At 38.8% G+C, this 144,179-nt stretch overlaps 4 protein-coding genes across 6 annotated transcripts; 1 reads left to right on the plus strand and 3 right to left on the minus strand.

Annotated features, from left to right (window-relative positions):
• Positions 1 to 308: 308 nt before the first annotated feature.
• On the minus strand, positions 309 to 80,119 carry LOC129765161 (probable multidrug resistance-associated protein lethal(2)03659). Of its 3 annotated transcripts, none has more exons than XM_055765061.1 (7): positions 80,013 to 80,119; positions 45,696 to 46,609; positions 12,549 to 14,253; positions 12,167 to 12,488; positions 1,203 to 2,251; positions 999 to 1,145; positions 309 to 936 (listed from the first exon to the last, which is right to left on the minus strand). In XM_055765061.1, the coding sequence occupies exons 2-7, from the start codon at positions 46,598 to 46,600 to the stop codon at positions 910 to 912; spliced, it is 4,155 nt and encodes a 1,384-aa protein (XP_055621036.1). In that variant the 5' UTR covers positions 46,601 to 46,609; positions 80,013 to 80,119; the 3' UTR covers positions 309 to 909. The 3 variants fall into 3 exon arrangements, with proteins under 3 accessions (XP_055621036.1, XP_055621034.1, XP_055621035.1); XM_055765059.1 differs by lacking the exon at positions 80,013 to 80,119 and adding an exon at positions 79,206 to 79,493; XM_055765060.1 differs by lacking the exon at positions 80,013 to 80,119 and adding an exon at positions 54,856 to 55,244.
• Positions 37,979 to 39,145, plus strand: LOC129765162 (farnesol dehydrogenase-like). Its single transcript, XM_055765063.1, has 3 exons — positions 37,979 to 38,647; positions 38,708 to 38,842; positions 38,906 to 39,145. The coding sequence occupies exons 1-3, from the start codon at positions 38,072 to 38,074 to the stop codon at positions 38,945 to 38,947; spliced, it is 753 nt and encodes a 250-aa protein (XP_055621038.1). The 5' UTR covers positions 37,979 to 38,071; the 3' UTR covers positions 38,948 to 39,145.
• On the minus strand, positions 74,909 to 75,334 carry LOC129766832 (uncharacterized protein K02A2.6-like). Its single transcript, XM_055767432.1, has one exon. It carries the CDS (start codon positions 75,332 to 75,334, stop codon positions 74,909 to 74,911), a length of 426 nt encoding a protein of 141 aa, XP_055623407.1.
• Positions 80,120 to 97,380: 17,261 nt separating the features above from the next.
• LOC129768456 (uncharacterized) lies at positions 97,381 to 117,810 on the minus strand. Its single transcript, XM_055770127.1, has 5 exons — positions 116,535 to 117,810; positions 99,192 to 100,017; positions 98,120 to 99,138; positions 97,843 to 98,040; positions 97,381 to 97,777 (listed from the first exon to the last, which is right to left on the minus strand). Exons 1-5 carry the CDS (start codon positions 117,667 to 117,669, stop codon positions 97,617 to 97,619), a joined length of 3,339 nt encoding a protein of 1,112 aa, XP_055626102.1. The 5' UTR covers positions 117,670 to 117,810; the 3' UTR covers positions 97,381 to 97,616.
• Between the last annotated feature and the right edge of the window lie 26,369 nt (positions 117,811 to 144,179).

Below are 144,179 nucleotides of genomic sequence, written 5' to 3' on the forward strand. Positions count from 1 at the left end.
AAAACCCCTACATACCAATTTTCATGTCGATCGGTTCAGTAGTTTCCGAGTACATAAGAATCAGACAGACAGACAGACAGACAGACAGACAGACAGAAATTCATTTTTATAGATATAGATAGATAGATAAACGAAAAACATATGCATAAAAAACGGATAAAAATTTTTTTTGATTCGATTATATACAGAGAAAAGAAATCGGAGACTGTATATAATCGAGTCCGCGCTGTGCGAAATTACGTACAAAATTTGTTGTTAGATTGAGAGTACCAAATGGTCTTTCGGAATAAATCATTTGTTTGATTGAACACAGTTTAACACTCCTTTAATATATAGAACGTAATCGGTACGAGTACAAATGAAGACGAAAAATAAAAAATTAGAATCATAAGTGCGCTTTTGTAAATCATTAACGCATGCTATTGATACTTTGTTGTGTAAAAGAAAAACAAACTTAACAAAAAAAAAAAGTAGAAAAAATAGGATCAATTTAAGTACCTTTTTTAAGTTTGTGCACCGTGTGTATCTCTAGCTTACATTTAGAATATTATTTCTGCACCAGTCTTACGTATAATGAATATCATTTATTCATCAACTCAAGCATGCTGAATGGGTAATTACAATATTTTGTACTTAACACAAATCAATATTTTATAAGCACATTTCAAATCCTAGAACTAACATTGTTCTTAAGTAGCACTTGTTATATTTCTATGAGGCACAGTTTCATGAACTTTGATTCTTGTTTGGCTTTCACGGTTCTCGAGTGTAGAAAACATATGCTATCTGTTTTAAACTACAATCTATCAAACATACCTTATGGGGATACGAGCTATAGGTGATGAGATATGCAACTTGTGCAAATGTGTTTCTAATGATGGTGATATATAAGAACTATTTCGCATTCGCTCAGATTCGATTTCTCTTGTTGTAAGCCTATTAAAAAAAATTAAGAAATACAGTAATGTTGCCTTTTTCTCGAGAATTTAATTGGTTACCTCTTTGGCAATTTTAAACAAACTATCGAAGGTACTTTTCCCGGTTTGCTTGACCATGGCGTAGAAGATTCTCGGGCCGCTTCCAGCTGTCAACAGCTGGTACGGCGTACCAAATTCAACACAACGACCGGCGTCCATTACCAGCACCTGATGGGTGAAAACAAATTCTCTGTCATAAAGTTCTCTGTTGTGAATGTAACATACCTTATCTGAATCCATAACCGTGTTCAAACGATGTGCAATCGTCAGCACGGTGCAGTCGTTAAACTTTTCTCGGATCGTTTGCTGAATTAGTTTGTCGGTTTGTGGATCTACATTCGCTGTAGCTTCATCCATCACCAAGATTTTATTCTCCCGAAGTATTGCTCGAGCCAAACAAACCAGCTGACGTTGGCCGACACTGAAGTTGCTACCGCCTTCGTTAATCTTGGAAGATAGTCCCGAAGGCAACTCATTGATAGCAGCTTCCAACTTAACTTCCTTCAAAGCGAGCCACAGTTTCTCATCGGGATATTCGTCGAACGGGTCCAAGTTGTAACGTAGCGTACCAGAGAACAGAACCGGTTCTTGCGGAATAATTGATAGCTTTCCGCGGAGATCATGTAAACCCATCTCGTGAATATCATGGCTATCGATAAGTATCGATCCTTCGTTGTAGGACAGTCGGAACAGTGCGTTGATAAGTGATGATTTGCCAGCTCCAGTGCGCCCAACGATTCCAATCTTTTCACGTGGTTGAATCTCGAATTCTAGCTCTTTGAGAACCCGATCCTTGTCGGGATCCGGATGGTATCTCAGTGAGAGCTTCTCGAACTTAACGCGGCCTTCCTGGGGCCATTCTTTCGGTGGTTTCTTATCGTCCTTAGCTACCAGCGCTGGTTCTGGATCAACGTTATCGTATTCTACCACGCGTTCCACCGAGGTCATCGTGTTCTCCAATTCTGCCGATTGTCGCATTCCCCACTGTACCATTCCGGTCATCCCGAGGGCCTGGGTGATGGCTAGACCCACATTACCGCCGCTATTGCCGTCCACGAAGAATGTTAGCGTAACGATTGCGATATAGATAACACAGAACACGTCCAGATAGAAACCGAAGGCGCGTGATGTCGATATGAAGAGATAGAACGAGGAACTGTGCAGGTCCTGATAACCATCGAACTCACGAACGAGGACTCTTCCCGCTCCAAAGGCACGAATGGTCGAAAGTCCCGAGAGGGAAGCCGACAGGTGGGAGTAGATTGGAGATCGTGCTGGAAGAGGGAGAATTGGTCGTTTAGTTTTATGCGTTTGAAAGAAAAATACATATGTATATTTGAGTAGAACAATATTCAAGGACTGAGTGTAATTAACCCAGGCAACATTTATGACTAATGAATAAGGCTTACTTTTTGGGTTTAACAACATTATTTCTCGCATATAATGCAATGCGTTTGATTAAACGCAGTAAGGTCAGAAGTATGTATCCTGTTTATTTTGATGCTACAAATCACACATTGAACCACTTTTTCCACAATATTTTTTTCCAAAATTTTGACACAGGTATACCAACCAATCTCCACCCACACACGTTCTGCTGCTTGCAACAAGAAACATCGGACCATTTGTGCTCTAATAACACAACAATGCAAGCTCCATATCAATTGTCTCATTGTACGATCCAAAAAAAAAAAAAGAGAGATTGTGTCCAGGATACAACCGCATTGTTGACGTTGAACTACGCTGTTATTTTATGTAAGCCTGACCAGTTTTCTACGTACTGCTTCGAGGGCTGGGCCTTTTAAGCAGCGTTGCAGCCGAATGAGATTCTCGTCCAACGAGAAACCGCAAGTGGAGGTCGAACGCTCAAAGTTACTGATCCATATCGGCCATTCCTCCGGATTACCTGCAAATCTGGGTAAATCCTTCCCCATCACCTGTCTGGCTGCCAACTGTCTACTCGTTGGACCACCATAGTTGCTGATTTACTGTCGGGTTATTTGTACAACTAACGTCAATCTGCCCCTGAACTGAGCCCGCTACGCTCTCTTGCGGTCCGACTACGTCGCAAAACACATCTTGCGGATTTGGATTTCCCATCGTATTTCTCTGTTCTGTTTGTCTGGAATTACTATGGTTACCACTACTTTCCGGATTACGATTGTCTTCGGTGTGAACATTCGTTTCGTGCACTGCATTATTACTGGCGAGAGAACGCGAAGCACATCTTAAGGAGGGGTTCCTGCCCGCAGGAATGACATTAACATTCACTGGAGGGAGAGTAACGGTATTCTTGGACATCACTTGGTTATTAGTAATTGGATTTGGGAATACTACTGGAACTGGGTCGATTGCTAACGTGGAACCTTGATTCGTTCACTCTATCTGCTGATTCGAATTTTCTAGCCAGTCTACAACTTTCTCCCTAGAATCAGTTTTATTAACTCCTACACTTGCCCTGCTACTACCGTACTCAGATGCCTGTCTAATAAGCTTTGCTTTCTCTTCAGCCGATTGCTTTCGAATGGCCATCTGTCTTCGACGAAACTCTACTTCACCTGCCACTTTCTTCTCCATTAGAACCTTGGCATCCGCTATTTTCTTTGCTTCGAACGCCAACTCCATCTCTCGCAACTCCGTTTCCTGCTTCAGCTGTAGATCTTTCATCTGTTTTTCGACCGCCAGTTCTTCTTTCTGTATACGCTGTTGCTCGTCTAACACCTTTAGCTCCTGCCCCAGACGAGCTCTTGCACTGTAAGTGATGCTTGGTTCAACAGCGTTGACCTTCGACTTCCGAGTGACTTTACTGCCGGTCGTAGACTTCGCTGTCAGCTTCTTCACCCGGAGAGTAAGTGTTTCAGTTGGAATTGTCGGTGCCTTCGATTTGACACTTTTTAATTCCGGAACTTTTGGTATAGCACCTTTTGATTCCGGGGCCTTATTTCCCGTGTCAGATGAAACATTTTCTGCTCCTTGCTTGGCGCGGAGTTCGCAGGAAGGACAATTCCATTTCCGATCTTTAACGCGCTCATCTACCTTCACACAAGAATAGTGATGCCACGAATCACAACTGTCGCATGCTACCATGTCGTCGTGAGTGTCGGGTTTGGAACATGACGCACAATTCCTCTGTGCCATGCTTTGTACCTGCGAATCGTTCCCGCCTTGTGCCATTATCCGGAAAAGCGTTGTTAATTCTAAAGAATGTTGTGACTGTTTTCTTTTAGCAGATCCTCACGAAAAGTCTAGCGTTAGTTCGGATCAGCTTTAGCTGTAAATATTTTATTTATAATAAGGTTTTGAATTCAATAATTACAAATTACTTACAATTGACAGTTTTTCTCCGTACAAATTCTTAGGCAACGCAATTTCAATTTTAGGTTAGGTTTACAATCTAGGAATATTTTTTAAATTAGGTAGGTAGGGTCTTCTAATAATTCAAATTTACTCACGGCTGTAAATATATGTAAATAGTTTTAGATTTTACCAACCGATTTTAAATAGTTTTAACTAGAATAATAAATTTTCACTTTAGTAGTTCAAACAATTGTCTTCCAACACGAGATGTCTTCTTAATAAATTGCCTCGTCACTCGATGACATTTCGCAGATGAGAGAGACTTCCCTCACTAGCCGAATGTTGCGGAGATTCCCACAGTTGTTCTACAGTGGTCGCCGCCGAGGGGTACTCGACGTCACAACACCCTTAATGAAAGACGTAGTTCTACATCAAAACAGAAAAACAATAGGAATTACGCCGAAAACGCGATAGTGCATAATTTACTACATGTATCGATAAAATAAACATATACACTATTAAATACGTTCCAGTTACAGCTGTGAATGCTAAGCCTCAATCAAATGAACAAAAAACATTTTTCAATCCGTTCTGGAATGAATCGTCTTATCTAGAGATTCTCAAATATTTTGGTCCAGAGACCCCCTTTCCCAGAATGAAGTGATACTTTTTTTCAATCGATGTTGATAATCCGGAATTTATTATGTCCGAAATTGTTGTCATAGTTTTTAATATCATAACTGTAAAACAGATAACAGAAATTACCTGCTGCCGAAACGGATTATACTCTGGAGTATACGGGCCTTCACGAACGTCACTTCACGGTGAGAACGAAGTGAATTGTATACAACCTTATCACGGCTGCCACCAGTCTTCCATGTTCCACAAAAAACACTGCGATCGGGATAAACATGTCCACGCTGCTGTTCGCAGTTTTGTGTTTGAATACAAACATGATTTCTTCGTACCTATGTTTGGAAATGTGACATGTTTGTATTCGGAGTATGTATGGACATACGATGTTAAATCCAAATGTTTCACATGATGTTCGAACATGGTGTACAGTTTCCTATCATGACAATGGGTGCTTCGTCTAAAATATTGGGCAAATAATGTTCTGAACAAAATAAACGTTGATTGATATCAGAGTTTTTCACAATTGATATTATTATTTAGTGCACGCATCAATTTATATATTGAATTCATGTAACATTCGCTATTATTAGCTATTTGAACAAGTACTAAAATTGAATAGAGCGTGGCGGAGATGTTTAGTTACCTACAACAAATTTTGATTACAATATTTCTATAATTTTAATCGAATATAAAGTACCAGCATTATTCAGCAGTGACATGTTAGGCGTGACGCTAACCACTCGGCCACGGGAGCAACCATTTTGGCTGGATCTTTAAATATTTACAATTGGCTAATACAGCTTGTTCGTGACGAACGCGACCCGAGCTATAAAACGAGCGAAGAAGAGGAGAAGAAAAGATGATGCAATCGCATACACACATAGCATATGTAGAATAGTGTAAGTGTAGCTGCTAGTTTTTTCCTTCATTCAGTTTGTGATAACATCGAGAAATTAATGGTGTGTTTTAGCCGCTGAAATTTCTCTGCTGGTTCTGCTGTGTGCCGCTGAAGGTTGCATCTAAAACTAATTTTTGGGTATTTATTTTTTGGTCAGCATTTGCACGACGTCGCCCGCTGTGCAGTCGGTTCCCCAGACTTCAATTGACAACATGCACGCAAAAAAATTATCATAGAAAGCTTCTTTCTATTCAGAGAATGTTTTCTTTGCACGAAACCAATGATTATTTAATCAGACTTGCAAAATGTGCATGAACTCATAGCCTCTTAGTTCGTGCAACTTTTATAATGCGAATTAAATTTCAAGTTCGTTTCTGTGGAAAAGTATTCTACGAAGAAATGTTTTGGGATGAATAATTTCTTTCCGTGTATGAAAAGAAACGAACGAAAGCAATGAATACTGCGACATCGGGTGATATGTTTGTACACGATGTTCTTGAATTATAAACATCGTGTTTGTTTTCACATGTTTATGTTTGTGTATCATTGTTCGTGTTTGAGATAGATATTCAACACTAGCGAAAATCATGTTCGAATTCAAACAAAAACATGGAATTTTCACATAGCCTGGACATGTGTAAGTGTTTTTCGGAAGACTGGCTGCCACCGTGTGTGTAAAATGCGGAAGAGTTTATCTGTCGTGACAATTTGGATGAACTTGGTGTTATTATGAATACCACGATACTGTCATGCCACGAAGAAAAACAACGCTTGCCGTGTATTTTTTTCACTTGTGTTTTAGACGGTTTAGACGCGGAATGGAGTAAGTTTAATTTTGTATTTATTTAGCTTTTTTGATAACATTCTGAATCTTGTCTTGCTTTTTAGGAAACAAAACATAAACAAATAGCAATTTATCTGCCTGGTAGTATTTTCAGAACGAATTCCTGACGTATCCAGAGGACGTAAATTCGTTTATTTGGATTCGGTAACTGCGCTATGGGATGTGATTAACCCTCCTATACTCGCGCACGCGGTCTGACAGACCAAGAATCAATGAGGTGGCTGAATTGAATGAATATTAACCCTTAACGAACGAGCGCATTTTTCTAAAACGATGTCCAGTTGGTCGACGGATTTTGAAGAAATTAAGTGCTTTATTTCCATAATGCATAATGTGCATAATTATTATCGCTTTATTGGATTTCATGGAAATTTTCAATAATAACCTAACAGAATTCCTGAAATATAACGGAATGCCACTTGTATGACGGCATACGATTTTTTAGAATATTGCCAATGTCGCGTGTATGGCGGCATTCGTTCGCTAAGGGCTAAAGTGAAGTTAAAGAAAAAATATTTTCTGGAGTTTTTTTTCATTCAATTATATCTTTTTCTTTAAATTAATACCAATAACGCCTATAACACATAATAGCAATATTACAGAGACACGCACAGCCTGAGAGTATACGAGTTATGATTTTTCGCGCGAATACAGAAGAGTTAAGAATTAAAAATGTAGCTTCCGCCCAGCAAACATTAAATAGCATAACTTGGCATATTCTAAGTCGCATATATAGTGAGAACGAATCAAAGTCATTTATAATGTCGATCAAATTACATATTGTGTACATCTGAAATCGTAGAAAATGCGCAAATTTCGGTTTTATTTATCACTACAGATTAAGTCTCAATTCGGTGTAACAAGCATCGATTTTATGATATACACTAGCGTAAAATCGACTTATACGAAATCATGTATTCATATCAGGCTGATGTGGTTTGTAAGTCGCATGAACATATAAATTGAATCAATGTAGTATAGCGAAAAATTGTCTGATCTGGTAATTTAAGGAGGAAATGATAAATGATCAGCAGGTCCGAAAGCAGCTTTAAATTGGTAAAATTTGAATGAAAACTTTTACTTCATGATATTCGAATACTTAAATGAAGTAACACTGAATACCATACATGACCATTTCTATATAAATTTCAAGACATTTCCACTAAAATGTAATAGACGATCAGGAATGACGATTTTTTATGCGATTTGTTTTTGTGCGGTCCCTATCCCCCGCGCAAAATAAAAGGTTTGCCTGTACTAGATTGAGACGGCGAAGTTCCTCTAGGAACGTTGGTGCCATTTAAGAAGAAGAAGAGAACAAACACCACTGAAAAAGATCTCGGAATACAACAGAGGATTGCTTTACATACAAGATATCTTCCAGCCTCGATGTTAACCTGTTGTCCGATGGGAAACGACCAACCGAACGTGAAGTTTTGAGGACATCCCTGATACATTTTCTCCGCGAAGCCTTTCCAAAGAAATCAGGAGAGCATATATCGGTTGGAATGGATTCACGACTGTCACTACGACAAATGGGTTACTAGGCTTCGAGTTCTTCCTCGTGTAGCCGTTATCGAGATTCATCATGGATGATGACGGCTCCGGAAGAAGGAAACGTCGTGCAAATGCAAACCTGCGTGGACGTGGCTACAAAGATGAACGTTGCGTGCGGCAGAACAGAATGAAAAAAAAATACTCCAGTTCTGAGAAATCTCGATCCATAGTCCTGAGTTTATTTGGAGGGGGTGAATAGAAATGGCCAGCAACTTCTCAGTCCGTTAAAGTCACCGACACCGAGCTTCGTTCGCACTTGCTATCTCATTTCAAATCTATCGAGCCAATAATCGAAACGAAACGCTTCATCAGTTATTTTAAGGGTTACAACCAGTGTTGCCACACGTAAATTTATCTGGAAATGTACAGATTTTTTCGTTATTTTTGGTTTGGTACATTTTTGATACAGAGTACAGATTTTCGTTAAAAAGTACAGATTGGTACAGATTTTTTCCACGTGTAAAATTTCTTACATTTGAACAAAGCAACATTAAGGTACATGACGGCTTTTACGCCGCAGCATCGCTTGGTGCTGCTGATCATAAAAGCGTCTGAAAGGATTCGCGTCGGACGGTGCAACGTATGTTTTGCATCAGATCAACAGATCGAATTTTTTGTTCCAGGCTGAAAACCCTGAATTCATCTGCAAGGAATCTTGCGTTGTTGCAATGTCCAATGATATTAAATTTGAAGATCATTTGAAAAGCGGCAAGAATTTATAGGTTGGAATAGCAACCGAAGAAACTATCAGAATAAGGGACAGCGAGAGGCAGATCATTTTAAGGATATTCGTCGAGGTTTTTTTTTTCGCAAATGAGAAAAAAGATTCGATTTTGATGATCCAATGCTCGAGACTGCGGCAATTTGAATCCCAGAAACTTTCCAAATTTGATAAGCCTTAACCTTGTGTTAGAAGCGTTTCCAGGATTCTACAATGGAAATATACAAGATCTGGAAAATTAATTCCGCACTCTAAAGATAAAATTACTCCGTAAGTTAATCACAGTTTCAGAAAACGAGCATATGCAGAATTGGTGGACAAAAATTGAATGTCTTAAAAGAATTGACGGTTCGCTTGCATTTTCGGCTCTTCGATGTCTTGTTTGTTACGTTCTCACTATACCTCACTTCTAGAAAACTGTCGAGCAATTTTTTTCTGACTATAATCAGAACAAAATTGAGAACACTATTTTGGGTTTAAAAAATTTGATTAAACATCGTGGCGGCAGCACGAAAAAATTTAATAAATGATAGCATGCAATCAAAATTTAGAAAAAAAATTATGTATGAGCATCATGAAACACACGAATGACTTGCAAATGTAAATGTAGTATTAGTAGTAAATAAATGAGTATTTTTACATGCTCATAAATTAGTTTTTTATCTCTACAATTTTTGAAAAAAAAAAGTTCAAATGTGAAAGATTTTTAACACCTCTGGTACAGATTAAAATGTGGCAACACTGGTTAGAACCTATGGATTTAGAGCCAGCAGGAACGCTCACCGAAGATTCAGCAAGAGAGTGAATCACGTACTAGTGACGAAATATTCAGGGTGACGCAGTCTTTCTCTCACTTTCCCTTTCTTTTTCTCTCTCATGTATCACGTATGTATGTATCGATGTTTGAATTCAACGTGGTTTGACATACGCTGTAGGTGAGCTAGTTTTTTGGTATCGTACACGAAAATTACCCACACGTATAAAAGAGCGTGCAGTGTGTGTGCGCTATTTTGCACGCTATTTACTGCACCCATACCTCGCTTTACGGCCTAGATACGTTCCGCAAAGCGAAAAACCGTATAAGGAATCATTCTAATACAAATTCATACAAATTCAATTAGATCGGTTTCAAATTTGTTAAATATGTAACAAATATGTTCAAAATTCATTTTATCTTATATTTATTTCATTTGAATCAAAAATTAAGTTCATTTAAATTTATTTCCTTTAAATAAAAAATACATACATAACATAAACATAAAACATACAATACAAACGACATACATACATAAAACCAACAGTAATCTATAAACAAAAATGGAACAACTTCATGTTACATGGAATATGTGTATTTACACATACCTAATTTTTTGTTGCTTGAGTTATTGTCTTGCAAATATTTTTTCACTCCTGTAAAAAAGTGGTTTTTGAACCAATTCGCAATTTTTTTCCCCGTTATAACGAAACATTTTAGACCGTAAATCGAAAACGTGCCTGAATTGCTTACCTGATAACTGTCTAAGTTCGTTGGTTTGAGTTCACGATGGGTGGACAATAAACCGGCCATTTATGGGTTAACTACTTTTCTGCATCAGAAATCAAGTTTTCGTTCCTCTTTATATGGATGTAAAAATACGTACGCGGGTAACAATTTCGTTCTTAGGGGGGTAAAAATGTAGATTGAAGTCAGTTGAATGAAAAGGCAGATTTGTGTTCATTAGTCGCGTCTGTTAGAATAACTTTTAACAGATTTTTTTTTTATTGCACCAACATACGGTGCAATAAAAATGTTGTGCATAATTTTCATAATGTGCACTTTTTTCAATCGCCCTCAAAAAATATCATGAAATGAAAAATCATGAAGATTTTATAATTTGTCAATACACATATTGAAATACCATTTCATTCAAATACCGTTATTCTGCACCATGTTTATTTTATAATATTTTAGAAGGGGTTCAGAATGAAAGGAGGTAATTGACATCATCGATTTCTCCACATCGAGTCTCTCTTTTGGCCATAACTAAGCTGCAAACACATTCCTAGCTGTATTTGAAAATTTTGGGCGATAGGCCAGAACCTCATCTATCGGATTCTATATCAAACCCAAATTGGAATGCTTTTGCAGTTGAGTTATTAACTAAAGAGAAAGTTGATGAAGAGAAATCGATCAAATCACTTACACCCCTCAACTATATTTAATGTAACTTTTAAAATTATGACATCACAATCTTTTTTATTATCAATGTCTGTTCATTATCATTACAAGAAATAAATATTCGCTCAATTAGTCGAATACTGAAAGACAATTATTCGAATGAATCGAATATTTAAAAATGGCCCCACGATTTATCGATGATCGAATATACGAAAAATTTAGACATCTCTAACCATGTAAGCTTAATCTCGAATTGAATGGAATGGAAGAATGCTACTTGTAGCATTGTAAAGTATGTATGAGTAAAATCGACCTTTTTTATTCGTTACATTTTTCACTTTTTTAACTATTTTCATTATGTATGTCTCGGACAAAAACATAGGTAGAGATATATTCCTCAATTCATGTATAGTAAACACTCGCTAACTGGGAGAAGAGTTATCGACATTCGCGTTTTGACTGGTCCGGCATGTAAAGTGTCAAATAAAATCGAGAGGAACTTCAATGATTTTTTTGAATCGCGTTGATCATGAAATTGGATAAACAAAAGGATTCCAATGGAAGTTTCGCATTGAGTGCGGCAACAGGTATGAAATATAATTTGAGGAAATTATTTTTCTGTTATTAATCAATGTTTTTGTCATGCGAAAATAATATCAATTTTCATAACATTTCAAATTACGTTCGAATGCCCCTCATAGTAAATGTTCCATTTGAATATGGCGTAGACTGTTTACGAAATGAAATTCTGTTTTTTACTTGGTCCAAGGACCAGTTAACGTTCGTCCAGTTAAAAAGTAGACCAGTTGAACCAGGACCAGTTAGTGAACGATTACTGTATTTGGAATCAAAATCCATCCATTAATTGAAAAGATATTAACGTTCAAAATCATTCAATGTTACGCCAGATAATTTGAAATGGGCCCCTATATTGGGAGGTTAGGTGTTGTTGGGGGCTTCCTGAACGCCAGTGATTAAAATTACACCAACGGATTTCGTAAAAAAATATTTTTTACAGTTCGGTACGATATGGGTTAAAAGCTAATCAATTAAATAATTTTAAAGCCAAATTACTTACTGGTAGCCTCAACGCGTTTCACGTTACGAGACGTCAGCAGGTAGTACTCGCGCATGAAATAAAAGATGATTCCGATTACAACCGTCGGTATCAGATTGTATGGATTGACGATAGCGACCACCACAACAATCCCGAGCAGTGACAAAAATATTTGAATCACATCCACCGTGACTGAGGGCAAATACTCGTCGATTTGACCCATATCTTTCGAAAAGCGGTTCAGAATTCGTCCCGATGGATTCGTGTTGAAGAAGAACATGGTCGCGCGAGTCACACCATCGAACATTGCATCATGCAACCTACGGGATGCGCGCATTGCAGCCTGTGAAGAAAATATATTCGATATCAAGAATATCTAATCAGTAATACATGTCAGACATACCTGGAAGAAGAACATACTTCTGCCCAATGTGATGACTACTGTCGCAACGGTCAATCCGGTGAATATGTAAATATCAATGTATCGCTCATCATTGTCCGAATCAGCGAGCCCCTGAAACGCGTTGAACAATTCTTTGAAGATGTTTGACACAGCATTTCCGGTTCCATTGTTACTCTCAAGCACCGTTCCATTATTGCTCATGTTGAGTGTTGATGCCGTATTGTTAGTCTCATCTGTAGCGGACAAACCGGTAGCAATCACTCGTGTTTCTTCTTTGTTCACCCAATAGGTCAAAAAATAGTCACCGCCGGAGGCGGCTAGCTGAGACAGGATGAATGCTACCATTAGAAAGAAAACAACCGTGTAGCCCCCACTGGCTTTGCAGTACGCTCTGTATATTCCGTATCCAATAGAACCTTTCTGCCGTTTTTCTTCATTGATTGCAGGCTCGGAGGATTCTCCATCAGCAGCAGCAGCGGAATCCATACTGGATTCACTGCTTTGTCGTCTGTACAGGCTACCCGACTTTTTGAATGACTCCGTATCGGTGCTGTCGTCTTCCTCCTTACCAGACGGTGCGGCCAGAAGCTGGGCAAAATCTAAACCAGACTCACGCAGACTATCGTACGATCCAACGGCTTCCACTCGTCCATGTTTGAGAATCACAATTTGATCAGCATTTTGCAGGTATTGCAATTGATGGGTGATCAAGATAACAATGTTTCCCTTGAGATAGTCTCGCATACAGTGATCAAACAAATGCCGTCCTACGTGAGAATCGACAGCACTTAAAGGATCGTCTAGTAAGTATACCGAGGCACGTCGGTAAACTGCGCGAGCCAAGCTTATACGAGCTTTCTGTCCTCCAGAAAGTGAAACTCCTCTCTCACCCACGATCGTCTTATCACCATTGGGAAACAGCTGAAAATCTCGTTCCAAAGCGCATGTCTTCACCACCTTTTTATATCGTTCCTTCTGCATCGGTAAACCGAACAGAATATTCTGTCTAATCGAGGCGGAAAACAGCCATGGTTCCTGAGAGGCATACGATATTTCTCCATTCACTTTAATGCTACCACCCTCGAGTGGAAGCTCTCCCAAGATAGCATGCATTAAACTAGACTTCCCGGCACCAACAGGTCCAATAACTGCCACCAATGTACCAGGTTGCACGTGTAAATTCACTCCTTCCAGGGTATATTCCGTCGCCTTGGGATCCCACCGGGCAGTAACGGAATCGACTATTACTCCGGCCTCGGAAAGGTGATCCACCGTTGTGGAATTCTCCTTCAATCCATCCGATTCGGACTGCTTTATCTTCCCTGTCACTTCTTTCCCCGTACTCACACCATCCTCATCGCTACTTCCCATCGAATCATCACCGTCATCACCCTTATCGGGGTCCGTCATTGAAACCCCCAGAGCACCTTCCACTTCTTCGTAGGTCAGAAATTGTTGGATTCGGCGCACGGACACCACCGCCTCAGCAAACTGTGCTATTCCCTGAGGGAAAAAGATGGTCATCGTCGCCCGCAGAATGTTATAGTACGCCGTGATGGTGAAGGCCTTTTCCGCTGTCACGAAGTTTCCCAGCAGCGCGTACGCAACTAAGCTGATGAAGATCGAAACACGGGTTGTGAACATGATGAAGGACAGCAAGATGCCACGAATATAGGACACATAGCGGATCACTTTTATTTCTTTTCTGGAAAAGAAAAAAAAAGGAATTATTAGAGAGGTGTGATAAAACAGTAAAAAATGAGGCATGAAATTTCTATGTAAAGATTCAATATCTCCAAAAATGGTTTGTGCGAATTTGATTTCTCGTTATCCTAGTATAGCAATTCCAAGAAAAAAGAATAAATCCAAAACACTGTATATGTTTTCATTTATTAAACTACTTTCGACTAATATTAATTTAAAAAAAACAAATCCTCATAATAATATTAATTAATTGCGAACACATCTACAACATGGCTATTACACCGAGACATCACCTCCTGCAGTGATCATAATCGATGTTCTCGCGATTTCTCATTCTCAATTGTTCAATTAGCAGGAACATATTCAACATTGTTGACACATGTTTACAACTATCACCGCGAGAGGTATCACAGTTCTCTGCCACCCACTGTTTCACATTCGTATTCCGTCTTCACTACTGTTTAGTAACGACTAATGTATAGATCAGAATCTTACACATAAGCAAATGATTTGGTGTAAAAGACATCTGTTTGAGCGCTTCGAAGAACTACGTATAATTATTATTTAATGAATCAATGCCAGTGAAATCAATGTGTTCCAATAAGCGAAAATCAATGGGTTTAGCAAAAATAAAATTCAGCGCCGTTTATTTTGGAACGCCTTTGCACGCCTGAATGTACATGATTCTTGATTCTTGATAAAACCGTGTTGCAACAGATACGCATATTTATCACCCACGATATGGATGGGGATTCCCCATCGCTGAACCATCGTTTTGTTTCTGCGACAGTCACTGCTCCACTACTGAATATTACTTTATACGAGGGTCGTTCAAAAAGTAAGTTTCAGTGCCCCAGCGCCATCTCGCATGAAAAGTTGGAACTACAAAATTTTTACCATGTAATTTCACAACATTTCTAACCAGTTTGTAAGAAACCTTGGCTGGATCGGACGCGTCGTTCGAGTTTTTTGAGTTTTGAAATGGAAGTGCAGCTTAAAAAATCGTCCAAATATGAGTTACGTTCTACCATTCGTTTTCTGACCGCGAAAAACAATAGTGGTGCTGAAATTCATTGAGAATTGTGTTCAGTGTATGAGTCTTCAAATGGTGAACCGATGGCGGAAAGAGTTCCAAGGCCGAGAAGAGGTGTTTGATGAAGCACCCCATTCTGCTCGCGTAACTCAAGAGCAATTGAAAAAATTCAAATAGACTGTGTTCGATCATCCTCCTTACTCCCCAGACCTCGCCCCTAGCGACTATCACTTATTCCCGGTGATGAAACAGGCGTTCGGCGGTCAACGATTCGATAACACTGAAGAAATTCGTGACGCAGTTACATCGTACTTCAAAAAGTTGGACGCTACGCACTTCGCGCTCGGAATAGAAAAACTCGTGCCATGCTATGAAAAATGCCTCGAACGTTACGGCGATTATGTAGAAAAATAGAAAATAAAACGTAAATTACGAAAATCACCTTATTCTTCGTCCTAACTTTATTTTTCCGCGATTTCTGAGGCACTGAAACCTATTTTTTGAACGATCCTCGTACAAGTAGGGTAACACGGGGTGAGTTGGATCACCCCTTTATATCGAAAAGTACGGCTCAACTTGGTTTTTTTTATAATGTCATTATAATGTCAATGCCTTTTACTGTTGAACCGTATATACTTAACGTAAAAAAAACTTTGGTAAAATTTAACAGGTGGAGGGGAACGGAAGCTTGAACACATCAAGCACTTTAATTATCCGGAAATGTGAATTTTCCGTTCGTGATTTCAGGGTTTTTTTCCGCTGATTAAACAAACTTTTCGTGTATTGTGCATTAAAGTTCTGTTCGCCTACAGAAGAGGAACATTTTTATGTAGCGAAACTGTAAATTTGATAACAATAAAGGAAATTAATTGCAGTTTAATTTTTGCATGTTGTGTGGGGTGATATGGACACGTTTCTGTGGGGTGAATTGGTCCTACAGGTTTGAGGCTTTTCTTTGGTCTAATTGATTCCAGATGTCGCAGCATTCCAAAAAAAGGATGGACAGACAACGTTGTAAGAGGAAGGAGCTTGAAAGAGCAAAGCAGGTCATCAAGAACGGATTTTCTTTGACCGAGCATCAAAACTGTTTGAAAATGCTCGAACAGTGAAAAGATACATGCAGAATTTGAAATGGTCTCAATGCCATTTTTCTGGTCTGGAATCTGGTCAAGACATCTGGTATCGATCCCAGAACACTGTTACTGATTGTAATATTATCCCAAATTACTTTACATAAACATAAATATGTTTTTTGACGTGGGACTACGTCTAACCGGAATATATGGAGGGTAAAATGAAAACCTAAACACAGAACATGCAGGAAAAAATGAAAGATTTCGAATGCTTATAGCTCGAACATTTCGTACTGGATAGGAGAGATGTTTGCATCACTTGATAGGGAATATTTCTACGCATCTATCGCAACTAACAAAATGTTGTTTTTCATTAGATAAACAATTGAATAACTGTAAAATATTAGGCGTTATCTAAACGCCCTAACTGCATCGTTTTGATTGGCCCGATTTACGGTTTCCCTAACACAGCCATCAAAACCAAGCAGCCTTGGGGAAATCGGCATTGTAAATACATGAAAGTAGGGGGACTTTTGTTCTCATCGAAAAATGTTCCCTAACACAGACTTTAAAACCAAGCAGCGAAATCGGCATTGCAAGCACACGAAAGAGCCTAGAGGCGAGTGAACTGAAAAGTTTAAACCCTCTTAAAGCCAAAAAGAAGAAAAAGAACACACGAAAGTAGGGGGAGCTTTTGTTCCCACCGAAATGTGTTCCCTAATAGAGATTTCTAAACCAAGGTGCCTGAAGAAATCGGTATTTCAAATTCATGCAAGTCGGGGGTATTTTTGTTCCGACTGGAATGTGTTTCCCTAACACAGACTTCAAATCCATGAAGCGTGGGGAAATCGGCATTGCGAATTCATACAAATCGGGGGTATTTTTGTTCCGATTGAAATGTGTTTCCCTAACACAGACTTCAAAACCGAGGTTTCTGGGGAAATCGGCTCTGCAAATAAATGCAAACTGCGAGTACTTTTGTCCTCGCTTGCCTTTGTGCAGAGTGGAATATGTCTGTCCTAACATGATCTTCTAAACTTAGGAACCTGGGAAAATCGTGCAGCCACTAGAAGCGAATGAACTTCCCAGTTTCAAGCAAATTCGAGATTCGAGAAGTATGTACACTTTTGGGATGTAAACTTCAGAGGGAAATGTAAAATAAAATAATCGTTTGATATTTTTTTTTGTCTTTATTGGAAAGATTTTCAGCCTTAGGCTGGTTCATCAAACGTTTGATAATTCTTCCGTACATATATTTTGTTCTAGTCATCATACCAAACGTAAAAGGTCCGTTATTAAATTTACTTGTAACGAAGAACAATCAATCACAATAAATGAATTGACTTTACACGGCATTTGTTCATTTTTTTCACTCACAGAGCAAATATATTGAACTCAATTGAATTTGGAAACTGTTTCATTCAATCAAGAATTTAATCAATACAAACGAATGATTGCTAAGCTAAGGTAGTTCCACGTGAACCTTGCGGTTATATCATAGATATAACCCACTAATTTTTTTTTTTCAATGAAATACACACTGGACCAAATCACCTTATTGACGGTTCAAATCACCCCGCATCAAATTTTAATGCCCAAAAATCATCTCTTTCATTTTATGATATATTTGGTAGATTGAAGCTTTATATAATTATTGAACATTATTGATAGAGAGAAAACAAGTGTAGCTCAGTGTTCAATGTCCCATTTTTTGTTTAGACCGCATTGGTTTGGAAATATTAGGCGATTTGGTTAGGGGTTCCAAATTCCCCCCTTTTACCCTATGCGAGATTGGACAGTCACCATCAGTAGACTCATGCGTTATGCTCCATGCGTTCGATTGTAAAAGGTAAAAGAAGCTACCAAATCTTTGGTAATATAAACTTCAGTAGAATGTTCATATTTTCAGTACATGTTACCAACCTATGTAAAATAAATGTCAGATGCAATACACATCCCTACCAACGATTGATAAATTTTACTACAGGGGAACTTCGATATAACGTGCATTTCTTTTTCAAAATTGTACGTTGTATCGAATTGTACATTATATCGAAGCATAATAAATAACAGGAACATAGCCTTTATTACTTATATGTGTTGAGGTAAGTAAATAATGATGAAAAAGTTCAACTAGAAGATACAGCAAACCATTCTGACGATGTTTTCCTTTATAGTGTTTTATAGTGTTCATTAAAGCTTGATTCATTTGGAATCCGGAATCATAAAGCCAACACTATCTCTGGATTGGTTAAAAGTACAAAAAACGTTTTTATATCAAAATACATATAATTTATTGTTCTTTCAGAAAAAAATATTGTAGAAATTATCCCTTCATAGTTTTGATGAATTTTCATACTTTTTTCGGATACCCTCCTTAAAAGTTTGGACTCTCTATTGATCAACCTCAGCGGCCATTTTATTCTGCGATATCTTCATGTCTGTGACATTTCGAGTCATTCCGTCAATTCCGCAATTCCGCTTCACAATTGCCCAAGATTTATCGATTGGGACGAGTTGGAGTTAATAGAGAGGATTGAGGTATTTTTCAATGTAATCGATCCCATTGTCACGGGGTACCACTGAGCACACCTCGACTGTAGTGGTAGCTTACCAAATCTGACCAAAACTTCACCGAACGCGTCTGCAGACACTCTCCCTTATACATTTTCGAGTCCATTGTCTTGTTTGTGACGGAAACCTTGGTCACACCTCGGCTTCCGATCGTATGTTTCCACTAAGATGCGTTCTCTGATCCATCAGAACAACACTTGCACGTTCAGTATTCACAAAAACGTTTCAGTACATCATACACAGTCGGTTGAGCCGCTTTCAGCGATTACGCGATTTGAATACCAAACCACGTCGAATTAATGTGAAATTTTCACCGTCAAAATATACAAGTTTTCAATTATTTTGCTGTCAAAATATTTGAGATACGACCACTTCGACCGTTGGTATAAAATTAGCTGGGATTCCGGATTCTAATTGAATCAAATACCGGGGGTAAATAGATAAAATGATCGCTTGCACCTTTATTCTTCAGCACAAGTGTTCAAGCCGTTTTGCAGAGTATGTAATGCAAAAATGTAAATTTCATAAGGGAGTCCTAGTTACGGGCTATGGTTTCAGACATGAGACTAAAATCAGCTTATCCAGAATACACAACACACGGGTAGATTGTTTCTATGGGGTTTCCGATACTCTAATTAATATTCGGGAACCTATACCCAGGCCACCTAGTGACCTTCGTTGAACCTGTGAGATTGACAGGAAACTCTTAGTATCTATTCCGAAAATATTTTTTACACATTGAAAATGTGTACGTTACATCGAGGTAAAATGTACGTTATATCGAGTGACGTTATATCGAGGGTACGTTAATACAAGGGTACGTTATATCGAAGTTCCCCTGTATAGGGTAACCTTGTTGATCGCAACAATACAAAAAGGTTAATTCTCGCGTAACTTTTAAAAAGGTCCAATGTAACATTTTCGCCAATTCGAGAAAAACGTAGTTGAAGACCTGAACATTATTTCGCGAATTGTCTTAAAAGCTATCAATCTTTATCACTGTTTTCACCACTAGCTGTCAAGAATAACTCCGTAAAACCAATTGTAACTTTTGTTCCGTGATTTGAGATTAAGGTTGAAGCCTCGGAGCAAAAAATGTTACATTGGACGTTTTGACTGCCCGCGTTTGCACATTGGACATATTACGTTGCACTATAAAAATTTGAAACTAATTAATAAACAACAATCCAAATATCAACATTTCGTTCTAAAGACTGATTATTATTGTTATCACTCGTTGAATTGCACTGAAATCGATAACAACACCCGTAAGAAACAAATTCCAAAACGACCGAAGTACGACTGCGAGTTGTTTTGACTGCTTTGTTACTTCGGACGTTTCGGCCGTCGGAGGAAAGTGGCGTCCGAAGTAACAGCCGGGTGCCTAAAATTCGAATCTGTACATTGGATATTTTTTGTATCGGCGACAAAAAGATGAAGATAGATACGTGAACGATTGTTTTTGTAATACATTCAATGATTGAAAACTAATAGCGTGCATCCAATCCATTAACTCGATTTGTTTACATTTGTTACATAGGACCTTTTCAAAAGTTACGCGCGAATTGTGTTCAATCACTATGTTTGAAAGTGATTTAGTGGTTTAGGGTAGTGATCAGAAAAAATCACCCAGAAAATAACTGCAACAGAAACAACCGCTCTGAAAAAAGTGTAATGTCACAAGTAGGCTATAAATATTGTAGCGCGGGAAAAACATCATGGGTATAAACGCCTCACAAAAAACGCGTAATTCCTGTTATAAATTTATTCTTTCGGTGTCGTTTTTCGAAATTTATTCTGCGGACAAAGTAATGAGAGCAAAGTCCCCATTTAACGGGGATAAGGAATCGGAGCGGCCCAAGCCACCTAGATGACGCGATCCAAGTCGATCACCGACCTGCCGTCGGAAGCGGCGGCCTCTCGCACGCAAACCTGTGTTTCACTGATTGCCCGATTAGTCTGAAACGTAGGATACGATCCTTTAGTAAGGTCCGAGCTTTAGCTAGCGTCGGATGACATACGTTACGTATACGTTACGTACTTTACGTTTGTCCGGTAAATTTTTGTTTTGTAATATATCATTCATTGTAATTCCACGGTCTGAAGAAGTTCCCAAAATTATAGGTATTTTGGTTTGGACATTTAGTGCGCAAAATCATAACTCGTATACTCGCGCATTTCTAGTTTACAAAAAATTATAGGAGATTGTGTCCAAGATACGACCGCATTGTTGACGTAGAACTGTTATTTTATATAAGTCGCTTGTTTATACCTTCGGATGTTATTCTATAATGCTGTGAAATTTTCGAAACAACTGCTTAGTAGAATAATCTCTGAAATAGTTTTTTCATTGTAGAATCAGTTGACGATAATTGATTGATGATTCCTTCTTGCCCTCGTAAAACAATAAACTAGCTGATCGTATGTCGCAATTTATTTCATGTCAATGCATTGAAAATTCACCTCGAACGCTATTCCAGTAGCCTTCTTCGCAATTGACATAGACTCGGCAACAGGCAACATGTTACACCAGCACCATTATTCCACATCTCATAACTACATCAATATATCTTTGCCACTGCATGGAAACAACAACAATGACAACACTATATCAAATATCATGCTACATGTTATTTAGTATTGCCTCAAAGGAATCGTATAACGTAAACCAAGCGCCAAACAAGCGTTTGCCATAGCATGCATACAGAGCCATACATTGGTGGCTTGAAACTACTAGGAATATAAACACTTCTCTTCATTTTGGGCTATTCTAAAAAAAACGCTTTTGTCAATATTACTGGCCTCGAAAAAAGTTGCATTACTTTCTCATGCTCGAGAGAAGCGCAGCTGTAACCCTTAGTGGAGGAAGTTTTGTTACTAGCAAACGAAACCTAATCACATACAAAATTCCAGAACGAAATTTACTTTGTTGGTGACTAGTCAAGCGAAATAAACTCTTTTTGTTAATATCAACAACCTCGAAAACAGTAGCAATGTTTCATTATGATCAATATTAGCAATCCTGCAATCCTAGTTGAAGGCAGTTTTGCGACTGGCACGCGAACCTAAATAACTTATAACATTCCTGTAAGACATTCAGGATGCTTGGTATTCCCCAAATATTTTTTTATATCACAACCTTAACGCCTGCCTCGCCATAACGTCAGTTTAATGCGTTGATGCATTCTCAAAGGCACCAAAGAATTCCTTATGATGACGAAAAAGAAACAATGTTAACTGCTTGGAAAAAGACTGAATTAAGCCACACAGCTTGTACTCTGCTGTAACACCTATCGATGTGAATTCGCTGATGAGTTTGTCAAGAGCGACCGCCTTCACCATCAGCGGGTGGAGCTTGGTTTTGGTTGCTGCCTGGGTAACGGCGTTTACATTTTCGACCAAGGCGCCGAAATCGCCTACTTCGCTGTTGTTCGATGCGGTGTCACACTCGCGAAGACTCGGTTCAGTGCGAGCGCTTTTCACTGCACCAACATCGCGTGCATCATTAGATGACGCTTGCCTCGAAATTTCATTGCCCCTGGCAATGCGTTCGTTTTGACGTAGGACTACGTCTTTCATTTCTATACCGGGGTGTAAAATCAAGGTTTCGAAAACGAAAGCGTTACGCCGAAGACCGAGATTTTGAGCATTAATAGCTCCTAAACAACTGAACGAAATGGTATGATGAACACTTCATTCGAAAGATAAAATGTCTACGCGTTATATACTTGTTACTTTTTGATCCAAAAACTTGTTTCAATAGTCTAAAAATTGATTTCAAAACAGGCTATTGAAATCACCAATCGGTTTATAAGCGAGCGCCATTCATTTTTCGTGACGACATCGACAAGGCAACATCGTTATTGAACGAGCTGGACGAGCTGGACGGCGAGGGATTAAGAGATTTATTACCTGGCCTAACCTGACTTGAAACACATACAGTTTGTTTGGAACTGTGAGGGAGCGCAGAAAAGCCGATTCATCAGAAGAAGAGAAGACGACCGAGAAATTATGAGCACCGAAAAACGGTTCCATTTGAGATATCGAAGCGGCCGCCACAACACACATATATATACGTGCGGAACTTCTTCCGTTTAAATGCCATCCAGCATCGAGAAGATTCCGGAAAATCATATCGTTGCTGAAAAATAATCTCCAATTTATCCAATTTATGACGCGGGAAGAAAAACACACGATTCGAAAAACGAATAACGAACAGAAAAAGCAAACGACGATATCCAAGTTGGATTACCACTGGTGGGGTCCAATCTTAGATCGAAGCGCAGCGAAAGCAAAGTGATCTAGATTGCTCAACAGTCCGATGCCGAATGAAAGTTTGCCTCAGCGAGATCCACTGTTTATACTCTAGGCAAGTATTCCCCTTCATTCTTCTACTTTTCCTTTGTTCACGGAGACTTCAAATCCTACGATTTCCACTTCGTTGGTCGTCGATAAGTTGCTCGTTATTGACAGGTCTGTTCGGGAAAGCACACAAATGGACAGAACAAATGTATGGGAAACGCTTGAAGTTTTCATGAATTTTAACCATTTACAAACCAGGGGATTCTAATGTATAGCATATTAAACAAATCTTAGGGAATTTACGATTCGTTTAGTATGTAAATCGCCAAAATCCGTTCGCGACGAAAATAGTTATTAACGTTAACTTTATTTCATAAAAACGTGACCTGTTTTATGATTTGGCACCCTTAATGAAAGACGTAGTTCTACGTCAAAAAAACATTATACATACCATTTTTCCTAAGAGTGTTGAAAAGTCCGTGTGAAGCCAGAGTGATGGGTCCACTAGCGCGTATCGAGGTTATATTTACTTAGTAGCAAAGATTGTACCGTCTCTCGGTAGACCAAGATTCGGACACACAGCACGCCCCGAGTTTTAGGCAACTCGGGTTTTTTTAAACAGTTTTATTTAGCTTGCTCTGTTTGTATGTTTGTAACATGTCTGTAGCGCTGTCCCACATTAATAGAAATTTGACCCTCTTTCTGTTGACCGATTGATCTGAAATTTGGAACACACCTTTATCTCTGCATTCACTATACCGCTTATTTCATGATCTTGAAAATCCAAGATGGCGGCCGTTACAAAATAACGGATTACATATTTTCTAAAAACCTCTCAACCCCTCACTATGATGTGGCGTAAACGCCATTTTTCCTATGATGTGATGTAATTTGATTGTGATGCGATGTGATTTTTTTATCTGTTCTGATAGCACAGGATGAACAAGCAGAGACAGCAAATTCCACATAACAACATCTTCCGTAATGGACGTTTAGCATAATGAGAGTCACATGCCTTCTTTCTTGTAAAAAACTACTTTTCCGAAAAGCTATTCTTATAAAATAAATATTTTTCTCCATCGAAACGTATCTTGTAACAAAACTCAAAACATCCTCGCGTAAACTGTATCTGCTTTACATCGGATAACTTCGGACGGTATTATCTTATATTTTCAATTTTTCAATCGCATTTTGGATTGGAAAAAATTGGTGCTGTCCATAATTGTTATAAACGGGTTCTCAACTACTTTAGCCTGCTCGACTCATGCTACAAAATCAAAGAATGTGTAGAACTCTTTTCTTGATGACGGCAATGTTTTTCCATCAATTGTACACAATTTGTACAGATCAGATTTTCGTAATGTACGCGTATGCTGATTATACATGCAATTTAGCGAAAAGTCTCGTAATGAAAATTCTTTCCTCTGGCCACTTTGCGAAATTACGGCAGTATGGGTATCAAATGAAAGGGTTTGACTAGTAGAATACAGTTGTTTATGAAAAATGCAAATCCAAAATGGCCGACACCACAAAATGGCGTCATATACAGTGCGGACTCGATTATACACAGTCTTTGATTTCTTTTAGGCTGTCAAAAAAGTCCTGCGGTATTTCCGCGAGGTGTCGTTGTAAGCGCGTAGTTCTAGTTGTATTCATTGTATCGAGTCATACTATAGCTTCTTGGAAAGGTATTTTTGCGCGCTATAATATAGTCCTTGACAGTGTTTTGTTTGGTTAAGTCGTTCGTGAGTTATAGTGTCGCAAATATGGAGCAAAATAAAGATAAAATCCGACATATTTTACAGTACTACTATGACAAAGGCAAAAATTCATCTCAAGCTGCCAATAAAATTTGTGCAGTTTATGGACCCCATACAGTTTCCATTTCCACCGCACAACGATGGTTTCAACGTTTTCGTTCTGGTGTAGAGGTCGTCGAAGATGCGCCACGCTCCGGAAGGCCTGTCGTCGAAAATTGCGACAAAATCGCTGAATTAGCCGAGAAAGACCGGCATAGTAGCAGCCGTAGCATCGGCCAAGAGCTGGGGATAAGTCATCAAACCGTTATTAACCATTTGAAGAAGCTTGGATTCAAAAAGAAGCTCGATGTATGGGTGCCACGGTTCCCGGAATAAATCGCCACAGAAAACGACTGCAACAGAAACCACCGCTTATAAAATGTGTAGTAGGCTATAAATATTGTGGCGCGGTATTGTATTTCAAAACAAGAATTAACCGGGCAAACGTATCGCCCCAGGCAAACGTAACGCCCCGGGCAGACGTATACCGTCCGACGCTCGCTAGAGCTCGGTCGGACATTGCTAAAGGATCGTATCCTATGTTTCAAACTAACCGGGCAATCAGTGGATCCCAGGTTTGCGTGCGAGACACCGCCGCTTCCGACGGCGGGTCGGCGGTGGACTCGGATTGCGTCATCTTGGCGGCATGGGCCGCCTCGATTCCTTATCCTCGCCAAATGGGGACTTCGTCCCCATTACATTGTCCTCAGAATAAATTTCGAAAAACGAGAACAAGAGAATAAATTTATAATAGAAATGTGAGGCACATGATGTTTTTCCCGCGCCAAATATTTCTAGCCTACTACACTTTTTCTAAGCGGTTGTTTCTGTTGCAGTTGTTTACTGTGGCGATTTATTCCGGTCACCGGGTGCCACACACGTTGACGCAAAAAAAACATCTTTGACCGTATCGACGCATGTGAATCGCTGCTGAATCGCAACAAAATCGACCCGTTTCTGCAGCGGATGGTGACCTGTACTGCCAACAACTGGACCGCTTGAAGGTAGCACTCATGAAGAAGAGGCCATCTTTGATAAACAGAGGCCGTAACGCCAGGCCACACACTTCTTTGGTGACGCGCCAGAAGCTCCGGGAGCTCGGATGGGAGGTTCTTTTGCATCCGCCGTATAGTCCGGACCTTGCACCAAGTGACTACCACCTGTTTTGTCCATGGCGAACGAGCTAGGTAGTCAGAAGTTAGCCACGAAAGAGGCCTGTGAAAATTGGCTATCCGAGTTTATTGCCAATAAGGAAGCGAGTTTCTATAACAGGGGTATTATGAAGTTGGCATCTCGTTGGGAACAAGTCATCGAACAAAACGGCGCATATTTGACTTAAAACAGATGATTGTAACTAATTTTATGAATAAATGAAAATTCAAAAAAAATACCGCAGCCTTTTTTGACAGCCTAATATAATCGAGTCAAAAAAAATATTTTTTTTTTGTTGTTTTATACATATAATTTTCATTTTTTGATTATAAAGGTAAAATTTAATTTTAGTTTCATCCCCTTAAGGTCATAAGATACCTTTCTCATATAAAAAATCAGAATTATTTCAGGAGGTGATAGAGCATCATATTTTAAGATAAAAATCCATCTTGGTATATGTTCGAATTCCAAAAATGACAGAGTTATTGAACCTTTTCTCTGTTCCGGGCCCTGTTTATCTTAAACTGGCTCTAATTCAAAAATGATGCTACGTAGGACGTACGTGATTAACAAGGTAAGTCCTCCCTCGGTCCCCAGAGGACTGACATTGAATTTTTCGTCGATTTTTTCTAAAAAAATATGATCTAAAGAAAAAGGGACCGATAAATTCAATGACGGGGCTCAACGTGTTGATGAAACTTTGAAGCAACTCTTCAATCGTTCAGATACACGGAGGGGGACGTATACTGACGAAATAAAACGAGTATAAATCTATAGGTCAGTGCTTTGACATGCTTTATATTCATCTGACAAACATCTTTTCAATTCGCTTGGAGTGCATTCGCCAGTAAGACCTGTTAACCTACACCACGTTCTGATACGTAAAGGTGAAAGCCCTCACCAGATACCGACACTACCACAATGTGTTATAAAATGTGCACACAACACGAATCGAGCCTTTTTCAACACGTTCCACAAATTTTACGACCCACGGACATCAGTGACACAGCTGATTCGTTCTTCGCTAGTTTGGTTATTATCAATACACAGTTAAAACAATGATAATGACACAGAAGAACTGAAATCTACACTGCCCGTCGAACTTCGATGCAATCTTCATGCTTGCAAGTGTGACGTGAGCAATGAGAAGAATATAATAGCAGCGTTTAAATGGATTGATAGCACCCTGGGCGGGACGGATGTGCTTGTGAACAATGCAGGGGTGCTGAAAAGTACGCATCTGACACGGCAACACGGAGATGATTCGTAATGTTGTCGAAACGAATATTATGGGATTAATTATGCGTTCGAGGGAGGCCTATCAATCGATGAAGAGACGAAACGTTGTTGGCCATATAGTGAATATAAATAGTGTGGTAGGACATGAGGGTTCCTATTGGGGTTGATGTCCTGAGCACGTACAATGTGTATCCGGTCACGAAGCATGCCGTGACGACAATTACCGAAACATTGCGCATCGAATTGATGAATGATAACAGCAAGGTAAAGGTTACGGTAAGTAAGTTTCGCTGGCAAGATATGGAATAATAAACGATAAAATGTTCAAAAATCTACAGCATAAGTCCTGGAGCTGTGAGAACGGACATATTCAACGATCCAGAATTGTAGAAGAAACCAATACCGTTTTTGGAACCGGATGATATTGCAAACAGTGTACTGCACGTGATCTCAACACCAGCACATGTAGAGGTCATTGGTTGCGATGATATATTGTTTATGACTAATATATTGGATGCTGTGTTTTATTTTTAGATCAAGGAGCTCACCATAAAGCCACTTGGAGAACGGTTTTAGTGATGTTTCTGGACATTAGATAACCAACAAAATTGCTTATAAATCTTCTTATACAGTGGTAGACATTCGTTTAGACGCACCCTATTTTTTCTCAATATTTTTAAAAATAAGTCAATTCTTCGTACAGTTTTGTTCATAAAAGACTATTATTCTTTATTTTCATCGAATTCATTCTAAAAGTATAAATTCACTTTTTGTTTTCAAAGTAATTGAAATATGTGGAATCAGGCTGGACAATCGTTCCTAAAATCCTAAAATTTCAACAAAAGAAAATTTTGTGCGGCAAATTTCGAGTCTGAACGGTAGCTATATTTAGTATGTCCACCTCCATTTCGGATCACTTTGAAAACTCGTTTTGGCATCGAGTCAGACAGCTTTTAAAGTGTTGCCATATTGATTATAGCCCAACACTCCTGAATTACTGCCTTGAGGCTGGAAATGTTGTCAAATTGCATAGACCATCTCGGCCAAGATTCTCCATAGATTCTCTATGGGATTGCAATCGACTGCAAGCAGGTCATTCAAGAAGCGGAATGTCCTTCTCAGCAAACCATGCCTTCGATTGCTTGGAAACGTGGATCTATGCATTATCCTTCTGAAAAAAACGATATCCTCGGTAGCGTTATTCTCAATATGGCCAATCAAAACGTCCTCCAGTAATTGAAGATACTTTTCGGAGTTCATTCGGGTGAAAATGAAACAAATGGGAAGTCTGCTGTGATAGGAAACGGCTCCCCACACTATCGAACTTCCGCCCCCAAAGTTTCGCTTCGATCTCACGACATTCCGTCGACTTAGATTGTACCAATAGCTACTGTAACAGTCCGGGCCATCCAAATGGAACTTCTTTCGACAGAAAATACAACATTTTTCCATTCCATGTATTGCCGGGCGAAAAAGAGATGGGTCTGCTTATGGGTGGCGGTCAGTTTCGGCTTCCCTTGAAGTTTCTTCCACATTATGTTTGGTGACTCATTCAAGATGCGCGCAATATGCCTCTTTGTTATTGGAACAACCGATTCTGCCTTAATGTATGAACAGGGCATCGTTTCTTGGTTGCTTCGTGTCTTATTAGACCTTTAAGACGCAAAGTAACTTTAGTGTGTAGTGTTAGAAAACTTTTGTTCACTGAATATCTTTATTATTTTCCACCCCTCTTTCGTCAATAGAATACCTTTCGCCATTCCTTTAAATTCTACGTAGATCACTAATCTGACTAAACTTCTTACGTTGCACATCTAATATTTACCATGTAAATTGAACATTTGAAAGTATTTTTTTCAAAAAACACAAAGGCTTGGTGATTATGCGAAAACCTGATTTTTATGCTCTGCGACTTAACGTATGTCTCGGGAAAAAACGACGTTTGAATGTTTATATCCACCGATGTCGCCTTGTGTGTGATTGTGACGCGCGTCCTTCCAATAAAATTTACTTAAATATACTACCACTACAGCAAATATCTATCCCGATAAAAAGAACATTCCTTGTTGTTTTGTAAGAGTTTCAACTTTTTTCCAAGTGCTGCTAAACGAATGTCTATCACTGTATTTGGACCTAATATTTCCAAATAATACAGTAAAGTTTGTGAAAACAAAAGCAATCATTCTCTTTCCGAAACCGTATTTCTCTCTACTCTCTAGTAAAAAAAACCAATCAAGTTGAACGGTTCCATTGTGATTACACATAATAATAATACAGATGACGTATTAAAACCTAAAAAATAATTAGGAGAGCAGCAGTTAGTAGTTATCACACCTTTTCTTCTATTATTCTGGAGCAGGGGTTTTCAGTTTTTTTTATTGTGGACCCTTTTTTTATATATTCTTTATATTTGACGGAGGACCTGCATTTTCATCGATGAATAAAATCTTGTTTGCATTTACGTTACTCAACTAGGAATAGCACTCACTCGGTTGAGCGTCGCAATTTCACGATACTTGATCCGGAGTGAACAAGGTAAATTTGCTATCCCAGTGAAATTAAGTTGAAGATTTTTTTTTCAAGATGGGTTTTCAAGTGGGAGCGTCTGCTTTAACTCCGTAGATCATCAATTTTGAAAACCCCAATTCTAGGGCATTGATGAGACTAAAACAATCGTTGTAAATTAAAATAATCGTGGGACATATGATGAGACAACTAACTGTGGATAATGGAAATCTAGTGAGCTGCTCGATTTTATTTTAGTCTCATCAATTCTTAAAATGAAAATAATTTTAGTAAAATGTCGGAATCTCAGACATAGTGTGCAGCAGCAGTATTCATTTTGTGATATTTCACGATCATTTTTTTTTCTCTATTATAGTGACTTTCAACACATTTCGGCTGGTTCGTCACTTTTACTTCGATTTTTGGAAGAATGTCGGGAGTGAGAGGTATGGATGTTACCACTACGCCAGATCGCCTCCGATTTCACGAACATTATTTTGATTAGTTTAAATTGGTTATATATCTCGAGAACGGTTAGTCCTACCTAATATTATATATAGTTTTTCATGTTGAATCGTATGTAGATTCTATTTTTTTTTCATATTACTTTTCCTAAATGATTACGATTTTCAGTATTGAAATTTAATAAATTTTCAAAAACTCATATCTCCATTTTAATGATTTCGACGCGGCACCACTAAAAGCAAACATTGTTAAATTAGAAGGGGTTTCCAACAAAAATATACAAAAAAAATATATAAAGTTAAATATATAAAGTTATTTTGCAGCACGATAATGTTCGGCCGCATGTCGCAAAATCGGTCAAAACATACTTGGAAACGCTGAAATGGGAGGTCCTATCCCACCCGCCTTCTTCTCCAGACATTGCTCCGTCCGATTACTACCTTTTTCGATCGATACAACATGGCCTGGTTGACCAGCACTTCTCCAATTTTGATGAAGTCAGAAATTGGATCGATTCGTGGTTAGCCGACAAACCGGCCGGGATCCGTGAATTGCCAGAAAGATGGGAAAAAGTTGTGACTAGCGATGGGCAATATTTTGAATATTAACTTTGTAATCATTTTTGCAAAATAAAGCATTAATTTTTGAAAAAAACAAGAAACTTACTGGTACTCCTATATTATTACACTTTGTCGAATTCTAATTGCGAAGGCAGATACCTATCTTTGGGAAACCTGAGAATGTAACCGATAAAACTTTTCTAAAACCAATCGTGGCGACGGAAAATCTGAGAAGGTAACCGAGAAAACTCTTGTAAAACCACTAAGACGAAAATCAGATCATCAGATAAGATAAGAGTGTATAGATCACGTTGGCCATGCTTCACTGTCAATTTTTCGTAAATTTGGAAAAATGTCGTCGAACGAAAAAGAGCGTCGTGAATTAATCCTGTGCACTCATTTCGAGAATCCGGAGTTGTCACATCGGGACATCGGTAAGATGCTGGGAATCGTTCAATCCACGGTCAGCAGAGTACTAAAACGATACTTCGAGAACCTAACCATCGACCGGAAGGTGAAGAACGGCAAAAATGGATGCTCCTTCAGTGAAAAAGATCACAAGCGCGTAGTTAAGCAGTTTAGACGTGATCCGAGAAGTTCGGTCCGGGATGTAGCCAATAAGCTGAATTTGTCAAGTTCATTCGTCCAGTGGACCAAGCAGCGGGAGGGCCTGCGTACATACAAGGTTCAGAAGGCCCCTAACCGCGACGAAAGACAAAACATGGTGGGGAAGACGCGAGCCCGGAAGCTGTACACCGAAATGCTGACGAAGCCGCATTGCCTGGTAATGGACGACGAAACCTACGTCAAAGCGGACTTTCGTCAGCTGCCGGGCCTGTTGTTCTTCTCCGCAGAGGACAAATTCAGCGTTCCGGAGGAGATTCGCAAGCAGAAACTGTCCAAGTTTGCCAAAAAGTACATGGTGTGGCAAGCGATCTGCTCTTGCGGAAAGCGGAGCACCCCCTTCGTGATGACCGGCACGGTAAACGGGCAGGTTTACCTTAAGTAGTGCCTACAGAAGCGATTACTACCACTATTGAAGCAGCACGAGGGCCCGACCATCTTCTGGCCGGATCTCGCTTCGTGCCACTATTCAAAGGACGTGTTGGAGTGGTACGAAGCCAACGGGGTCACCTTCGTGCCAAAGGAAATGAACCCGCCCAACGCGCCGGAGCTTCGCCCAATAGAGAAATATTGGGCGAATATGAAGCAGGCCCTCCGGGAGAACTCAAAAGTTGTCAAATCGGAGGCGGACTTCAAGAGAAAATGGATACGTTCGTGATTCTTCGAATCGTTTGAACTTTACGCGCAACCGAGTAACTGACATCATATAAACCCAACTTTAAGCTGCCCACGATAGACATCGATTTGCTCGGAGCGGATTTCACAGCGGACCCCTTCGTAGCTAACACACAATGCAACTTCGCAAGCGACTACATATTTGTCACACCAACATTAACAATACACATTTGTAATGCACAGAATACTCAATATCTTTAAATTGGTGTAAATGCTACTTGAAGTACTAGAACTACATCTATTCTCATGCGTTCGGAACTTCTTGAATTCATCTGTCAAAAAGTATACCATTCTGATTTTTATTTTGAAGATGTGAAAAAATATTTTGTGAATTAAAATTCATTTATCCCAAAAATATGTTTTTCTTTATTCTGAAAAAATAGGTATGAATAGCCCTTACAATTTCCTACAACTCACCCATGCATCGAAAGATGGTCTTTTTCAGGGAAAGAGTTTTTTCAACAAGTTGTTGTTTCATGTTTTCTTAGAAAAATGTTGCGAGTTCAACATTGATAGTAATTTTACTATCAATGTTGAACTCGCAACATTTTTATGCAAAAATTATCGCGATTTACATGTTCTGCGAACCGTTTTCTATTTAAGGATATGTGAAGAACTTGTCAAACGCGAGAATTTGTATACAAAAATGTTACGAGTAAAACATTACCTTTTCTGGAGTCTCCGTACAGAATGCCATGTATTCCAGAGACTATAAAAGATATAAAGTTGCTGTCTTCGGAAAAAAATCATGTTTTAATAAGATCTAAAACTTTGTTGAATGCACTATATCGCTATTTTGACATTAAACAAAATTAGGTTTAGAAGTAAGTATTTTCAAAGAAAACACGAAAAAGTAGTTGTTAGACTCTTCCCTGTAAAAATGTCCATCTTCCAATGTATGGGTGACTTTTTTTTTTTATCCCAACAGTTTATTTTATTATGCTCATTTAGCAATTCAGCTGTAACAGAGCCGAATTCATTCGTGTGCATTTTTTATCTTAAGATAACTTTTGTTGTATATTATACTGTTACCATTTTTAGGCGTAAGGCGTCGTGCACAAATTACGTAACGCGAGTAGGGGGAGAGAGAGGTCGAGGTTTCGTTACTTAATGTGACATAGCGCGGAGGGGGGGGGGGGGTAGCCGTGATCGTTACGTAACAAAATTTCATTTTTGTTCCTGAATAAATTCACGCGCCCCTAGCTTCGATTCTGAGACCAAAAGAGGTGAGCCAAGATGATAAAGCACGTGTTGTAATGGGCAGTAAGCAGGCTTGATGCATCTCGAATATTGCGTTAATCTACTGAATCATGGCTGTCATGGCTGGAAAACATAAGCTTACTCCGTCTGTTATCGCAGGATGCAAAATAAAGCTAGGGCACTTCGATCTTGCTGAAGTTATTCTTTGCAGTGTTCCAATATACGTTGCAGTTTGTTTAGGAAGGCACTGTTCTTCGAACGCATTTCCTCATGGGATCGATTTTCAAAGTATGTGCGAGCTGCCTGATTTCGAGATTATTCGGTACCGAAGAATAATCAAGCCAGCATCCCTAATAAATGTGGATGGAGGACCAGACGAGAACCCTCGTTTTAAAAAGGTCATAGATATATTTGATCTATTATTTTAATCAATTGAATATTGATGCAATATTAGTTGCTACGAATTCTCCAGCACGCAGTGCATTCAACTGAGTTGGATTGTCTCTCTTTTCCGACAGGTTAAATACTTCCTCGTGATCATGAGGGATCCCACTTGGATAAAAACTCGAAACAAGTCACCCGGAGTTGAAAATAAAACATTTTTAGTATGCAGGGGAATCGTTAGCTGATTTGTGGAATAACCTAGTAATCGATGGATATCCCGTCAAAGTAGAATATAGGGGAAGGATGGTAAAGACGGATACCTTAAGTAAACGTTGATTTTTTCGTGAACTTCACAAAAAAATATATAGCTATCTCATCACAAATTGATAGCCTAGGTCTCTTTTTATAATAAAATTTGTCTTTGAGGCAGACATTTTGCAAAATGAATGTGTCCGACTTTTGAAAAAAATAAGATTGAGTCGGGAAAGACGGACACATGGGGTGGGAAAGATGACCACTATCTGGAAATTCAAGTTAATGTACTCGATAAGTTTTGGTGGTCTTCAACTAGGCCTTAAAAATGATCGAACAAAAAGGCTATACTGAAATCACCTAAAAGGCTTGCAATTTGTATCATTTTTCCATGTCCAAAATAGCTTCCGGCATTCGGAATGACAAATTCGGATTAGGTTTTAAAAACCGCTCTGCTTATTCGTCCATGATATCTGGTTGCACCTGCAAACGTAGTTAGTGGGCATCTGTTAAACAAAGAAGGAGGAGATTATCAATTTGTTTCAAAAACGGAATGTTCGTCTTTAGTCGGTGGAGTGTCCGTCTTACCCGACTTGATTAGAATTTTGTTTTCATAAATATTTCTGGAGTAAAAATGATAAAACTTCACCGCTGATTCGATAAATTGGAAGAGAAGTGATGGTAAAACACTGATGTAGCGAAAAATACCCCAAACACCTTGAAATACCTTATCTTCTGCAGACGAAAATTTACATAGAGCTGCTCTCTGTAGATAATTTTTTGTTTTTATTATTAATTTAACAGAAAGCCAGCTAAATGTACACAGTTATTGATACACGGTACTGCAAGTTTGTATATCATTGAAATTTAAAATAAAAATGTAATTTATTAATAATACAGGGGTGTCCGTCTTTCCCGACTTTCCCCTATTAAGTTCGCAAACTCCCAAATCGATGAAGCGGAATTAGTACAATGTCAAGTCGAGTTGTTTGCTCGTCACGTAAAGACGTCCCAAGACCTTTTGCAGGTAGTGAAATGTAACGGCAGGAACTGCAGCATTGAACGAAGGGGTAGTTATGTTTGTGTAAATCAACATCAATTTATACCTCTTCATGGGCTTCTCAGCTAAGCGCCAGATGGCTTGAAAGCACCAATCCCAACAGATGTGAGCATTAATTTTACATCTCTGTTTGTTCTATGAAATTGTCGAAAGTTCTTCCGAAGTCACTACTCGCATATAAACTTTCGTCTAAACATTTGATTCCGACCTGGGCAGATATCCGATTTTTCTACGTTGATATTCTCATTACTTAAGTAAAGCTTAAAATTTTTCAAACGACTTTGAATTTGTGTACAGATTAACGTTACGTAACATGAGGGGGAGGGGGGTTTGTCTTGCGTTACTTTTTGTTACTTGGGGGGGGGGAGTGATTCCAAAAACCTCATTTTTAGCGTTACGTAATTTGTGCATGACGCCTAAGAGTATCTCTATCTATGGATAAATATTTGTTTTTACAGTCGCCGTTACGGCGTAAGAGAATTCCTATTCTATCGATGCACAACACATGTCGTCTTTTTCGGCGTAAGAATATTGCTATTGTTTGAATGTTCACAGTTGGGCTGTTCACAGCGGTACTGTTCATATGAGGCTTCCATTGTTGCGTTATTAATAGTGCCAATTACCGATGCAGCAGACGGAAAATGTGAACGGTAAAAGACTGGGATTACCGCTACATGACGATTGTTGCGTCGACATAGTAGCTAGAATAACACACAAAGATGGTCAATTGAGGGGCCGAGTTATGAGCTCATGATCGTTCGCTTAGTAGCGGACACGCAACCAGTATGGGTGACTTGTTGGAAATTGTAAGGGCTTTTCACATATTTTTTTGAAAATCTTAAAAAAATACATTTTTGAGAAAAATGAGTTTTAATTTTTTCAAAAAAAATCTCAGTGTAATTTTTCTTTAATTTTTTTTTGTTTCTTTTATGAAAGTTCAAACCATTTCCTACATTTTATACTCTGACCAGAATTTTGTAGATGTTATAGTTTTCAAGTTATAATTTTTTGTAAAAAACAAAGAAATTTTTTTGGCCCTATTCAAAATGTAGTCTAATTCTTTTTCGAAGATTTCAAGTATGCAAACTTGCTTAAATGACAAATGTCTTTACACCCACAACGTTTCACTGCAATCTGAGATGATGCTGCCAGCTCCTAAGACGAGTTGGCATAAAATCATCCGAATCGCATTATGCCAATCACAAATTACAATTACAATTACAAAAATGTAACGATTTAGTGGAATTGTCGGATCATTTTGCATGCTGCTAGATGATAAACCACGAAGCGCCAACACCATCCGAAAATACATAATTTTTATGGATATAACATAGATTTTCATGGTAATACGATAAGTTTATTCAAAATTGCCACTGGGCAGTACTAGTATATTGAGATCCGCGTTGATCCCTAGAGACCGACATTGAACTTTTCGTCGATTTTTCAAAAATTTCTATTATCTGAAGGAAAGAGACCCTCGTCGATAAAAGACGGTAAATTCAGTGGCGGGGTTAAATATGTTGAAGGAACTTTTGACCAATTTTTCAATCGTTTATATACCCTGAGGTGAAAACGAAACTACTTGCAGAATAAAACAGAAATGAATCAACAAATCAATGCTTTTTTTATCCCATTTGTTTATTTCTGGCTCATTAGCATAATAGCTGTAACAGAGCCGAATTCTAATCGTGTACATGTCACATGTTTATCATATCTATAAATAGAACGTTACACAGTTGCCATTTTTCGGCGTAAGAGAATTCCTTCTATACCATATGGTACATTACACAGTAGCCATCTAGGCGTAAGAGTATTTTTTTTCTGTCCTTCCATTATCCAGTTAGACCACCAGACAGCTTTAGACAGCTGATATGATTGTGTTGTTCACAACACAACAGCCTGATGTTTTTCTTGTTGCAAGCAGAGCTTGCATATGGATAGAGAGAGAGGCTGGAACTCCGACATTGAATCGATCTCCATCGCTGATGGTTTTTGCGTGGACGTACCCTTAGAAAAATCCTCGGTCGAAAACTACTAAATACATTTGGTAATGCAAAATTAGTAGAATGTACAAATTTTTTGTACAAATTGTCAACAAACCCGCATCCCTACCAGAGATTAGTATATTTTACTCGATAACATTAGTAAGCTTGGATATTGTCATATCTGAAAATTGGTGAGAAAAGCGCGTATTAACCATTTTCATTGTTCCCATAAGGCAATACTGAGGTATAATAAGGATATAATTCTGATACGTGCATTTTCGGCGAGAAAATGTAGCCGATATTGGGCTTCCGAATCATGGTTCTGCTTGACATATGTGTTTATTAGTACGGTCGAAAATGACTATAGATTGGTAGTATTTACCAAAAAATTCGTTATATTTACTAATTATTTCTCTCAGTGTAGTTATTCTGTAACAACACAAAGATGGTCAATAAGGGCCCTGCGAGTTTTGAACTCACGATCGATCGATCGATTACTAAGCGAACGCACAACCAATGTGACTACGAAGACCCCCCAAATCAATGCTTGTCATCTGATTCATTTGACTAACATCTTTTCACAACGCTTGAAGTGCATCCGCCAATAAAAGCTGCTAACCTACTTCACATTCAGATACGTAAAGATGAAAGCCCTCACTAGGTACCCATACTACCACAATTCTTTATAGAATGTGCACACAACAAGTCGAGCCTTTATCAACACGTTCAACAGCTTCTACGACCCACGGACGTCAGTGTCACAGCTGATTCATTCTATAATCATTGCTTCGGCTAGTTTAGTTATTATCAATACACAGTTAAAACAATGATAATGGCACAGAGACTATAAATTAACTCGGATTCCACAATTGGTGTTTTATTGGCGTGACTGATAGTGCCGAGTGAAGTACTGCGAAACCGAGAATTCCCTGTCATTATGGAACGCTGGAGGAATCGCGTCGCCGCGGTCACGGGAGCAAGTGCTGGCATTGGTTGGGCCATAGCAAAAGTCCTGCTACAATCCGGCATGGTCGTTGTCGGAATGGCAAGGCGGGCGGAGAAAATCGAAGAGCTGAAATTTACGCTCCCCGCCGAACTTCGAAACAAGCTACATGCCTGCAAGTGTGATGTGAACAATGAGAAGGACATCATAGCAGCGTTGAAATGGATTGATAGCACTTTAGGTGGGGCGGATGTGCTTGTGAACAATGCAGGGGTGCTGAAAAGTACGCATCTGACCAGTCCCGGCAACACGGAGATGATTCGTAACGTTGTCGAAACGAATATTATGGGGTTAATCATTTGCTCGAGGGAGGCCTATCGATCGATGAAGAAACGCAACGTTGCTGGCCATATAGTGAATATGAATAGTGTGGTGGGACACGGGGTTCCAGTTGGGGTTGGTACCCTGAACACGTACAATGTATATCCGGCCACGAAGCATGCCGTGACGGCTATTACCGAAACATTGCGCATCGAACTGATGAATGATAACAGCAAGGTAAAGGTTACGGTAAGTGCATTTCGCTCACAACATATGAAATGGTGAATTATACAACGTTTCACTATCTAGAGCATAAGTCCTGGAGCTGTGCGAACGGAGATATTCAACGATCCAGAATTGTTGAAGAAACCAATACCGTTTCTGGATCCGGATGATATTGCAAACAGTGTATTGCACGTGATCTCAACACCAGCACATGTAGAGGTCAGTGGTTACGATGATATGTTGTTTATAATTAATCTATTAGATGCTATGTTCTATTATCAGATCAAGGAGCTCACAATTAAGCCACTCGGAGAACGATTCTAGAGATGTTTCAGAGTATTATATAACCAACAAAGTTGCTTAGAAAACTTTCTTATGTTTGGCTCGTTCCGTCAAACAAGAGAAACGCATATGTCAGTGTTCTCTTTTTGAAATCGAATTTTCTCCCTAATATTTTTACAACAAATAATAAATAAATATAAGATGGAATGAGGGAATTGCTAAGAAAATGTATAAAAATCACTTTATTTGAAAATTAATTTAAGAAACCACGAAGACGCAATGCGTTCTACATGACGAGATATCCGAAACTGATTTTCTCCACACTTCAAAAAAAAAGGTCTCACAACCAGAGATGCCAACCTAGCTGATTTCCCAGGATTTCCCAGACTTTTTGACACTGATATCCTAACGAACACTCAATTTTCCCTGATTTTTATAAAATGTTCCTGATTTTTCCTGATTTTTTACTTTTTTTGCTAAATCAGAAATAAAAATAATCCATAATAAATATACTGGAATCCCTGGCAAAGTTTTGCTGGTTGTGTATGAGAACAATCATATTAGTCTATACTGAAAACCTTTCCGGTCCGCGCTTATATAATGCTCTTTCTTTCGATTATACTCTATTTGTTCGCGTGTTCAAAGGTACAACGTCGACATTTTTTAAATTTTGAAGGAAAGAAGTATACTCTATAAGAATCATACGCCCGAAGGTAAATTCGAATCGTTATACACTGCGATTCACAACTATAGAACTAAAGGGTGTGTCACATCAAATTGCATCACGGAAAAAACGCTGTAGAAATTTAATTTTTAGGAATTATATCTTCTGCCTTCGCTTATAATCAGATAAGAGTGTATAGATCACGTTGGCCATGCTTCACTGTCAATTTTTCGTAAATTCGAAAAATGTCGTCGAACGAAAAAGAGCGTCGTGAATTAATCCTGTGCACTCATTTCGAGAATCCGGAGTTGTCACATCGGGACATCGGTAAGATGCTGGGAATCGTCCAATCCACGGTCAGCAGAGTACTAAAACGATACTTCGAGAACCTAACCATGGTGAAGAACGGCAAAAATGGATGCTCCGTCAGTGAAAAAGATCACAAGCGCGTAGTTAAGCAGTTTAGACGTGATCCGAGAAATTCGGTCCGGGATGTCGCCAATAAACTGAATTTGTCAAGTTCATTCGTCCAGCGGACCAAGCAGCGGGAGGGCCTGCGTACATACAAGGTTCAGAAGGCTCCTAACCGCGACGAAAGGCAAAACATGGTGGGGAAGACGCGAGCCCGGAAGCTGTACACCGAAATGCTGACGAAGCCGCATTGCCTGGTAATGGACGACGAAACCTACGTCAAAGCGGACTTTCGTCAGCTGCCGGACCTGTTGTTCTTCTCCGCAGAGGACAAATTCAGCGTTCCGGAGGAGATTCGCAAGCAGAAACTATCCAAGTTTGCCAAAAAGTACATGGTGTGGCAAGCGATCTGCTCTTGCGGAAAGCGGAGCACCCCCTTCGTGATGACCGGCACGGTAAACGGGCAGGTTTACCTTAAGGAGTGCCTACAGAAGCGCTTACTACCACTATTGAAGCAGCACGAGGGCCCGACCATCTTCTGGCCGGATCTCGCTTCGTGCCACTATTCAAAGGACCTGTTGGAGTGGTACGAAGCCAACGGGATCACCTTCGTACCAAAGGAAATGAACCCGCCCAACGCGCCGGAGCTTCGCCCAATAGAGAAATATTGGGCGATTATGAAGCAGGCCCTCCGGAAGAACCCAAAAGTTATCAAATCGGAGGCGGACTTCAAGAGAAAATGGATTTCTGTTCAAAAAAAACTACAACCTGATGTTGTACAGAGCCTTATGGACGGGGTAAAGAGGAAGGTGCGAGCATACGGGCTTGGGCTCGAAGTATGAATAAAAAGAAAATGCCAAAAGTTGTTTAATAGTTTTTATTTTACTGTCTAAAATTTTCAAAAGGATCGGTCTACTGGGCGAATTTCTACAGCGTTTTTTTCCGTGATGCAATTTGATGTGACACACCCTTTACTCATTTTTTCTGAGTTTCCGAAGATCCCAAGCTGCGCCATGTTGTAGTGTGTTTCTTGTTCTACGCAGAGGATACTGCTCGTTTGAGCTCTTCAAATCACTTATACTGTGTGTAAGCTGCATCTACTATTCGTACCATCACTCCTTATGAGTTCTTAATAGGATTTTGATCTAGTAAACGAGCTGACCAGTTCAGAATCTAACCTCCTATTCATTAAACCATGCCATTACCTTCCCGATTTTATGAATTGATGCCAAATTATCCAACTATCACATTGTTTTTTATGCAAAAACAGCAGTAAATGATTCTGAAGAACTATAATACTCCAGAGAATGGGAAAGGCAATTGTCTTGGTTGGCTCCGAGTACAAATCGCTATGTCGGATTTTGTCGTGTCTGTAAGGAAGACGTAAAAGTTTCCGCTGGTATCAAGGACTTGCTGAAGGTGACTTGTGTCACCTTTGTCCTGATTCGGATATCGCAAAAGGAATTAAGTAGGGACGAACTAAAGTAACCTTTATCATTACTAATGTAGTCGGCGAAAGGTATCATGAAGAATTGATAGCTCATCTCAGAACCGCTAAGTTTAGTTTGATAGTAGACGAGTCCACCGATATTAGCGGAAAAAAGTCACAAGAGGGTTGTGTCCGAGACACGACTGCATAGTTGACGTAGGATTCCGTTAGGCTATCTGTTGATTTTGGATATGTTTGAAGAATTACATTGTTAAGCTCCATGTTCCATGATAATGATTTGGTGGCTCTGAAAAGGGCCGATTTGTTTGATTGTTCGGTATTGTTTGTTCGCTCTACCAGTTTTTACCGAGTGATGATGATAAAAGGATGGTAAACAGTCGTTGGATGGTGCGTATCAGATAAAAGATGCTGAAGTGGGATGAGATATGATGAAAACCGCCCTCTGTGATCTTAGTGAAGTGTGAAATGTGAGTGAGTGTGAAATAAAGAAAAAAACTCACCAATGTAATATAAGATAATTACCAATACCGAACACAATTATCAATTTTTCTCATCAGTAAAAACATGTTACTTTAACATAGAGAAAACATATTTGAAATGGAAAAGATAACTTTCTTTTATAATTTTTACATTCTGACTGTTTATTCAACCAAATGCGAATTTCAATTGGACGAACAACACCTAGTACTTATATGTAGAGCAAATGGGAAATCACTTAATATTTCTTCGCTTTTACAATTTTTCTTGTCGTATAAATTTTCGTTGGGTGAAAATGAAAACAACAAAACAGACAACTTAAACCGAACGAGCCGTTCTCAAACACAACTTGGTTTTTATTTATGAAAATTAAAATAAATCGTTTCATGTATCAAGTCATTTTCAAGACTTATCAACATTTTTAAAATTAATCATATCACTCACTTTACTTGCATGTGAATTATGCCCCCGTATATGCTTGGATATAAAATGCCCCCGACTTGCATATATTTGCAATATCAATTTCCTCCAGACAGCTTGGTTTTGATGTCTCTGTTAGGGAACACATTTCGGTGGGAGCAAAAGCTCCCCCTTCTTTCATGTATTTGTAATACCGATTTCCTCCAGGTAGCTTGGTTTTGATGTCTCTGTTAGGGAACCGCCGCATGTGTTGTCAATTTCGACCAATCAGAAAAGAGTATTTCCGTTAATATAGAGATTTTTCAATTGTTCGATAGTCAGTTTTATGACATATATTATTTTCTTCGATATAAAAAAAATTGTTATGGAGTGCCGAAATCGATTGACCCAAAAATTTCATCAATCCATCACGTTTAAAATTGGACAATTTTCAAGATGTGCTCGAATTTCGTTTTTCAGTTTGTATCCCAATATGTTCCCGAAAGACGTAATCCTATGTCAAAATCTCTTGAGTTGATCACACGGACTTCTGGGAAGGTGATTCTTTAACAATCAAGGATTGTTTTTACAATTTATTTGAAGTTGTCAAAACCGACTCTAGGACTTTGCATGAATGATTAAGCAAGTCATTCAATGAGGACGGGATTCCATACACGGAAAATATGCTTGGATATGGAGTTGATGGTGTAAAAAATATGACAGGAGAAAATTTGTCTCTAGCTGCTTTACTAAAAAATGATTGCCCTCGCTTTTTGTGATGAAATGTGTTTGCCACAGTATTGCATTGTGCTCTTCCAATATATGTAAACATATTCGTGATTACGTAGAACAACTTTGTCGGAACATTTATACGGAACTTTTATTACTTTAGTTAAAGTCTAATGCGTTCGAGCAAATTTGGCGAGATACAATCGCTACTAGAGCTGAAATCCCTAAAAATGCTACATGTGGTCGGTGTTAAGTCAGATGGGAGTAAGTCGCAAAAATTAAAATTTCGAGTTATTGATTACATTTGGTGAAACATTTTGTAAGCTACATACCACATTTATCAGATTTGGAAAATCATGCATACAGCAGGTATAACGGATCGAAATTGTTATGATTGATCAACGAAAATCCCTCATAGTATGCAGACAGAGCGGACCATGTACCATTTACCATGGCGAAATGGCTCTATATCATGTGCAGACAGAGTGGACCATGTGACAATCATTTGTGTATTGAATTTAAACAATATCCAAGCACCGAATTCAAACCAACAAAACATTTCCTTGAAGCTAAAAGATACCTTGTCGAAATGTGCTTGAACCCGTTAGTGTAAAATTTGCACATTCTGAGTATATTAAAAAACAAACTTGGTCCACTCCGACCGAACGGATCAGTGAAAAATGCTGGTCTTCAGTGAGAATGATCGCAAAATGTACTATTTCAGAGTACTATGTAGCGATGGCAATGAATTCAAATTTGACGATTCTATTGACGAATGCTGTCTAAGATGATAGAAAATGGGAAGTTTATGCTTAACATGTTTGCCGTGCAATCATATTCATGCCAACAGTAGATGGCAGAGACTATTATGCTGAACGCCAACAAATGTTTATGCAGTTCCAAACTTACAATCCTTCTCGCTCTAATTGTTATAGCAGAATGGCACACTTTGACTCACAACTGTTAATTGATTGAGGAATATTTCGAAATTGTTCAGTCATAGTGAACCAACACTTAAAAATGCTTCATTTGGTTCAGTCAGAGTGGACCATGCACGTATAGGCAGCCAAATAAACTGCCTTTTCTGGCATGATACTTGATGTTTTTTACAACTATCATAAGTTGAAGATTGCCAGAGAGTAGCTAACATTTCTGAGAACAATATTGAACGAAAAAATTAAATGATTTAAAAAATGCAGAGCATTAAACTTTATGTTCGGCAAAAGTTATTTCAATTTACGAAGCATTAAAATCTCCTGATATATAGCTGTACCTAACTTTTTTATCATACATATTGCCAGTTGTAAATCGGCTGATACAGTTTTTTCAGAGTGAAAACCCGGAATTATTTTCATTACACTCAAATGTTTCGAGACTTTTCAAAACAGTGTTGGATAACTTCAGGAAACCAGAATATCTTATGAGTTTAAGAAAGTATAATGAGATTAAGTTTGAGGCACAACGTTACCTTAGTGAGGATGATGTTTATGTAGGAGTAGCTGCAGAGTTATTGATGAGGGAATATGTTTCAGAATGTGAAATTACTGCGAAAGTTTGCGAATTCAAAATCAATATAACTAGATTTTATGTATCGTTTGTCCAGCAGATTCAAAGTAAAATCAACTTTAATGATGAAATTATGGTAAATATGTCTATAATCGAATCTAATAACATCAAAATTAGAAAACATTCATCAATTCTTCCATTTCTGATATGCTTTCCTCATTTGGTTAACAAAGACTCATTCCACGACATGGATGATGAATTCAGAGAAATTTTGAATATAGCTTTTTCTACCATTGAGTGTAAGGATGTTGTAGTTTTTTGGGAAAAAAATTTAACGATCAAAAGATCCGGCTACAAACTGGCTTTTCCACTTCTGCGAGAGTTTATACCTTGTTTATTAATTCTTCCACATTCCTCTGCATCGGTTGAACGACTTTTGTCGCAATTCAATGCGAGTGCGAATGTGAGTGTGAACATTGTCAACATATCCTTATATCCCTTCCTTTTCCTGAAAAAAATGTCACCCTTCTAAACTCGAGCAAACCGCGAGTAATCGGTTCTCTACTTCATTAACACTAGAATTAATGAAAAATGTTTATATATACTTGTAACAATACAGATAGGAGTTTGGCTCCTTTAAACTTATGTAACTGAGCCTGTAAAAATAAACGATTTAATAAAAAAAATCTCCATAAAACTAAGATTAACATACAAGTATAACAAATCGATGTATAAGAATTCTAGAGGTGAGAACGTGTAAGCATCTTTTTTATTAAACTGTAATTATTATAAAAAAGTGTTTTATTTCTTGAAGAGTATATATTCAATTGTTTGTAAAGCAAGAAGTTGCAAGAATGATCCGTGAGACACGACAAATGAATTAGCAGGTTCACCACAGATGTTTGCATCAGCCAAAAATCTAACAATAATATTTTCGTTTTCTCAAAAGTCGGTACGAACTTTCCGGACAACCCAATATTAGCTATACTGATTTTCCCAGATTTTTTTTTCATTCTCACTGATAAAAAAAAAGTTGTTGGCAACCCTGCTCACAACTATCACAAATAAATATATTTTTTCATAAATGGCCAACAACCCGTTCTAACTGCTGCGTGACAAACATGTACGAATAATCAAGTCAACATGCTACTTACTTTCTCGCCATGGAAACCAGCTTGGCGAACGGCTTCTCCCAGGTGTACATCTTTATCACCTGAATGCCCTGGATAATTTCGTTCATCAGCCGAACTCGTTCGTCCGTCCGCAGTGCCGTTTGCAGGCGCAATATCGACGTTTTCTTGCCCAGATATGCTTGCAGGGGAATAAATAGCAGCAGGAATATCACCCCAAATATGGCCGAGATTCCAATTTCTCTGTACATCAGGTAGGTCACGATGACGGTCTCCAGAGGACCAACCCAAAGATAGTGCACAAACAGTACTGCCAAATCAAGCCGACCGACGTCGTTCGAGAGCAGGTTCACCACCTGTCCGGCGGTGGTATCTCCCAGGGCGGTTTTGCTTAGTCTCAACGATTTCCGGTAGATCATACTGCACGCGGCGACGCGCAGTTTCATACCCAAATGAAGCTGTGATAGCATGTAGGAATGCATGAACAGAACACTGATTGCACTGCATAGCACCACTGCTGCCGCATACAGGTAAGCCTCATTAACGTCGCCGTTTTGCTTCGAGTAGTAAGCCACTAAGGCACCCAAAAAGATCGGCTGAGTAACTTTGAATGCTAACTCCAACACCAGCAGTACTAAACCGAGCCGCACAATATTCCAGCCGAATACTTTGAATCCAGCTTGCATGAGGCTTGGTTCCTTGCCTTTCGCCCGTTTGTTTGCCACCTCTTCCTCCCACGCATGACAGAGCCGATTGCCCAGATTGCTAGATTTGTGTGTTTTCAGCGGCTGGTAGAGATCTTCGGGACCGAGTTCTTTTTTGGAGCCCTTGTAGAAAATAGGTATCACCCAGCCGAACATTATGTACGACAGGAAGCTGGCGTTCTCGGCGGGGCATACCGGTAGTTCGGCCGGTTTGTTCGTCTCCATGGTTCAGTGCTGTAACGATAACGGAGAAGATTGAAAATATGAAGGAGCAATATATTACAGTTTAGTTTATGAATTATAATGTTCACTAATTTAATGCTGGGATATGCCAGTTTTTCTCAAATTTATTGGCACAAAGAATTGACCCGAAAGCAATTTGTACTGTGAAAAAGGTAGAGCGGTAGTCAACCTGTTGTAATATGCGAGTCATATACCCCGTCTAGATACGTAACACTTGTTCCTCTAAATTCTACTGTAGAACTATTACAAATGGTTCTTCCTTCGATCTTGACACAATCTGCCCGTCCAGTGCTGTATATTTTGACTGTGAGTTTTGTATGAGTGAATATCAATAAACTTCATGCATGTACCGTTGAGAGACTAAAACTTCGTGAGAGTTGATTAGAATCAAAATCAAGGTGCTGTTATGGTTCGTGCAATGCTAATTTCATCATCGCATCTATTGACGTCTTGAAAATTCGATATAATCTATCCGGAAATCCGTATGCGTGCATGTATCCAGTACTTCGCAATTGATCTAGATCCAATGAATGAGATCGAGAATCTAATGTTTGCTGCATGCATGTGTGCTAAAACCGTTGAACGCTCAAAAGAATTATACAATCAGTAGCTTTGCATATATAGCTATGCACGCAGGGACAACGGCTTCCGCATAACTTACGTATATAGCCAGGCTGGGACAGCGGCTTTTGAAGTTCTGATTTACCTTCCGATTGAACTTCCTCTTGTAACTAGTTCGATACTAGTGATGTGCGACTAAATGAAAAAAAAATATCTTTTAAGTCCAACCCTAATTTCAGCAAACGGTGCATGCCATCCAGACCATGAACAATGGAGATTCAATGTAATTTACTGCCACTATTTTCATTGTATCAAAAAAGATAAAAGGTGATGGATCTGGGCCTAGGGGCACAAACGGGATCTTGACATAGGACTGTGATTGTGTGTAGTAATTACATTTGAATTGAGTTTTTTCATTGTTCTTTTTTTCTCTTATGATACATCAAACGGAAGACCTGAAAAAAACGTTTACTGTATTAACTTGTATTCTTCAAACGGGTTAGATAACGTGATAGAATGATAGATGTACACAAAAATACATATGAAACCATTACTATCCTTTTCTTCTGTTTTTTCAATTATGCAGAAGAAGACAAGGAGTCATCATTTATCATTTTTAGACACAAGTTTTAATAGTTAAGATCTACATCAAGTCAGATCCTAATCTATGCCTACAGATATAAATCATAGAAAAAAAATATAATTTTCTACTTCGTTGCCACGTTGTCCGGAACATTGTTTGCAGGGGGTTGTAATAATTTTAGAGCCAGATGATGTATATTGAGTATTCTATTGAGAAGTTCGCGTAGCTGCTGAAGTGAACTGATCTCTTTTGGTGCTCAGTTCTGCTTATGTATAGGAAAGGGAAAGAAGAGCGAGCAAGTGCATTCGAGGAAGTGAAGCGTGCTTCTTAAGGAAGACATATATGGGGAACATAAAAAGACGGGTGGGTAATGTCGGGGACATAACCGGAGTGACGTAGGACTATACAAAGGGGACAGCTTTTGCTGAATATATATTTTAAATATATTGTTTTATTTTCTTCTCCTACCTATCTACCTGAAAAATGAATTAGTTTACTGCTTACTCTTTATGAACATGTTGGGGTTCTGAAAAGAACCTTTGGTGTTGTGTTTTTGCTTTTTTTGTACAAACTTTCTCAATTTTTTCTCACTATCTCATAGTTCACTCTTGATTTTTTTCTGAAGGCTTTGTACTTATTAAATGTTCAACGCTGGGCATCTTTTGGCGTATGCACACATCGTACAATCAAAATGATGGTTGTGATAGGGAATGCATAGGTGGTCATCAGCTCATCCGCTATCATATATTTCACTATTGAGCACATTACCGTACCTTAAACTGTAGTTTCGGAGACGAATGAATTGTAAGATTTATAGTCTCCGCAAACAAAGTAAATAAAAATGAAAAAGAACTAAGGTTTTGGAGGAAGGGTTTTCCAATAAAAATATACAAAAAAATATCGAAGGGAAGTGTTTTGAGATATGAAAGTTTTTAATATTTAATTCATTTTTCGAATAAAATTTGGTGCATCATTTAAAACATTTATCTGTATTTTTAAGTTACGATTCTTTGAAAAGGTCAATGATTTTGAATACGCCCTTTTAAAAAAATAGTCGTAATTTAAATTGGTCATATGATAATCAAAATTAGGACTCTGGTAACACTAAATTCCATAGCGGAGCTTAACATCCTAAACTCAGTATTTCTTGCAATTTTTTCGAAGAATCGGTCTCATAAAAACCAAAATTTGAAAATTCGCAACAACTGATAATTTTATTCTTCAAGCGTGGTTCATTTAGAATCCGGAATCACAAAACCAATTTTATTTCAGGATTGGTTAAAGGTACAAAACATGTTATTATATCAACATCACCAAAAAACGCAACTCTAACCAAGGTACCATTCGGAGAATCCGTATACGAGAAACAAGAACTGCAACCAGGACGTTGAAGCCAAATCTGTTGGCCAAAAGGCGCGCTCCAAAGTTGTACACCAAGGATTTGACGAAGTACGAAGGATGCATGCTGATGGATAACCAATCTACAGCTTATATTATGCAAAGTTTTATCGAACTCATATTCAGAATACGGGGCAATACCAACATCATCATAAAGTTCATTCTATCACGGCCTTGTTAGACCTTCTAGCTTTCTGGCTGTCATGAAACATGCTTCTCAATACAAACTTTGACTTTGCATCTCAATACAACCAGCAATTGATTTGTGATTCATAACTTTTTTCAGACACCGCAGCATCCCTGTTTCGATAGTATGGGTTTTAATCATGAATTTCTCGATAGTTTTCGATTAAGGTAAAAGAAATGGATTTTGTTGAAGTTGAACTACAGGTACTGATTGCACAAGTAAGGGGCGGGCTGTCCACATACCACGTGAACAACTTAAGGGGGTAGGGGTACGAAAATGTCTACGCTTGTCCGCGGTGAGGAAGGTAGGTGTATAGACAATTTCCACGTGGACATATTAGATTAATATTTCAGTAAAAGAATGAATATTTTACAAAGAATATTTTTAGCGAGCTGTGTAGTATTAAAAAAGTATGACATAACGGGTGTTCAATAAAAAATGAGAATTTCTTCAGTGATATTGTAAAAAAAACCGGTTGCTCTTCAAAAAAAAAAGTCAGTGGATTTTGGCAAAGGAACATCGCTCAGCCGTACGACGCAATTTTTCGGAGATTCTTTTACAAGAGCACTGACATCTTTCTTATGGATGCAATTCCGGATCCTCGTAGTCAGCTGCTTGGTGTTCGTGGTGGCCCGCCAATTATTCTTGTATACCAGGGCACTGAAGAAACCGAAAAAATCCTCGATCGGACGACACTGGGTCAAGTTGGCCGGGTTCCGGTTCTTGGGTACGTACGGTTAAACGTCTTCTTGGTGTATTGGGAAGATGCCTTGTCCGGCCAGAAGATGTGCTCCCCATTAGAATGATATTACTCTAAGAACGGAACCAGAATATTCTCTAGGCAGTCCTCCTGGTACACCTTCTGGTTGATGGAAAGCCGGTCGGCTTGTTGAAACCCCTTTGTCGGAGATTGCAATATACAGCAAAACCTTCTTCCCAAACTTATGCTTACATTTATACTTCACCCCGGGAGTGTGGCGACCTTGTCGCTGATATAATACCGGTCAATGCCGGGAATGTGGGACTTTGACAGCGGAAAATAACTCTCGTCGTCCAGCACGAACGACGTCTCGCGATAATTCTTCGTCATCCGCCGGCACTGAGATTCCACGGTCGCTATCTGCTCGTCCGTGTACTCTGGAGTCCTAGTCTTCTTCCGACAGACGATGCCCTTCTGCTTGAAAGTTCTGTGGATGTATGTAGGAATGAAAAGGTTTCGGTCGGCGTCACGCAAACTCGTACTGTCCTGGTTGTCGAACAGATTTTTCAGAGATTCCTTCTACTTTTTCGTCATGATCTTCGCCGGACGGCCACTACCGGTCTTCCGCTCGACGTTGCCAGTGCTCACTGGCACATTTGCGTCCCGAAAGTTTCACGCGTTTCGAGTGCTTGTTGTTTCGACGCCACTTTTGATCGAACTGACAGCACCCGAGCGGAAAGAAACGAGGAATCCGTTTCTAGGGAACCCAGAGAGCAATTCTCTCGGTGAAAAACAAAGGGCCTGGCCGGGTAAGGAAGTAAAAAGTGCCCCCAAACCAAATCACTAGCCGTATGGCAAATATTGTAAAGGATATTAAATAAGAAATTTTGGCGGTTTATTTGAACCCCTATCTGGTTTGACGTAGGATCTATAGTGAAAAACGTACTTTTCGTTAATTTCACGCCATCCTCAAAAGATCCGAGATAAAAATTTGAAAAAAATACTGAATGTGCATCTTACTACGATGTATCAAAAAAAATTATCAAAAAAAAATTTCATCAAAAATTTTAGTACTAAAAAAAATAATGAAATCTTGAAAATTTTTTTTTTGGGATTTAGAGATTCAGTACTACTCTAATTCATATTTTAATGTGTTTCTACGGCTTTTCTAGATATGTGTGATTTTTTTCAGATTTTTTTCAGTGTTGCGCGGTATCAAAAAATTTTTTTTTTATGTTTCCAAAGAGTGGTTAGGTAAGGGAGTAAAAAGTGCCCCCAAACCAAATCACTAGCTGTATGGCAAATATTGTAAAGGATGTTAAATAAGAAATTTTGGTGGTTTATTTGAACCCCTATGTGGTTTGACGTAGGATCTATAGTGAAAAACGTACTTTTTCGTTTATTTCACGCCATCCTCAATAGATCTGAGATAAAAATTTGAAAAAAATACTGAATGTACATCCTACCATGGTGTATCAAGAAAAATTATCAAAAAAAATTTCATCAAAAATTTTTGTACTAAAAAAATATTAAAATTTTGAAAATTTTTTTTTTGGATTTAGAGATTCAGTACTACTCTAATTCATATTCAAATGTACTCTTACGGCTTTTCTAGATTTATAAATATCTTCAAACTGTTTTTTTTTTCAAATATCTAATACTAAAAATAAAATGAAAAAAAATACACAGTACAAAAAAATGTTATAGATTTTCTGGCATTTCGAAATTTTGAAAAAAAAAATATAACTTTGAGACCCACTCCTGCTCAAATTTTTATTTAAATGCGTTCGTATGTGTCTTTTTTCTACATGTGGCGTAATTTTTCCTGAATTTTTAAGAGCATTGTGTGACACAAAATAATTTTCTTCATCGTCTGCATTATTATTTTTATTTTTTTGAAATCGATTATTTTATTGTATTCGTGGTTTTCAATTGAAAGATTAAAATAAAAAAACAAATCGAATTTGTGGTCTCAAAGTTATATTTTTTTTCAAAATTTCGAAATGCCAGAAAATCTATAACATTTTTTTGTACTGTGTATTTTTCTTTTTTATTATTTTATTTTTATTATTAGATATTTAAAAAAAAACAGCTTGACGATATTTATCAATCTAGAAAAGCCGTAAGAGCACATTTAAATATGAATTAGAGTAGTATTGAATCTCTAAATCCCAAAAAAAAATTTTCAAATTTTCATAATTTTTTTTTAATACTAAAATTTTTGATGAATTATTTTTTTGATAATTTTTCTTGATACACCGTGGTAAGATGCACATTCAGTATTTTTTTCAAATTTTTATCTCGGATCTATTGAGGATGGCGTGAAATGCACGAAAAAGTACGTTTGTCACTATAGATCCTACGTCAAACCACATAGGGGTTCAAATAAACCGCCAAAATTTCTTATTTAATATCCTTTACAATATTTGCCATACAGCTAGTGATTTGGTTTGGGGGCACTTTTTACTCCCTTACCTAACCACTCTTTGGAAACATAAAAAAAAAATTTTTTGATACCGCGCAACACTGAAAAAAATCTGAAAAAAATCACACATATCTAGAAAAGCCGTAGAAACACATTAAAATATGAATTAGAGTAGTACTGAATCTCTAAATCCCAAAAAAAAAATTTTCAAGATTTCATTATTTTTTTTAGTACTAAAATTTTTGATGAAATTTTTTTTTGATAATTTTTTTTGATACATCGTAGTAAGATGCACATTCAGTATTTTTTTCAAATTTTTATCTCGGATCTATTGAGGATGGCGTGAAATGCACGAAAAAGTACGTTTGTCACTATAGATCCTACGTCAAACCACATAGGGGTTCAAATAAACCACCAAAATTTCTTATTTAATATCCTTTACTATATTTGCCATACAGCTAGTGATTTGGTTTGGGGGCACTTTTTACTCCCTTACCCGGCCAGGCCCTTTACGCTCTTTCCTTTTCTACAGAAAAGTATTGAAATCATTATCATTTTTTTTCGAACACCCGTTAGTTCCCTACAGCGCGGGTTTCAATTCAGCTTTTGCAGAATGCATCGAAATAATTAATCGAATTAAGAAATAATTCTTCGAATGATCATGTGTAAGTATAAAATATAAAATTTGACTGGATGACTGGATGGTTTCTACAAAATAATTGTAAGTGCTACAAATGACTCGAAAAAGTCTGGGGCGCCTTTAGAGGAACTGAGAGTCGATGTCCATGATATTCACTCCAAAAATCAGATTTTCTTCAATCAGTACATCGAGCCTTTCATCTGCTGACGTTTAAAAGCGTTTAAAAACGTGTGTTTGTGTGAGAATATCATTTGATTCAAGATTCAATTAAACAATATTAGATGAATTTACTAGCGAGAGCTAGCTGGTAATTTTAGCTCACGAGCACTTTGTAAGACCCTGGATGCAGAGCGGTTGATAAGGATTTCAAAATAAAAATATTTTCAATGGTCGTGGAACGTGTCTTCTGAAAATTTTCCGAACGATTGCGTTGTGTTGACAACAACAGTGAAGTTGAGATACTATGGCTGAACAGGGACACGATTGAGGAAGGTGAATCAAAAACCGAGAGTGAAGATGAACCAACGTTTCCTGTGATCGATAATATTCTGCAGTGAGCGAAGTCTCCATGGACTAATGAACTAGATCACTAGAAAACAGTGCCTGCTGCATACTTCATTTTTTGAACAAATCAAGAAAAAAATAAATTAAATAAATTCAATTGTTTACTTCATGGACAACAAGGACAACAAAAGGGGAGGGGTATAATCAATGTCTACGCATGTCCACGGAGGGGGAGGAGGGTGTCTACAATTGTGAAATTTTTGTCCACGTGGTATGTGAACAGCCCCTAAGTTGCAACACAACCGGGAATAAGTGATAGTCGCTAGGGCCGAGGTCTGGGGAGTAAGGAGGATGGTTGAACATAGTCCATTTGATTTTTTTCAATTGCTCTTGAGTTACGCGAGCAGAATGGGGCAGCGCATTATCGTGGATGAGGAACACTCCTTTCGTCAATAAACCTGGCCTTTTGTTTTTAATCGCTTTTCGTTTTTAATCGGTCTTAAACTTCACAATAGTACGACAGGCGTTCAGGCGTTCGGCGGTCAACGATTCGATAACACTGAAAAAAATCGTGACGCAGTTACATCGTACTTCAAAAAGTTGGATGCTACGCACTTCGCGCTCGGAATAGAAAAACTCGTGCCACGCCATGAAAAATGCCTCGAACGTTACGGCGATTATGTAGAAAAATAGAAAATAAAACGCAGATTACGAAAATCACTTTGTTTTTTGTCCTAACTTTATTTTTCCGCGATTTCTAAGGCACTGAAACATATTTTTTGAACGACCCTCGTATGTATAATATCACAAAAGAGAAAAATTACGAATGGTACAAGCGTTCCAGAGATATCGGTGATAATATTTTCCCATTCAGTAGAGCTGGAATCAATTGTCGATGTTTTCAAACAGGCTAGTTTTCATTTCTTAACTATATTGCATCGAGTGTGTCAGTCTAAGTTAACATATTTCCAACGCTCATAACATTATCACATCTCCAATGAATGTTCCACTGCACCATTTCATTGATTCAATCTACACATTATTCAGTCTGAATTGAGTCTTTGCTTATGTAGTTGACGATGCATGCATTCATTTTTGAATGGAATGTTTTATTCATTTTATAATCGTTATCGTTCTAGAAGGAGATCAAATAATTATTAAAATCAGATATTTGAACAATTCATAGTTGTAACCAAGTGAAATCTAAGTTAATGTACGATAGAATCGAGACAACCTTACCAATTTCCTCACCGGCTTTCCGGTGTCAAGTTTTCCCACACAGTCTAGCCTATCAGTGAGTTGTTAATGATCGTGAAAACACGCGTTTTCCGCGGAAATTGACCATCACCAAGTGGCCTTGCCACACTGCTTGCTTGTGACGGTCAGTGTCAAATTGCACACCCCCTGCGTGGAAACCAATTTGAAGTAGCGTTCCACTCGAACGATTTCAGCTGTTGTTAACCTGCAAACAAACCGATGTTATCGGTTCTGAGTTGAACCAGACTAATAATTGAACGATGATGATTGCTCATGTGTGAGTGCTCAGATAGTTGTTAACACATGGCTGAACGACTCTTTATGTAGTTCACTCCATAATACATTGCGGTGTGCACGACAGGGCTTTTGAGCCTTGCATTTGAAACACTGCACTGTACTCCAATCGAACTCATCAGTTTTGTCAGACGAGCAGAGTGTGGGTCGGCCGGTTGCAGCCGCATGATTCTGTGTTATTCAATCGCTGCTGCCAGTGACCTGTAACAGTACACAACTGCGCACACAATTGAATTAGCTATGAACAATTATGGGAATAGTTCGACTGAACGTGTTTCTGTTTACAACCGATAATAGCGCACATATGATATAGTTAGATGAGTAATAATCATACATGCATATAGAGCATGACGGTTTGTTTTCAATTTTACGGCGCTACTGTGAGAAAGTGTAACTATCATAATACTATATTCGGATAATATGTAAGGCAGTGTAATCTCGAGACAGCAAATAGAATGCAACTGAAACATGATCGCCTATTTTATAGATATAAAATTCAAATAATTCAAATAAAAAATATTGCTTCATTCAGCATCTGGTTGGTTCTGAAATGTTTTGGCAGCAAAGTGCTTGGAAAGTTCTCCTTTTTCGGCAGTGAAAAGTTTTATTACGATACATACAAATTTTTAAAAAATATGATAGATGGGAGCCGTAAAGATATTGAACTTCCACGTCAAAAAACGCCAGATTTTAGGTTCAAAAATTGGAGCCTTGCTGAATTTGACTACATTTGCCGTATGTAACGTCTTCAAACGATTCCGTGAACGGAAAAGTATCATTTGGATGGATTGAAGTGCGCGTCGTAGTGGAACATACGATCGGCAGCTGCATAGGTATATATAGGGTTGGGGAAAAATAAATGTCGTATTTCTGATCGAAATTTGACGCTTTATTTGACATACTTAAAATTATCCAATTTAAGTCAAATATGCGCCGTTTTATTCGCAAACTTGTTGCCATTTAGAAGGCAACTTCATTATCCCCCCTCCTTATTTGCAAAAAACTCAGACAGCCAGTTTTCGCAAGCTTCTTTTGAGGCTAACTTAGTATCACCAAGAGCGTTTTGAGATGACAATCACTTGGATCCAGGTCCAGACTATACGGTGGGTGCAATAGGACATCCCATCCGAGCTCCCGTAGCTTCTGACGGGTCATCAAAGATGTGTGAGACCGAGCGTTGTCCTGGTGGAAAACAGCACCATTCCTATTGATCATTTCAGGTCGCTTCTGGTCAATCGCCTGCTTCAAACGGTCAAGCTGCTCGCAGTAGAGAACCGAGTTGAGGGTCTGGCCATAGTTGAGCAGCTCATAGTGGATGATTCCCTTCCAATCCCACCAACCACACAGCAAAACCTTCTTGGCCGTCAATCCGGGCTTGGCGATGGTTTGGGCCGGCTCACCGCGCTTCGACCACGACTTTTTTCGCTTTAGGTTTTCGTACGTGATCCACTTTTCATCACCAGTCACCATCTTCTTCAAAAATGGGGTGTATCTTCGACAGCCATTACATCAGAACGAAATCGATCAAACCAACGCTGTGCTGTGCGAATCGTTACAGTATCGGGTCCATAAACTACACGAATTTTTTCTGCCGCCTTCGTTGCAGTTTTACCTCGCAGGTAGTAAAAACGTATAATATGGCGAATTTCTTGCTTGGTGGACTCCATCTTTGACGCGCTATAAAGGGTGTGTCACATCAAATTGCATCACGGAAAAAGCACTGTAGAAATTCGCCCAGTAGACCGATCCTTTTGAAAATTTTAGACAGTAAAATAAAAACTATTAAACAACTTTTGGCATTTTCTTTTTATTCATACTTCGAGCCCAAGCCCGTATGCTCGCACCTTCCTCTTTACCCCGTCCATAAGGTTCTGTACAACGTCAGGTTGTAGTTTTTTTTGAACAGAAATCCATTTTCTCTTGAAGTCCGCCTCCGATTTGACAACTTTTGGCACGAAGGTGACCCCGTTGGCTTCGTACCACTCCAACACGTCCTTTGAATAGTGGCACGAAGCGAGATCCGGCCAGAAGATGGTCGGGCCCTCGTGCTGCTTCAATAGTGGTAGTAAGCGCTTCTGTAGGCACTCCTTAAGGTAAACCTGCCCGTTTACCGTGCCGGTCATCACGAAGGGGGTGCTCCGCTTTCCGCAAGAGCAGATCGCTTGCCACACCATGTACTTTTTGGCAAACTTGGATAGTTTCTGCTTACGAATCTCCTCCGGAACGCTGAATTTGTCCTCTGCGGAGAAGAACAACAGGCCCGGCAGCTGACGAAAGTCCGCTTTGACGTAGGTTTCGTCGTCCATTACTAGGCAATGCGGCTTCGTCAGCATTTCGGTGTACAGCTTCCGGGCTCGCGTCTTCCCCACCATGTTTTGCCTTTCGTCGCGGTTAGGAGCCTTCTGAACCTTGTATGTACGCAGGCCCTCCCGCTGCTTGGTCCGCTGGACGAATGAACTTGACGAATTCAGCTTATTGGCGACATCCCGGACCGAACTTCTCGGATCACGTCTAAACTGCTTAACTACGCGCTTGTGATCTTTTTCACTGACGGAGCATCCATTTTTGCCGTTCTTCACCTTCCGGTCGATGGTTAGGTTCTCGAAGTATCGTTTTAGTACTCTGCTGACCGTGGATTGGACGATTCCCAGCATCTTACCGATGTCCCGATGTGACAACTCCGGATTCTCGAAATGAGTGTACAAGATTAATTCACGACGCTCTTTTTCGTTCGACGACATTTTTCCAAATTTACGAAAAATTGACAGTGAAGCATGGCCAACGTGATCTATACACTCTTATCTGATTATAAGCGAAAGCTGAAGATATAATTCCTAAAAATTAAATTTCTACAGCGTTTTTTCGGTGATGCAATTTGATGTGACACACCCTTTAACTTGAGACTGAAAAGGACAATCAAAACGACACTTGTAGCACAGATCGTCGTCTTTATATAGCCGAATAGTATGACCCGATGCGATAAGTACAACACAAGACATGTTCAAGTGTTGCCATATATTGACAATATACTACATTTCTTTTTCCCCGACCCAATATTAAGGCGCCAATGAATATGGTTTTCTCGAATTTCACAAAGTTACCCCATAAAAAATGTTCACCACCACGAAAAAACACCTTATGCCAAATATCAACTCAATCGGACTCGAGGGAGAGTGGCGCTAAGCGGTCAAAGTTTGAGTTTTCTGAAAATCGAAAAATCACCCAAGCAGGGTTGCCACATTTAATTATGTAAAACTTTCTGAAAAAATCTGTACATCTGTATTTTTAGCCAAAATCTGTATACAAAATCTGTATCGGAAAGTTAAAGGAAAAAAATGAAAATAAAGGTTCATTTTCACTTTGAGCTTATTTTTCTTATTTATAGGTTGTTAAAATCGAGCCAATACAACAAAATAAGTCCGAAAAGTTTTTCGTCTCTGAATTATATGATGTTTTTACATGGTTTTCTTGAACTTTGCCTTCAAATTTTCCTTCAACTTCATCCTTGACGCTCCTCCTTGAGCCGAAACATAGTTCTTCGCATTTAAAATAGAGTCCATAACTGTGGGAGCCAACCGATTTCCGGACTTTCTTTTGTTGGCACTGTAAAGCAAAAATATTCGCTCAACACATGCTAATGAATGTCATCAAAAATATCTTACAAACGACCTTAGCAGTTAATACAACAATTTCGCATCACGTATTTTGACATACAACAGGTGGGACCAAGTTATATCCGAGTCACTTTGACTTGAGTGGCCTGTAGTCTTGTCTATTTACTGTTTCAACGAATTGAGGAAATTGGTGCATCAAATCTTTGTCTCTCTTTCTCTCTCTCTCTCTCTCTCTCTCTCTCTTTCTCAGTCATTTCTCATTATAAAGTTCGAGCTTTCTGATTGAAAAGTGCGATTGACGTTATTGATGAGCGGTAGATAAAGTTTAGGAACAGTATAATCGGTTTAGTCATAGTATCGTTTAAATGAGTCAATATACGATTGGCGGATTGATTCTAGTCATATTCCACTTGGAACGAAAAGAATTATTTGAGCTCTTCGAATCGCTCAAGATTTCGCTTAATAGCTGCCTACAACGGAATCCATCTCGTTGAGTTGCGTTCATTTTTTTACAAATCAAGTTATCTATATATGCACTGTAATAAATTTTATATTTAAATTTGAATTTTGAAAAAATCTGTAAATACTGTATTTTTGCTGAAAATCTGTAATTCTGTATACACAGATTATGTATCTCAAATTTGGAGAAAAATCTGTAAAACACAGAATATTCTGTATATGTGGCAACCTTGCACCCAAGGGGGGAGTGAAGGAAATCGAGGTTTGAAAAAAAAACCTTATGCCAAATGTCTTAAAATTGCATGAAACGTCGAGATCTACTGTAATCTCGAGAAATTTTTTTTCTCAAAAATCGACACTCTGGGACTTAGCGGTTTTTACGGAATTTGAGGCAACACTTATTGTTTAGGGTTCCAATAAAAATAGTTATCTCGATATTTTCATTCGGAACTAGCTATGAAATGTTGGATTGCACGATAATATACCCAATGCAAAATATTAGCTCAATCACACTTCATTTTTTAGTGTTAAAAGACGTTAAAATTTGAGTTTTTTGAAAACCGAAAAACCATCGGAAATCGGGGTTTAAAAAATATTGATGCCAAATGTCTTATAATTACACGAAACTTCGATATTTACTGTTATCTCAAAAAAAATGTTTTGTCAAAAATTTATAATTTTTCTTGCGCTCGGTCGTTTTTCCATCTGAAAAGTCGATTTTTGACAAACAAATTTTTTTTTCAGATAACTTTAAATCTCGACGTGCCATAAAATTTTAAAACATTTGGCATCAATTTTTTTTTAAAACCTCGATTTCCAGTGATATTTGGTTTCCAAAAAAACTCAAGCTTTGATCGCTTGGCACCACTCTCTTTAGTCCGATTGAGCTGATATTTTGCATACGGTGGTTTTTCGAGGTGGTGAACATTTTTTATGGGGGAACTTTGTGAAATTCGAGATAACCATTTTCATTGGCACCCTGTTATACGAGGGCGGTTCGATAAGTACTTAGCCTCATCGTCCGATGGTTCAGTATCGCAAGAGAGATTACTTATCGTGTAGTACATGCCCGTGAACGGCTACTGTCAAAATTTCAGCCGAATCGGACTCGTGGTTTTGTTTCGACCGTGTGTGGAAGCGGGCGCTTCCGAGGATTTTATAAAAATGGAAAAAATGGAAATTTCGCCGTCGCCACGGCCAAATTGGTCGAATTGCACTACGAACTGCTGCTTATTGTTTTCAAACTTGAAAAAGTCACTCACCGGGCAGAAATTTGAGTCTACCGATCGGAGGTCATTTGAAAAGTCCGTGTAGAAATGGATACTACTTTTTTTTTTAATTTAAATCGTTTATTTTTACAGGCTCAGTTACATAGGTTTAAAGGAGCCGAACTCCTTACTGTATTGTTACTAGTATATATACATTTTTCCTTAATTCTAATGTTAATAATATAGGAAACCGATTACTCGCGGTCGACTCGAGTTTAGAAGGGTGACATATTTTCTTCAGGAAAAGGAGGGTATATGAGGATATGTTGACAATGATCACACTCACACTCTCAATCACACTCATCACACTCAATTCTTAAACCTATCTTATATCTAATATGTATTAACATTTCATCTTATTCTTAAGAAGGGATCCGATCTCTCACAAAGCAGAAGGAAAAACTAAGGGTATAAGGACAATCACACACGAAGATCGATAGCTTTAAGGAATACATATATTTGGGGGATACTACTTAACTAACTTAATTAATTATTTGGGGTAAACTTTTTTTTTCCAAACTCAGTCTCTTTTTAGGCTTATACACTTCGTCCAACGCTGCCTTAGATGTTGATTCCTTCTGAATAATGGAATTTGTCCAAGTCTGAACAATAGGAATTCGTTTCTGCAATCACCTCCTCAATTGAATTAAATCTTTTCCCCTCCAGCCATTTCTTCAAGTGGGGAACAAATAGAAGCCCGAGGGAGTCAAGTCTAGAGATTAGGGAGATACGGAACGAGTTGGAACCCTATTTGCATTAATTTTGCGACCGCAATTGCTGTGAAAGTCACTCGACTTCTTCGATTCAAACGCATGCCAAACACATATTAAGAGAAGCTACTAAATTAAAGTGACAAGAAGGTCAGAGGTCTAACGCGGGACACACAAAACAAAACGTTATGTATATACGTTATGTGAACATAAACCATAGTTTAGCGAGTCTAAACTGATCAGTATTATTTCATTCTGAGTATCGGCAGTATCAGTTGTGATTTTTCGGTGGTTTAGATTTTGTTTACGCTCGAAAATCACTCGCTCAATCAGAGAATTTACGCCTGGCAAGCACGACTTAAATTCTACAATTTTCTTCAAATTATCGAATGGAATGCTCGAACATTTCAATTAATTTTTCATCGACACAAAAAAATGGACTAATTTCGGATGGCGATGAAAGATAAGTTATAGGAACAAATTTTCTTTAAATCTTACGTTTATTAAGTCTACAACAAAAAATGATTCAAGGCTGTTGATTCGCAGCAGCAGCACTGTCAAGCAACTTGATGATTTTTCCATACTGCAAGCACCACCCCGCAGTGAAGGAGTTGGACATCCTGAGGCACTTTGTGTCCGCCAGATATCTGGTATTTACAATACCATCTCTTTGCCGCTCCTTAAGCCGGGAGATCGAAGCAGCCGTGGAGAACAATCTGGCCAAAATTTACATTTTTATGCGGAAGCGTCTGACGAAGACCGGCCGTATCTGAGCAGCAGGCAATCACCCAGAAGGAGTAGCTTGAGGTGCTGGTGAAAAACTTCTTTTCGTACTCATAGTGAAAGACGAGACGTACTTGATGCTAGAATTCAACGAATGGCAGGGGACCGTGTACTTTATGTTCCCTAGGTAAGCGATGATATCGAATATATCATTCGCATCAAGTTCTCGAAGAAGGTCCTTCTCTGACAGACGTGAAGGGAATGTCCAAGCCGCTATTCTTTCGAGTCATATGGTGAACGGGGAGATATATAGTACGAAGTGCTTGCCGGAGTTGGGAAGGTGATTTGGTGTTTATGCCGAACCTGGATCAGCCCATTATGCCAAAAGATCACTGGAGGATGGATCGGCTGGAGATAAACATTATCGCGAAGACCACCAACCTTCTCAACATTCCCCAGCTGCGCCCGATAGAAAACTTTTGGGCGAATGGCCAAAATAGAGAGACAGACGACCCCAAAACCACGGAAAGGTAAAATAACACCCCGATATAAATCTTTTCATCGGCCATGGTTCAGGTTCCGGCCAACTTCCGTAAGACCGCCCAGTGCTTCATTTATGATACTTCATCAAAAAACTTTGCCTCTTCCTGTCGAGTATACACTACTACTTCCGGCTTATTTAAAACGTTAAGCCCTGACCGAGCTAGAGGACCAAAGAAGAACTTTTCGTCTGACTCACGTTGGTTCCAGCGGATCAATAGGGTACTTTTATAAAAATCATTTTCCAATTTTGTTGCTGTCGCTTCCAGTTGACACTCTCTAAACAAAAAGCCTAATGTCGGTGCGATGAAACCAGCTCAACGTATTAATTTTGGATGCATTAGAAGCGCTCTTGAACAGTCTGCCAAATAAAAGTTTTTTTTCAATTCATCCATTTAAGAAAATCAACATGATCAAATTGTGATATTGAAATATATTGATATCGCGGGACATTTTCGTTTCTTTTGCCAAATGCGGGACATTTTCGTTTCTTTTGCCAAATGCGGGACGTTTCGCGGGACGGAATCTTACGCGGGACATTTTGTTGAAATGCGGCACTGTCCCGCGTAACGCGGGACGTCTGGTCTGTTTATACTAAATAAACATAACCTCGATACGCACCAATAGTGTCATCTCTCTGGCTTTGCACACACTTCAAACGACCATCGTAACTACAGTAATATTATGCGAGTTTTTCTTCAGAAAGGAGGAATAACATTTCTTCAACGCAATGTTTTAATTGAAGATGCTGAAAAAATATTGTTTTCAGGATCGAGATCAACTGCGGAATACTCGGGAGTTTGACACAATGTGCCATGGGCCTTACGCGGAATGATAAAAGCGTTATCGTCAGATGGAAGGCAAGAATATGTTGATTACTTCTTTCAGAATATTAACGAGACCAGGCAAGTGAAGGGTAATTTATAACGTGGGAACTTCTTGAGTATTTAACAGAAATATGATATCTGCGTAATTTGATATCTTACATGATTGAACAAAACGTTTCCTGCAAATTTCTCAAGGTTTCTATAATGCGGTAAGACTGACAACTGACAAGCCTTCTGTTTTTTTTTCTGATTGACCAAAAATATCTAAATTAGGATAATATTAGCTTCCAACGTTGATAACAGGGTGACGTCAACGAACTCTTATCGGACAGTTTTATGGCATCTCTTCATCTCCATATTTGACTTAAATTTGCCTCCGTTGCGTTCGTAGCCGATGAAGTAATTACCCTAATCATCTCATATAACCGACGGAAATATCTCTCCCCCGTAAGAGTTTTCTCTTACGTCAGTATGTTATGATAACACTTATCGCACAATTGAAGACGAGTGTAACGCAGTTGAGCTAACGTACCCAACTATTAAGCCAACATTAACGATTAACAGTATAAAGAACTTATAACACGTCACCATGTCCCGTTACTCATCTTTTCTCCAATGTCCGAATGTCATACTCGTAAAACGTGAAATACGTGAAACTTTTATGGGGCGTTATTGACCGTGCCATTGCCACGATTTCTAGCGGAAAGACAACACAAAAATCTGACACGCCTCATTGAACAAGGCAGGCGTTAAAACAAATTATGAAAATTAGTGAACTCGACCTCGGATTCATAGAGCGGTGAGAACAACATTTGTGATTATGTACTACATACTACTCTTAGATAGAGTTGAGAGTCACCGTATCAATTAGTTGCCACTGCTGTTCTGAAAACAGGGCGTTATCAGTGCTCTAATTATGCCTCGCTCAACATGCGCTCGTGGTGAATAGCATCGGAATTTCCAGTCCATAGAGTGAAATTGAGAGTTAAGTTCATCTAAAAATGAAGACTGCAATGGAAAGCGTAGATAAGCTCCAGCTCGACCCTAATAAAAGTAAAAAAATACTGAATATTCAGAAGAAATGTCTATGGTGCGACAAGGATTAATGTGTTTTGTTGATAATACAATCAATATCAGAATGCACGTATACCGACGCACTGCGATTAGGATTCTCAAGAGTCTTCTGTTATTAGGCTCCGTGCGCTATGTCAATAATTATAAGCCGATCATTGTCTATCAGAAACTAGTATTGTTTGCATTCCGCCATACTAAATGTTGACCGTCACCATAAACCGCTCGAACTGAAAGTGGACATCAGTATTGAAGATCATCAGTCGTCCGATTCCGGAGCATACCATGAGTATAACTTTGCACTGTGCGATTTTATTGCGATTAATTCGAGAATTGCGGCATTGGATTGGGAACCGTTACTCTACGGAGAAAACCGAAATGGTCGTTTTTTCTAGGAAGCACGAACCCGCCCAATTCCAGCTTCACCTATCCGGCAAAACGATCAAGCACTCGATGTTTTTCAAATACCTTGGAGTATATTTTGACTCTAAATGTACCTGGGGAATACACATTGCGTATTTGAAACAGAAATGCCAGCAAAGAATCAATTTTCTCCTAGCAATAACCGGAACATGGTGGGGTGTCCATCCAGGAGACCTCATTCAGTTATACAAAACAACGATATTGTCAGTGTTAGAATATGGCAGTTTTTGCTTCCGATCAGCTGCCAGGATTCATATTCTCAAGCTGGAGAGAGTACAATATCGTTGCTTGCGTATAGCAATGGGGTGTTTGCATTCGACACATACGATGAGTCTCAAAGTTTTGGCAGGAGTACCCCCGCTTACTCTTCGGTTCACAGAATTATCCTACAGATTTCTCATCCGTTGCAAGATCATGAATCCATTGGTGATTGATAACTTCGAAAATCTACTCCAACTGATTCCTCAGTCAAGTTTTATGTCTTTATACCATGAGTACCTTACCCACGACGTGCACCCTTCACCAGGCATCTCCAACCAAGTTTGCTTCCCATACTTTTGCAATTCCTCTGTCATTTTTGATCTGTCCATGCGACAAAAAATCCATGGAATCCCAGATCATCTACGCTCAGATTCTATTCCGCCGATATTTTCGGCAGAATATGGGGGCATAGTTAGATCTGATAAAATGTTCTTTACTGACGGTTCATTCATAAACGGGTCCACTGGCTTTGGCATCTTCAATGAAAATTCCAGTGCCTCTTTCAAACTCAAAGATCCTTGTTCCGTGTATGTTGCTGAACTGGGTGCGATATACTAAGCACTGGGGATCATTGAAAATGCCCATCGACCACTATTTTATTTTTTCAGACAGTCTCAGCTCATTAGAGGCAATCCGCTCAATGAAGGTTGATAAACGCTCATCTTATTTCCTAACAAGAATAAGACAACTATTGAGTGTTTTGGTCGAAAAATTATTCAAGATTACCTTAGCATGGGTTCCCTCTCATTGTTCGATTCCGGGGAATGAGAAAGCGGACTCGCTAGCTAAGGTGGGCGCTTTAGAAGACACTCTTTTTAAAAGGCAAATTGCTTATAATGAATTTTTCCACATTCCTCGTCAGTACACGCTCGTAAGTTGGCAACGCATGTGGAGTGGAGATGAGTTCGGTCGTTGGTTACACACGATTATCCCTAAGGTCTCGACGAGGGCATGGTTCAAGAGATTGAATGTAGGTCGTGATTTCATTCGCGTGATATCTCGGCTTATGTCCAATCACTACAACCTAAACGCGCATCTCTATCGCATTGGGCTCGCAGCAAACAATCTTTGTGATTGTGGCGATGGCTACCACGACATCGAGCATGTTGTCTGGTCGTGTATCCGGTTCCATGCTGCTCGCTCTCAGCTCTCTAGAGCACTAAGAGCACAAGGCAGACAATCGGATATCCCCGTCCGGGATATCTTAGGTAGCCGTGATCCTGATCTTCTGCTTCATCTATACCTGTTCCTCAGAAACGCCGATGTCAACGTTTAATGATGTTTCCTTCGTTGTGTCCCCGTTTCATATCCCTCCTATACGATCGATAAACTTTTACTTAGTCGCGGCAATACATACACACACTCTTTACAGACACACGGGCCAAAGGTTGTGCAGTCCACTGATGATTCAACAAGAGCCAAAGGTTGTACCGCTCATGACAACTCTACACGAACTGATGATTGCGCCGGCTAGTGACCATTCTATCCTGGATTCCTCGAGTCGAGAAAGACGCACCACGCTAGATATGAGGTACAGACTAGGGGGGCGTTGCTGATTAATGGTCAGCTGCATCCCAATAGGAAGTATCCCGTGTCGGGCACACGTACAGAGCATTGGAGACAGCAACATCCCAATTACGAAAACACTTGTAATACTAACCTCGAGCCAACCGCGAGTAATCGGTTACATATTACTAACATAGATAATAAGAAAAATTGTATTGAACTCCCGGCCCCGTGAGGCTAACGCCATGTGAGCCTTTATAAAAATATATATTTTGGAAAAAAAAACAAACTTTTTTTCCAAACTTGTGCTTGAACTTGTATTTCACTTCAGGCGGTGTGGATGACTTGTCGCTGGAGTAGTAATTATCATTTCCTGGAATATGCGTTTTGGACAGCGGAAAATAGCTTTCGTAGTACAGAACGAAAGACGTCCCGCGGTATTTTTTGGTCATCCACCGACACTGTGATTTAACCGTCTCAATCTGCACCTCCGTGCACTCCGGCGACCTCGTCTTCTTCCTGCAGACGATTCCTTCCATCTTGAAGGTCCGACGGATCAATACGTGGGAGCAGCCATATTTCCGACCGGCGTCACGCAGGTTGGTTGCGTCCTTGTTGTCAAACAGCTTCTTTAACGACGTCTTCCTCTGCTTCGTCATTATCGTCACCGGACGACCACTTCCGACTGACAGGTACATTTTCTTCCTTAAAATGTGCCACCGTGAACTTTTTTCCTTGCTGGAAATGCGTTTCGTAGAACCGTACAACGTTCTTGTGAGAGCATCGCGACAAAGTTGCGTCGAACAGCAGACCGCGGCCCTTACTCAAACATTCACTGACATTTTTTTGAAGAAAATACATTATGTTATTAATAAAAAATACTGAAATCGATGAAAAAAAATTTTTTTTTTTATATGTGATTGAAAAAATTCTCATTTTTTATTTAACACCCGTTAGACAGTAAACTACGATTCAACGAACACATATCCATGTCAATCGCAAAAGCTAATGCCATGTTTGGATTTTTACGCCGCAATACAGCACAGTTCGACGACGTTTATGCGCTAAAAACGTTGTATTGTTCGTAGGTTCATAGTGTTCTTGAATATGGAGTACAAATTTGGGCTCCATATCATGCTGTCCACATGTCACGAATTGAACGAATCCAAAAAAGATTCGTAAGATTTGCGTTACGCCGACTTCCATGGTCAAGTCCTGACAACTTGCCTTCGTATGAGCAGATATGTGCGCTGATCGGAATGCAAACGCTATCGAGTCGACGAGACTTTTTACAGAGACTCGTTTTTGACGTCATTCGTCATTATATTGACTGCAGTAGTCTGCTACAGGATGTCAATTTTCATGCTCCAGCCCACCAACTTCGCAGTACTAGCCTTTTATGGGTTCCAAGACACCGTACTGCCTATGGCTACAACAGCCCGCATGACAGATGCTGCAGACTCTTCAATGACGTTTGTAGATATTTTGATTTTGACGTTAATAGAGTAGTCTTTAAGAATGATATTAAGTGACCGTAACCAATCTGTGTGACTTTGTGTCAAAGATGTTGATAAATAAATTAAAATTAAAATTTTGTATTACACTGTTAGTACACATTCAATATCTGCATGTTGTTTCTAAAAGAGCGCGGTCGTCGTGAGTCTAAGGCTGATGTCACATTAGGCAGATTCGTCACCGCGGATTCCGCGAGAAAAACCGCAGCAGCAGATCTACAGTGTATTGTGAATGAACCATGTCACACAGAGCGGGGCGGTTTTGGAAGCGATTTCAAATCCGCGGCGGAGGCTCAATGAAATGAAGCTCCGCGGCGGTTTTCATTGCGGAGTGTATATAAGTGTTCGTGTATTATGCATCAATATTGTCAAACGGAAACACTTGAACTCTATTGTCATTTTTCAACAACAAATAACACGATCCCGTAATTTACTTGCAGGAGTATAATAGTACAATAGAGTATCGATTTTCAAGAAATAAATGATTCGGTTAGTCTATATAACTCACCCGTGCACCCGTGGCCGAGTGGTTAGTGTCTTATATTATCATGCCGGGTGTTCGGGTTCGATTCTCGTTCTGGCCGGGGGATTTTTCGTCAAAGAAATTTCCTTGGACTTGCACTGTGGTTACGCGTATTCAAGAGCTTGCCCCTCGGAATACAATCAAGGCGTGTAATTTGGCTTAAGAAATCTCAACCAAGTATTAATAAATGGCGCTAGTTAATGCATACGTTGAGACGGCAAAAGTTCCACAAGGGAACGTTAACGCCATTCAAGAAGAAGAAGATTTAACTCAATGAATTTAAAATTACGTTTATTGTGGCCACACAACACTCAAAAACAAAACAAATGAAACTGACAGTTCTCTGGTAGAATAATGAAACCGCACTGAAACCGCCTGTGGAACCGCAGTGTGTGTCAATTGAAAAAAAAGGCCGCGATATCCGCGGCGGTGAATCCGCCTAATGTGACATCAGCCTAAGAGAAAATTTGGATGCTTAGCTGGGTTGTGGGAGATAAGTTCTAGAATATACATGTACAGGGCTGCGTTTCGGGTGCGTGGAACTTGAAATCTTGCAAGAATTTCTCGACTGACTCGGAAGGGTTCAATCGGGAAGTCCAATTTTCGATCACTTTTTAACAACAACGTAGTCCGTAATATCAGTAATAAGGTGGTGAATGTTGTTTTCTAAGGTATCTATCGTCTGGGACCTAAGACCAGAGTCTTCACATAGCCTTACAAAAAATAATCCGACGGAGATATGATCTTGGAGGTCAATTCAATTCGGCTACATTAATGTTGTCGCCCTCAAAATAGCTTTCATTGCACTCGCGTCAGCGCATGTTCCAATTCTCAAAATACTTTTAACACGTTCAAGGTTCTCTTTAGTTTTGGAAATAGGAAAAAGTCACATGGAACCATGACTGGCGAATATGGAGGCTGGTGCATAGCAGACAATAATCATTCTCGTCATACGAAGAAGAAAAAGTAAAAGTCATCGTCATCTCTTCAAGCGAAGCAACATGCAAGAGTCATCGTCGTGTTGCACACAAATGATGACTACAGTCATGCGGCCGCAAGTAACGACGATTTCTAACTGTAGCTGGGAATAGATATTCACGTCGAACGAAGGAGAAGAGAAAATAAAAGTCTGCGTGCTTTATATGAGCGCGGCAACTACCGACAGCCATCGTTGTGTTGCATAAGTGACTTCCAAAATTCAATCATTAAAAATAGTCAAAGTTGGAAATGTAAATACTATCGTAAAATCATCTTTTCGTCATTCCAAAAACCGACGACGTAGAATGTCTTTTATTCATCAAAACTATTCATTATGCATAGCATTTGCCTTTCAATGAAATTGCGTCGTGACTGCAATTTCATTGGAAGGCAAGGGTTTTTTTTTCAGTAGACTACAAATGCGGTCACGTTTTCCCGGATTTTGTACTAGACGACGATGAAGATATCGTTACTTGTCTTTATTGTGATTTTGATTGCTGTGACAATGATTTTTGTCTGCGCTGGGCGTTACAGTAATGTTTTTGGAAAATCAATTGATTGTTTTTCCGCAAATCCGGGTGTTTTTTATTGCTATACGCAAACGACATTAAATTTGTTGGTAGTACTCCTTGTTGACCGTCTGACATCGTGGTAATAATTCATCGTGCTCCATGCAATCAAAATCGTAGAGCACAGTAAGCATAACCTTCACGATCGACCGCACTCGTCAGACCTTTTCCGATCTTGGCGAGCCAGAATGCCTCCACTGAGACGATTGAGCCTTAGCTCCTGTTCAAAATTCAACAGAGACGCGTTTAATACTCAAAATATTAAGAAAAAAATGAGTGGGTTATATCTATGATATAACCGCAAGGTTGACGTGGAACTACCTTAGCTTAGCAATCATTCGTTTGTGTTGATTTAATTCTTGATTGAATGAAACTGTTTCCAAATTCAATTGAGTTCAATATATTTGCTCTGTGAGTGAAAAAAATTAACAAATGCCATGTAAAGTCAATTCATTTATTGTGATTGATTGTTCTTCGTTACAAGTAAATTTAATGACGGACCTTTTACGTTTGGTATGATGACTAGAACAAAATATATGTACGGAAGAATTATCAAACGTTTGATGAACCAGCCTAAGGCTGAAAATCTTTCCAATAAAGACAAAAAAAAATATCAAACAATTATTTTATTTTACATTTCCCTCTGAAGTTTACATCCCAAAAGTGTACAAAAAAAGTACTCGCAGTTTGCATTTATTTGCAGTGCCGATTTCCCCAGAAACCTCGGTTTTGAAGTTTGTGTTAGGGAAACACATTTCAATCGGAACAAAAATACCCCCGATTTGTATGAATTCGCAATGCCGATTTCCCCACGCTCCATGGATTTGAAGTCTGTGTTAGGGAAACGCATTCCAGTCGGAACAAAAATACCCCCGACTTGCATGAATTTAAAATACCGATTTCTCCAGGCACCTTGGTTTAGAAATCTCTATTAGGGAACACATTTCGGTGGGAACAAAAGCTCCCCCTACTTTCGTGTGTTCTTCTTCTTCTTTTTGGCTTTAAGAGGGTTTAAACTTTTCAGTTCATTCGCCTCTAGGCTCTTTCGTGTGTTTGCAATGCCGATTTCGCTGCTTGGTTTTAAAGTCTGTGTTAGGGAACATTTTTCGATGAGAACAAAAGTCCCCCTACTTTCATGTATTTGCAATGCCGATTTCCCCAAGGCTGCTTGGTTTTGATGGCTGTGTTAGAGAAACCGTAAATCGGGCCAATCAAAACGATGCAGTTAGGGCATTTAGATAACGCCTAATATTTTACAGTTATTCAGTTGTTTATCTAATGAAAAACAACATTTTGTTAGTTGCAAGAGATGCGTAGAAATATTCCCTATCAAGTGATGCAAACATCTCTCCTATCCAGTACGAAATGTTCGAGCTATAAGCATTCGAAATCTTTCATTTTTTCCTGCATGTTCTGTGTTTAAGTTTTCATTTTACCCTCCATATATTCCGGTTAGACGTAGTCCCACGTCAAAAAATCATGGAATGGACTAAACGATATGTCAACTTCATCACAGCCAAAGTAAACAATGAATATACACCCAAACTAGCGTTGGCGGAAAACATTTCATCTTTGGCAGAACTGATGCCATTTCGTGTGCTGGAGGGTCAAATGCGCAAATAATGAGCTGTTTTAAAAGCTTAAAAATTGTTTGTATGTATGCGAGCAGTCATCTCTTTCTGTTTTCTTTTCTCATTTCATTTGGGATTGTGCAAAAAAAAGTCCATACGACGTCAATGGGGATCGAACCAAGGCCGACTGGAATGTAAAGCTGTTTCACACGACCACGCTATCCATAGAGCTGCCAGTGCTATTATATAGAAGCGCGATAATATTACACCTCATCATAACATGAAGTTACTGCACCCGTGGCCGAGTGATTAGCGTCCCACATTATCATGCCGGGTGTTCGGGTTCGATTCCCGTTCTGGCCGGGGGATTTTTCATCAGAGAAATGTCCTTAGACTTGCACTGTGGTCACGCGTATTCTAGAGCTTGCCCCTCGGAATACATTCAAGGCGTGTTATTTGGCTTAAGAAATCTCAACTAAGTATTAATGAATGACGCTAGTTAATGCATACGTTGAGACGGCAAAGTTCTACTGGGAACGTTAACGCCATTCGAGAGAACATAACATGAAGTTGGAAAGTGTTTTCTAATGGGATAAAGAAGAACATGAACGAGAATATATCTTTCTCTGTCTGGGCCGTGTATTTGGCAAAATATACGAAAAGCTTTCATATGCTTTCATTTAAATGTGTCTCCTGTTTCGCTTATATATTATACAAATGATATACATGTATTGGGGAGTAGCACATTTTCTGTTATTTTTCAGCTCATTTTATGTAATAAATCGGGATGTCATAAAATGTACTAAAAATTAACTTTGGGTGTAGCTTTTATTTTTCATAATTCAGGGACATTTTAATTAACATAGTAAAAAACAACAAAAATCGAACTGTCCGAACCCGCGAAGTTTAAAATCTTCATTATTTTTCCGGAATTCACATGATTATTCATACAATCATCTATTTGTTTCAGAAAATCCGAATACCAATCAATTGATGGTACGAGAAGTGTTGAACAGAGATCTCCCGAAAGTATATATTAGAGATGAAACGGATATCCGGTATCCGCCTTATCCGGTCTATATTCGCTATCCGGCCGGATACCGGATACCGGATTATCCGGCCGAATACCGGATATGAAAAAAATCAATAATTTCTCATTAACACAAGATAAATCATAACGAAACAGCTCATTGACATAATTCATACATGATTAAAAATAAGGTTTGATTTCTGAAATGACGTCCCAATCCAGGGTTTGATTATGCTCTCATGCGAGGTAAGTTGGGTGTTCTATGTGCTGTCGCATTCTTATCCGAATACTTTTTTTATTCAGCAACATGCGAAATTAGAACTTGTATTGTACAAAGAAGCCTAATGTACTGTTCCATAAAGCACCATGTGTCATCAAATAAGTGAGTGTGTGTGCCCTCTTTCAGTTTTTCATCGCTGAGGACAGTTTTTTAATCTGGAATAATAATTGATTGCTGTTCTTTACTCATTTGAATTCGTACAAGCTGGAAAATATATTCAATATATCTAAAAAAATCTCATCATTGGAATACTGGGAAATACTTATCAGAATAAAACCTGTGGACTGCGTAGGACTGCGTCTTTAAGTTCTGAACCGGGATTTAAGTTCAGTTTCGAAAGCGAGAGCGTGATGCTTGGAGTGTAAGGTTTTGAACGTTAATAACTCTTTGCGGTTCAAAGGGTGTGGTATGATAATCACTTCTTTCAAATAGCTATAGCTTGTTAATTACTAACTCGTAGGCTTGTCCCAATAGCTTTAGAATTGCTTTGAAGATAGGTTATCGAAATCACAAAAAATCTGTATATAAAACAGTGCCCGCTCAGGAATTCGCTGCTTCACTCAGTTATAATTGCTAAGCGGTTGATGTACGAACGCTGGAATCTGTGTGTTTCCCTAACACGAACTTCAAAATCAAGGAGCCTGGTGAAATCGGCATTGCAAACATATGTAAGCCGGTGGTACTTTTATGCTCGCATGCATTTCTGCAGACCGGAATCTGTTTCTCTAACACTGGTTTCAAGAATAATGAGCCTGGGGAAATCGGTTTTGCAAAATAGATGCAAGCTGTTATTTTCCAATCTAACCTCGAACGTGACTCTCAAAAAATGCACAATGTGGTAAGATCTATGCAAGCTTACATTTTCGACTTATCTAGATTTCTAGAGCAACACATTTGCAACGAGGGCTGTTGGGATGTCCATTCCATGATTCCTTTAAATTACGATGCTATGTCACTCAATTTAAGATAATTATTTCGATCCTTAGTATCTTAGTGACAAGTAGCAGCCTTTCAGAAGTTTCATATTTCGTCATTTTGTTATTGTGCCTCATAACTTCTCTCATTACTGCAATACTTTTTTTGTGCGTGCGATTAATCTATTGAATCGACTTCCAGCGGATATAAAATCCATTCATTTCAGATTCCGCCGGGATTGTATGAATTGGCTAAATTGAATGAATTACTTTCATTTGTGAAACAGTTTTGATAATGTAGTAACGAAGATCGTTGGAGAGAAAGTAAAACACGTTGTTAACAGTTGCTGTCCAAAATACTTCTGCCTTTATTATGTGTACTCTCCCATCTCAGTCATCTACTCACACACACGTAAACCATACCGTTACACCGTTACATCTACATACACTGATTACTATACTACATTACTCTTCTCGTTTTTTTTTTCTTTTTCTTTTATATATTGATATAATTTGAGCACAGATAGAAATTAACCATGATGAATGTAATCCTGCAAATACGTTGGTTGTCGTGTTGTCCTCCTAGTTCTTGGCTCAGAACTTGTATATGTCCTTGTCCGTTTTCCATTGCTGTTGACCTGCTGTTGTCGATGAAGATGATGATGGGGTTGGTGCTGATGATGCTGATGTTTGGTTCGTATTCGGATTGATGTTAGAGTTTTCATTGTCGATGTTAATGTGCTGTAAATGAGAAACATGCCTGCGATATTCGACTCCAGACTCTTCTGAAGCCACCACAACATCTCCGCCTTTCCTTTTGACCACTCTAAATACTTCAGGATCAAAGTTCGATGACAGTTTGTTAGCCTTCGTCATCCTTTTCAACAGTACAGCATCTCCTTCAGCAATTTGATTCGGTCTTGCATTACGTCGCTCATCGGCATATGATTTTCCCTTATCTTACTCCTCCTTATCCCTATCAACAACTTCCTCATCAACTTCCTTCGGTTGATGGATCGATGGAACCTTATCACGGATATTGTAACCCAGAAGCATTTCCGATGGTATTTTCCCGGTTGTAGAGTGTGGGGTGGATCGATACATCAATAAATACTTATTTAGTTCCACTTCCCAATCTACATTGGTTGCCTGGCTTATCGTAAGTCTCTTCAAAATAGATCGATTTTGGCGCTCCACTTCACCGTTTTGTTGTGGCCAATATGGAGTTGTATGGATTAACTTGAAGCCTTTTGAAACACAATAACCTTCAAACTCCTCGCTGATAAATTGTCGACCGTTGTCTGCTGTGATGGAAAATGGATTGCCGAAGCGAGCAAATATCGGATCCAATCGCTTGATGGTTTCAGCAGAATCTGTTTTCTTCATAGCCTCAACTTCTATATACCAATATACCTCAACCAATATACCAATAAACCTTCGATTTGTGAAGTGGTCGTGAAAAAAAACGAGTGAATGACACCGAGACAAAAGTCTCCATCAGGGCCATACAATTTCACTTCAATTGACACATCTTCATTCACCTTCACCTTCATACAGTCTCGTTTCGCTTCACGTCCATTTCTTTCATTCTTCACACCGAAACGAAATTATCAAATCGTCAAATGAAAATGAAAGGCTTTTCTATCGAATGAAAATGTCCTATTTCGAAAGAGAATTTCGTTTGAACTCGAATTGTATCCACTGAAAGTAATTAAAACAACGATTTGAAAGAATGTGCAGGCGTAATCAGTTGTTGGTGCTGGTTGTAACACTAATATATCCTCGTATGCCTCTTTTAATTCCACTTTTTCCGAAAGAAGGTCCGGGAAATTCCAATTTGGAGAAATTAAATTGAATGAAACTATCAATTGAGAGCAGCGATCGTTCTTTCACATGTGAAACTGAAAGTGACATAAAGCCCATTCAAATGATAATGATAATGGCACTTTCAATCGGCAAGTAAAAGCGTCTGCTTTGAAATTCAAAGGAAACGACAGTAGAACGAAAATGAAATCAAAGAATCGATGTTTCAGTATGCGTAGTGAATACGCATAATCAAAATTGAAATTGACTGAAGAGAATGGAACAAGTTAAAAAAGTCATTTTCGTCTTTTAGTATCGAAATTGTCAAGCCCTGGTCTTCCTTGATTACTAAAGACAAAAGTAAACAGGTGACACTGATAAAAAAGCGAGCGAATAAGACAAAAGCTTCACTTCTTTTGACGATATTTTTGGCCAATAGTAGGAATTTCATGGAAATAATATCTCCCAAGAATTCACATGCACTATCATACTAAAATGTCTTTACAAAACTAAATGTCTTCACAGTAAGTCAAATGTTTTCAAAATGAAGACATGTCTTCAAGCTCACTGAACTTCTACGCATACCGTTTGGCAAAATGTTGAAAAAAAATCTACGCTGGCGTCGATTGAACAATATGCGTTCAACTTCCATGTCAAAAACCAAGCTGAATGCCTGAAGATCATCAAATCAAGCAAAACGGCGGTTAGAGAAGTACGAACACTTGGGAGATGCAAAAACTTCAGAGGGAAATGTAAAATACATTTATCGTTTATCAATTCTTCCGTTCACATACTTTGGAAGTCCACGATAAATTAATGAAATGAACAAGGCATCATGCTATGCGTCAAACTTGCAACGAAGATCGTAATCTATTGCAATGCATGAACTGACCTGAATTGGGATTTGTTCGTAGTTGGGTTCGGAAATTCAATCACAATCAAATTCAATCACTGGTTTAATTAATAAATCGATACACTCAATGGATTACTAAGCCAACGGTAGTCTTACGTCAACCTTGCGGTTATATCTTGGGTATAACCCACCCAGAGTTTTTCCGCAGTTATCGTACAATTCAATTTTCGCATGTAATGTCACCGTACCCTAAGGGTGGGTTTAGACTAGTGATATATTCATGTGAAGAAATATGATGAGATTTATAGAAATCGCATCAACCGTTTACACCAGCGCGAACTTATATAATGAATATATTAATATTTTCGGTGTATTTATTTACCTCAAGTAGAACTGCATAAAAAATAAAGGTGCTCCCTTGGCCGAGTGGTTAGCGTCATAACTAACATGCCGGGTGTTCGGGCTCGATTCCCGTTCTGGTCGGGGGAATTTTTCGTCAAAGAAATTTCCTCCGGCTTGCACTGTGATCACGCGTATTCTAGAGCTTGCAACTCAGAATGCATTCAAGGCGTGTTATTTGGCATAGAAATCTCAACTAAGTACTAATAAAAATGACGTAAGTAATACTACGTTGAGACGGCGAAGTTCCTCTAGGAACGTTTGTGCCATTGAAGAAGAAGAAGAAGAACTGCATAAAACTTTAGTGATTTCTCACCAGTGAGAAATTCACCAGCGTTTACATATGCCTGAATATTTTCTATTCAAAGTGGTTATATATACCTCGAAGAAATGTATCATATATATTCTCACCCGTTTACATCTATTTTCGCGTGAATAAATCCATCTATAGTTATAGATCTCCCTAATGTAAACCCGCCATTACACTAGCGCGAACTTATATAATGAATATATTCATACTTTCGCGAATTTATTCACTTGAGGTAGAACTGCATCCAACTTTAGTGATTTCTCACCAGTGAGCAATTCACCAGCGTTTACATATGCCTGAATTAATTCTATACATATATACCTCGAAGAAGTGTATCATATATATTCTCACCCGTTTACATCTATTTTCAGGTGAATAAATCCATCTATAGTTATAGATGTCCCTAATGTAAATCCGCCATAACACAGCATAGAGCGAATAGAAATTACCTTTCAGTGCATTTGTTATTTTCGCCATCACTGTACGAAATATTCAATTATCATCAAACTGATAGGTAATAATCAATGGGAATTGATTTTTTCATAGTAGATAATACCAAATGATAAACAAATAAGCAATTTTCTGTCGCTGTTATAAGATCCCTAATGTGAACGATGGAGTTCTTTACTAACATGAAACAGCTAGACGGATTCGTGTCATTTTTTTCGACCACGGAGCCGATTTCGGATTCCTGGATTTTCATAATATTCTATTTAACCATATTTTGAATATATTTTATTCCTTCGGATGTGATAGAAAGCAAAATGTAAACCAAACAAGTCGAAGCTAGAGGATAAACAAAACTATCATTTCACTTCAAAGATGAAACCGATTATTGAAAGCAATATTACCGTCGTTAGACAGCTGATAAAATTCACAATAGGTATCAAAACACCACAATAACAGCCACAACATATCAAGATACGCAAGAAACGTATCAAAACGTATCGGTTATCTCCCATTCGCGTAGTCCAGTACCGTTCGATAGGCCCGCATGTGGCAATGTTGTGACTGGACTGTTGGACCGCTATCTATCGCACATACGATGGTTCTGTGATTGTGGTTCTCGGTCTGTGTGAAATTCTAACATTCAGACGACGGCACTGGTCGCCAATTGATCGAAGAAGTCAACCAAACCTCTTGGAATCTACTTAGCGTATTGAATCGTCACTGTTTTAAATCAGATACTTTTGCGTTTATTCTTGAAAGTTTCGAATTTCATAATATTCTGTTTCATGAAAAATCACGTCACGCTAACATTTGGTAAGAAGTGGATTACACGAGACGGAGTATCACTTTTAGATGCCAAGATAAGTGAGTGTTCATAAAACCCTCATCGTAGGAATATCTTCTCAGAAATAGACGAAAACTATTCCTTCAAATTCCTGTAATATAATGAATTAAAGGTAACCATCCGAGTCGTGGTGTCTATCATAGGAGCATACACAAATTTTTCACTTTCGAGTTGTTTTGTTTGAACAAAACTGCATCACTTATGAGTTGAGAAACAGTTTAGTAAGTAGATACACAGTTGACTCAGTGGTGATTTCTGGTCATTATTCCATATAAAGAAGACCTATCTGTTTCTCGATGTATTTATGTATGCGTGCCTTAGTAATCAATTGTATGAATTCTAAGCAACAATTATTCAACATTATAGAACTTATCACAACATGTGCTTCCCCCAACATCGTATATCTTCAGGAGTGTTTATCACATCGATAGATTCCATAGAACTGTGTAATCAATAATTTATCGTCTTTTGGCACACTTTCCATATCCATCGCGCACTTGTCGCCGGTTGTATCCATTCTTCGTGCTCATGTGAGTCAGAAATCACCATATTCAACAAATGACAAAGATCATGCAATGACAGAGATGTTATCAAATACCTTTTCTCTAGTTCGCACTCTCCACACTATCATCAGGTATCCGGACAATGATCTTCTATCCAATGGTTCGTAGGGTCACCACAATGAATAGCAAACTCTTATGCTATTGAGCGAGTTCTAACGTGATAAAACTAACCGAGCGAACAAATTCAGAACATTTCTACGAGAACACTACATCCCGAAAATAATTGTTACACCGCAATGAAAACAAACTTTAAAATCTACTTCCAGCCGACCGCTACCGCACACAACCTATCACTGAATGAGAGGGAGCATCTCAAGCATCTCCACGTTCTTGCCTGCTCGCGTTGTTTGGTTTCGCGCTGACAGCTGTCGGACGATCACCGTTTCATGACAAAAGTGGTGTAGCACTGGAGTAAATGATTATATTTATAGCGTCACAGCTCTTGTTCTTCGTTCAGGGGGAATTCTCAGTTTTTTGAACACAACTTTAAACCAGTAAGATGAGATAATTTATTATCTCAATGTAATATATATTTGGTTAATTCTTCCGTTGAATTTCCCATTTTTGCAATTTTTTTTAATGAGGGCGGGAAGTGCCACTATATTATTTCTCACTGAAAACAAATAAAATCAGACTTACTGCAACACTTCTTGAGATAATACGCTCGAGCTATTGAATCCATAAAATTGAGTTGCATTTACACAGAAGTTTATCTAATCAGATACACAAATGAGCTTCAATGAAATATTATGATATTGTATGAATGAAAACTTTGTGATATATTGAAAGGACCACATTAAAGCAGAAAGGAACTACGAACTGTTGAATACATTTTCACTTACTGTAATTTATGAAACTTCACGAAATATTACATCCATATTTTGCCGGTACAGGAGAAATTGCTAAACGACATTGTGCTTCCCAACTAATGCGAAGTATTTCAAATCGATCAAACTCACGAACTTGTATACGAACTTGATGGTTTTGGTTTTGGTTTTGGCGAATCCATGGCAACAGTAGCTACTATAGGTTTGTTCGTCAGAGGAATTTCATGCGTTACTGTTGTTTATTTTGATATTCAATACACTTTGTTTTATAAAAAAGTGTATTGAATATTTCTTTATTTATACAGGCATTTTTAAAGGTTTAAATCAGCAGGCATATTCTATTTCTATTTCTATTGTTTATTTATAGTTTTATTTATTCTACGATTGGTACGATGAGAAACTTGTGGACGTCTTGAGGTTAGTAGGTTGAAATATGCGTCCTTTGTTACGCGCGGCGAATAATGTGAGATGGCTAAAGTCAAGGTAATCCCGCAGGGGAATTGCGTGGCTATAGTTTGTCACTTAAGGTTCTGCCCCACGGACGCTATTTCTAGTATATAGTGAGCTATGCGATAGAAAACTAAGAAATAACATCGTAGAAACACCAAAACTATGAGGTGATAGTTAATAGTTATCACTTGCAAGTAATAGTTTTTAGCTATAACATATAGAAAATAATTTTATCGTGTGTACACTCTAGTACTAGTTTTCATGTCATAGCTGCTAACTATCATAGTTTCTATGTCATAGACATCTGACAGTTTAATCGCTGTTGGCTGGAGCTTTAATGTTAATGTTTTTCCCATCAAGAGCTCCCACGCATTTGGAAAATTGCCATTTTTCTGCGAAATTCTGTGCAGTATTCAATCACTCATCTTTTGTTGATGGCGTCTGAAATAAGTAATGTAATTAAAAAAACAAAATTCATTACTCTCAATCCAAGCATATTCAAAATTTGAAAAAAAAATATTTTTTTTGTGCTTAGGCCAAAAATTCCTTTTACGGATAATTTCAGATAATTGTACAGCGTTTCGAACGTAGTCGAAGTAATATGAAACTAACAATAAATTGAATGTTCTACAAAATTACTGTTTAATTTTAAGTTGAGCGGTACCGAGCTCAAAAGAATATTTTCCTTAAAATGATTAAAAAATGGATAGAGATTTCAAAAATCTAGACTATTTTAGGGTTATCCTTGACTCTACTGAACAATCCACTAAAATTTCTACATCATTTCAAACAAAAACCGAGCTCAAAAGAATATTTTCCTTAAAATGATTAAAAAATGGATAGAGATTTCAAAAATCTAGACTATTTTAGGGTTATCCTTGACTCTACTGAACAATCCACTAAAATTTCTACATCATTTCAAACAAAAACCAGACTCGAGAAGTTCGATGGGGCTCGACGGAGCGAGAGTCAAGAAGGGCGTCTTCAAACCGGTGCATACCCCACGAGAGTAGTTGTGACGGAGCGCGCGTCATGTTGGAGGGCGCTACCATATTGTACAACGTAAAATATTTAAGTTTGATTGCTTCAAAGCAAGGCATACGAAATGGGTTTATATACATATACCCAAGACCTCAAATTTATCTACGTTTTATGCGATAGAAATCGAAAAGTGCAAATCATTGCTGCCGAGGAAGTATTGGGTTTGAGGATCGTACAACCTTAACAAAATAGTTTAAATCACCTTCAAGAACGACGCTTCATCGTTATGTAGATTGCTTCTACGGTCTCAGCAATGATTTTGCTCACGGTTGATCTTGCCAATCGAAATAAATACATCATGGAAGTGTAGCTATCTCCTGAAATTTTCGATTGTCTCAATAAGTTCATGTTGTACATTCTTCTGGTAGAATTTTTTTAACCTGTTGCCAAATATCTCAATGTAAAAGCCAATCTTATTTTTTGGAGTAATTGCTTTGCACATATTGGTGCCTTGCTTGACAATAAGCGGATTGACTTTCTCTCGAATATACTGGAAATCATGATTCGTCATTCTGAGGAAATTGCGAAAGTATTCCGGATCTTCGTCGCCCAGTTCCTTGAGAATATTTTTCTCAACTCCAAAAAAATTCACGCCGAGTAATCCATGTTCTCACCCAGAATCTGCGGGTTTTCTGAGTTTGTCTTTTGAGAAGTATGTACGTCAGAACTGCCGCGATTTTTTCCTTCTTCTGTTTAAGATTTATCTAGAGCAACATGTCAAAAGGGTCTATCTTCTTTCATCGATTCTCTTCATCTACATTCTCTTTCATTAATACCTCATCGGTAAAAGTATTTCCTAATGTACTCGACGATAAGAAGTGTAAGAGGTAATCTCGTTTATCAAACTACATGGCAAAATTGGAGCAAAATTTTGTCTGAAAAGCCGTGGTTATCGAAAGAGAAAGTCGCTGAAGAGAATCGATCAAAGAAGATAGACCCTTTTGACATGTTGCTCTAGTTATATCCATGTTTATGTTTCGATAAAAGTATTTCTGTGATGACACTCACAAAAATAGATTGAATTATTTATGGCTGTCAACCAAACAATACAGAAAAACAAAAATTACTCGTGTGTACACCAAAAAACTCTAGGTCATAGTAGTAATCGATAGTTTTCTACCACATAGCTTCTATTATGTCATAACTTTCCAAAAATTGAGTCCGAAATCTCATAGAACTATGACTATCACGTCTATGTTATGCACCGCATATGTTATCGACTTGGGTATCAAAAAAGAGTTGAAAAGCAATGTAGCTTCCACAATGAGGTGAGAAACTTTACTATTTCACGTCATCCGCCGCGTGGAATCAAGGGGATTATCATTAGGAAGTGGAGGGGATATTAGAAGATTGGGACAATATTGATGATTACACAAAGAGATTGTTAGCTTTGAGGAAAAGATGGAACTCGGACTTGCGATCAATGTCGAATCTAGCCAATGCATCTCGCACAGGAACATTGGTTTATTTTCGTTGGAATCGAAGAGAGTTTTCTAAATTCGATCCGGCGAAAAGATATATCTCGCCCGACCGAACAAATTGCTTGATGTCGAGACAAAATTGGTCGCAAACGCATAATTGGTGCCGACAAGGTTGATACGGGAGAGTAGCGCGTATAACGAACTGCGATTGGGCATGCATTGGGAGAAGATGCGAACAAAGTCCAGACTTTTAAATCTCGGTTTGAGGCTTACCTTTGGGATAAATGAATAGGCCACCAGCTGAATTCATCTTAAGCCAGCGCTACACGATGCTACGAACACCCTCGAATGCTGGACGCTTGATGATTCGAAGCATCGTGTAGTAGACTGACAAGCTACGAACCTCCAATGTCGAGTGTCGAACATTCGCGTTGGAAGGTAATTCGTTGTGGATTACCGTCCAACGCGAGTGGCACGAGTCAAAGGATCTTTGTCATTCGTTGATTCGACACTCGATGACATTCTTTACACCGCTACACGATTCGTCCGAATTTATCTTTGACAGATTGGTTTGTTTACAAGTTTTAGATGAAGAAACTATGAAATTGATTCATAAAATTCGAAATATTCGGCAAAATATTGCAGTTTAATAATGTTGATTTCAAGCATTTTTAATTTACATCTCGATATCAGTACAATTGCTACGGCAGCAATTTCAATACTCGCATCGTCATCCAGTTTCCTAACGTTTTTGATGGTAAATAAAAATAATAAACATTCGGTCCAAATACTCGCCGATTGTTTGGACCGATTGCATTGAATCGAACATTCACTTCACCGTGTAGCAGCACATTCGTCACAACATTTGTCGATTCATCGAGTCAAATGTTTGAGTCCAACATTCGAGTGAAACGTTGGACGAATCGTGTAGCGCCCACATTAGTTACATTTGCGCTGCCAATAAACAACAACAACAACAACATATCCGGAGACCAGCTGTTCTTAAGCCGGGTTCAGACGGTGCGAGTAAGCATACGAGTCGATCTAGTCAGTTACTGCAGTGCAGCTACTCACACCGTGTGAACACATCATGCCAGTTAGTGTCATGTGTGATTCGGCGTGCGAGCTACTTCAAAGTTTTTTGAATTTACTCGCACTCGCATCCCTCAAAACGTCAAAAAACAGAATTTAGCGTTCGAATCAGGGATGCCAAATGTAAACAAATGTCTCTATTTTTAAGATATTTGAAAATATGCGAAGATATTTATAGACTTGAAAAATATTGGAAAAACAAATAAAACCCTAATAGTTTCTAAACGGAATCGTTGTTATTTTGTTTGGCACACTGGCGGGGCACGTTTTCTTATTGAGACAGTTTTATTGGGAATCTAAATATAAAATCATCATCGGGCACAATTTTCATTCAAAATTCACTCACAACTTGCAAAAAAAAGTATTGTTCTAAGAAACAGAATACATATTCGATTTGAAAAAAAGTATATTTTCATTCATTATTTTAGTTTTTGAGACGTATTTATTCCTCCGGCGAATCTACTATCATTTTCATTTCACAAATTGGTACACGAAGCTGCTGTCAACGCGAAGTAAATCAAATTTTGAAAAATCTTTTAGACTGCCATTTGTAGCACCACATACTTTCGGAATTAATTAAGCTATGGATGCTTTCGAGGTTCTAAAAAATAGCGACAATAATCTGATATATATTCCATATTCCAGAAGAAAGGCACATCATTTCTAGTTTCACTCATGAGTGTATATTGGCGTTGTATTTGTGGAGCAATTAAATCCAACAGTTTTTTCACTTTTTCAGGTGTTATTTCCAACACTGCTCTGTACTCTCGGGGATCATCATCGTGGAGTTACTCCAGTATTGTATTTGTTACTCCTTTTCTTTGCATCCAATTCCTGGCCCGAATCCTTTTTTCTTTCTGCTTTTTTCGGATAGTACCCTCAGTTCAAAGAAATTCAGCACAAAGTATTTGTAAACACGGCCAGCGTGTGTCTCGCGATAAAATTTAAAATTATGTAATGATAAATTCAACTGAAAACCTAAGCCGAAAACAGCCAATAAATAAGTTGATTTCGGATCAATCATCTGTCAAATTCGGACCTGATTGCTGTTTCTGACTATTTGATGGACATTTGAAAAATCGTCTGGCATCTCTGGTAAACCCGTACTTAGTATCTAGTTTCTTGTCAGCAGCTCACATTGTGTGAACGGACAAGGCGAGTCAACCATTTGTCAAGCGAGTTCACCGGGTCAGTAGCTGCTCGTTGTGAAGTCAGCTACTAGCAACGTATAAATGGGCCTTTAGTTAAGGGAACCACCAATATCCGCTCACTCAAGAACATTCGAGATTTGTTTCGCATCATCGTGTCGCAGAAGCTGTATCGTCCCCAATATCAAGGCGTCACGCTGTGCATAAACCGTTCAAGTTTGGACACGGTGTTAAGTACTGCTTTTATATAGCCTCACTGTGGTAAATGTGTAGGGGATAGTCGCACTGTATACTGTGTCCTGATTGATGAGCACATATTAGGCTGTCAAAAAAGTCCTGCGGTATTTTTTTTGAATTTTCATTTGTTCATAAAGTTAGTTACAATCAAGGAGCTGGAATTGACAGGTGGTTCGTTTTCGACAGTATGGAGATAAGGCATGGATGATGCGAGAGGGGATGAAAAATGACAGCGGCTTTTTTGTTTATAAACAAAGTAGATCAAATCTTTATGCTACATAGCGGTCCCCACCAACATATACCTACGCTGGGCTGGTTTCAATCGAACTAGCTGTTGTGTCTCACAACCCGAACGATCAGGCGAGTCTCCAGCTAAAGCAGTACGGCACAAGCCCACCGGTTATTAAGAGCCACCTCTTTTATATACCCACTAGCAAAGCTCCCACAATCGCTGAGTTTCCAATCCCAGCAGTAACGGCAACAACCCTCACGTCCCGTAGAACAGCAATGCAGACAATAACTTGCAGCAGTCACCGAAACACTACAATGATGCCAACAGCGTAAACAAAACCAACATTTATGCGCAGCAAACACATAGCGGCATGCACTCCTCATTGCATGCCATTTGTTATCCTCTTTCTCGGAAAACTCTAGCCGTTCGTTTGGCCGCTGTCAATTCGAACTCAAGTAATGGCTGAACAGCAGTTCTGACATAACGTTCCACCTTATTATACCGCCTTGGTTACAATCATCTGTTTTAAGTCAAATATGCGCCGTTTTGTTCGATGACTTGTCCCATCGAGATGCCAACTTCATAATACCCCTGTTATAGAAGCTCGCTTCCTTATTGGCGAAAAACTCGGATAGTCAATTTTCACAGGCCTCTTTTGTGGCTAACTTCTGACTACCAGCTCGTTCGCCATGGACAAAAACAGGTGGTAGTCACTTGGTGCAAGGTCCGGACTATACGGCGGATGCAAAAGAACCTCCCATCCGAGCTCCCGGAGCTTCTGGCGCGTCACCAAAGAAGTGTGTGGCCTGGCGTTGTCCTGATGGAAGACAATGCGGCCTCTGTTTATCAAAGATGGCCTCTTCTTCATGAGTGCTACCTTCAAGCGGTCCAGTTGTTGGCAGTACAGGTCCGAATTGAGCGTTTGGCCATAGGGAAGCAGCTCATAATAGATTATTCTTTGACAATCCCACCAAACACACAGCAGAACCTTCCTGGCCGTTAATGAGGGCTTGGCCACCGTCTGAGCCGCCTCAGCGGGCATCGACCACGACCGTTTGCGCTTCACGTTGTCGTAAGTGACCCACTTTTCATCGCCAGTCACCATCCGCTTCAGAAACGGGTCGATTTTGTTGCGATTCAGCAGCGATTCACATGCGTCGATACGGTCAAAGATGTTTTTTTGCGTCAACGTGTGTGGCACCCATACATCGAGCTTCTTTGTGAATCCAAGCTTCTTCAAATGGTTAATAACGGTTTGATGACTTATCCCCAGCTCTTGGCCGATGCTACGGCTGCTACTATGCCGGTCTTTCTCGGCTAATTCAGCGATTTTGTCGCAATTTTCGACGACAGGCCTTCCGGAGCGTGGCGCATCTTCGACGACCTCTACACCAGAACGAAAACGTTGAAACCATCGTTGTGCGGTGGAAATGGAAACTGTATCGGGTCCATAAACTGCACAAATTTTATTGGCAGCTTGAGATGCATTTTTGCCTTTGTCATAGTAGTACTGTAAAATATGTCGGATTTTCTCTTTATTTTGCTCCATATTTGCGACACTATAACTCACGAACGACTTAACCAAACAAAACACTGTCAAGGACTATATTATAGCGCGCAAAAATACCTTTCCAACAAGCTATAGCTATACTCGATACAATGAATACAACTAGAACTACGCGCTTACAACAACACCTCGCGGAAATACCGCAGGAATTTTTTGACAGCCCAATATATGGTCGACCATTTTTTCAACAATTATTTTCAAACCCTATACATAATCGAATCTCAAGAAAACATTTTTTTCATTAATGTCAAACATTAATAGAAAAATAGCTTTTTTGTGATTCGATTATGTATTGGATTCGAAAATTAACGTTGAAAGTGAAATTGCGACTATATGAGGGGCTTAGAATGCAAGGAGTGTGAGTGACTTGATCGATTTCTCTTCATCAACTTTTAGTTAATAACTCAATTGCAAAAACGTTCCAATTAAGGTTTGCTAAAGAATCTGATAGGTGAGGTTCTGACCTATCTTCCACATTGTCAAATACAGCTAGGAATGTATTTGAGGCTAAGCTATGACCAAAAGAGAGAGTCGATGTAGAGAAATCGATCAAATCACTTATGGCGGGTTTACATTAGGGAGATCTATAGCTATAGATGGATTTATTCACGTGAAAATAGGTGTAAACGGGTGAGAATAAATATGATACACTTATTCGAGGTATATATAACATGAATAAATTCAGCATATGTAAACGCTTGTGAATTTCTCACTGGTGAGAAATCACTAAAGTTGGATGCAGTTCTACTTCAGGTGAATAAATTCACCGAAAATATGAATATATTCATTATAGAAGTTCACGCTAGTGTAAACGGTTTGGTGCGATTTCTATAAATCTCATCATATTTCTTCACATGAATATATCACTAGTCTAAACCCACCCTTTCATTCTAAGCCCCTCATATATAATCGAGTCCGACCTTTATCGAGTTATTGATTGCATTAGGTTAAGTATTCGTAAGCTACATTCCACATTTATCAAATTTGTAAATCACTCGTACAGCAGGAAATCTCATTTAGATCTTGATAAAATACCGAAGAATAATACCAAAATTGGAAAGAAATAGCTTTTAAATACCAGTATTTTATAATTTCAATGCCAAAGTAACACTTTATCAGTGTTGCTTTGGTATTGGAAGTGCTCTTTTTAGTATTGGAATAATATTGTAGGACGTGATGAAAAATTATTCCTGCATTTCAATATATAGATCTGCTCGAATGATATGATTAATTAATTGTTTTTGCCATTTTATGAACTACATATAAATACTACACGAAGCTTCGAAGGAAATGCTATTGCTCAATCATTAGAATAAGTAAATAAAAAATCATTTTAGAGCCGATTAAAATACAACGGTTTTACAGGATCCAGTTTTCTTCCCGTTTTTTTAAGAGTAATCTTCCAGTTTTTAAAAAAAATATTATTAGCAACCCTGGTTGAGGCAGTTTGTGTTGTCTCACAACCTTGGATAAAACATCACCAGTCTTCACGGACAGGCAGTTACTGGGGGAGTCTCCGAGATAAATCAATGGGACAGCCCAATTCCGGAAGAGTAACGAGTCAATGCCGATAAGCTGATAGGTCTTTTCAGGGGGTCTAACAACATGAGGAGGACTCTGGGTTCCATAACACTTTTAATAAAGCCACGGTGTATTTGCTCCTGTAGCGGGAATTTAAAACCGATACTGGGACTACTTCCGTTCAGCTCAGAAGTTACCATCCCAGTCCTGAAGCCGGGAAAAGATCCTTCCATTCCAGGAGCTATCAACCCATCAGCTCAGTCTCTGCCCTCTCCGAGCTGTTCAAAAAGTGTATTCAAACTAGAATTCTTTCTTTCGGAGATGAATATGATGTCCTGAAGAACAGTTTCAATTCCGTAATATCATTCAGCAGCAAGGGGGTTTTTGGACATTAAAAAGGTCTTCGACAATGTGTTGTACGATGGTTCGGTGTTCAAACTGCATCGATTCCATTTTTCGATGCATCTGATAAAGATAATCAAACACCATCTTTCTGACAGAGTATTCCGGGTATCCCTGGAGAATGTGTATTCAGAGCAGGGGATCCTATGCGGCCATCTTTTTGTAGACTGCATAAAAAATCATGAGCGTAGAAATCATCAGTGGTTCAAAAGATCACTGAACTAGATGTTGACATCAATTCCAGGCGAAAGATTATTCTTAAGAACTGGCACCAAAATCAAGAGAATCGGCTTCGCCTAAATGACATATGGTACGACTGGCTTTTAGGGGATCATTGTCAGCTGAGTTATAGACAGTTATCAGTTGCTGAATTTACAGTAATGCTTAACCCCTTCCCGTATTATTTAAGACGTCACACATTAAGTGATTTCACTACTCTGCGGAGCGTTCTAGCGCCTATGTTATCTAAGTACACCACGAGTGACACTCGATGTTGTACGGGAAAGGGTTAATGAAACAACTTCATGGCGTCGCAAAATAAATGCCCTGGAAAATGCTTTTTTCTAGGCTTTATTTTTTTCGGTCTTCATGCTGAGGAACAAAACAAAATGCTTTTGATGTTTGAATAGAAATATGAAATGTGTATTCCATGTCTAAAGAAAACACGACACTCCTATAGAATAAGCAAATAAATTAGAAAACAATCTTTTGATTTTTCAAAGATCGATTCGGCAAAGATCGATTCTTTGGTACCGATTTAATCAGTGGATCGATCCCTACGCCGTTTGGAGAATCGTTTCAACAAGATCGGTCTTTTTATAAAGATCGCCCAATCCTAAATTATCCAACGGAATCAAATGTTGAACATACACAGTGCATTCAAAAAATGGGTGGGTTATATCTATGATACAACCGCAAGGTTGACGTGGGACTACCTTAGCTTAGCAATCATTTGTTTGTATTGATTTAATTTTTGATTGAATGAAACAATTTCCGAATTCATCTGAATTCAATATATTTGATTTGTGAATAAAAAGATTGTATGATACCATGTGAGGTCAATTCATGCATTTGGATAGATTATGTTCTTCTTTATAAGTAAATTTAATAAACAGTCAATTTACGTTTGGTATGATGACATCTTGGTTTGTCTGTGTTAGACAAACACATTTCAGTCGGAACAAAAATGCCTACGATTTGCAATTCCGAGTTCCCCAGACACCTTCGATTAGAAGTCTGTAATGGGTAAACACATTTCAGCAGGAATAAAAATGCCCCCGAATTGCATGTATTTGTAATGCCAATTTCCCCACGCTTCTTGGATTTGAAAAACACATTTCAGTCGGAAGAAAAATACACCCGACTTTCATGTATTTGCGAAGTGGATTCCCTCAGGCACATTGATTTTTAAGTCCGTGTTAGGGAAACACAGCTCGGTTGGAACAAAAATACCCCCTACCCCTACGTTTTCCCACAGGTACATTGATTTTGAAGTCTGTGTAGGGAAACCGTAAATCGGGCCAATCAAAACTAGGCAGTTAGGGAGTTTAGATAACGCTTGACATTTCACAGTTATTCAATTGTTTATCTAATGGAAAATAACATTTTATTAATTGCGATAGAAGCGTAGAAATATTCCGTATCAATTGATGCAAACATCTTTGCGATCCAGTAAGAAATGTTCGAATTATAAGAAATTGGAATCTTTCTTTTTTTCCTGCATGTTCTGTGTTTAGGTTTTCATTTTACCCCCCCCCCCCCCCATATACTCCGGTTAGACGTAGTTCCACGTCAAAAGTTTCGGGACTACCGCACGCTAGAATCGGGAAGTGGCGCTATCTCTGCTCCAACGCGCGAACTACTTTCCGCCAACTTCTGGCCAGCTACTGTGAACCGCTATCTCGATTCAGAGCTAGTTTTAGCTGATAAAATCAACGCAGTGATTTTTGTCGCGTCACAATTTCAATTATGGAGCAGAGAGCCGCCATCAAAATTTGTGCCTCCAGAGCAAACAGTGAATGCGATCTTCTACAAAAGTGTCCTTGAGCGATTATTGGCACGGATACGGCGCGTGCGGCTCGATAAATACCGGTCTGGAGAATGGTTTTTGCTTCATGACAATGCGCCTGCGCACACCGCTAGTTTGGTAACGGTTGTGTGGAAAGAGAAGGCCCATATGTAGAAAACTAATATCCAATCTTTTGAGTATGTCGTCTTTTCTTTGTTTTGACACTCCTATACTCGCGCATTGGTCTGTCAGACCGAGAAATCAATAATTCGTTCATTTCTCAGAAAATATCAGCACTACAACTTTGCGATTCTCTCTAGCTTCGTTATTCGTCGTTCGTCATCGTTTAGCGTATTGCATGTGTTAGTACGAAGGGGCCGTGTGCCACCTTTTGAACACTTTCGGTCGGACACACTAACACGAGTATAGGAGTAACTTTTTTGGACAAGTGCCTTTTTCATATTCTAGAATATTGCTGAATGAAATGTAAAAATTAATGTCAATGGCGTGGAATATTTATTGAACATAATACATAAGATCATTACCGGACTATTCTTATTAGATTTCAGTCCTTTTTGTAGCTGAATTGAACGGATCTATATACTAACTATTCGATGATATATTCGTCGTTAGATTCATACATTCAAAAGCAAAATATAAATGTTTGACTTTCGTATAAATATTCGCTAAATATAATGGTCATACATATACACACTTGTGAAAGAATTTCACTTGTGGAAGAATTGTAAACAGTAAACTATAAACTAATCGGTAGCTTATAGTAATTTTTAACAGTTAAAGTTTCTGGGATATTTTTTTATATTTTACAATATCGACAAGAAAACAAGAAAAAGAAAATGAAGTTCCTAGAAATCCTTTTATATAATCTTTGTATGCCCCATCTAAAAAAAAGGCCTTAATTCGTAGCTTACCAAGAAAACAGAGACAAATATGCAAACTTTATATTCCAGAACCTTTATCATCTGGTAATTATCTAAAAGATCGTTCTACATTTTTTTCTTCAATAAAAGACCCGAAAAACACGCAACAACTGCATGAAATGTAAGAAATATGTACAGGAGGCGAGTACAGGAGGGTTAAAAAATAGTCCCGGAAGTTTTTTGAATGCACTTGGATCGATCGAACGAAAAATGTCAAAAAACAGAATTGGTCAAGGAATAGGAAAGGTGAGGAAGGGACAATAATTATGCATTGTGAATCTATTTTACATGGAATTGGTAAAACTGAAGCACACATATAAAAATTGGATGGAGCTGGACAATATTTTGAAACACTGGAAGATTTTTGGGTTTAACTGTTTGATTGGATCGAGCAAAAAAAAATTATAGGAGGTTGTGTCCAAGATACGACCGCATTGTTGATGTAGAACTACACTGTTATTTTATATAAGTCGCTTGTTTATACCTTCGGATAGTATTCTATAATGCTGTGAAATTTTCGAAACAACTGCTTAGTAGAATAATCTTTGAAATGGTTTTTCATTGTAAAAGACGGGTGGGTAATGTCGGGGACATAACCGGAGTGACGTAGGACTATACAAAGGGGACAGCTTTTGTTAAATATATATTTTAAATATATTGTTTTATTTTCTTCTCCTACGTGAATACCTACCTATCTACCTGAAAAATGGATTAGTGTACTGTTTACTCTTTATGAATATGTTGATGGTTCTGAAAAGAACCTTTGGTGTTGTGTTTTTGTTATCACTCGATATTCCCATCTTGTTCGGTTAAACCTTCCTGTTTAGCTATTGCGTTTGCCACTCGCCACAGCTTTCACAGTTGGAAAATTTCTTCCCATCCAGCTTTGTGACATATTGTACAGTAAATTACATTCAATGCGACGTGCCGAAGCGCCACTCAGTGTCGCATTGGAGGCGATTTTAACCTGTAATTGAACATTTGCGATGACAGTGGTACAGTGTCGACTTTCAATGTGGGGTCATAATTTGGATCTCTATGTTTACAAAAATGTCCAACTAAATAAGTCGCATTACATGTCCGTCCAATTAGCTAAATGTCGAACTAATTGTAAATTACTGTACTTTCAATCTGGAAACAATTTAAGAATTGGTGAAAATTGAATAATCAGGAAATTCCCCAACTATCAATTAGCTCAGAACAACTGCCAAATTCACATACTCATCATATCCTGGCAAACAAATTATGAAAAAATCAATTTGTGTTTTATTATTATTTTGGATATTGTTTTAGAAAGCATTGAACTGTATTTCCTAAACTCTTTTTTGGAAGGTTTAATGGCCCTGAAAAGCGCCTTGTTTTATGGAATGGTTCCAATTTAGAAAACTTAGTACTCGTGGTTTTGAAAAAAACCATTTCGAACGCCCTCTTTACCGCCTTGTTCTGGATTTGCCACCAAAGCAGTTTGTACGAAGAACAAACGTTTTTCTTCTGCTACCTGCTGCCGTATTGCGATTGCGTTTGCGTCCGCCTGTTGTTGTCTTGATGCCCACCGAACCAAAGCGCAAGCAGTTTTGCCAGCCAACTCGATCACTTCGGCAGCCGGCGAAGAACTCTATAACGGCGGCTAGGTGGACTGGTGCACTGGTAATAACGCGCTCGGCCTAGCTACCCTTGCGGAGCAATTGGCGAATACACCTACGGGAAACTGCAGTCCAAAATGGTTCGAGCGGAATTTTGCCTTTCCCTTCACTTTTCCTCCTTTACCATGTCCAGACATGGCTGCTTGGGTTGGTTTGTTGATGTGTTGTGATGCGAACCGATGTGGTGTACGGTTTGAATGAGAATGATCGTTTCGGCAGCGGAGCGGGGATTTTTAAGCTGACTGGTTGGCTCGAGAATTACGCATGTGTGAGACTGCGACCAATGTTTCGTTCATTTTTTTTCTTTTTCCTTTCCAATCGTGCTTCATTGTATTTCGCTGCTGCTCTGGTTGCCCGTTTTGGTCGGTACGATTTGAGGAGCACAAAATGGACCAATCAAAAATGGGCTCATAATGCATTTGGACAATGCTTGATATTTCACAATTATTCAATTATTTATCTCAAGAAAAATTAAATGTTATTCGTTATGATAGATGCGTAGATATATTTCCTATCAATTGATGCAAAAACCTTTGCGATCTATTGAGAAATGCTCGAGTTATAAGCGTTCCAAATCTTGCATTTTTTCCTACTTGTTCAGTGCCTAGATTTTCATTTCACCCCCTATATCTTCCGGTTAGACGTAGTCCTACGTCAAAATCAGTTGACGATAATTGATTGATGATTCATTCTTGCCCTCGCAAAACAATACACTAGCTGATCGTATTTCGCAATTTATTTCATGTCAATGCATTGAAAATTTACCTCGAACGCTATTCCGGTGGCCTTTTTCGCAATTGACATAGACTCGGCTACAGTCGATTATATACATGTTGCAGCAGCACCATTATTCCGTATCTCATAACTGACTTGAAACTACTAGCAATATAAACATTTCTCATCATTTTGCGCTATTCTCAAAAGAAACGCTTCTGTTAATATTACTGGCCTCGAAAAGAGTTGCATTACTTTCTCATGCTCGAGAGAAGCGCAGCTGTCACCCTTAGTGGAGGAAGTTTTGCTACTGGCAAGCAAAAACTAATCACATACAAAATTCCACAACATTTACTTTCTTGATGACTAAACAAGAGAAATAAACTCTTTTTGTTAGTAATGTTGTGTCGCAGCTCGAGTAATAACTACGCGTAACCGTCTCGCTTGGTAGTCCTCACAAAATTCTCCATATCTTTTTTCGATCGTTCTAGATTAGCCATACACATTTATATCGGTACAATAGTGTTTGTGAAACCAACTCTACGGAACAGTGACGTCTAAAAGTATCGAGATGCTGATACTACAAATAACAACCTCGAAAACAGTAGCAATGCTTCATTATGATCAATATTAGCGCAAATGCAATCCTAGTTGAAGGCAGTTTTGCGACTGGCACGCGAACCCAAATAACTTATAACATTCCAATAAGACATTCAAGATGCTTGGTATTCCTAAATAATTTTTTGGTACACAACCTTAACGTCTGCTTCGCCATAACGTCAGTTTAATGCATTGATGTATTCTCAAAGGCACCAACGAAGTCCTTATGAAGACGGAAAATAAACAATGTTAACTGCTTGGAAAAAGACTGAATTATGCCACACAGCTTGTACTATGCTGTAACACCCATCGATGCGAATTCGCTGATGGGTTTGTCAAGAGCGACCGCCTTCACCACCAGCGGGGGGAGCTTGATTTTGGTTGCTGCCTGGGCGTTTACATTTTCGACCGACGCGCCGAAATCACCTATTTCGCTGTTGTTCGGTGCGGTGTCACATTCGCGAAGGCTCGGTTTAGTGCGAGCGCTTTTCACTGCACCAACACCGCGTGCATCATTAGATGACGCTTACCTCGTAATTTTATTGCCCCTGGCATGTGTTCGTTTTTTGCAGGACTCGAGCCTGCCTTCCTCTTCTTCTTGCTCATCGCACACTACACGAAGCGTCCAATTTATGATGCGGAAAGAAAAACACACGATACGAATAACGCGAAAAACGAACAGAAAAATCAAACGACGATTTCCAAGTTGGATTACCACTGGTGGGGTCCAATCTTAGATCGAAGCGCAGCGAAAGCAAAGTGAACTGGATTACTCAACAGTCCGATGCCGAATGAAAGTTTGCCTCAGCGAGATCCACTGTTTATACTCTAGGCAAGTATTCCCCTTCATTCTTCTTCTTCTTTTCCTTTGTACACGGAGACTTTAAATCCTACGATTTCCCCTCCGTTGGTCGTCGATAAGTTGCTCGTTATTGATAGCTCTGTTCGGGAAATCACTCAAATGGACAGAACAAATATATGGGAAAATAGAAACACTTAAAGTTTTCATGAATTTTAACCATTTACTAACCAGGGGATTCTAATGTATGGCATATTAAACAAATCTTACGGAATTTCCGATTCGTTTAGTATGTAAATCGCCAAAATCCGTTCGCGGCAAAAATAGTTATTAACGTTAACTTTATTTCATAAAAACGTGACCTGTTTTCTGATTTGACACCCATAATGAAAGACGTAGTTCTACGTCAAAAACTGGAAGAATCCAGTTTAAACTGGAACATTGGCAACGCTGTTTACACCGCATTCTTGTCTACGAGATGAGCAGATTGCAGGTCCCAAAGGCGTGAATATCGTGGGCTTCGTGGATGACATCGCACTAACAGTGGCAGGCGAACGCTGGAAGAGGTTAAGAATCTAGCTACCGAGTCTGTGACGATGGACTGGATACAAGCAGCGAAACTGCGAATTGCTCATAACAAAACGGAAGTGCTGTTGGCGAATAACTGCAAAGCCGTACAGCGGACGAAATCACAATCGGGGAACATGTGACACAATTTCGAAGCGGATGTTGAAGTACTTGGGAATTATGATTGACGACCGGCTGAATTTCAAAAATCACGTCGACTATGCCTGCGAGAAAAAGAAAAATCCATCAGCGCGATAACGAGGATAATGCCGAATAAAGCTGGACCCTAAAGCTAAAGGCGTCTTCTATTTACTGTATCCTCGTCAATATTACCTGACGCAATTCCTGTCTGGACATGGCTGCTTCATGCAATATTTACATCGGTTCGAGCACGCAAGGTCGCAACTCTGTCCGAAATGTGGGAGTGTGGAGGAAACACTGCAATACGTCGCATTCGTATGTTCCAGATTCACCGAAAGACGAGAGGGGCTGCCTGCCCTACATACTTGGAATATCATGGAGGAAATGTGTCGTGACGAGGGCACCTGGAATGCAGTGAATAGTGCAATCGTACACATTATGCCCGGGCTACAGCGGAAGTGGAGGGCCGACCAGCGTGCTGACAACGTTTGACTGTTCAAGGAGAACAACTGCTACGATTGCTCTAACGGATGGTATCCCACGAGAGTAGCTGTGACGGAGTGCGCGTCACGTTAAAAGGCACTTCTTAATCGGCGCTCCACTGCGAAGAGAAATTCTGCGAGGGTGATTGTGAAGCAAGAAAACCCGCGAGAGTGGCTGACGGGTTGCGCGTCAAGTTGGAGGGCAATTCCTAGTCGGTACACGTCTCGATAGGTAAACGGATACAGACAATATGGAATGGAAGTGGCGTGGAAACCAACAAAATACTGCCTGGTAACTTTCTGTTTAAATATCATGCATAAAATAGGATTAGTGGTCATTTTAATGATTTTTAAGTGACGACATGCTTCTGAGCCGGTTCCAGAACGATAAATATTTTATTGAGACAAAGCGTTTTAAAATTATGTTTTATTAGTGCAGATGATTTACAGAGCTTGGAATATGATTGTTGCTATGTGTGGAATAATTTTTACACCAACGATTATTAATACAATTAAAAAAAATCGAAATGACTATACAAATTGTTTCAATCCTACAGCATATTCAGTGCTTAACCGCGCCAGGAATAATAAAACTATTTGATGCATAAAACGCTCATGGTGCTGTCGGTTGCTGCGCACTTCGATGGATCGCTGCAATCTTTTTAACTTTCATCAAATCATTCAGAAGCATATGGATTGTTTGTTTTGTTTTGGGATAATTCTTTGCGGTGGGCGACTCCAGCAACTCGGGTTTATCGTCGTAAGCTTCAAGTGCTGTGGAATAGAAAAAAGGAGTGTGATTGCAAGACCATGAAATGAGCATTGTTTTTTTTTCGTACCAATGATTTGAGCTTCGATTGCTTGTAACCGGGCCATTGCTGAGTTCTGCTGTTTCTGGATGTGTTCCAGCAGAATATTTTGACACTCTGCGGGATCAATCGGTGCTTCAGGGATAGGAACCTGCGGAGCGACAGTGGGTTTATGATCGATCGGTTCAGTTTTGCTTAGGCCGCCCTGGGTTGGTGTTCCGATTGAATCTGTGAGAAGAAAAACCATTGAATCAATAAAGTAATTTTAAAAACATCGTTCATTGCTGAATAATTAATTGTTACTTACTGTTAAGTGGAACAATTCCCGAAAGATCTCCATTGCCGCCTCGTGGGGGACTGTTCTCCCATTTTTTCGACCACAGATACATCTTCGGGTGGTCCTTGTTCTCCGCTATGTTTATCTTGACCTTCAAGCTATGCATAAAGCGTTTCAATTCAAGCAAATTACCAGCCAAAGTATGACTTTGTTTGAGTATATCAAATCTAGCGGCATGCTTCGAATTTTGTGTATGGTAGTTCGCTACCGGAAGTTTTCCCTCGTACAACCAATCTTGATCGTGAATGTATCGCCTCGATTCTCGACCCCCCGGAGGGTTGCGACAAATATAACAAACGTATTTTTCCGGGACCTGCGCGTCCCGCTCGAATCCGTTACATATTCCATGCTGCCAGCAAAGGCACAACTCGCACTGAACCATCAAACCATCTTCCTCTCCGTATCCGCAGATGCAGTTTATAATTTCTTCTTTTTTCATCGATACAATTTTGATTACCTCTCCATTTTCATTGATGAATCGTGGGCTGCTAGCGTTAATTAAATCGTCTCCAAACTGTCCACAAACGCTAGCACTTGTTTGACTTGCTTCCGTATCCTTCTCATACCCATAGCCATGCCGGAGGAAGCTATCGTTTCCACCAAAACCGAACGAATGCTGTGTCTCTTCGGCATCCATGTAATCCATTGCAGAGCGAGGCAGCTTTTGCTTCTTCAGTTTCTTTTTCCTCACAATCGCTGGCAGTCTTTTGGCGACAAAACCAGCCTTAGCCTTCTTCGTACCTTTTTTCTTTTTCGAAAACAGTTTAATTTTGGGGATTTTCCTGCTCGGTTTGATACCAGACTGCGTTTCGAACTTCTCTTCGGAATCCAATGAGCCGCCGGCATCCGCTGTGATCGATGTTACCGATGTCTCTTGCTTTGGAACCTTTATTTCCGTTGAGCTCGTTGACGGCATCGGTTCCAGTGGCTTAATGTCCTCCTCTGGCTTTTCCACTTTGATGTTAGATTCTGGTATTTCCGTGGTGATCCTATAAAAAACGAACAATTAGGTCAGGGTTTTGCAAAATCACGTCGAATATACTTGTTCGTAACAGCACTGGCTTCATTAATTTCTCCAGCTTGTTCCTCTTTGACGCTAACGTCTTCCTTCTTGATGTCATCTTTAACTGGAATCTTTGAGCCCGACGCAGATATCGACTTTCTCCGATGTATTTTCAGCTGGGTATCAACAATTTCCGCTGGGGTTCGAAGTGTCGCCAAATCTTGCATATTCGGTATCTCACCCAAGCCTTTGGCCAGCTCTTTATGGTAATGTTTGATATGAATCTGTAAATGATTTTCCTTCCGGAAGGTTTTCAGGCAATCCTCTTCTGGACATTGCAGCAAATTGTCGATAATCTTAACCTTGACCGAGCCAATGTTGATTTCAGTGTTGAGTAAAATGGGTTCTAGTGCTACCGGATTGGGAACCAGGGATTTCTTGTATTCCTCCGTATGCCGACACAAGTTCAGTTCTTTTGCGCGTTTTTTATGCAGCCCAAAGTCGTACTTAACCGTATCGAATACTTCCCCTCTCCCAGTAAGAAAAGCCTTCAGTTCCTGCCGGGAGCGGAATATCTTTCCTTCGGGGTTAACAAGAATAACGTCCATCTTTCCGTACGCTGAACTTCGTTGGTATATGTGTTTGGCCCAGCCTTCCGGCAAGCGCCAATCATTCACCATTACAGTGAAGATTTTAGCGCCAGCAATATCGATAGTTGCCTCCTCCCCAACAGGAAAATCATTCATCCAAGGGCAACACCACTCTCCGTCTTTTGGAATATCTGGGAAGTCAGCAACTTTCGCCACCTGAGGAATTTTGAGCGCGATTGATGGCGTTACCGGAGTTTTGGGAGATTCAGCTACCGCTGTAAAAATTGAAACCATCATCAAAAATGTATCATACACTGTAAGTTATTTCTAATTGGACATCTAACTAATTGGATAGACCTGTAATGTGGAACGAATAATTGGTCATTTTCGCCTCTAATTGAACATTTTTGTAAACATCGAGTTTAAACCGAGAGTACACAATCGCCTCTAATGGGACACTGAATGGTGCCTCGGTACACCGAATTAGAGATAGCTTACTGCATCAGCAAGCTATGAGATGGAGGTGAAGTTATAGAACGTAGAACTACGTCTTACATTATGGGTGCCAAATCAGAAAACAGGTCACGTTTTTATGAAATAAAGTTAACGTTAATAACTATTTTTGCCGCGAACGGATTTAGGCGATTTACATACTAAAGGAATCGTAAATTCCCTAAGATTTGTTTAATATGCTATACATTAAAATCTCCTGGTTTGTAAATGGTTAAAATACATGAAAACTTTAAGCATTTCCAATTTCCCATATATTTGTGCTGTCCATATGTATGCTTTCCAGAACAGAGCTGTCAATAACGAGCCACTTATTGACGAGCAACGAAGGGGAAATCGTAGGATTCAAAGTCTCTGTGAAGAAAGCAAGAGAAGAACAATGAAGGGGAATACTTGCCTAGAGTATAAACAGTGGATCTCGCTGAGTAGAGATGGGCAAATCAGCTCATCATGGTGAGAGGCTCAGAGCCGTCCAGCTCATACAAGTGAGCTGCTCATTCGGAACAGCTCTTCAGCTCAATTGAATTTTGCGGCTGTCCACACAACTGCATAACTACCATGGGACATTTTATAGTGTTCATTTTCTTAATAGACGGAAATCAAAAAAATAAACAAATTTAATTTGTAATTGTACACAAACTAAATTTAATATGGATTCTAATAATATAATATACAACAAATATTGAATGCTGAAATCCAACATAGAAGATGGTTATGATATGCTGAACTTAAACAACAGAAGAACCAGCAGTAGCCAAATAAAATGCCTTCAGAAATATTGGCTGAGACAACGTTTTTTGATAAAACTACCGAGATTTTTTTTTTTTGCATCCAAGGATGTAAAAATAAATCCATTAATAGGCGCAACGAGAAACAATTCTTCGCCATGACAAAGGTAACAAAAGGACCATTATCAATCACCAGCATTTATGGCGGGTAGTTTTCTGAATTGTTTTGATTCAGCACGCGGAAATAAATTTATATGTTTAATAAATTATTTATATGCTAAAGCTAAAGAACGAAGAGGGACACACGAAAACAAACTGACGTCATATCATAAAGCGCGGGAGACGAAAAATTCTTCCGCGTCTCAAAATTCACACTCTCTGCTGCTTTTGCGCTCCACAGCTATGCAGCTCATCAGCTCAACAGCTCAGCAGCTCATCAGCTCAACAGCTCAGCAGATCATCAGCTCAACAGCTCAGCAGCTCATCAGCTCAACAGCTCAACAGCTCATCAGCTCTCCAGCTCCGTAATGAGCTGATGAGCTGCGTTGTTTTGATTGCGAGCCGATCCGAATCCGCTCACTACGATGAAGCGATTCGAATGAACAGCTCAGGAGCGGATGGCACATCTCTATCGCTGAGGCAAACTTTCATTCCACTCCGACCGTCGACAGAGACGGACGTGTTTGGAGCTCCATTCATTGCCTGATTTTTAAAAAGGCTATTTATTTCTCTTTTCAGATTGTCTACCTGCGATTCATCAACTACCTGTCTGCCCTTGAGGACTACAACAATGGGGAAAACCCGGTCAACCGACCCAGGCATACTACATGGCACCAACAAACGACATCGATCGGACACCGGCAAGAAGCCAATATTAGAAAGGAACCGCTATGCTTTATTGGATGGCCATACCAAGGAGGAACCAACTACCAGGAAAGTAAATGTTGAGAAAAAGGTGAAAGTACCACCTTATTTTACAACATCGAGAGATATAGGAACTTTGAGGTCTGAACTGCTGGCGCTGAAATTGCAGCCAGTTTTTAAAATATGCAGCATCGGGATTAAAATCACTAGTCCCAACCTGGAGCAATACAAAATAATAGGATCATACCTGGAATCAAAAAAGCATGAGTTTTACACTCACGATACCCCGTCTGAAAAACCATTTAAGGTGGTGTTGCGAGGTCTTCCTGCTATTGAGTTGGAGGATATTAAAAAGGATCTGGAACAATCATACAATATTAATCCGTTGGCTGTATATCGGATGACTCGGCATAAAACACCAGACAATGGGTATTCCAATGTATTGTACCTGATCCACTTCAAGAAAGGATCAGCCAATATAAATCAGTGAGATCTTCAACATCTCGGTACAATGGGACCGATACAAACCTCAACATCGGGATGTAACGCAATGTTCGAATTGCCTTGGTTTCGGACATGGAACAAGAAATTGTCACATGAAAACTCGTTGTGGCAAGTGTGCTGCTGACCACCTATGACTGATAAAACACAGAATAGGAAGAAGGTTCCAGAACTTACTGACAAAGAGTTCCCTCCAATGGTTTCTCGCACGTTTCCTGTTCTTCCTCCTCTTCCACTTCCTACAGGTCGCCCCCAAACGGCCTATTCTAGCGAAAAGCCAAAAAAGGAGCAACCGAGCTATAGTAAGGTTGCAGCTATTGGTTTACCACCTACACCAAAACCTTCACCTCATTCCTCTTCTACTGAGGAGCTTTATAGCATGCAGGAACTTGCAACCCTGTTTCTTGAACTAGATCGACAGACTAGCAGTTGTCGCAACCAACAGGAACAAGTGCAAGTCATGCTACACTTTTATTACAACCATGGATCGGTCATCTCTCAGGCTAATTAATTGGAATGCCTGCTCTCTCAAGAGTAAGGTCATCGAATTCACTGACTTCTTAGTGACAAACAGCATCGACGTAGCTATCGTTACCGAGACGCATCTTAAACCGAATGTTAACCTTCGGGTTCCGAATTATCGTCTATTGAGAATGGATCGTACTAGTTCTGGTGGAGGTGTTGCCCTAGCCATCAGAAATAACATCAGATATCGACTTTTGCCGTGCCTGAAACTCAACATCATCGAAGCTATAGGAGCGGAAATCACAACATCGATTGGGCCTATTATCGTGATTGCGGTCTACTATCCCAAACAGACGTCAATCAGTGATGGCTCGGCGTTGCTTCTTAAAAACGATATCATCAAGCTAACACGAAGGCAGTCGAAATACGTTATCGGCGGGGACATTAATGCTCGACATCAGTCCTGGGGAAATCAAAGGAGGAATCAAAATGGAGTGACTCTAAATGATGAACTACAGTGTGGGCACTACAGGATTCTTAGTCCAGCAACCCCCTCTCGAATTTCTCGTTCTGGAGTACATTCCATAATTGAGTTCTTCATTACAAACATGGATCGCCACATCGGTGATCCTATTGCCCTTAACGAGTTGAGTTCGGATCAGTTCCCAGTGATGGTTGAATTGGGAGTGAATGTCGTAGTCAGGAGGCCACAATGTAGACGTGCGTGCGAATTAGGTGGAATTCCAGCAGCTTATTGACAACAACATTGATTTCGATCAGCCTCCTGAATCTCCCGAAGATATCGAAGCAACAGTCAGCTCTATTCAAACTGCAGTTATTCAGGCTCGCCAAAACCACATCCCAGAAACGATTCAGGTGAGTGACTCTGTTCAAATTGATCCAATTACTAAACATTTGATTAGGCTTCGGAACCTCTATCGAAGGCAGTACCAACGTACTGGTATTCGAGAGAGGAAACGACAGTATAATCAGCAAGGTTATCCAGGCCAGAATGATTGATCTTCGTAACAAAAAATTCGCAAAAGATATTAGTAAACTTCCGAACAACTCCAAGCCATTTTGGAGGCTCGCTAAAATCCTCAAGACCAAGTCTAAACCTATTCCTCCTCTTCTTCAACCTGATAATTCAGAACGATTGATAACACCTGCCGAAAAGGCTAATGCAATTGGCAACCATTTCGCTAGTTCACACAATCTTGGCCAGAACATTACAAGTCCATTTGAAGCTTCGGTGAATGATACTGTAAGGGCTATTGGCAATATCCATTCTGCTTCTGAAGAGAATGAAATCATCTCGACTGAAGAGGTTATCTCGGTTATACGCTCGTTGAAGAAAATGAAGGCCCCGGCTTCGATAGTATATTTAACATTGAGTTGAAACATCTTATTTTTTTTCCAAAATATATATTTTATTAAGGCTCATATGGCGAGTTCAATATTTTGACAATGTTTGCTTAGACTATGTTAGTAATATGTAACCGATTACTCGCGGTTGACTCGAGGTTAGTATTACAAGTGTTCTCATAATTGGTATGTCGCAGTCTTCGATGCTCTGTACGTGTGCCCGACACGGGATACTTCCTATTGGGATGCAGCTGACCATTAATCAGCAACGCCCCCCTCGTCTGTACCCCATATGGTGCGTCTTTCTCGACTCGAGGAATCCAGGATAGAATGGCGGCGCAATCATCAGCTCGTGTAGAGTTGTCATGAGCGGTACAACCTTTGGCTCTTGTTGAATAATCAGTGGACTGCACAACCTTCGGCCCGTGCATCTGTAAAGAGTGTGTGTATGTATTGCCGCGACTAAGTAAAAGTTTATCGATCGGATAGGAGGGATATGAAACGGGGACACAACGAAGTAAACATCATTAAACGTTGACATCGGCGTTTCTGAGGAACAGGTATAGATGAAGCAGAAGATCAGGATCCCGGCTACCTAAGATATCCCGGACGGGGATATCCGATTGTCTGCCTTGTGCTCTCAGTGCTCTAGAGAGCTGAGAGCGAGCAGCATGGAACCGGATACACGACCAGACAACATGCTCGATGTCGTGGTAGCCATCGCCACAATCACAAAGATTGTTTGCTGCGAGCCCAATGCGATAGAGATGCGCGTTTAGGTTGTAGTGATTGCACATAAGCCGAGATATCACGCGAATGAAATCACGACCTACATTCAATCCCTTGAACCATGCACTCGTCGAGACCTTAGGGATAATCGTGTGTAACCAACGACCGAACTCATCACCACTCCACATGCGCTGCCAACTTACGAGCGTATACTGACGAGGAATGTGGAAAAATTCATTATAAGCAATTTGCCTTTCAAAAAGTGTGCCTTCTAAAGCGCCCACCTTAGCTAGCGAGTCCGCATTCTCATTCCCCGGAATCGAGCAATGAGAGGGAACCCATACTAAGGTAATCTTGAATAATTTTTTGAAACATCTTAGTAACAACTTATATGAAATTATGACCTCTGTCTTCAACAGATGTCTATCACTTGACTACTTCCCCTCGAGTTGGAAGTTGGCAAAAGTGATCCCGATACTAAAACCCGGAAATGATCATTCTTCTTCAAAGAGCTATCGACCAATTAGCCTTCTTCCAGCATTTTCGAAAGTATTCGAAAAAATTATATTAACGCGCATTGTTGCTTTTGCAGATGAGCACAATATATTTTTGGATGAGCAGTTTGGATTCCGAAAAGGCCACTCTACCATTCACCAGCTTCGTAGAGTATACAATATAATCAGACGAAACAGGTCAGTTTCAAAATCATCTGCCAAGGCACTTGATGTTGAAAAAGCATTTGATAATGTTTGGCATAATGGTCTCATTTACAAGCTTCAGAACATTGGTTTTCCTACATACTTGATAAAAATTATCTTTCTGATAGAGCATTCAATGTTTCTATAAACAATATTTCGTCAGAGAAATTCATCGTGAATGCAGGTGTTCCTCAAGGATCCATCTTGGGACCAATTCTTTTCAATATCTACACTTCAGATATTCCCGCTCTCCCATCTGATGGGAAACTGTCATTATTTGCAGATGGCATTGTCATCATTTACAAGGGCAGAAGTATCACAGAACTAAGATCTAAACTCCAAAGAGGATTAGACGCTTTGTCTGGATATTTCAATAATTGGAAAATATGCATAAATGCAGCAAAGACACAAGTCATATTGTTTCCCCACAAGAATACTGCAAAGCTTGTTCCTTCTCAAAATATGACAGTCAGTCTTAATGGCAATAGTATTGAATGGTCTTCAGAAGTAGTGTATCTGGGGCTTACATTTGATCGAAAGCTTACCTTCAAAGCACACATTGACAAAACAGACACAAGATGTAACATTTTAATCAGGTCATTGTATCCCCTGATCAATAGATACTCTCGATTATCTCTAACGAATAAACTTGCAGTATATAAACAAATAATATTTCCAGTTATCGCATATGCGATGCCCGTTTGGAAGTGCTGTGCTCCAACTTAAAACTTCAACGCATACAAAACAAAATTCTTTGTATGATTCTAAACTCTCCTCCCAGAACGCGAAATTCGGAGATACATCAGCTGGCCGGGATTAAAACCTTGGATGAAATTATCAATAATAATTGCATGAAATTTGAACAGAGTTGCGCTCTCTCAATACACGGAATAATACAAAATCTGTATGATTATGCAACCTGACTTTCTAGTCGTTACCTTTCAAGGTAACGGCTTTGGATAAGGGTAGATATATTTATTTCCAGTTAGATAAGTAGTTTAAGTTGGGACAATGTAAATAATTTGGGGAGGGTATCTTATAAGTTAGATTTAGGTATAAAAAAAAAGAGGTAACAAAAAAACTAGAATAATTTAGGCATGATTTTACAATAGGAATATGAAACAATCGGATAATGTGTATGATGAAAATCATTACAGAACTTGACATTGCAACTTAAAGATGTAGAACCCTAGGTTGATCACTTGAATTGTAGTATTATATTATAATGTAAACCAAATTAAGAAATAAAAAGAATTTAAGAAGAAGGCAAACTTTCATTCGGCATCAGACTGTTGAGCAATCCAGTTCACTTTGCTTTCGCTGCGCCTCGATCCAAGATTGGACCCCACCAGTGGTAATTCAACTTGGATATCGTGCGGTTTTTCCAGTTCGTTTTTCGCGTTATTCGTATCGAGTGTTTTTCTTTCCGCATTATAAATTGGACGCTTTGCATAGTGTGTGATGAGCAAGAAGAAGAGGAAGGCTGGTTTGAGCACTCTAAAATCGAAGCGTCATCCAATAATGCACGCGATGTTGGTGCAGTGAAAAGCGCTCGCACTGAACCGAGCCTTCGCGAGTGAGACACCGCATCGAACAACAGCGAAGTAGGCGACTTTGGCGCGTCGGTCGAAAATGTAAACGCCATCACCCAGACAGCAATCAGATTCAAGCTCCCCCCGCTGGTGGTGAAGGCGGTCGCTCTTGACAAACCCATCAGCGAATTCGCATCGATGGGTGTTACAGCAGAGTACAAGCTGTGTGGCATAATCCAGTCTTTTTCCAAGCAGTTAACATTGTTTGTTTTTGGTCATCATAAGGACTTCGTTTTGGCGAAGCAGGCATCAAGGTTGTGCGCCAAAAAATCCATTGGGGAATACCAAGCATCTTGAATGGCGTACTGGAATGTTATAAGTTATTTGGGTTCGCGTGCCAGTCGCAAAACTGCCTTCAACTAGGATTGCATTTTTGCTAATCTTAATCATAATGAATCAATGCTACTGTTTTCGAAGTTATATTATTATATTGACAAAAAGAGTTTATTTCGCTTGTTTAGTCACCAAGAAAGTAAATGTCGTTCTGCAATTTTGTATGTGATAAGGTTTCGCTTGTCAGTAGCAAAACTATCTACACTAAGAGTGACAGCTGTGCTTATCTCGAGCATGAGAAATATAAAGGCCAGTAATATAAACAGAAGCGTTTATTTTGAAAATAGCGCAAAATGATGAGAAGTTTTTATATTCCTAGTAGTTTCAATGCTATATATGGCTATGTATGCATGCTATGGCGAACGCTTATTTGGCGCTTGGTTTACGTTGTACGAACGATGCCTAAAGGTATTGTTCTGCGAAGACAAGGATTAATCAGCAATCAATTATAGTCAACTGATTCTACAAAGAAAAAAACATCTCAGAGAGTATTCTACTAAACAGTTCTTTCTAAAATTTCATAGCATTATAGAATAATATCCGAAGGTATAAACAAGCGACTTTTATAAAATAACAGCGAAGTTCTACGTCAACAATGCGGTCGTATCTTGGACACAACCTCCTATAATTTTTTCATCATCTCAAAAATATACAGATGTTCTGTCATTGTTTCTGACGAAGGATTATGTTTTTCATTTCTATGCCGGTGTGCAGTCTTCAGAAAAAAACTTACACATGTGTACACGATGTTCAAATTTCATGTTTTTGTTCTACACGAATATGCTTTTCACTAGTGTTCAATGTTTATCCCAAACATGCCCAATGATACATAAACATAATCATGTAGGGATGACACGCGTTTTTCACATCATAAACAAACACGATGCTTATAATTCAAGCACATCATATACAAAACATACCACCCGTTGTCGCAGCATTCATCGCTATTCGTTTCCTTTCATGCGTGGAGAAAAAATATTCCTAAAACACTGCTTTTAGAATATTTTTCACAGAAACTAACTATGAATATAGTTCGTATTGCAGAAATCAATGGCTATGAGTTCATGCACATTTTGCAAGTCTGATTAAATAATCCATATCTAATCCATATGAGATTTTTTTTCGTGCATGTTGCCATTTGAAGTCCACATAAAGAAATAAATACCCAAAAATTAGTTTAAAATGCATGTTTTCAGGAAAGTTTACATTTATTCTTGGTATTCTTATGTGGGTAACTAAACATATTATACAGGGAAACTTCGATATAACGTACCCTCGTTATAACGTACCCTCGATATAACGTCACTCGATATAACGTACATTTTACCTCGATATAACGTACACATTTCCAAAGTGTAAAGGAAATTTTTTTTCAATATTTTTTTTCTGATAGAACAATGAATTATCTGTATTGTGATGCTAAAACAAGTTTTGTACCTTCAATCAATCCCGAAATACAGCTGGTTTTGTGATTCCGGATTCTAAATGAATCAAGCTTTAATCAACAGTACGAAGGGAAACATCATGAGAAAGGCTGGCTTCGTCTTCTGATTGAAATTATTCATTAACTGTACTAAAACAGCAACACAATAATGTATTATAGACTACGTTTGTGAGTACTTTATTATGCTTCGATATAACGTACAATTCGATACAACGTACAATTTTGAAAGTAAAATGTACGTTATATCGAAGTTTACCTGTATTTGAGTACTTGTTCAAACAGCTAAGAGGCTGTCCACATACCACGTGGACAGAAAAAGCATGATTTTAGACACCCCCTCCCCCTCCGTGGACATTCCTTATACCCCTCCACCTGTTGTCACGTGAACATTCCTTCGGTTTTGAGGGAAAAACAAGAAATTTTATTTTTTCCGCTTAAATTTCATTTCAAGTTTGTTTCTATTTTCTATTTTATTGATAAAAATTATAGTCTTACCAATGGTAACGATTGGTCTTGAAATCTTAATTTTTTTTTCTTCCGAATTCCATTTACGTTATCTCCATATCCATTTTAAAATATCGATTGAGAACTAATTCTCGAGAATTTTTAAAAAATCAGACAATGAAATCAAGCATATTGTTTGAACACAGAATTTTCTCGTCTGAACATCAATGACTTTCGCTTTTACAGGTTCGGTAGTGCCTGATGACCGGTCTTCCATGTTTCATAAAAAACACTGCGTCCGGGATAAACATGTCCACGCTGCTGTTCGCAGTTTTGTGTTTGAATACAAACATGATTTTTTCGTACCTATGTTTGAAAATGTGACATGTTTGTATTCGTAGTATGTTTGGACATAGGATGTTTAATCCTAATGTTTCACATGATGTTCGAATGGTGTACAGTTTCTCTAGCATTTCACCCCAAGCACCGGCAGTGCGTAGAGTAGAAGAAGCGAATCGGACACCACACCACCACCACTCAACGCGTGATGTGGTGGTATGTTGACATGGAAAAAATGCTTTCCTATCATGACAATGGGTGCTTCGTCTAAAATATTGGGCGAAGAAATAAACCTTTTATCTGTTCTGAACGAAATAAACGTCGATTGATATCAGAGTTCTTCACAATTGATATCATTATTTAGTGCACGCATCAATTTATATATTGAATTCATGTAACATCCGCTATTATTAGCTATTTGAACAAGTACTAAAATTGAATAGAGCGTGGCGGAGATGTTTAGTTACCTACAACAAATTTTGATTACAATATTTCTATAATTTTAATCGAATATAAAGTACCAGAAATATTCAGCAGTGACATGTTAGGCGTGACGCTAACCACTCGGCCACGGGAGCAACCATTTTGGCTGGATCTTTAAATATTTACAATTGGCTAATACAGCTTGTTCGTGACGAACGCGACCCGAGCTATAAAACGAGCGAAGAAGTGGAGAAGAAAAGATGATGCAATCGCATACATACAAAGCATATGTAGTATAGTGTAAGTGTAGCTTCTAGTTTTTTCCTTCATTCAGTTTGTGATAACATCGAGAAATGAATGGTGTGTTTTAGCCGCCGAAATTTCTCTGCGGGTTTTGCTGTATGCCGCTGAAGGTTTCATTCAAAACTAATTTTGGGTATTTATTTATTTGGTCAGCATTTGTACGACGTCGCCCGCTGTGCAGTCGGTTCCCCAGACTTCAATTGCCAACATGCACGCAATAAAATTCTCATAGAAAACTATTTTCTATTCAGAGAATGTTTTCTTTGCACGAAACCAAGATTGTTTAATCAGACTTGCAAAATGTGCATGAACTCATAGCCTCTTAGTCCGTACAATTTTTGTAATGCGAACTAAATTTCAAGTTCGTTTCTGTGAAAAAGTATTCTACGAAGAAATGTTTTGGGTTGAATAATTTCTTTCCGTGTATGAAAAGAAACGAAACGAAAGCAATGAATACTGCGACATCGGGTGATATGTTTGTACATGGTGTTCTTGAATTATAAACATCGTGTTTGTTTCTGTTTGTGTATCATTGTTCGTGTTTGGGATAGACATTCAACACTAGCGAAAAACATGTTCGAGCTCAAACAAAAACATGGAATTTTCACATCGCGTGGACATGTGTAATTGTTTTTCGGAAAACTGCTGATGGCTATAATGAACCTAATAAAAACAAAATATCTGCAGTATCATCGTGAAAACAAAAGCACATTTTTGTAGACATACATCTTTTCGATCATAATTGCACCGTTTTTTATAATATTTCAGCATCCTTCATGCAACTTGAGAATTCCATCCTCTCAGGGGTTATGCTATGCAGTAAGTTGAAGTTCTTACAAGAATCTTAACAGTTAATAATCTGAAGATGCAATATCTGGTAAGTAAGGTGGGTGAAGTTATTTATTATAAGTGTTATAAGTGCCCTAGAAGCGTTCTGGATCGTTGATTTTAATACGTTCAGCTGCTAGCAATACTTGTTAGAATTCATCAAAATTAGTTGCTTGGTAGAAACTCATGATACAGATTTTCTCCCAGCCATAACTTTCTTCAAGCGAAAACTTGCTTCGGAGTTCCATTCACTTGCTAAGATTTTTTTTTAATTCAACATTCTTGTGAATGATTTTCCCTTCACAATTCGCTACAAATATGTATTTTCGTCGCGTTTACGAAACGAATCGCAGATTGAGATAAGTTCCTTCAAGTGTTTTTCGGTAAAATAAACCCTTATTCCGAAATCCGGTCGGATTTGAAATTAGCACAATATTGCGTTCTTTAAGAGGATATTCTAGTCTAGAAATTTGAACAAAAATCTTTTTTTTTTTCTTCACATTTCTCTAATTCAGACATTTAAGAATATACCATAGAAGAGACTTTTCGAAAATCTCATTATTTACCAAGTTATAGCCATTTTAGCGATGCGATATCTTATCTAGTACGGCCATAATAATTACCTTCAAACACGTTTTTCTCGAAACATGTTTTATTCAAACTGGCTTACACGGTATCTCATGTTTTACTTATCCGATCTAATCTGTATGCATCTCTCTATCGCATGAACCTATAAAAAATCATAATTTCGTAACTTTACCATTTTAAAAAAATCAAGAAACTTGAAAAAAAAAATAAAACAGCATTTTTTCCGTCAAATTTCCGCCATTTTGTCAGAAAAAACACGTTTTTAACTTGTCCGAGGTTCATGCGATAGTGGCATCTTTACTGATTCAGAATCTGAATCCCCCTTTCTTGATCAGCTGCTAATTCTGGATATATTTTTTCCGTTCAATTTTTGTTTTATTGTTGAAAGATAGATAAACAAATAGTGATATAATGGATGTTCGTTTTACTTTTTCGGCGCTCGAAGAAACGTCCGAAATTCGTGTCTCTATCCCCCTTAATCTGATCGAGTCAAATCCTATCGGATTGTGCAAATGTTGCAACCTTGAAATGCAGAATGCTAAATTTTTTTTTCGTTCGGATTGCGATGTCACATCCGATCGGGTTCCGTAATATGTGTTAATATGTAGTCCATGCATTGTAACGTTTTTCGTGATGTTTCGTCTCTCATGAACGGTGATTTTCGACACCTGTAGCGAATCTACTAATTCATGTGCATCAAGGATTAATCTTTTCTTTTAATTAATCAACAGTAGCAGCATGAACTTTCCAGACAACTCAAAAGAAGCGTATTACAAAATTACCAGACATCAATGAAGAACAAGATCATTTCAAGAAATAGATCTCCAGAGATACGGTCCGTACACTCATGGAAGAATTTGTTGTTCGTTTCAATGTTCAGAATTTCTTGAGAGTTCTCGAAAAAAAAACGAACAGTTTTGTCATCAAGAGCAAAAGCTGAATTCAACCCGCACTTATGTCGTGATTTTTAATACTACAAAAAATCCAACATTCTTTGTGTTATTGGGTGTCTTTATTCTGACGGATTTAATGGCCCTCTATTACCAATTGGAATAAATTGATGGATCCTAGTTCATGTGCGTTACCTTCAGAATATACATTTCAGGAAAGAGGTTCAGTCATATGGAAAAAATATGGATGTTTAACCGAGCAGCACTCTCAGTCAATTCAGTCTTTTTATTGATGAATACTGAGCAATCAGGGCGGGCGTGAAGTTAAAAAAATCGTGTAAATACAAAACAGATCTCATTCAATTTTGACTATTAACATGAATGTTTCACTTGACAAGAATACTTAACGAATCCACGTGGACATTATGAAAACCCCCTCCCCCCTCACCGTGGACAAGCATGGATATTTTCGTAATCCCTACCCCCCCTAAAGTCGTCCCCGTGGTATGTGGACAGCCCCCTAGGAGAAGAAATATTGGGTTGGGGAAAAAGAAATGTCGTATATTGTCAATATATGGCAACACTTAAACATATCTTGTGTTGTACTTATCACATCGGGTCACGGCTATTTAAAGACGACAATCTGTGCTATAAGTGTCGTTTTGTGATTGTCTTTTCCAGTCTCAAGTTATAGCGCGTCAAAGATGGAGTCCACCAAGCAAGAAATTCGCCATATTTTACGTTTTTACTACCTGCGAGGTAAAACTGCAACAAAGGCGGCCGAAAAAATTCGTGTAGTTTATGGACCCGATACTGTAACGATTCGCAGAGCACAGCGTTGGTTGGATCGATTTCGTTCTGGTGTAGTGGTTGTCGAAGATACACCCCGTACTGGTAGGCCAATCGTCGTGGAAACCGATAAAATCGTTGAAATCATCCAAGTAGACCGGCATGTGAGCACTCGCTCGATTGGCCAGGAACTGGGTATATACCATAAAACCGTTTGGAACCATTTGCAGAAGATTGGATTCCAAAAAAAAGCTGGATGTATGAGTGCCACACTAGTTGATGCAAAAAAAGCTTTTGCTCAACTATGGCTAGACACTCAACTCGGTTCTCTACTGTGAGCAGCTAGACCGTTTGAAGCAGGCGATTGACCAGAAGCGGCCAGAAATGATCAATAGGAATGATGTTGTTCTCCACCAGGACAACGCTCGGCCTCACACATCTTTGATGACCCGCCAGAAGTTACGGGAGTTCGGTTAGGATGTCCTATTGCACCCACCGTATAGTCCGGACCTGGCTCCAAGTGATTATCATCTGTTCCGGTCCATGCAAAACGCTCTCGGTGATACTAAGTTGGCCTCAAAAGAGGCTTACGAAAACTAGCTGTCTGAGATTTATGCAAATAAGGAGGAGGAGGAGGGGGGGGGGGGGGTTATAATGAAGTTGCCTTCTAAATGGCAACAAGTTTGCGAACAAAACGGCGTATATTTGACTTAAATTGGATAATTTCAAGTATATTAAATAAAGCGTCAAATTTCGATCAGAAATACGACATTTCTTATTCCTCAACGCTATAATTGATTTTCTTTGCATTTTTTTGCATATGCCACTAGAAAGTTTTTTTTTGCATATGCACACATCTTTGATGACCCGCCAGAAGTTACGGGAGTTCGGTTAGGATGTCCTATTGCACCCACCGTATAGTCCGTGATTATCATCTGTTCCGGTCCATGCAAAACGCTTTTGGTGATACTAAGTTGGCCTCAAAAGAGGCTTGGGAAAACTGGCTGTCTGAGCCATACAAATTAAACACAAATTTCAACATTACTCGGGAATTAATCAAGCAAATAACACCAAATTAGGCATATTTAGGTTTTAGGGTGCAATAAATGTTTCTACGGTGGTTAGACTCTCCACCCCCTCCCTAAGGGGGGCTACCATACAAATGAAACACAAATTTCTGCATAACTCGAGAACTAATCAAACAAATGGAACCAAATTAGGCATATAGAGGTTTTAGGGTGCAATAAATTTAGGGTGCAATAAATGTTTCCTCCTCCCGCTCGCTAAGGTTGTGATGTCATACAAATGAAACACAAATTTCTGCATAACTCCAAAACTATTCAAGCAAATGGACCCATATTTGACATGTGAAGGTTTCACGGGGCACGGAACGTTTCTATGGTGAATACACTCCTCCCCCTCTCTAAGAGGGCTGCCATACAAACGAAACACAAACTTCTGCATAACTCGAGAAATAATCAAGCACGATTTGGGATGTGACGGTTTTAAGTATGAGAAATGTTTCCATAATGGTATGACACCCCTCCCTCCTCTGGAATGGAGAGGGGGTTCCATAACATTATTACACATATTTAAACCAAACATGACAATTGAAAATTTTCGGAAAACACTGAAAGAAAAAGGTAAAATTCGGAAAATTAAATTCCCATATGTTCTACAATTACATAGTGACAAGTGCTGTTAGTCCATTTGATGTTTGCGCTAGCGAAATTGATCTTTGTTTGAAACTGGAAATGGATTTTAATGTAATAAAACTCACTCCTATATCTTCTTCTATTTATACAAAAAAAAAGGATCGCCGGATGTGTTGATAAGAGCAGAACTCGAGGAAGGAATTGTCCGATTTTAGGCTGTCTTTATTCTATCATATTTTCTGTATAAAACATTTATTCCATGTAACGGAGAAACATGTTATTTGCAAGTGGTTGAAAAATCTTAAACGAGAATTGTGTCTGAAAATAATCTGATATTATAATGATGAGTTTCGTTAGAAATACTAGGAATTATAGTAAAAGGTAAATTCAACGGAGTCGAGTAGAAGATCATTCAATGAACAGGTATTGATAACAAAAAACAATTTTTTGGCGGGACGAAGTTTGCCGGGTCAGCTAGTTAAGTATAAATGTGACAAAAATATTCGGAAATATTTACATTTTTCTGAAAATAGTGATCAATTTGCCACCGGTTTAGGGTCCCGATTTAATCAGTGAATTGATCTCTACGCCGTTTTAAAATCGATCTTTTTCTAAAGATCGCCCAATCCTATTTTAATGGAATAAAAATTACTTTGAAAACAGGCTATTGAAATCACACAAATCTGTATATAAACGAATGCCAACTCGGAAATAACTGCATTGAGGAATATGCGTCCAACGTACATGTCGAAATCAAAACTGAGTGCCTCAAGTTCATCAAATCAAACAAATTTGCGGTTCGAGAAGTACGTACTCTTGGAAGATGCGATAACTTCAGAGGGAAATGTAAAATACATTGATCGTTTAGCCATTTGCTCTTTCAAATATTTTGGAAGTCCACGATAAATGAATTAAATGAACAAAGCACATGTAGCGTAATCTATCACAATGCATGAATCGACCTAAATTTGGATTTTTTTATCTTCGCTTATTTTTCGTCGACCTACTTCCTATTTCCGCCACTTCAGTGTCAATCGCCAACATCAGGGAGGCTACTTCACCTGTTCCTTACCGTCGGCCAGTTCGTGCGAAGAAATGAGAACAAGCAGCAGCACAAGCGCGTTCTGGTGGACAGTGCTGGGAGAACAATCTATGGTTCAGCGGCAGATCTTCAGTTCAGATTGAGGTACTCAAGCTCTTCTCTACACTACCTCCACTATAGTGATAAGTGTTTTAAGCTATTTAAATATCCGTTTCCCAAAAATAGCATGAATCGTTCATGAAACAATTTTTCACGTACTTACCGCATTCCTCTTGTTTTATAGATGTAGATAAGTCTTCCTCATCTTGGCTTAGATCGGATTTCTTGAGTTTGCTAATATGAGTCGCTTTGCAAGTCTTCACGAAACCATCGTCAAATAGCACCTCGTACATATCGTTATCGAGACTAGCCTGAATTGTTGCTCGAAATTTCCTTGAGTCGCTCCATCTTGCAAAACATTTCTCCCCAACGACGAATTTCGCCTTCCCATTGGTGGTGCTTTTCGCTACGTGTAATGGTCTCAGTCGGACACTGTCCATCGGAATCCATTCATCATTTAATTTGGCTTTGCCGTTCTTCTCGAACTGTACCAGAACTTCTCGTTCTTCCGTGTCTACCTCACCGAGTTTTGCCTGATGCCATTTTCCAGAGAAGTCCTGCGCTTCGATCTTTGTCCCTGGCGTGAAATTGATTTGCGCTTGACTTGAGCTACCAATAGTTGGTGTTGATTTACGCAGTGAACTCGTAGACTTCCTATCTTTCGAAGATGTTGGCGTTGTTAGATCACTCTGTCGGGATTTCTTAGGCGACGAAGCTGACGGAGTTTTCATCGTTGATTGGCGTTTGGAAATTGATCGTTTTTTGATAGCAGATTTTTGCTTCGATTTCAGCACGGGACTTAGCAGTAAATCCTCATTCAACACAATGTTATCATCAGCTACTTCGTGTTTGATTTCTTCGTCCGCGGGATCCTCTTTTTTAATCACTGTTTTCACATCATTCACTACAGTACCGGATTCGGCTTCACTTTGCTTCGGTGGTTCCGTGATTGCATCATCCACTTTTTCCTGCTTGATTTCACCCTCAGCCTTGTCAGCCGCATCATCTTGCTTCTTATCCGGAACGGAAGCAATCGTCCAGGAGAAAATCGTTGGCACAGCACCAAACTTGAGCACATATTTCGTTCCCTTGAATTCTTGGAAGTCCGCCTTGCGAAAGTGTCGACTGCAAACGTTCGATCCCTTGTTAATTACGTAGTTTTCCGGCAGCCGACATGACAGCATCCATTTACTTTTTACTTCTGCGTTCGCCGGAATTTTGTGGTAAGTAACGCCCCGGTCTTCCACCCGAGCCGAGCTTGATGGGCAATCTTTGATGATGCATTTCCGAATGCCCATCCTATAAATCCTACTTGTTCGAAAAATTTCGACGAAAATATGTTTGAACTGGTTTTGTAACACAAAATGTTTGATAATTCACTAGCAAAAAAATTTGCGTGACAAAAATGCTTGTTTTGATTCTCCTTTCAACTGCTTGACAGCAGTGTATGTTCGTTTGATTTTGTCGGAGTTATTAATGCAGGGTTAAACTTTGGGGAATACAGGGTGAGGTTCGAGTATGGGCGGAATAATGTTTTTACTAGAGATGTGCCATCCGCTCATGAGCTGTTCATTCAAATCGTTTCATCATAGTGAGCGGATTCGGATCGGCTCGCAATCGAAACAACGCAGCTCATCAGCTCATTACGGAGCTGGAGAGCTGGTGAGCTTTTGAGCTGATGAGCTGCTGAGCTTTTGAGCTGATGAGCTGCTGAGCTGTTGAGTTGAAGATAGCTGTGGATCGCAAAAGCTGCAGAGAGTGTGCATTGAGAAACGCGAAAGAATGTTTCGTCTCTCGCGCTTTATGGTATGACGTCAGTTTGTTTTCGTGTGTCCCTCTTCGTTCTTTAGTTGTAGCAGAGATGCCAGATAGAAAAAAGGTTTTTGTTTTGAAGATATTCAGTCGTTCGTTACCTCATTAAATTAATACACATTATTATATGCTTGTAAATAAAATTACTATTATATTGTTATTTAAACATGACTGTCGAAACACATAAATTTATTTCTGCTACTTGCTATTTAGAATTGGTAGTTACGTTTCATATGCAATTTTGTGGACAACCGCTGGGCTGAAAAGCTGTTCCAAATGAGCAGCTCACTTGTATGAGCTGAACGGCTCTGTGTCGCTTACCATGATGAGCTGATTTGCCCATCTCTAGTTTTTACGTTGACCACAGGTGTATGACACGATTATCGCTATCTCACTTTACCTACCGTCACCGCCAATCTCACTATCCCTCTGCTGTAAAAGTTCATCATCGACATCAGGTTATGTCAGATGGTGGTAAATTGGTAATTCGCGATGACGTCGACGTCTGGTGGCGACTTCAAGTTAGAGCCATAATTTGGGTCCCAAAATCGTTAGTGTAATCTCTACCAGATTAGAAGACACGGAGCCGGTTTTCAAATTTTAAAATTTGAATGAAAATTTTCACATTATGTTATTTAATTATTAGAAACACGTATTTCTGACTTTCATTCATCCATATGGTCATACAATTCCAACATTGTTGCTGATTTTTTTCTCTATAATATAAAGTTGTCTTCATAAACAATTTTCGTATGAGACTTTTTCCCCACCTGCAAACAAAAATGTTTTTAATTTAAACAGAATACTAATTTGATATGGAAAAGCAAATTTTCATTCATAATTTTAATTTTGAAAACGTTCACTCCGACTGAAAATCAGCTGTTCTTTGACGCTCCCCTAAACTAGTAAACGAAGCTCACAGCCATCAACGCGGATCGCTGTTTTGAAGAAAACAAATACTTCTGACGTGTGAGATGTTGGCATCAAAAACATGGCGGGTGCCATACCGAGATGAAGAATAGAAGGTGGGAAGATTCATGGGTTTTGGTTGTGTTGAACTTTGATTGTGTTAGTAGCCAAGAAGATAGGAAGTTCACATACCAGGCATACCAGTCAGTTACTCAAATGGTACAAAATTGAATATGTCAACGAATAACGTTGAAAAAGGATGTACAGAAGCTAATTACAGATTACCAAATCATATTTTTCGAATTCTGAACAAAAAAAAAACAGAACATATCACGAACTAAAATGTTTACTTTTTTCTTTGATTTCAGAAATAGTATTCTAATGTCTACTATGTTTGGATTCTAGAGCAACTTCATGGAAGTTTGACTTTTGTCAGCAATTGGAAATACTTTTTTCACAATTAGGTTGCTAAAAACTTCAGTCGTCTAAAACTAAGGCTCAAGCAGAAAACTTTTCGTCTCAATCTAAGTCATACGGAGTTAATTAAATTTATTTTTCAAGTTCATTTTACATGAAATAAACTTGCAACCTTATTTACCATGCACTGTCAAATGTTTATCCGTCAAAGATTGTGTGACTCTGGCTTTGTTCGTTTACGTTTTTGGTCGACGTAACGAGAAGTAAAATTGAATTAAAATTAAGTCTGGAACACTTCAAAAATACTGAAATTTAGTTTCTGTTAAAATGTCGGGCCCTTATGATTTTGAACGCTAGCATTGATTTAGGAAAAAAACTAGTTCGTTCATTTCATTTGCTTATTGTTACTTTTAATAACAACACTTTTCCTATGGATTGGACTATTATAAGAAAAGTAACATACATAAACAAAATCTGCGACGTCACAGATTTAAAAAATCTTCCCACTTTCCATTTTCCATCTCGGTGCCATACGGCTGGTTGACCACATCAATTACTATTAATTAAGGTGAAGGTGAAACGAAGTCATTGTTGTAGTATAGGTAAAACCACCTGTATTCATGGGGTAATAGTGTTTGTGAGAGAAGAGCAAAGTACACCATCTGTTCTGCTTTTGGAACGTAAATATATCAATTCACTTATCAGACTGTGTGTCGCTTCACCGACACGAGTCTTGGGATACAATGAAAAAATAACAATTTAGTATCGACTAAAGCTAAATATAAGAACGATGTGTTGCAACTATATATAAAGAAGGTGTATTTGCATATGAAGTAAAATTCTGATTGTACGCGAGCGTAACATGAGCAAATTTAAAACCCACGCCAATTGAGGCTCTTTTGGTATTAACAAGTTCTTCCGCATAGCAACTCGATGTTGATAATTCCTTAATATTTTCCTTCGTTGGTCGTATTTTTTCACATTTTTTTTTCAGGATTAACATTTTATTGAGTGGTTTTTACAGCTGTTTCCAATATGTTGTCCGGCATCAGTGTCGAAAAAATAACGATGTTTTCACCAAAACAAACAAAACCATTGCGGAAAATGGAAAAATGAAAATTGAACTTTCAGAGCACTAGCTCGATTTTTCCGACGTTTTTCACTATACATTGCGATGGCAAATGAAAGTTTAATATCTCGTCAGTAATCGATTAGAGTTTAAGTTAAATTAAATTGAGGGAATCAATTAATTGTTTGATTCGCGTTGACGACTTTGAGCTTCGTACTCCGAATTTGGGAAGCGACAATGACAATAATGGATTTTCAGGTGGAATGAACACACTTTTAGAATAAGAACTATAAATGTTCATTAACTTTTCCCAATCAAGTTAGTATTCTGTGTAAATGAAAATCGCTTTTTTCTACAAATGATGGAAAATGGTCAAGTGACTTTAGTTCTTGAGTCAATTTGATCATATTTTCGTTGATTCGTGCGGGTGACTTCTCGTTGGTACGGGTACATCCAACCACCGACTGGGACGATGGAAACCTTATCGAATAAGCACAATAATTTATTGAAATCCTTCAGATCACAAATGTTCGGATAGCAAAATGCTAATCAGTGTTAAATTGTCATCAATCCAAATAAATTATAAGCTGGAGAACACGTGTATTGATTCAATGATTCGAATTAATATTTATGAATATGTAGTTGCAAGGGACGAAACAAACAAGAGAGCTCGATGGATTTTAATGTTATTCTACGATGTCGTGAACTGTGCCAACAATTCATGGTCGGCATGTACACGAAAGTAGGGGGCGAACGACTGCGATTCCTACGACACAATGAAAAGAAGCAGCATAAGAACGAATAAATTCACCTGCGAGAAGCTATCAAAAGCAATGCCAATACAGCCTTTGCTATTGCCAGGTTAAAACGCAATGTATTGTTATGGAAATTGATAGTGTAATTGCCTCGGAAATTTCAGATCCGTTTACTGATCAACTACTGACCCGTATTCTGAAATACGATCGAGTCAGAATAACTCGAACGGATCGTTTTTTTATTCTGTAATTCTGTAATTCAAGTTCAAACAAGTTGTGATAATGCATGGCAATTTGACATAGACGACATTGAGCTTCGTGTTCTATTTCTGTAAAAATAGAAACGGATTTTCGGGTGGAATAAACGCGCTTTTAAAACGAAAAATAATAATGGAAATTAGCTATACCATTTCACATGTGTTTTGTATGTAACACAGTAACACATTTTCTGCAAGCGGGTAAAAATCGTGTACGAAATTGTTTTTGATAATGTTTTTATATCATGGACAAAGTTTTAGCGGAAATGTAATAAAAAAAAAATACAAAAAAAATTGAGTTAGGGTCAGGACTACGTCATCTAAGTATTCAAATAACATGAATCGTGCAATTTGATCGGCTTCCAGACCAATCGTATTCCGCAATATGGGTCAGTGTTTGATATAGTTCCACAAACATGGTTCATGACCCATGCGGTGATCTGAAGCTTTCACCTCAGCTTAGAAGGCGCCTCAGCTGAGTAAAACATTCAATGCTCATATAAACGTTGAGTTCCGCTGTTCGGCGGAAAGCAGTAAACACAAATAAAAGTAGAGATGGGCAAATCAGCTCATCATGGTGAGCGGCTCAGAGCCGTTCAGCTCATACAAGTGAGCTGTTCATTTGGAACAGCTCTTGAACTCAGTTGAATTTTGCAGTTGTCCACACAATTGCATATGAAACGTAATCACCATGGGACATTGCATAGTGTGCATTTTCTTAATAGACGGAAAGCAAAAAATAAACGAATTTATTTTGTAATTGTACAAAAACTAGAACTGATATGAATTCTAATAATATAATATACAACAAATACTGAATGCTGAAATCCAACATAGAAGATGCTTAGGATATGCTGAACTTAAACAACAGAAAAACCAGCAGTAGCCAAATAAAATGCCTCCAGGAATATTGGCCGAGACAACGTTTTTTGAAAAAACCATCGAGATTTTTTTTTGCATCCGAGGATATAAAAATAAATCCACTAATAGGTGCAACGAGAAATAATTATTCACGATCACAAAGGTAACAAAAGGACCAGTATCAATCATCAACATTTATGCCGGGTGGTTTTCTGAATTGTTTTGATTCAGCACGCGGAAATAAATGTATGTGTTTCCACAGTAATGTTTAAATAACAATGTAATGTATAAAATTTATTTACAAGCATATAATAATGTTTATTATTTTGTTTGGCCATATAAGAAAAATTTTATGATGTAACGAACGATTGAATATCTTCAAAACAAAAACATTTTTTCCTATCTGGCATCTCTGCTAAAGCTAAAGTACGAAGAGGGATACACGAAAACAAACTGACGTCATGCCATGAAGCGCGGGAGACGAAAAATCCTTTCGCGTCTCGCAATTCACTCTCTGCAGCTTTTGCGATCCACAGCTATGCAGCTCAACATTTCAACAGCTCAGCAGCTCAACAGCTCAACAGCTCAACAGCTCAACAGCTCAGCAGCTCATCAGCTCAACAGCTCAACAGCTCATCAGCTCAACAGCTCAACAGCTCATCAGCTCAGCAGCTCATCAGCTCAACAGCTCAACAGCTCATCAGCTCCAGCTCCGTAATGAGCTGATGAGCTGCGTTTTTTTGATTGCGAGCCGATCATAATCCGCTCACTATGATGAAGCGATTCGAATGAACAGCTCATGAGCGGATGGCACATCTCTAAATAAAAGTCCGTGAATTAGGGACGCAATACCGCTGTGTTTCAAATTCAGAATATCGATGTGACTACTTCTCGATTAAATGACAACGACGAAATAATGCGCCAACAAATTGGCCAATGAAGTTGTCTGTCATATTTTTGGTTTCACAATTCATGAATATCATGAATTTGGCTGTCCATTCAGAAAACCTATTTTTCTCTAAAGAGAAACTAACCGTAATCGAACAAAATCAATATTGATTTTCTTTATTTAATTTCCCACTTTAGGACAAACATATATTAGTTTCTTTCACTTCACATTTTACTTATTAACATTATTTATTTTTTATATATTTACATATTAACACATTATATCAAATATATCAGTTACGTAAATGAAACACATTGAAATAGGTAAGATGGTTTCAATTTATCTGGTAGAACAACGTTTGCCGGGTCAGCTAGTTTTTCATAAATATATGTGAGTAGAAATACTAACCATTCCCTTCTGATTGAATAACGAATCCTAGGAATAAAGTGGCGCTATCTTATTTCGTAATCCACCGTTGAAACTGTGAGTCAGCATCGCGTTGTTGGTGAAGAGCCGACCCTGAGGTAGGTTATAAAAACTTCTGAGCTAGCCGCTACTTCCACCATTTTTGCATGTACAAATTTTGATCGGAACACCCTTTATGGGGAGCCCAACATTCGACTTACATGCTCTATCTGAACTTCGTCCGAGATTCGGAACAGACGTAGCATAGGAAAGTATAGACCAGATTTGTTTCAAATTTGAAATAGCATTTCTAGCTAAATGTTGTAAATTACTTCACTTTTTCTCATTTCTCGTTGGCTCATACTTGCTATAAGTTAGAATCGTATTTATTCGATTCTTCCATACTCTTTACTTCCCCACCAAAAGAAACGCTATCCAGAGTTCTTCTTCTCCTCTGGAAATACCAGTTTTGTCAACTGGAAATTACCAAGGCCAGAGGAAAGTTAACGCCGTCATATCGTTGACCAAAACGCCTTTAACCCTTTATAAGGCCGTGGAAACTAGGTAACGAATCGACTCCATCTTCTGAGAATGTAATTCTTACATGAGGAATAACAAATATATACCATTGATAAAAATGACTATTGGAACAGTCGAAAAAATTGGTGGCAATGTATTTTAAATTTAATTTGAATGCGGCCAATGCACGTTAACCCCACAAACAATGTTTGCCGCTGCCCTGTAAGCGCAGAAATACTCAGTAGAGTTCACAGGGACTCAACACCTCAGGCACTCAGATGATGTAGTTACGAATATTTCCTCTAATACGCATTCTCAGTTGATGTTTGAATTCTGCCATGTTACGTTCAGTTCGTAGACTAAGTGGCAGTTGGTTGTAGCGATGTTTCAGACTTCAAAACAAAGATGCCATCATACCAAACGAAAAAGGATGACAGTCCTACATTTACTTGTAATGAAGAACACAATCTATCACATTGCATGAATAGACCTTACATGGCATCATACAAACTTTTTACTCACAAAGCAAATATATTGGATTCAATTGAACTCGGAAATTGTTTCATTCAATCAAAAATTTAATCAATACAAACATATGATTGCTAAGCTAAGGTAGTCCCACGTCAACCTTGCGGTTATATCTTAGATATAACCCACCCATTTTTTCCTTCACGTATTTATCTCGATCTGCAGTTTCATCGTCGTCATTTTTCGGCTGATAAATCGATGGAAGGCGATCGCGTATGTTATAGCCAAGAAGCATTTCCGATGGAGTTTTTTTCGTGGTAGAGTGTGGAGATGAGCGATACATAAGTAAATATTTGTTTAATTCTTCAATCCAATCGACATTTGCTGCTTGGCTAATCATCAGCCTCTTAAAAAGAGATCGGTTCTGTCGTTCGACCTCGCCATTTAGTTGCGGCCAGTATGGTGTCGTGCTGATCAGTTTTATATTATTGCTATCGCAAAACCCACGGAACTCTTCACTGGAAAATTGCGGACCGTTGTCAGCAGTAATCGATAAAGGAAGACCAAAACGGGCGAAAGTTTAATTCAGTCGCTTGATAGTTTCGTTGGAATCAGTCTTCGTCATGATATCTACCTCTATGTATCGACTAAAATAATCGACTACTACAAATAAGTGATGACCTGAAGGAAGCGGACCAAGGAAGTCAATGGCTACATGCTGCCATGGACCTGAGGGTAATTCTCTCCGTTTCATTGGCTCTGGAGCGGGGGGTACCGCAACCAACATGCATCTCCGGCAGCTTTTTACATACGTTTTCAAAGCTACTGGTAATGCGTTTGAAACTACCCAAGCTATATAGTGTTCTGTGAAGCTATACTTTTCTGAACTGTAAGCTGTCTTAAGGGATACGTCAAAGCCGCCAAATCGGGAATAAATTTGCCTAGATAATTAACCAGGCCCAAGAAACTTCGAACCTCTTCTGCAGATTTGGGTTCACGAAATTGTCGAATGGATTCTAACTTGTCTACATCTGGTTTGATACCATCCGCAGAAAGGACATATCCAAGGACTTTCATTTCAGACACTCCATAAATACATTTATCTTCATTCAATACCACATTCCATCCCTTTTAGTCTTTGAAGGGATCTTTTGAAGTCTCATATCAGGCTCTTTCTGATCGGAACCATGCACGATCACATCGTCAATGAAAACAAAGCACCCTTCGCAGCCGCTCAATACCTGTTCTATTGTATTTTGGAATAACTCAGGCGCACAGTTTATTCCAAACATTAGTCTGGTATAACGAAACAAGCCTTTACGTGTAATGAACGTAGTAATTTCATGAGATCTTTTTTAAATTTCTACCTGATGGAAGGCATTTTTCACATCCAAACGGGAGAAAACTTTTGCTTGGTTAATACGCGCTTTTCTCACCAGTTTTCAGATATGACAACATCCAAGTTTACTAATGTGATCGAGTAAAATATACTAATCTCTGGTAGGGATGTCGGTTTGTTGATAATATGTACAAAAAAATTGTTCATTCTACTAAAGTTTGCATTACCAAATGTATTTGGTAGTTTTCCACCGAGGCTTTTTCTAAGTGTAGTGCAGCGAAAACAAAGTTTTTTTTAAATATATATTTTTCATAATTTTAAATTTGACTGCATGATCTGACACAATAGATCTTCAACAGTACGTTTACAGTGAAAAATTTATCAACTTGTTGCATTATCAATGCAACATTCATACAAATGACTCCCAAGTTAATATCGCCCAAAAAATCAGTATTGCCAAATACTGTTTTTGATTAAGTAAAATATTAAACTAATATTGCAAGTACAGCGATTAAAACTATTTTTCATGGGTGGCATTATTGTTGCCACGGTCTTATAAAGAGTTAACCCCTTCACGTATAACATCGAACCTCACTCGTGGTGTATCGATAAGAAATGATTACATAGCTTCTGGCTTATGATGTTCGCTCAGTAGAACTGAAGCTCGTGTTTGGGCCGTGCTGTAAGAAATTAAATAGTAAGGCAAGGGATTAAAACTGTCCATTTTATAACTACTAAAAGTGTGCATAATATAATATATGTACACCACGTGTTATCTTACTGATTTTTCAACGAGCCAGAACTAACAAGTAAAACGAATTCGACATGCATTTCTAGGAAAACCGATTGACGATATTACGCGACACCAGTTCTTTAAACAAAAATCATCAACTTGTATGATGATTTAAACCGTCAGACCGTGAGTCAACAAGACCTAGAATTCATCTTTCCATCAGAATACTAATGATCGGGGATGGGGTACCTAAGAAAAGCGCGAACGAACATTCTTGTCATCCGCAGCACAGACTTGTTCTCGAAACAGCCAAACGATCGACCTTCCGAACGGAAACCTTGTCATTTGGAGGCATACAAACCGCCAAAAGCTCGTCTCATTGCGCATTATTGTTACCTATTGCATTATCATTACGTTATCGTGTCGTTGGAATTCACCAATGTCACACATTTGTAATGGCACGAACATTTTTGCATAGCATTTTGGAAGCTTGTCTTTGGGCAGGAGGGAATACCATTGCCTAGCCATCCAACGTAACTTTACATAATGTGGACCGCACTTACTTATGACTGGGTCAACAAATAGGACGCGATTTCTTATCTTTGAAACTAACAATGTAGTAAAGAGAGGGGACAACCAAATTTGCCTTGTTTGTAAACCGGAATCAAATGCATTATCTCTCGACCGGCAGTGACATCTTTACAGTATTGCCTCGTGGAATTCAGAGAAGATAACATGTTTTAAGAATGTGGATACAAGTTTGGATGTAATTCGTTTTTTTTCAGTTTTAGAGAGCTAATGTACCATAGAGCGTTTGTTTTAAAACAAACAGAACATTGATGTTCATTCTCTCAGCACAATATGGATGTAAATTCCTAAAGCAATCGCGGAAAAAAAATCTACCGAATTGTGTTCTAAAATTGTCACAATTTTATCTATCGTGGATGCCCTAGTAAAAGATAAAGTTTTTTTTTGTTCTTTAAACGCCCGAAAACACGTTTTAAAAACATTTTTCTTTCATTCGAACAAAAATACGAATAACACAAATCACAACAATTATTCCATTAGAGTTCATATAAAAGGTAACAAAAAATCAAGTTCAATGAATAATATTTAAATAAACATACTTTGGCTATCGTGCCACCTGAATCTGGTCTTCACTGAAGCTGTGGAACTTCGAACTGCTTGCTTAGCGGTTTGAATTTCGATATCGTATACTGAGCTTTCTGTCGTCACATTTCGTGCAATCTGTAATTAAAATATTTGGAATGTTTTATTCAGGATTATATCAAACAAATAGAAAAACTACCTTTGAAATTTGGCACAATATTTTGGTGTTTTGACCTTTTTCCGGATCGATGGGTAGAGTTTTGCACGGCTTCAAAAAAAAAAAAAAATCAGAATTTTACATTCAGATGCTGCAATCTTGTCGTCAATCCATGGATGAGGATCATCCCGGATGAAATCCGCGGAGTTAGGAATATAGCGGCAAAACAAGCTGCGCTACGTAGGACGTAGTCCTCTTGCCCGACAATCGCCCTAAATGTTGGAAAGGCGTTTCGAAGTTTCACCAGGTTCCCTTTTCGTTTGAACTGGAACAACGTATCTTCATATATAAAAGAAGGATTTTTCCACGTAAGTGTAAAATATCATCACGGGAGAACGGCTGATCAGATCTACGCCATCCATATATTTTGCGAGTTTGTCTTCACCCAAATTAGAAGAATAGACTGCTTTGAAAAATATTTAAGATGATTAGAAAAAAATCACTATGCATTTCTTTATATATAAAAAAAGGATATTTATAATAAAAAGGGAAAATTCGGAAATAAGAGGTACGCATATGTATGTTTCGCAGTGAAAATCATCATTTGGATCAATCTTACAGATCGGAACGATAACATACAAACACTCTTGAAATATATTCATTATTTTTTGCTAACGAAAAGTATTCTCCAGGAATAAATAAATATGGCAGAACAACGTTTGCCGGGTCAGCTAGTTTCAATTAAAATTGTCCTGTAAAAGTAAATGAAAAATTTGCAAACACTATCAGTTTATAATACAGTAAAAACAGTTTTTGTGCGTTTTTTATGCTATTTTTTGGGCGATTGCATCAAAAATCTCATGCAATTTTTTTCGTGCGGTATTTGAAAAAAAATGAAGTCATCGGTCATTTATTTATTTTTTCTATCTTTGATATGTATTTCATCGCTTTACATAGGGGTTGTGTCAGCTAATTCCCATCCTCATGTTTTGTTTTGTTTGTTTTAAGGTGTCAGTAGGAGCTTATTGAAAGGAAAAAAAGAGTTGATTTTATGATCTGCGCAAGTGTGTAGGCCGTTTATTAAAGTAAAAAAATGGAATCAAATGTTGATCACGAATGGAATCATTAGAATTTGGGTTATTTTCTTAAAAGAGGCGTTTTTGCCTCAAAAAACGAGACAGAAACATTCACCAAAATTTTATTTTTCAAAATATCAATTTTATTTTTCAAAAAATCATACGTACGATGACAGGAAGTTTAGTGGAGTATCTGAGAAAAACTATTTCATCAAAATCGGATGGACCGTTCCGGAGATGGAACTCCCACCAGTTTGCAAAACATAGTTTCGAGAAAAACGCGTTTCAAATTTTGGATCCGCGCTTCTTACGCAAAGACTTCCACTAATGCTATATGCCACTATAAGCCACTAATGGGCTTATAACTTTGGAACGGAGTATCCGACAACCCTGGGACAAAAATTCCAGTAAAATAGACATCCCCAGAGAACATTTTAGGCCAGAATTTTTATTTTTTTTCTGGTTTCCATAGTGTACTATCCTTAAGAAAACATTTTTTATTGGCCCCTATCCACCGCATGAAAAAAAGTTACTTTCAAATTGTATAGCGAATACTATTGAATGGGTAAATTGAGGTTATGCATCAGAAAACCAAATTTCAAATCTAGTTTTAGGAGAAAATTGAAAACGTTATTTGAATAAGCACTAATTATATCATAATTTTTTTGCAACAAATTTAATTTTTATGCACCAACTTTTAAGAGAGGTGAGTTTAAAAAACTACTTAATTATATTTAAAATATTTTAGGTTTTCACTATTTTTGTATTTCTTGAGATATCTCTGCACATGCTTAACCAAACTTCAATGTCTATATACCATTGAATGGGTGATTAAATGCTTGTTTGAAGAGCCGTGGGTAGACCTACGTTTCGTTTTGTAATTTATGAGAAACAAACATTTGAAAAACAGGTATTTTGAAGCGTTGTCACGTCACAAAAATATAGCTTTTTTTTTAGTTTATCAAATGAACATAGATTCAAACATTTTTATACTTGGGTTTTTCTAAGCAAACAGTGAAAGTCAACAACCCACAAAATTTGGTTGAGATCGGTCCACAAATAGAGGAGTATCAACTGTCTCCAGAAGTGGTCACGTCACGAATAGTATACGATCCATTCAAACAATATTTTGACTCACTACAAACACTTTTTTGCGTTTTCATGAATAAAGCACACAACATTAAACAATGTTATAATAAAATTAAGAAAATTTCCATCAAGAATCATCAGTTGGAGAATATTTTATAGTTAGGTTGGCTTTTTTTTTATTAAATCGTTTATTTTTACAGGCTCAGTTACATAAGTTTAAAGGAGTTAAACTCCTATATGTATTGTTACAAGTATATATAAACATTTTTCATTAATTCTAGTGTTAATGACAGTTAGGTTGGCTTGTTGTCAGTCAAATACTTTAGTGACGTGACGTTTGCTGTTTCGGACTGTTGAACATTAATGATTAATTTAATTAATTACAGTTCCGTTTCAAAACATACAAATGATATTTCTCCTATGTTTTATCAACAATATATGAACGTAGATTCCATAAAATAAGATATAATCTTATTTCAACTTCCGGTTTGCTGATGGTATTATTGAATGCTAACAAAATATTGAAAACCCATACGATATGGGCTTACCAGTGGAAGTCGAATATCGTATTCCGATGCCATTTTAGAATCGAGGATGATGACTTCCGGTTCGTTAAAAACGGATATAAAAGGCCCGGAATGGCATGAAATCCCACAATACGATCGTGAATGGTAATGTTGGCATATAACCATGGGTGCACGAAGAGGAATAAAAAAAGAATAATGTTTGATAGTGAGAGATATGATTTAACCCTTTCATTACGGCAGTGTGCCGTCTATAGACGACGCTCATAACGAAAGGGTTAAGTGAGAGGGAGATAATGTTTGAGTGGAAAGAACTTAGCCTTAGAGCGACGTGTGTGGAGTTATACAAAGAAAGTGCACATACAAATGCACACGCAAACATCAACGATTAACGATCAACGATCGAAGTCAACGTCAAAGTCAAAGTTATCTTCAATACGCAAACATAAACACCCTTGCACAGGTATGTGCAAATGCGTTTCCCCTGTAGTGAACGCCACTCAATGAACCAGGATTGTGCTAGCCATTTTGATGAACATACCATAAACAATTAAAATTGCCTTGTTTCGCAATGTTTCACAAACTAAAAGAACATAGAACTCATTTTGCACACAGGTCGAATATATTTCCTCTCTGGCTTTGGAGGAATGAAAACGTAAAATGGCGCTAAAACGCTAGAATGAAGAGAATTCACCATATTATCAAATTGTCAGCGTTATGACATCATTGAAAATTCAGTAGGAAGCATGGTTGCGTTAGGACCACTTTCCCCTATAGGATGGACTTTTGGAAGGGGAAGGGGAGATCTCAGAGGAAAGTAAGAAGTATTCAGAGTAATAAAAAACTTAAAAAATAGTATATTGCTTGCTACAATACGGTGAAAATCTTATTTACTACAACTTATTGATTGTGTGACGTGACAACGCTTCGTAGAGACTGTTTATTCGCACAGAGCGCGTTGTCACGTCACAAAATGCATGTTCTTGCGAGTTTTTTGAAAAACTGAAAACTTCGTTCATCTTTCATTGCCAAATCATAGAACAAAGTTTATTTGTATGTATTGAAACGGGACTGAAAATACAACATTAATGTTCAAAAGTCGGAATCCGCAAAAAGACAGGTGTTGTCACGTCACGAAAGTATTGGGCTGGCAACTAGCGAATTCAACTGCAAAATATTCTCCAAAAGAAGATTCTTGTAGGAAATTTTCTCAAATTTACTTTAAAATCGTTTACCATTTGGAAATCGTGTAATGTATACATGCAAACGAGAAAAAAAACTGTTTTAGAGAGTCAAACCGTTGTCACGTCACGCTGGAATGGGTCTATTGTTAAAGGTACTGGTGAAGTTTAATACGATTTTTTCATGCGATTTTCTTTGTGCGGTCCCTATCCCCCGCACAAAAACAGGTTTGGGACGATCCAATACATTCGTGATTAATGCCCTCCACGACCGCAAAAATCCTAACGACTGGACGCCCAAGTAATTTTTATTTTTTGTCGCGTCATTTTAATTGTGAAGTATGTTAAGCTTAAGTTAAGTTTAAGTTAAGTTTAAGTAGGTTAAGCTCGAGAACTAATCAGGCAAATGGAACAAAATTAGGCATATGGGGGAATCGTTCATGGGGGCAAAGTGGTCACCTGCTTGTTTAGTATACCTATTGACTATAGATGCCGTATTGATAGTCACCTTATGTTTGAAGAATGTAATGACCTTTGAGTCACCCTATACTTCAGTAGAGCTGTCGCATGTCAAAATATAAATAAAAACAGAAATTACTCTCTCGATAGCCATTAGACCGCTGTTCTGTGCGCATGGTATCTAAAGAATTTCTCTTGAAATTAAGTTCATTCAAAAAATTTGTTTAATCTCAGCGATTAATTAGCATAGAAATTACTTCGATGTTTGGGGGCAAAGTGTTCATAGGTGGATAACGACTAACAATGTTCTGTTCACTGAAGCTGATACCGCATCACATTCTGCTCTTTTTTTTATCTTCGCTTATTTTTTGTCGGCCTATTTCCGCCACTTCAGTGCAAATCACCGACATCAGGGAGGCGACTCCACCTGTTCCTCGACAACTCATGAGCCGAGCCAACTTGTTTTACTTCCCCTCCTAAGGAAGACGTAACCAGAGTTTTTTCGCCTCAGAAAATCCCAACGACGCCAGCTGGGATTGAACCCAGGCTGATCGGATTGTGGGGCGGTTACGTTAACCACACAACCACTGGCGCCGCCCATTCTGCTCTTGAAGAGGATCCTTTTGTGGCTTTGACCCTGGATGAATATGCCACTCCAACTAAACCAAGCCTCATTATGCGGAACGTTATATGTTTCTTACTGCGTTTTTGTATGTACGAGAAAATTTAAATTGGGACTGTAGGTGAATAGGCCAAGCTTATTTCATACATGTACCTACCATATCAAATATTAGGCTGTCAAAAAAGTCCTGCGGTATTTCCGCGAGGTGTCGTTGTAAGCGCGTAGTTCTATTTGTTTTCATTGTATCGAGTCATACTATAGCTTGTTGGAAAGGTATTTTTGCGCGCTTTAATATAGTCCTTGACAGTGTTCTGTTTGGTTAAGTCGTTCGTGAGTTATAGTGTCGCAAATATGGAGCAAAATAGAGAGAAAATTCGACATATTTTACAGTACTACTATGACAAAGGCAAAAATGCATCTCAAGCTGCCAATAAAATTTGTGCAGTTTATGGACCCGATACAGTTTCCATTTCCACCGCACAACGATGGTTTCAACGTTTTCGTTCTGGTGTAGAGGTCGTCGAAGATGCGCCACGCTCCGGAAGGCCTGTCGTCGAAAATTGCGACAAAATCGCTGAATTAGCCGAGAAAGACCGGCATAGTAGCAGCCGTAGCATCGGCCAAGAGCTGGGGATAAGTCATCAAACCATTATTAACCATTTGAAGAAGCTTGGATTCACAAAGAAGCTCGATGTATGGGTGCCACACACGTTGACGCAAAAAACATCTTTGACCGTATCGACGCATGTGAATCGCTGCTGAATCGCAACAAAATCGACCCGTTTCTGAAGCGGATGGTGACTGACGGTGAAAGGTGGGTCACTTACGACAATGTGAAGCGCAAACGGTCGTGGTCGAAGCCCGCTGAAGCGGCTCAGACGGTGGCCAAGCCCTCATTAACGGCCAGGAAGGTTCTGCTGTGTGTTTGGCGGGATTGTCAAGGAATAATCTATTATGAGCTGCTTCCCTATGGCCAAACGCTCAATTCGGACCTGTACTGCCAACAACTGGACCACTTGAAGGTAGCACTCATGAAGAAGAGGCCATCTTTGATAAACAGAGGCCGCATTGTCTTCCATCAGGACAACGCCAGGCCACACACTTCTTTGGTGACGCGCCAGAAGCTCCGGGAGCTCGGATGGGAGGTTCTTTTGCATCCGCCGTATAGTCCGGACCTTGCACCAAGTGACTACCACCTGTTTTTGTCCATGGCGAACGAGCTAGGTAGTCAGAAGTTAGCCACAAAAGAGGCCTGTGAAAATTGGCTATCCGAGTTTTTTTTGCCAATAAGGAAGCGAGCTTCTATAACAGGGGTATTATGAAGTTGGCATCTCGTTGGGAACAAGTCATCGAACAAAACGGCGCATATTTGACTTAAAACAGATGATTGTAACTAATTTTATGAACAAATTAAAATTCACAAAAAAATACCGCAGGACTTTTTTGACAGCATGATTTGAACAAATTTGGATGAAAAAAACGCATAAATCTATACCATTTAGCTTGATATGTGCGAGTGACCACTTTGCCTCCAAGAAAAAAAAAGTTCGATTCTTCATCTTTTTCTCTAATGATTTTTTTTTTTTTTTTTTTAATTCGTTTACAATACAGGCTCCGTTACTTAAGTTTAAGGCTCCGTTACTAAGGTTTAAAGGAGCCGAATTCTTAAATATATTTTTAAAACTATATATATATAGAAACAATTTTCTTACATCTATGGTTAGTAAGGTGGAAAACCGATTACTCGCGGTGTACTCGAGTTTAGAAGGGTGACATATTTTTAGGAGAAGGATGGGATATAAGGAAATTGTAACAATGTTGATGAGCACTCAATTCTTAAATCTATTCGTATATCTATAGTTTATTTACATTTCAACTTATTCTACTATTTATAGCAAGGGGACGAATTACCCGCAAAGGAAGGAAAGGAGGGTATTAGGATGTAGGGACAATCACACACGAAGATCTATAGCTTTAAGGAAAACATATATATGGGACATGTAATCAAGGTCTAACCGAGCCAACACATCTCTCACCGGCACATTGGGCTGTCTTCCTCGGGCCCGAAGGGAGTTTTCTAAATTCGATCTGGCGACCAGATACACCTCGCACGACCAAACAATGTGCTCGATGTCGTGATAACCTTGGCCACAAACGCAGAGATTGCTGCTGGCAAGATTGAAACGAAAGAGTAGTGCATCTAACGAACAGTGATTGGACATGAGTCGGGAGAAGGTGCGGATAAAGTCCCGACTCAAGTCTAGACTTTTGAACCACGGTTTGAGGCTAACCTTAGGGATAATCGAGTGAAACCACCGGCCCAATTCATCTTCGTTCCACTTACGTTGCCAGTTTGCGATGGTATTTTTGCGAACTAAAGAATAAAATTCATTGAAGGCGATTTGACGCTGATAAATATCGCCTTCAATTGCACCTACCTTTGCCAATGAGTCAGCCCTCTCATTACCCGGAATTGAGCAATGTGAAGGGACCCAGACAAAGGTAATGACATAACAGCGTCTGGATAAAGCACTCAAAATTTCTCGTATTCTCTCAAGGAAGTACGGCGAGTGCTTTTCCGGCCTCACTGAACGGATAGCTTCGACAGAGCTAAGACTATCCGTTACAATGTAATAGTGTTCAACAGGTCGTGAGGCGACGCTGTCCAGCGCCCAGTATATCGCTGCCAATTAAGCAATATATACCGAGCAAGGATTCTGAAGACTGTGTGAGGTGCCAAAAAATACGTTGAACACTCCAAATCCTGTGGACTCATTCATAGAGGACCCATCAGTAAAGTATATATTATCACAATTGATACACCCATACTTTGCATTGAAGATTGTAGGAACGAACCCCAATCTAAGATAATCTGGATTTTCATGGATTTTCTCTTTCATGAACAGATCGAAATGTACAGAGGAATTGATGTAGTCAGGAAAACAAACACGGTTGGGAATATACGAAGAAGGAACAACCTGCATAGAGGTGAATTCATGATATGAATTCATGAATCCAGGATGAAAATTTAGCTCGATCAATTGCTCAAAATTTCCGATCACCAATGGATTCATAACCTTACACCGGATGAGGAACCGAAGAGATAATAAATTGAAGCGATCTTTTAGTGGGAGTAGGCCTGCCAAAACCTCGAGACTCATGGTATGCGTTGAGGGCATACATCCCAACATAGATCAAACGAGAAAGGAAGTTATACTCCTCCAATGGAGGCAAACCATCTCTGGAGTTGATGGCTAGAGTAATCGCGTCCGCATATTTTTTCCAGTCAATGTGTCTTGTGAGGTCATATGCCATGTTTATAGATTCAGAAGAATTCGACCCAATGGTGATGGAAATTTTGATTGACAAGTGATCACTACCGTTGGGGTACTGGATTACATTCCACTTGCAATCTAACGATAGTGAATTCGAGCAAAGCGAGAGGTCAAGAGCACTTGGGTTAGCAGGAGGTTTAGGTACACGTGTTGTTTCCCCGGTCATATTGAAGTTGTTACAAAGGTCATATATCAACAATGAACGATTGTCGTCGTACTGTTCCCCCCAGGCAGTTCCATGAGAGTTGAAGTCTCCCAAGATCAATCGTGGCTCAGGAAGAAGTGAGCACATGTCATCAAGTTGTTTGCGGCTAACCGCAGCTCTCGGAGGCCAATACAAGCTGACAATACAGAGGTCTTTGCCTCTGATGTTTGCATGACAAGCAACAGCTTCGATCCCTCCAATAGGTGGAAGGTCAATTCGAAAAAATGAGTGGCACTTATTGATCCCCAAAAGCACCCCTCCGTATCTATCATCACGGTCCAAGCGTATAATATTAAAATCGTGGAAAGAGATATCATCTCGCGAAGAAAGCCAAGTTTCGGAAAGAGCAAAAACATCACAATTGAAGTTATGAATTACAAATTTGAATGTATCCAATTTAGGGATAAGACTACGACAATTCCACTGAAAAACAGTGATATCTCCGACCTCTCTATCTAAATTAGACATCAAGAGAGATAATCATTGCAAGGAGGGGCCATGTTTGCATCAATTGCTGTAAAATTGTCTTTAATACTGGAAGCATTGAGATGACAAGGGTTCTGATGGAGTCGGAAACATTAAAACACTTGAAGATTTGATCCAAAAGGTCAGACAACTTTATAAATCCCGATTGGGAAGTTGAGCTGGACGGAAAAACAGGGACAGTTGGGGTTTTTGATGTCCCCTCGAGTTCTGGGTCGTTCGAAGGTGAACTATTCCCACGGAAGCCAGGAGGAACCTGATTTTGCTTGTCCGCTGCACTCGGTTTTTTAGGCAAGCTAACTGGGGGTATCACCGGGGGGACTTGTTCTTGAACTTTGGGAGTGGTCACATTTTTGCGCCGGGGATTCCCTTTGAAAATAAACGGTGTGCCCCCGCTAGCTGTGTCCGCTTCCATTTCATCAACTGGCAACGTGGAAAAGATATTGTTTGTTGAGATTGGTTGTTGTTGTTGTTGGGCCAGTGGAGAAGCGCCCTTTAAAATATCCGCAAAAGTGCGCTTCGAGCGTTCCTTTAAAGAGCGCTTCTGTTTCTCCCAGCGACTCTTGTAAGTTTCACAAGCTGAGAGCGCGTGTGGGGATCCTCCGCAATATGGACACTTATGCTCAGTCGCACTGCAGGATTTCCCCTCATGTTGCTCTCCGCAAGTGGCACAGCGCTCCTTGTTGGCACAATAATCTGAAGTGTGACCAACTGACTTGCATTTGTTGCAAGTCATGGGCTTTGGCACGAAGAGTCGCACAGGTAGTCTCAATTTGTCCACCATAACGTAGTCAGGGAGGGCGGCACCAGCAAAGGTGATTCGAAACGAGTCTGACGGCGTAAATTTAGTTTGGTCCCCATCATGGGAGAGTTTCCCGAGTTGGCGACAGTCCAAGATCTTTACTTCCATTGAGGGAAGCTTCTTGAACTTGCCTTTTCCTTCTTTTTTTATTTGTTCGCTCGTCAGACCCGTTTCAGTTATCACCCCCTCAATTTCTACGTTATGGGAGGGTATAAATGTTCTATATTCGAGAGTGAAGTGTTGGTCAGCAACAATCTCGTTTGCGTGTTTCCGTTCATTCACGACAACCCGCAATTTGTTCGGTCTAACCCTGCGAATTTCAGATACAGAAGTGTATCTGGCCAGATCTTTCATGATCTGAATCACGTTAAGACTTTTTCCTTTTCCCGGCTGGGGTTTTTCCGGAGGAAAACAACCCACGGGCCAGTTCCAGGTGCATCTTCTGGATAAACTCTGACACGTGGAGCGGAGACAACAGAGGGAGAAGACGAGGACGAGGATTGGGTTGGATCGGAAACATCAGAAGGGGGAAGCGAAATCGATGATGGGAGAGGGGGAGTGGAAGTAACAGTGGGTTCAGAAGGGAGGCTTGCTATTTTCTTAGAGGGGGCTTGGAAGGATGAGCAGATTCGTCCCCAGAAGAATTATCTTCTTTTTGAGGGACTCGTTTATGTTTTTTCCCAGATCTTGAATGGGATTCATTATCGGAGATCTCCATCTCTGGAGATCCTCCACTATTCTCCATTTTACAAAATTTTTTGTCTTATTTCTAATCTATTATTGATTTTAACAATAATCTCAAAAAAAAAATAACAAAACAAACAAACAAAAAATTATGATGATAATATTAAGCAATGAACATATGAGTTGAACAATAATATTAATATTAAATATGTGTACCTTAATATAAAAGTTGTTCCGATACTGCGCTCTACTGCCCTAACCAGGGAGAGACAGAGGCTACGCGCTATGGATCAACACAATAGCGCAAGAATAGCTCACACGGTCACGTGATGATAATTCCCGTTAACGACAGCCACACGATGGCGATCCCGTTATGCCAATGTTCAACAGCCGCCAAGGGTTGCAAGCTGCAAGAGCGCTGCTTCCTTTGTTCCACTTCACAAAAGGTCAATTCGAAAGCGGACAGCAATGACCTTCACTCGTACACTATACCAATCGCACAATAGTAAAAGTGGCAACGCACAATAACGAAACTGAACTTTACTCGTCAAGAGTTGGATAGCGAATGATCTTGGAAAGGAAATTGTAAAGGATCAATTAGAAGATTTATCGATGAACAGTTCTACAATTGGACCCATGGACGTTCGCTTAGTAAAAAACGTGAGTGTTTGAAGGTATTGATAACAAAAAATCCATTTTTGGCGGGACGAAGTTTGCCGGGTCAGCTAGTTAATAATAAAACAAAGAATATATTTTCTGAGACCTTGGTAATAGCAGCAGCTGCCATAAATATGTGAGCAGGGGAGTGATGGAAACGATCCTTTAGTGACTGATTGAGTTCATTCGACTGTTATTTGTATTCCATTGCATTAGTTTTTAGTTTTTAGTTTAGATTAGTTATGGATGGTTTTTAGATGTACCCGGGAGATTCTGATATATTCAATATTTTTAATCTGAGAGAAACTAATCGAAGTTTGAACTGAAATAGACGCAGCTGTCTTTATTTGGAAGAAAGTAGAAGTTAAATATTGCTTTTCAGTCTATTTGAAAAGAGAAATTTTAAACAAATAATTTAAAGGAATATGTGCGAGGTGTTCAACATCAAAGGATTCGTTTCCTCCCATTTAAAAAGATGTACGAAAATTATGATGCATGTGAATACATGCTGTCTCATACTAAGCAGATTCCGCAATTAATTTAATTTGAAAATCGCAATTTAAATCCATTTACTAGGAAGAGTGCAGAAGTCGAAAACAGCACTCTTTACTTAGGGAAAAAGTGAAGACAAAACACTGCTGCAAAAATAAAAATGCTTGACTTTTATTGAGCGCTTGCACAAACTAATAACCAATCTTGTCCTTAGCCTGCATCGCTATCACATCTATCACATAGCGCCAGCATCCGGTTTCTGATTACATACCCTACTTATCCGTTGACAATAGATGCATAGAAAATGACGAATCACGTTTCTTAGAACTAATTTTTCCCTTAAACATCAACCTACATCACGAGTCACCATGAACGCTGCATTAACTCCCCGATAGTACACAAATTGTTCTGTCAACCCGTTGCGATGCCACCTTTCATCTAATCTCGTCCGAGAGATCTTGGCTGGGGTACAACAACACGAAGAGCCATGCTTACACTTTGTGGACCACGAGGCCAAAGATAATTTCATCCCTCAGGTCTCTGGTGAAGTGCTCCGTTCAGTCTATTGTCATGCTCCTCCACCTTCAACTTGAGCATGATGATCCCCCGAGTGGTGGTGATCTACATACGCGTGCTTACATAATACGACACAGCAGCGATTCAAGTGGTGATTCTGGGGTTAGGTCAGTTCCGTTGAGGAGGGCCAGCGAAATTAGTCTGGCTTTTGTGGCTTTGCTTTGACTGTCTGGACTTTGAGTAATGATTCAACCTGTTGTGGCGGAAGAAGGAAATTTTCCCTCGTAAGTTATGCCAGAGTGATGAATTCCAAAAACATGATAATCATATTCGTCGTTTTGCTACAGTACCATTATGTGTGTTTGAAGATGTATTTTAACAGCTGCATATAGCAGTCGCATAACGACGTGATGATATCGATTTTATCATGATTTCGAAGAGAGGTGTCTCCAAGATCGTCTCGAGGGATGACTAGGTAGAAAATGTGAATTGTCTTAGGCGGAAATAAACTACGAACAAATGCATATTCCATATTTCCGAACATCTCTAGCTTGTGGTGTTGCTGAATAATGCGTATGATTTCTCCTCCTACGATGACGAGTGTTTTCAATGGCGTATGGAATATTGGCAAATTTGGACCGGAATGTTCGAACAAAAAAGAGAAAGTCGACACAAATATTTTTTATTTACACTGTGTATTTTATTTTCTCCTACTGCATCCGGACAGTAATGTAACGCTTCGATATGAAGTAATCCGATTATGTATGTCAACAAGATATTTCTCGATGAGTGTATAACTATGTTAAACATGGATCCATTTGCGGTTAATTATAAAGCGAATAATATGATTTTTTCCAGGATTATAGGTAAGTAATCTTGAGGGAATGAGAATGAAGAAAATGTTTTCTACCGCAATGCTGATTTGAGTATAAATATTATTATTTTGAGATGTACATTCTGTTAAATATACATCGGAAATTTGTTTTTTGTAAGAAAATGCTTTATTTATCATCTGAATTTATATTATCGCCTTCAAAATAGGTCCCTTCTAAAGCAATATTTTTTTTCAAACGAGCAATCCAGTCTTCGAAACACTTTATGTAGCAATATTCAGGAATTGCCTTCAGCTCACGCTGTGAATTAATTTTTATGTCTTCAATGCTATCAAAACGGGTCCCACGAAACGGTCGTTCTAGTTTCGGAAATAGGGAAAAGTCACACGGGGCAATATCTGAAGAGTACGGTGCATGTTCAATCACATTCGTTGCATTTGTTTATCAAAAATTCGTTCACAATGATCAGCCGATGAGTTGGTGCATTATCGTGTTGCAAAATCTCGTGACCGGAGAAATCGGAAGGATAATAAGAGCAACAGAAATAACCGCACAGAAAAAAACGCGTAATGTCACAAGTTGGCAATGTTAGGTTAACCTTCCTCTGCGTGTAAAATGTGTACAATCGTATAGTTGGCGTCATGAGGCGTTAGTGCTATATTGGAAAAGATCATGGATGGTTAGCAAATTACTTTACATATCCGGAATTTTGTTGTAAATATATTTGAAGTTTTATTTGTTCATTTGTAGTCAAATTGTTAGCGTGTACAATTACGAACGAACGATCATGCATTCTGATCTCAGAGCTTATAACAATTGCTAAATTAATGAAAATAGGATTCCAACACGTTCCACATTCCCTTATTCTCCAGAATTGACTCTCTCGGACTACTATCTGTTTCCCAATTTCGAGAAATGGCTTACGGGAAAAAGATTATATTCTAACGAAAAGTTGATTGCAGAAACGAATCTATTTGAAAAAAGTTTTTCTGAAAACCAAACGTCGGCATTTTTTAAAAATTTTAGATTTTTTTTTTTTGATTTTGTCGGAATACTAAGCTCGCTCCAAAGCGATCCTAATGTTGACGTTATATTTATGAAGATGTCGGATGGTCTTTGGTGAGATTAAAATTGATGTGTAGGGTGCGGCAGGAATTATATTGGTTGCCGTAAGCGTCAACTATGTTTTTCATTTGAATTAAAATAACAAAAATCAATCATTTAATAAAAATCATTTAAAATCATTTAATAAAAACCGGACCTTCCGGTCCGGTTTTTATTAAATAGAGACAGATTATTCTACATAAATTGTTCACAGTAATCATTATACGGTTAGAAGCAAGAAAAAGGTGTTTTCCATCGCTGAAAGATATATTATTCGTCATGCATAATTCGGTAGAATTGTGGGACAACGTTTTGATCCTCAGAGATTTCGGCCTTCATCCAGGGAAGCACTTTTTCCTACCGATATAAACCGATATCGATATAGACAATGGAATTGATTTTGGTTGTGTAACATTCACCCGAAACTCGTTTGTCCGAAGCAAATTTACCCGAATGTAACAAATACCCGAATGCGACATTTACCCGAATGCAACATTTACCTGGACGTAACGATGATCCGAATAAAGAAAAATTCCGATAAATTAGATTTTTAGTTTTGTCGAATCTCCTGTTGATAAATAAGATTAAATCGAAACAACTAGAGAGAGCAACAAAAATACGAAGTAAAATGAAAAATTGTGATGAGGAAATTTGGAAATGATGCTGGAGACTCGCTGTGTCATTAAAAAAAATAGTTTAGACACGATTAACATGTCGTTTTCTTTCCGTATTGCTCTTTTAGAAATGAACACGGGCTATGGAATATTTAGAAACATGCAGGTTATTTTAACATAGAAAAATCTAAAGCATAAATGTTTTGAAAATGTGAAAAGAATTGGTAAGCGAAACGCAATTTTTCTTATGAATTTTTCTCGTAATGAAATTCATTACGAGGATACGAACGAGGATAAGGAGGATGAAGAACCGAGGTGACGCAATCCGAGTCGGCAGCCGACCCGATCGTCTTCTATGTTTCAAACTTACCGGGCAATCGAAGGAACACAGGTTTGCTTACGAGAGACCGCCGTGTCTGACAGCTATGATTTAACAAACGTAGATATCTTAATTCAATATATACAGAAAATCATTCCTTTTTTGACAAATCAGGTTGTCGTTCGGGTAGTGTTCAAATGATTTTAAATCATTATCAGAATTATTTACAAAATTTCATTTTTTTAAAATATTTCTTTCTTTCTCATTCGGGATTGTTTACCATTCGGGTAAACATTCTATCCATACAAATAGTATTCGAGTGACCTAGCAAATGCTCTAGAATCACGTTGTGTTATAATGCTGTTCTTTTATCTCCTTCCAACGCATTATCTGTTTCTTTTTGACGTAGGACTACGTATTTCATTAACGGTGCCAAATCAGAAAACAGGTCACGTTTTCAGGAAGTAAAGTTAAGGTTAAAAACTATTTTTGCTGCTAATGGATTTCAACCATATTCATATAAATCGAATCGGAAATTTTCTAAGATTTGTTTGATATGCTATACATTACAATCCCATAGACTGTATATGGTTTAAATTGATGAAAATTGGGAGCATTCCCATTTCCCCATACATTTGTTCTGTCCATTTGTGTGCTTTCCCTAACAGAGCTGTCAATAACGAGCAACAGTCGCTAGAATAGAAACAACGAAGGGGGATAGCGAAAAGAGAATATTTGCGAAGTAAACTCCATCCTTGCATAGTAAGCAAGCTGTCGCTGGCGTATAAGTATTGCATCTTCTCTGAGGAAAATTCTCAGAATCTTTATGTGCCCGAAACAACAAAGGTCGCTTATTCTGCTTGTGTACGTTTGTGTTTCATGTTCCCCTTCCAGCTGTGAATGCTAGCGAATATTTCACTTGAAGTGCATCTGGCTTTGCAATTAACACAACCATCCGAGCCATTGCAAAGCAGGCAAAAAAAGAGAGAAGAGTTCAAATGATTATAGGTCGCTTCTAGCTATCAATCATTGGCTTTGTATGTGTTGCATGTTTTCGTTGCGCAAAATTTAGAACTTGTTCATTTCATGTACATGTGACTAGCACACCTTCGA

The sequence above is a fragment of the Toxorhynchites rutilus genome, chromosome 2 (genome assembly GCF_029784135.1).
Source record: "Toxorhynchites rutilus septentrionalis strain SRP chromosome 2, ASM2978413v1, whole genome shotgun sequence".
NCBI lineage: Eukaryota > Metazoa > Arthropoda > Insecta > Diptera > Culicidae > Toxorhynchites > Toxorhynchites rutilus.

Coding starts and splice junctions, on each gene's coding strand:
- LOC129765162 (XM_055765063.1), top strand. CDS start 38,072: ATGGAACGCTGGAGGAATCGCGTCGCCGCGGTCACGGGAGCAAGTGCT. Junction 38,648..38,707: donor ACAGCAAGGTAAAGGTTACG/GTAAGTGCATTT, acceptor TTCACTATCTAG/AGCATAAGTCCTGGAGCTGT. Junction 38,843..38,905: donor CAACACCAGCACATGTAGAG/GTCAGTGGTTAC, acceptor TTCTATTATCAG/ATCAAGGAGCTCACAATTAA.
- LOC129765161 (XM_055765061.1), bottom strand. CDS start 46,600: ATGGAGACGAACAAACCGGCCGAACTACCGGTATGCCCCGCCGAGAAC. Junction 14,254..45,695: donor CTGGTTTCCATGGCGAGAAA/GTAAGTAGCATG, acceptor TTTCTTTTCCAG/AAAAGAAATAAAAGTGATCC. Junction 1,146..1,202: donor CGGTTATGGATTCAGATAAG/GTATGTTACATT, acceptor TTCACCCATCAG/GTGCTGGTAATGGACGCCGG.
- LOC129766832 (XM_055767432.1), bottom strand. CDS start 75,334: ATGAAGAAAACAGATTCTGCTGAAACCATCAAGCGATTGGATCCGATA.
- LOC129768456 (XM_055770127.1), bottom strand. CDS start 117,669: ATGGGCATTCGGAAATGCATCATCAAAGATTGCCCATCAAGCTCGGCT. Junction 99,139..99,191: donor GCCAGTGCTGTTACGAACAA/GTATATTCGACG, acceptor CGTTTTTTATAG/GATCACCACGGAAATACCAG. Junction 97,778..97,842: donor AATCGAAGCTCAAATCATTG/GTACGAAAAAAA, acceptor TCTATTCCACAG/CACTTGAAGCTTACGACGAT.